The 144,179-nt window shown below is 42.5% G+C and overlaps 1 protein-coding gene and 1 pseudogene across 3 annotated transcripts; one reads left to right on the forward strand and one right to left on the reverse strand.

Annotated features, from left to right (window-relative positions):
* Positions 1-446: 446 nt before the first annotated feature.
* On the reverse strand, positions 447-99,031 carry LAPTM4B (lysosomal protein transmembrane 4 beta). 3 transcript variants are annotated; one of them, XM_041769455.1, is made up of 7 exons: positions 98,735-99,031; positions 66,706-66,817; positions 47,340-47,413; positions 46,696-46,818; positions 41,606-41,704; positions 30,455-30,550; positions 447-1,068 (listed from the first exon to the last, which is right to left on the reverse strand). In XM_041769455.1, the coding sequence occupies exons 1-7, from the start codon at positions 98,831-98,833 to the stop codon at positions 991-993; spliced, it is 681 nt and encodes a 226-aa protein (XP_041625389.1). In that variant the 5' UTR covers positions 98,834-99,031; the 3' UTR covers positions 447-990. The 3 variants fall into 3 exon arrangements, with proteins under 3 accessions (XP_041625389.1, XP_041625387.1, XP_041625386.1); XM_041769452.1 differs by lacking the exon at positions 447-1,068 and adding an exon at positions 28,126-28,325 and having other exon boundaries at positions 98,735-98,979; XM_041769453.1 differs by lacking the exon at positions 30,455-30,550 and having other exon boundaries at positions 98,735-98,980.
* On the forward strand, positions 49,878-51,214 carry LOC121499011 (annotated as a pseudogene).
* Positions 99,032-144,179: the final 45,148 nt, after the last annotated feature.

Raw genomic sequence — 144,179 nt, forward strand, 5'->3', positions numbered from 1 at the left:
AAGAAAAGCACTCCTCCTCCTTTCTCTGAAAGCTGTCTTACATTTCAAAAGATGACTAGGCATACTTGGAATTTCAAATAGTAGGATGTATTTTGCAGAGAGAAGAGAAAGATTTTTTCATACTATTAGGCAAATGCTTTGTGAAAAGGGTGGGGAGGGGCATGGGAAAGCAGGAGAAAGGGAGCACCAGATAGATACCATGTGGTACTAAATGATGTGGTACTAAATGGTACTAAATGAATGTGGTACTAAATGAATCAGTTCTACACCTGTAACACAAATGAGACATGTGCCTCTGTGACCCCAGACCCAGGGTGTACAAGAGCAGCTGTAGGCGAGTGGCTGCTGTCACTGCCTAGGATTGTTGAAGGGTCTTGATTTAGCCAATGGACAATATCGTTGAACAGCAAATATAAACCATCACCGAATGTAAGTCATGAAGAATCTTAAGGAAATTCTTGTTTTATTTTATATAGATACGAACTCCTATTTAGCTAATTAGAGCAATGATTACACAATTGACATTCCTATTCTAGAAGGGTTTGTTCACACACTAGAATGGCTTAAGAAAAGCATTATCTAATTTTGATTTTATTTTACACTCTCAAAAGAGATAGAGGGAACATGAAGAAAAAAATGTGGTTCATTCCCTAATTCTGAGGTCCAGCAGGGACAAAAACAGGCTTCTCTGACTCCAGGCCCATCCGAATTGCAGGGAGGTTTCCATGACTAGGGAAAACCAGGGCAGACGAGGGAAGCACACTGCGCCCAGCCTATGTAAAGAATGCTACAGTGATTCTATCACCATGCTCTAGCTGAAGCATATGCTTAACACTAAAGAGGATTTCAACTTAACATCTAAATTTTAAAACTGGAGCATTTCAGCAACAAATAAGCTCAGAGAGCTCATCCCAGAAGTGAAATGAAAGAACTATTGCTCTGACGTCTGAAAATCAAGCTGCAGGTCCCAGTTTCACTCCCCTCTCAGGCTCAGGCAGACACATAAGGGGGTGGTGGCTCCTTGGCAGCACCATTCACGGTGGCATCGTCATATGGGGGTAATAGCACCTGAGAAGAAACAGAGAAGACGAGAGTGAGTTTTAAAAGTGCACATACATTCCCCTGAACTTAGCTTCTGTGGAACTTTCATGCAGATAAATGTTTGCCATCACCTGTACCAAATTTCAACCCACCAGCAAGTGGCTATATTTCAATGAGACTTTTTCTTTTCTTTCTTGATGAGACTTTTTTTTCTTTTTTTTTAATTTATTTTTTTATTGGTGTTCAATTTGCCAACAACATATAGAATAACACCCAGTGCTCATCCCACCAAGTGCCCCCCTCAGTGCCTGTCACCCAGTCACCCCCACCCCCCACCCACCTCCCACCTCCCCTTCCACCACCCCTAGTTCGTTTCCCAGAGTTAGGAGTCTCTCATATTCTGGATGAGACTTTTTCTTAAAGAAAAAAATGTGAAGAGACTTTTGGTCCTTTCTAGTTTTTTTTTTTTAAGATTTTATTTATTTGACAGAGAGAGAGGGAGAGAGAGCACAAGCAGGAGGAGAGTGAGAAGCAGACTCCTCACTGAGCAGGGAGCCTGATGCAGGATCCGATCCCAGGACCCTGAGAACATGACCTGGGCTGAAGGCAGACACTTAACCAACTGAGCCACCCAGACACCCTGCCCTTTCTAGGTTTTCCAAACCCTGTTCACATGTGCCTGGATGTCAAGGTGCCTGGAAGGCTCCAGGGCTATGTCTCTAGGACTAGGAAGGAGGCAACTGTGTCTCTTGACAGGAAAAAAGGCTTCTGCGTGATGTCTAGTGTGCATACAAATAGGGCAGGCATCTGTCTGATTACAGGAACCACACATAGTGACATCAGCCACATTTTGTCAGTGTGGCCTTAAATAACTTACTTGACCTCAATTTCTACATCTATAATATGGGGATGCCAGAGAATGAGAGGTCTATAAAATATGTAACACTACTTGATGCACACCTAAGATGGTTGATATCTGTACATGGCTGAAGAGGAATAAACAAGCACAACTGACAGCCTCCCTGTTCACATCTCAGGTACAAAAACAAGTGCTTGGAATGGTTCATGAACTGTCAACAGAAGAAAACTTCTGATTGATTTCAGAGTAAAAAACAAACCAGGGAGTATGAACTCAATGTAATTAGCCTTTCTTCAGTCAACTAACACTGATCACGCATCTACTAGGTGACAAGCATCGTGAGTACAAGTTCATTAAGATAAAGGAGGGTCCCTGCCCTTAGAAATTCAGAGATGAGATGAACTAAAACCTTACCTACCTCAAGTGCTTTGTGGAAAGAGAAAGAACATTCACAAACAGAACAGAACAAAACAAATATATGGACATTGCTTAAATGGAAAGCGGTAGATGTTTATCAATTTCTCGCATTTTCATTTATTTATCCCTTTAGCTTCCAGAGGAACATTAACATTTTTTTTAAAGTTTTCTATTTTAAGTTTTTGTCATACCGTATTCACCCAACAATATCATGCATACACACACGCACATGCTCCTACCTCTCTAATTCAACACACTTGACTGTATATTCTCTTCCAGTCATGGAGCTCCTGCTGGGCTGAAATCCGGTCTTATGCAACCCTGGAGTTGGGCCCAGTGCCTATTCAACAGTAGGAACTCAGATGTTTCTGGAATGAATGAGTGAGGCATCGCCTGGGCTGGTCCTGAGAGTGTACAGTGTACAGTCCTGGTCCTGTACAGTGTATTAGGTTAGATGAGGAAGTGCAGCCTGGCATTCTAGGCAGAGGACATTGACACTGGCTAGGGTCCGATTAGGAGACAGAAACCACCCAGTCATTTGAACAGAGAAGGTTTAATAAAGAATAATTAACAGAGGACTGGTGGTGAACCAGGTAAAATTGGGCATGATCAGTGGATGGGTGTGAACAAGATATCAAAGAAGAACACAAGGGGAAAAGTACTTTAGGCCCTTCAGGAAGAGGGATCGGGCCCAGACAGAAGAAGGGGTGCTGCAGGTACAAGGGTAAGAGCACAGGTAAGAGGAGAGAAGCCTGAAGGTGCAGCATCTTCTGAGACCTGAGGGGAAGAGAGGCAAGGGCCAGAGCATGAACACAGCCCTGTCTTCCACCCAAAGGCACTTCACCCAGGCTCTGGCAGCAGCCTCTCCACAAGGGATCCTAAAGGGTCTCAGCTTGACTGGGAAGAAAAGTGTATTTTCTACAACAAACCCAGAGCTCCTCTCTCTGCATCTGCACACTGGTGTGTGTGTGCACACAGATGTGGTAACTTATAACCAGCAGCAACAGCTGTGATCGACACTAGAAATATTAAATTTTGCATGACTGAGCTTCAGCATTATGTTCCTCAGCCTCATTAAACAATTAAATGATTCATATCTATCACTATCCTTGGAGAAATTATCCTAAAACACAGTGGAGCTACTTAAAAGGGAATGAAATCAGCCACTGCATCCAATTTTTTCTCTTTCCTGAGCAAAATACGATACTCCCAAATGTACACAGATTAAACACATTTTTTTTAGGAAGAAAAAAAACAGTACTATAACTTTAACTTTTGTTTTTCAAAATAGACTTACTTTCATATTGTTAGGTTGTCACTGATTATTGTGATTTATCTTCAAACTTGATTTATTTTTTTTAATATTTTATTTATTTAGGGGCGGGGAAAGATGGCAGGAGAGTAGGGTCCTCAATTAACCTGGCCCCACCACCTTACCTAGATAACTTTCAAACCATCCTGAACACCTACAAATTCGACCTGAGATTTAAAGTAAGAATAGCCGGAATGCGACAGAGAGAAGGGTTTTCGCTTCTAGCAAGGTAGGAAGGTGGGGGAAATATATATATAATAAAGAATCAGGAGGCGGGGCAAGAGGGCGGAAGAGTGGGGTCCCCAAGTCACCCGTCCCCAACGTACCTAACTTTCAAACCATCCTGAAAACCTACTAATTCCGCCTGAGATTTAAGGAGAGAACAGCTGGAACGCTACAGAGAGAAGAGTTCGCGCTTCTATCAAGGTAGGAACACGGCGGAAAAAATAAAGAAATAAAAAAGCATCCAAGGGGGAGGGGCCCCGGGAGGAGCAGGCTAAGGCCCTGCGGTGAGTGCCCCCAGGACTGGAGAGCCCCGGGAGAAGCAGCTTTACCAATCTTCCTGGATGGAAAGGCGCCTGCAGGGAGCTTGGGCAGGATCCCGGGGTGGGGGGGGGGTGCCCTCAGGCTCCCAGGGGCCTGTGCCCGGGGAAAGCGCCACACCGCCGGCACCGGAGAGGGCTGGAGCGTGCGCCCGGCGGGCCCTGGGAGGAGCCCAAGCATTGGCTCGGGCAGCGGCTCCGGGCGGAGGGGGCTGCGCGGCCCGGGAGCGCGATTCCAGCGGTGCAGGCCCTGGAGCCCAGGGCACCAGGGGACACAGCCCAAGATCGGCGCTTCCTGGGGACTGGCGGAGGCCGGGAGGACACAGGTCAGCAAGGACCCTCCTGCCACTGGGCGGCCCGGAGCTGTGCAGATCGGCGCCCCCTGCCCCTGAAGCATCCAGGCCCCTGCGGACTGGGATCTGCAGTAGTTAGTGCGGGAGAGCTGGCCGCCGCCACTGTTGTTGTTCCTCCTGGTGTCACCTTGTGCCTGGGACTGAGCAGGGCCGCCAGGGAGCAGGGGCCTCACAGGATAAACAGCTCCCACTGAGCTGTACACCTGGCAAGGGGCTGGGCAGCTCCCCCAGGTGCACACACCTGAGAATCAGCACAGCAGGCCCCACCCCAGAAGACCAGCTGGAAGGACAGGAGAAGAACAAGTTCTTGACCAAGCAGCGCTAGAAAGTTCCAGGGGAGGTCGAGGAATTTACAGTACATAGAATCAGAGGATACCCCCTCTTGTTTTTTGTTTTCTGTTTGTTCCCCCCTTTTTTCTTTTTTCTCTCTTTTTCTCCTTTTTCCAGTACAACTTGTTTTTAGCCACTCTGCACTGAGCAAAATGACTAGAAGGAAAAACTCACCACAAAAGAAAGAATCAGAAACAACACTTTCTCCCACAGTGTTACAAAATTTGGATTAAAATTCAATGCCAGAAAGCCAAATCACAAGCACAATTATAAAGCTGCTGGTGGCTCTAGAAAAAAGCATAAAGGAATCAAGAAACTTCATGACTGCAGAATTTAAATCTAATCAGGCTGAAATTAAAAACCAATTAAATGAGATGCAATGCAAACCGGAGGTCCAAATGACGAGGATTAACGAGGTAGAAGAACGAGTGAGTGACATAGAAGACAAGTTGATGGCAAGGAAGGAAGTGGAGAAAAAAAGAGACAAACAATTAAAAGATCATGAGGATAGGTTAAGGGAAATAAATGACAGCCTCAGAAGGAAAAATCTACGTTTAATTGGGGTTCCCGAGGGCGTCAAAAGGGATAGAGGACCAGAAAGTGTATTTGAACAAATCATAGCTGAGAACTTCCCTAACGTGGGAAGGGAAACAGGCATTCAGATCTAGGAGATAGATCTACTCCCCCTAAAATCAATAAAAATCGTTCAACACCTCAACATTTAATAGTGAAACTTGGAAGTTCCTAAGATAAAGAGAAGATCCTTAAAGCAGCAAGAAACAAGGGATCCCTAACCTTTATGGGGAGAAGTATTAGGGTAACAGCAGACCTCTTCACAAGATCTGGCAGGCTAGAAAGGGCTGGCAGGATATATTCAGGATCCTAAATGAGAGGAACCTGCAACCAATATACTTTATCCAGCTTGGTTCTCATTCAGAATAGAAGGAGAGATAAAGAGCTTCCAAGATAGGCAGAGACTGAAAGAATATGTGACCACCAAACCAGCTCTGCAAGAAATATTAAGGGGGACTCTGTAAAAGAAAGAGGAAGTCCAAGGAAACAATCCACAAAAACAGGGACTGAATAGGTATTATGATGACCCTAAATTCATATCTTTCAATAGTAACTCTGAACGTGAATGGGCTTAATGAACCCATCAAAAGGCGCAGGGTTTCAGACTGAATAAAAAAGCAAACCCTTCTATTTGCTGTCTACAAGAGACTCATTTTAGACAGAAGGACACCTACAGCCTGAAAATAAAAGGTTGGAGAACCATTTACCACTCAAAAGGTCCTTAAAAGAAAGCAGGGGTAGCCATCCTTATATCAGATAAATTAAAGTTTATCCTGAAGACTGTAGTGAGAGATGAAGAGGGACACTATATCATACTTAAAGGATCTATCCAACAAGAGGACTTAACAATCATCAATATTTATGCCCTGAATGTGGAGATGCCAAGTATATTAATCAATTAACAAACAAAGTTAAGACATACTTAGATAATAATACACTTCTACTTGGTGACTTGAACACAGCGCTTTCTACAATCGACAGATCTCCTAAGCACAACATCTCCAAAAAAACAAAAGCTTTAAATGATACACTGGACCAGATGGATTTCACAGATATTTACAGAACTTTACATGCAAATGCAACTGAATACACATTCTTCTCAAGTGCACATGGAACTTTCTCCAGAATAGACCACATACTGGGTCACAAATCAGGCCTTAAACGAAACCAAAAGATTGGTTCGTCTGCTGCATATTTTCAGACCATAATGCTTTGAAACTAGAACTAAATCACAAGAAGTTTGGAAGGATTTCAAACACATGAGTGAAAAGGACCATCCTGCTAAAAGATGAAAGGGTCAACCAGGAAATTAGGGAAGAATTAAAAAGATTCATGGAAACTAATGAGAATGAAGATACAACTGTTCAAAATCTTTGGGATACAGTAAAAGCAGTTGAGGGGGAAATACATCGCAATATAAGCATCCATCCAAGAACTGGAAAGAACTGAAATACAAAAGATAACCTTGCACCTAAAGGAGCTGGAGAAAAAACAGCAAATAGATCCTACACCCAGCAGAAGAAGAGAGTTAATAAAGATTCGAGCAGAACTCAATGAAATAGAGACCAGAACTGTGGAACAGATCAACAAAACCAGGAGTTGGTTCTTTGAAAGAATTAGTAAGATAGATAAACCATTAGCCAGCCTTATTAAAAAGAAGAGAGAAAGAGTCAAATTAATAAAACTATGAATGAAAAAGGAGAGATCACCACCAATACCAAAGAAATAGAAATGATTTTAAAAATTTACTATGAGCAGCTATATGCCAATAAGTTAGGCAATCTAGAAGAAATGGACGCATTCCTAGAAAACCACAAACTACCAAAACGGGAACAGGAAGAAATAGAAAACCTGAACAGGCAGATAACCAGGGAGGAAATTGAAGCAGTCATCAGAAACTTCCCAAGACACAAAAGTCCAGGGCCAGATGGCTTCCCTGGGGAATTCTATCAAACGTTTAAAGAAGAAACCATACCTATTCTACTAAAGCTGTTTGGAAAGATAGAAAGAGATGGAATACTCCCAAACTCTATGAGTTCTATGAGGCAAGCATCACCTTAATTCCAAAACCAAAGACCCCACCAAAAAGGAGAATTACAGACCAATATCCCTGATGAACATGGATGCAAAAATTCTCAACAAGATACTAGCCAATAGGATCCAACAGTGCATTAAGAAGATTATTCACCATGACCAAGAGGATGTATCCCCCGGATGCAAGGCTGGTTCAACACTTGTAAAACAATCAATGTGATTCATCATATCAGCAAGAGAAAAAACAAGAACCATATGATCCTCTCAATAGATGCAGAGAAAGCATTTGACAAAATACAGCATCCATTCCTTTGGTCAAAACTCTTCAGAGTGTAGGGATAGAGGGAACATTCCTCAGCATCTTAAAAGCCATCTATGAAAAGCCCACAGCAAATATCATTCTCAGTAGGGAAACACTGGGAGCCTTTCCCCTAAGATCAGGAATAAGACTGGGATGTCCACTGTCACCACTGCTATTCAACATAATACTGGAAGTCCTCGCCTCAGCAATCAGGCAACAAAAAGAAATAAGAGGCATTCAAATTGGCAAAGAAGTCAAACTCTTCCCTCTTCACAGATGACATGATACCGTACTTAGAAAACCCAAAAGACTCCACCCCAAGATTGCTAGAACTCATACAGCAATTAGGCAGTGTGGCAGGATACAAAATCAATGGCCAGAAATCAATGGCATTTCTATACACTAACAATGAGACTGAAGAAAGAGAAATTAAGGAGTTAATCCCATTTACAATTGCACCCAAAAGCATAAGATACCTAGGAATAAACATAACCAAAGAGGTAAAGGATATATACCCTAAAAACTACAGAACACTTCTGAAAGAAATTGAGGAAGACACAAAGAGATGGAAAAATATTCCATGCTCATGGATTGGCAGAATTAATATTGTGAAAATGCCAATGCTACCCAGGGCAATTTACACGTTTAATGCAATCCCTATCAAAATACCATGGACTTTCTTCAGATAGTTGGAACAAGTCATCTTAAGATTTGTGTGGAATCAGAAAAGACTCCAAACAGCCAGGGGAATATTAAAAAAGAAAACCATAGCTGGGGGCATCACAATGCCAGATTTCAGGTTGTACTACAAAGCTGTGGTCATCAAGACAGTGTGGTACTGGCACAAAAACAGACACATAGATCAATGGAACAGAATAGAGAATCCGGAAGTGGATCCTCAACTTTACGGTCAACTAATATTCGACAAAGCAGGAAAGACTATCACTGGAAAAAGACAGTCTTATCAATAAATGGTGCTTGGAAAATTGGACATCCACATGCAGAAGAATGAAACTGGACCACTCTCTTTCACCAGACAGAAAGATAAACTCAAAATGGATGAAAGATCTAAATGTGAGACAAGATTCCATCAAAATCCTAGAGGAGAACACAGGCAACACCCTTTTTGAACTTGGCCACAGTAACTTCTTTGCAAGATACATCCATGAAGGCAAGAGAAACAAAAGCAAAAATGAATTATTGGGACTTCATCCAGATAAGAAGCTTCTGCACAGGAAAAGCAACAGTCAACAAAACTAAAAGACAACCTACAGAATGGGAGAAGATATTTGCAAATGACCTATCAGATAAAGGGCTAGTATCCAAGATCTATCAAGAGTTTATTTAAACTCAACAGAAAAGAAACAAACAATCCAATCATGAAATGGGCAAAAGGCTTGAACAGACATTTCACAGAGGAAGACATAGACATGGCCAACAAGCACATGAGAAAATGCTCTGCATCACTGGGCATCAGGGAAATACAAATCAAAACCACAATGAGATACCACCTCACACCAGTGAGAATGGGGCAAATTAACAAGGCAGGAAACCACAAATGTTGGAGAGGATGTGGAGAAAAGGGATCCCTCTTGCACTGTTGGTGGGAATGTGAACTGGTGCAGCCACTCTGGAAACCTGCACCCGTTTTTTCTAGCAGCATGTCCACAATAGGCAAAGTGTGGTAGGAGCCTCGGTGTCCATCGAAAGATGAGTGGATAAAGAAGATGTGGTCTATGTATACAATGGGATGTTACTCAGCCATTAGAAATGACAAATACCCACCATTTGCTTTGACGTGGAGGGACTGGAGGGTATTATGCTGCGTGAAGTAAGTCAATCGGAGAAGGACAAACATTTTATGGTCTCATTCATTTGGGGAATATAAAAAATTAGTGGAAGGGAATAAAGGGAAAGGAGAGAAAATGAGGGAAAATATCAGTGAGGGTGACAAAATATGAGAGACACGTAAATCTGGGAAATGAACAAGGGGTAGTTGAAGGGGAGGTGGGTGGGGGGTTGGGGTGACTGGGTGACAGGCACTGAGGGGGGCACTTGGTGGCATAAGCACTGGGTGTTATGCTATATGTTGGCAAATTGAGCTCCAATTAAAAAAGAAAGAAAGAAAGAATCAAGTAGGGGAGGAGCCCCACGAGGAGCCGGGCTAGAGCCAGTCTGGAGAGCCTCGGGGACGGGAAAGCCCAGCCCCGGAGAAGCAGGAAGTTTAAAACATCTGCACCAGATTCTCCCAGGACGGACGGGAGGGCGCTCAGCCGGGCACTCGAGCCGAATCGCCACAGGGGCAGTGAAGCGCCCAGTTTCCCCGGAGTCACCAACAGAGGAAGTGCAGCTTGGGGTCAGGCGCGCTGCACACCGCCGGCTAATCTCCGTGAAGAGCTGATCGCGCACCCGGAGGGCCTCGGGGAGCAGCCGTCAGTGGGGTGGGGGCTCCGGCAGAGGGGTCGCTGCCTTGCTGCCTTCGGGAGCTGCGACCTGGGAGCGCGATTCCAGCCACACAGCCCACGATCCTGCGCTCCCCCGGACAGGCGGAGGCGGGGAGGGCACAGGACAGGGAGGACGCTCCTGCCGCGTGGCCCCCCGAGCTGTGCACATCAGTGCCCCCCGCCCCCAGAGCATCCAGGCCAGTGTGGACTGGGAGCTGCAGTAGTTACTGGGGGAGCTGACTCCAGGGCTGGGGAGCTGGCCGCTGCCAGTGGTGCTATTCCTCCTGGTGTCACCCTGTGCCTGGGATGGAGCAGGGCCTCCAGGGGACAGGGGCCTCACGGGGTACACAGCTCCGACTGAGCCCAGCACCTGGCGGGGGGCGGGACATCTCTGCCAGGTTCACACACCTGAGAATCAGAAGACCATCTGGAAGGACCAGGAAGAGCAAGTTCTTGACCGAGCAGCACTGGAAAGCTCCAGGGGAAGTCGAGGGATTTACAGTATGCAGAACCAAAGGGTACCCCCACTTTTTCCCCCTTTCTCCAGTACAGCCAATATTTTTTCTCGTTTCCCACCTTAGCTACAATACTTTACCACCTCTTCATCTTTAAGTTTCTTCCTTTTTGACTTTCCTATTTCTACAATTACATGTCTTAGATATATTTTCCACTTCTAGATTCCTTTCAACATACTCAATTCAATTTTGGGAGATACACGAGATATGTTTTTGTGTGTGTGTGTGTGTGTGTGTGTGTGTATGTGTTGTTTTCTCTGCCTCATTTTGTACTACAATGGCGGAAGTTAATACTTTCTAGAACATGACCAGCATGCACCCAGGTATACACCAAGTGGTATACCGTGCTGGTTCATTCTGTGAGATTATATTCTCTCTTCATTCCCATTCTGCCCCCTCTTTTATCTCGTTTATGTTTTGGTAGTCAGGGTCGGGGCTTTCTACAAGTATTGCTGGTTTATAAATGTGGGACTGAGCATCTTCTAACATATAGAACTTAATACATTCAGAACCAAGAGGATCACCCTCTAGGACCCCTCAGGTAGACTACATTCTCTTTCCACTACAACTTCTTCACCACCACCAACTCCTAGTCCCCCCTTTTTTTCTTCTCTTTTTCTTTCTTTCTTTCTTCTTCTTTGGGATTTTTGGCCTTTTATTTTTTACTACTTTGTTTTAAAAATTGTTTTCACTTTAATGACCCTTTTGTGTTGTTTTGTTCTGATCTTTGTTTTCATTTTCTAGTCTCTGACCTCATCTAAGCTGAAACTTACTTAGGTCATGGTTCATATTCTTGACTCAGCCCGCCTACACAGCCACTCTGCACTGAGCAAAATGGCTAGAAGGAAGAATTTACCACAAAAGAAAGAATCTCTCTGCTACAGAGCTACAGAATATGGATTACAATTCAAAGTCAGAAAGCCAATTCACAAGCACAATTATAAAGCTACTGGTGGCTCTGGAAAAAAGCATAAAGGATTCTAGAGACTTCATGACTGCAGAATTTAGATTTAATCAGGCTGAAATTAAAAATCAATTAAATGAGATGCAATCCAAACTGGTTGTCCTAATGACCAGGGTTAATGAGGTGGAAGAAAGGGTGAGTGACATAGAAGACAAGTTGATGGCAAGGAAGGAAGCTAAAGAAAAAGAGAAAAACAACTAAAAGACCATGAGGAAAAGTTAAGGGAAATAAATGATAGCCTCAGAAGGAAAAATCTGCATATAATTGCGGTTCCAGAAAACGTCAAGAGGGCCAGAGGGCCAGAAAGCATATTTAAACAAATCATAGGTGAAAACTTCCCCTAATTTGGGGAGAGAAATAGGCATTCAGATCCAGGAGATACAGAGGTTTCCCCTCCAAATGAAAACTGTTCAACATCTTGACATTTAATAGTGAAACTTACGAATTCCAAAGATAAAGAGAAAATCCTTAAAGCAGTGAGAGACAAGAGATTCTTAGCTTATATGGGGAGAAATATCAGATTAATAGCAGACCTCTTCACAGAGACCTGGCAGGGCAGAAAGGGCTGACAGGATATATTCAGGGTCCTAAATGAGAAGAAAATGCAGCCAAGAATACTTTATCCAGGAAGGCTGTCACTCAAAATAGAAGGAGAGATAAAGAGCTTCCAAGATAGGCAGAAACTGAAACAATATGTGACCACCAAACCAGCTCTGCAAGAAATATTAAGGGGGACCCTGTAAAAGAAAGATGGAGCCCAAAGAAATAATCCACAAAAACAGGGACTGAGTAGTTGGAAATCTGAGAAAACAACTGTAGAGGCAATTAAGATAGGACATGCCAATGAGGGTGCCATATAACAAAACTGGTTGAAATCCAATTATTTTGACATTTTTAGAAGTTGGCATTTAGTTAAACTCTTTCACTCTTAAAAATTTAGTCATTCATAATGAATGACTAAAAAATAATCTCTTAGGACTAAGAATATAGGTCATATTCTATTTCAAACTAAAGTCTCTACCTGGTAAATGGCAGCTACTCAATGAGTAGATAAACAGATTACAAGTCTCAGCAGAGACTACTTTACTTCAAGTAATATTCAATATGCTGAAATTCCTACCTAAGTACAATCCCTTGGAGTTTGTCTTAATATGAGCTCAACCACAGTGACTGTGTGATAATGTAACTTTCTGACATGCAGGTGGAAAAACCCCTCTTACCAGTGGCCCCAGAAGGCAGCTCTTTATTAGGAAGGTTAGAATCTGTAGTGTTTCTTTAACTGGGAGTTATCTTGCTAGGTTACAGTGTGCTTGTGGGAAGTAGTTCCTCAATCATTTTAATTCAACTCAACCAATACTCAGAGTGTTACCAGAGTAGACTTCATTCTTCCTAGCGACTTCAATATATAAAACAGTTGGAGGGAGAAATAAATTTGCAAAATATAACACAGCAGTGACTCCAGCTGGCCATAAATCCACAAGTCATTAAAATTTGGGAAATAAATTCATCCCATCAAAGACTAAGAAATGATAAAATGCTCAAGAGAAAATAACTATCAGTAAAAATAGGAGATGTTTGGGTACTATGGTTAGAGTTGGACTTACACTATCATACCAGAGCTTAGGCACTAAAGGCTCATTTGGAACTCTACAGTTGCTAAGATTACATCCCCCAAAGTATTATATGTAAGTAACATAAATATCTTCAGACACACAAAATTGCATGCCAAATTTTATGTTTGTGCAATTATTTTCCTGGAAAGAGCATTCAGAGCTTCTATCAGATTCTCAAAGAACCATTCCTGGAGATTTGGAAGTCCAAATATAGGGGTTGGAAAAAGGCCCAAGGTAAATTGCACCAAGTTTGCTTGCTGGACAACACCCCCCCCCCCCGCCCGCCCATCCTAGCAAAATGAGGTATATTAAGGTGAAACCAGTGACCAGGATGACAGCTGTGTGGACCTAGTCCACCCAGTGGTAGGGAAAGGAGAAGCCCTAGGTAAAAAAGAGAACTGACTGCTGATGTCACAGAGCCAAACACTTGGAAAATACTATTACTAGGTGGTTGACAGACTTAATAGCCACGTAGGAAGGATGGGTAAAACAGGTTAAAAAAAGGCAAAATAAATAAATAAATAAATAAAACCCCCAAATTTGGCAGATGAAAAAACAAGGCAAATGTTTGCTGGGAAAAAACAAACACTATATGAGAGAATGTATACCACTGAGCTCTGCACCGAACAATATTCCCATATATGTATATGTCTCTTGTCAAAGGCAAACACTCACTGATGGCGGCCCCGGAAAATCTGATATGATGATGCGAGGAGGACAAGGGAAGCGGGGACACAAGTAGGAGAATGAGAACTAAATCCTAGTCAACCACAAGAAATCAAAAGAGATCTTGGGTAGATCATCAAACAGCGATGTCAACATTACTTTTAAAATACAGAGGCAAACACTAGAAGAAATAGGAAAAGGAGTCAGCAGGGCCAACTGCAGGGGTGACAGGTAGGAGACAGGCAGGGCAATGCAGAAACCAATCTTTCACTGCCATGAGCTTTAGCTATGCACACATAATACCATGTTAACAACACAGATATTTAAAAATAAAAGAGTAATCATGGCAGTGTTGAAGGAAAGAGGAAATCCGTCATCAAGGGGCTGAGCTTCAACCTGAGGGTGGGGGCAGGCTAAGTGCCCCATCTTTCCCTTAGCTTGTTGGCTGGCAGGTGAGTTGTGGCTTTCATAGGAGCTTCTGTGGAGGCCTGGAAGGAAGCTAAGCCCACCTGCCAGGTCTGCTACTCTCAAAGTGAGAAAGAGTGGTAGGACCTGCACTGTGTGCAGTACAGACACTGCACAAAGCAGCCAGGGACACTGTGCTGGGTAAAGCTATGAGCTCGGGTTGTCTGTTCCCATGGAGGACCGGCCCCACTTCTGCTAGAGACTCCTGCAGTCCTGTGAGTCCCCGCTACCACGTCCAAACACAACGCAGAGCACCCCCTATACCAGTGCCAACAAGCGAACGACAGTGCCCTCAGGTACCTCCAAGGAAACACACATGTGCAAAAGGAAAACAACCTATTCCCTCATTTAATACCACATTCTTCATGCTGCTCAGCCCACACCAGCAGCAGCCCAATATCTGACCCTACCTTTTCATGATCTATCCAGGTAGATCATTATCATCTACACAGCATCCTTGTTACCAATCTGACTCCTCCTCGTGATTTTTCTCTCCTGGAATGCTTTTTTTTCTTATGTTGCTCCATATAAACCCAAATAACCCAAGGCTCAAGTTAAATTCACTGCTAATATGGAGATCTGAAATATTCCAGCCTCAGTAACACTTTTCTCCACTTTATCATGCCCTGTTATAGTACAATAAACTCTTGAAATAAAAACACCATAATAATATATTTTCAGATTCCTTTTTTTTAAAAAAGATTTTATCTTTTATTTGAGAGAGAGAGCACACAAGCTGGGGGTGGGTAGCAAGGTAGAGGCAGAGAGAGAGAAGCAGGCTCCCCACTGAGTAGGGAGCCTGACAAGGATGTGGAGCTCAATCCCGGGATCCCGAAATCATGACCTGAGCTGAAGGTAGACACTTACCCGACTGAACCACTCAAGCGCCCCTCAGAGTCCTTATAGATATATGAAGTCATAAGAATAACAATGGAAATGGCAGCAATAATATAACCCTTTGAACTCAAGACAATATCATTTTCTGACGCACTTATGCAATTTATTAATTATAGATTATCTTGTACTCTGAACTGTCTCATATACATTTACCTTTCTCCTCTCCAAAAAGTTTCAAAAAGGCAAGAGTCTCACACTTCCATATTCCTTTCTCAGAAATGGTTCTTAGACAAAGGGGTGTTCAAATGTGAGTTCTATCCCTTAGTACAATGTGTGGCCATGATCAAATTCTAGAGGCAATATGGTGGTGGACAAACACAGCATCTGAAATCAGACCAGGGTTCAAATTCTAGCCCTGTGATTGATGATCCCTGGGGTCCTCTGTTACTAAATGTACCTGAACTGTACCTTCTATACCTATAAAATGAAGACAGGCTCCCTTGCACGCGGTGTTGTAAGGATCTAAGGGAGTTAACATACCTAACGTGGAGTACAAGCTTAGCATCTGTGTGCTCAATGAATGGCAGCAATCCCCCAACTATAGAAAGGTAATTAAAACAGTTTTATTTTAGGGGCACCAGGTGGCTCAGTCGGTTCAAGTGTCTGCCTTTGGCTCAGGGCATGGTCCCAGGGTGCTGGGATCAAGCCCCACAATGGGCTTCCTGCTCAGCAGGGGAGTCTGCTTCTCCCTCTTCTTCTGCCCCTCCCCCTGCTCCTGCTCTCTCTCTCTCCCTCTCTCCCTCTCTTGCCCCCCCTCTCAAATGAATAAAATCTTAAAAAAAAAAAAACAGTATCATTTTATCCAACTAGTTCAGCTCCATGCTTTCCTCAAGAAAGTAACACCAGTAAGCCCTCTATTTACACATTCATTTACTTGGGTTAGAAAAGAAGTTCTCCTTTCCTTTCTCGGCTCTGGCGGTGGCAGAATGTGGTAGAGGCTAAAATTGAAGCTGCTCTGGGCCTCCTTGTTGAAGCAAACAGATGATAGGATAAAGGCCTACACGGAAAGCTCACTGAACTAACAACCTATTTGATATAGACCGTGTCTCAAGAATCCTGAAGATATTCCTGTTCTTCAATATGGAAGGAGAGCCCAAAGGTTGTGGTGAGCAAATCCTTTGGAAACAGCCAGCTCATGACTCCTTTTATCTCAAAAGCTAGGAGTAGACAGTACATTCATCTCCCCCTACAACAGGATTTGCCATCCCTACCTCGTATCTCCTTTACTGGATCTAAACAAAAGTAACTGCATGAGAAAGGCCACTCTCTATGAAAAATGGATGCCATTTTTACTGTGAGAAGTGTGGACATATGGTTCTAATCTACAACCCAAAGTAAGATTTGGTTGTAACAGCATATCCGTGCACTCACTCCCTACCCACATATATCCAGGCTCCTGTTGGAGGCCAGCTAGGCTGAGAAGCAGAGATGGAGAGAACAGGGTGAAATCTGGAGCAGGGTGCCCTATGTCGGCTTAGCAGCGTCCATGGGGGTGGGGTCGTGGGTGGAGGGAAGCACATGCAAACTCTATGTCAGGAAAGACCAAGGCACACATGCAGCAGTGTAGGTAGTTTGCTGTCTAGCTAAGTGCATGAGGCAGAGATGCTCAATCCCAGCTGGTCTTGTAAGCAATGACAGGAACACGGTACCTTCTTCCATAGAAACCAGTGGTCCTCACCATTTTGGGGGAGTGGGAGGGGTGCTGGGAGCTTTGGTAATGTCCAAATGGAAGAGACCTCCATGGGCAGACAGATTATTTTTATGAAATCAACTGCCTTATTTCTTCCCACAAAACATGAAAAACTAAAGAAAATACCATTGTAAATGGAGACTTCTTTTCCTTGTTTTGGCTCTTTTGGGGAGGCATAGGATGGGAAGCAAGGGGCTTGGTATTCATTAGGGCACAACAGCTCATGAGAGCACCAACTTCTGAGAAATCAGTAACAGCCCCTCAAAGTTGCCTCACAAATAAGATAAGAGTTGGCAGGACGAGGTTATAATTCTGCTCCCTTTTCTCATTTCATGAAAATATTAGAACACAAGCAGCTGAGACTGATGTTACTGTAGGGATAATCCTGAATCTATTCCTATTTACTGAAAGGGAAAAAAAAATCAAACTGCTGGCAAACTTAGATTTTTAAATATTACCCCACAAGTCACAAATGGCTATTATAGAGCAAAGAGGAGTGACGGCACAGCTGAGAAATGCTGCAGTAATAAATGGCAGAACTCCGTGAAGACTTTTAAATAAGGGGCTGACAAATCAGTTTGTTTTTTGAAGTTTACTGTATTATATCTTTTATTTATTTTTTAAAAATTTTATTTATTTATTTATTTATTTATTTATTTATTTATTTATTCTTAATCAATTTACTTTTTATTGGTGTCCAATTTGTCAACATACAGAATAACACCCAGTGCTCATCCCGTCAAGTGCCCTTTCAGTGCCCGCCACCCAGTCACCCCCACCCCCCCGCCCACCTCCCCTAGTTTGTTTTCCAGAGTTAGGAATCTTTCATGTTCTGTCTCCCTTTCTGATATTTCCCACTTATTTTTTCTCCTTTCCCCTTTATTCCCTTTCACTATTTTTTATATTCCCCAAATGAATGAGACCATATAATGTTTGTCCTTCTCCGATGGACTTACTTCACTCAGCATAATACCCTCCAGTTCCATCCACGTCAAAGCAAATGGTGGGTATTTGTCGTTTCTAATGGCTGAGTAATATTCCATTGTATACATAGACCACATCTTCTTTACCCATTCATCTTTCGATGGACACCGAGGTTCCTTCCACAGTTTGGCTCTTGTGGACATTGCTGCTAGAAACATCGGGGTGCAGGTGTCCCTGCATTTTACTGCTGACAGATCAGTTTTATGATTTAGATCAATCTGGCAGCAGCAAAGAGAAAAGAACTGAAGAGAAAGGAGAGCTGAAGAGACTTATGTAAAAGACTAACTGTAATAAGTTTAAAAATGACTTCCAGGTTCCTGGCCAAGGTGACAGGTGTACACTGCTACCGTTCACTACAATCAAAGAAAAGCAGCATATATGGAAGAAATGGAGTAAGCCCTGTGGTGTGCTCTCTTAGGGGTTGGCTGGGCGGCTGGGGGTACAGGCATGGAGCTGAGCCTGTTCACACAACTTAGGCAATTTCCTCCACATGAAAGAGAAAAAAAAGAGAACAAGAGAGATGATATATTAGATACTGCTCATTTCATCCACGAGCATTGGTCCTGCTGTATGCCAGATACTGAGGGTACCACGCTAATTGAACTAGCAGACAGCTTATCTGCTAGTGGAGAGGGCTGATAAATAGAATTTATTTTCCATTGGGAAGTGCAGAGTTTCCCAACTGGTGTCCAGTCACAAGACCCTGCCATACAAACACTGGTTTTTCCTGTTTGCTACTATTTTGAGAAGCCTGGGGCCGTTGGGGTAGAGGCTGAAAGCAGGGGCTGCGGACAGACCATCTGGGTCCACCAATCCCAGCTTTGAGACCTCAGGCTGGCCACTTACCTTCTTATTTCTCTTTTTTTAAAAAAAGATTTTATTTATTTATTCATGAGAGATACAGAGAGAGGCAGAGACACAGGCAGAGGGAGAAGCTCCTCCTTGCAGGGAGCCTGATGTGGGACTCAATCCCAGGACCCTGGGATTAAGACCTGAGCCGAAGGCAGATGCTCAACCGCTGAGCCACCGAGGCATCCCCACTCATCTTCTAAATCCTTACTTTTCTTCATCTGTAGACAGGGCCATAATCGTCTCTCTCTCACAAGGTTAGTGAAATAAGTCCATGTAATGTGCTTCTTAGATTGTACGTAGCATGTACTAAAGCTCAACAAATTACTTTATTATTATTTTAAAAGATTTAATTTATTTATTCATGAGAGACACGAGAGAGAGAGAGAGAGAGAGAGAGAGAGAGAGAGAGAGAGAGAGAGAGAAGCAGAGACACAGGCAGAGGGAGAGGCAGGCTCCATGCAGGGACCCCAATGTGGAACTCGGTCAGGGACTCCAGGATCACGCCCTGGGCCGAAGGCAGGCGTTAAACAGCTGAACCACCCAGGCGTCCCAACAAATCACTTTATCCAATGCATTTATGGAAGGATGAGAGGGCTTGTGGTATTGGACATACTGCCAAGTATTAAAATGACCCAGAAATAAGGCAAATGGAAATTGGGCTATAATGTTTTTATTCCATATATTAATGGATAGACACACAGATGGATACAGAAAGAAAGGAACAGAGTGAGAGGGAGAGAGGAAGGTGTGTACAACTTTTTTTTCTGATAGTAAACCAAAACGAGCCTTATGGAATAAATCTTTGTATAAGAGACAGTAGATAACACTGCAGATAACAGCTTCTGCTACTATTTTTCAAAGTTTTAGTGACTGTTTTGCAAGCAAATTATTCTTTTATAGATTTTCTACTACAGTGTGTTAAATATAAGCTTGACTTAAATGTATAAGCAAAATCAGAAATATGGGAGAATTAAAACTTTCTCAGGAAAAAGATACCTTTTAAAAGAGCCAAAGGATTAGGTGATGCTCTTAGCCAACCCACTTGCAGGAGGAAAAAGCTCAATTGGAGGTCTATCAAGGCCAAAAGCTGGGATTATTAAATTCCTTGGGATGGTTCAAATAGTTGCCCTACAAATGCCTAAAAACCTGGCTTAAATTTCGACTAAGGCAGAGACCTGTGAACTCTGTGGGCCAACTGTGGCCTGCCATCTGTTTCTCGAATGGCCTGGTACCTAAAAATGATTCTTAACATTTTTTAATCGTTTAAAAGAAAAATGCTTTGTGGCATATGAAAATTATATAAAATTCAAATTCCGGCATACATAAATAAGGTTTTAGGGGAACACAGCCATACTTACTCACTTATGTATTATCTATAGCTGGTTTCACACTATAGCAGCAGGACTAAATAGTTATGACAGAGACCATATGGCTCATAAAACCTAAAACACTTACTCCCTGGCTTTTTATAGAAAAAGTTCACCTTTGCCCATACTAAGGAAAAGCATTATGCTGAATTCTGCCTTTGGAAGACAGGCTAATGTCAGATGTGAAATCACACAGCCTCAGGACAATCTCAGTATTTAGATGCACTAAAGTCACTCTTCCATTTGTCCATTTAAATTAATCACAGGCGGGCTCCCGGTGCATGGAGCCTGCTTCTCCCTCTGCCTGTGTCTCTGCCTCTCTCTCTCTCTCTGTGACTATCATAAATAAATAAAAATTAAAAAAAAAAATAAATTAATCACAGGAAGTCAAAATTCTCTCTTCTCACCATTTGTTACACCTCTAACAATTTATAATGTATCTTGTTTTAAACAGGCAGCAGTTAAATTAAATGCTTGTCTTAAATCGGTCATACCACATTTGCCTATTTAGATGAACTGCCTTTATTCTCAACAAACAGGAAAGGGGAGATAGCTGACTTATGAATAACCATTTCAGCATTTGGGATAGGGTCCTCACGAGGAGAAAGCCTGGGCTATATTTAAGGAAATCTAGAAGAACTATTTCCAAACTTTTTCAATAGCCTCACCTATAATATAAATAAGTAAACATACACATACACATAATCACATTTTAAAAAATTCTAAGGTATACATCTTTGTACATTTTAACATCTGACTTTAGGTTTTGTCTTGTAATCGACAGCATCTTACAATAAGGAGTACCTAAAGGACAATTCACAACTGATGGCATCTTGTATCCAATGAATCCAACATACCAGGAGATGGGGAGAACAGAAATAGATTTTGGGAGGTTCTAGTGAGAAATCCCCCCAGCCCTGTCTGCCAACAGAATCATTTCCAAAGCCAAGTAAGATAGATGATTTTATCCTCAATTCACTGCAAAGCTACTATAAATTATACTTAAATATTATAAGGGGAAGTCATTAGAAAATGCTCAAATTCTTTTATAGATTATACTCATAATATAGAACTTATACTTCAAATATTTCAAATTGGGTCAAAAGTTCTCACTAGAGAGATATTTGGTCTAGAAATATCAAAATAATACAGCAGCTCAAATTGAATGTTAACATGGTTCTGCACACTTAATTATCTAACATTTTAAATAACTCTATGGAAATAAATGTATCTTTAAAAGCCTATGCTTTTATCTAAAATAAAAATATCTAATATAACCACAGAGGAAATTGAAGGGATGGCTGGCATGCTATCACCACGGTAGCCCTAGGAAAGGCAGGCCAGCCTGACTGTGCTATGCCATCTACCGTGCCATTTCCTTCGCGATTCTACACTATTCCTTCAGAAGCTGCCAAGGCAGCTGCAGAAACTGCTCAGTACCTCACATCTCAGCTTCCCATTTTTCTGGTTTCCCCCTTCCCCTATACACTTTCCTCTCTCCCTCGCATCAATGGAAAGGGAGAGATAGCTCCTGCTTTGATTCTCAGCATCCAACAAATCACTTTTTAATTTTTTATTACAATCTAAGTTGTGCCTACAAGCTTCGTTTCTTTCTAGCTGTAACTGCAATACAAAGTTCCATATTTGGCTTTTTAAAACATCAAAAGCCCTTCTTCTGTTGTTAAACTGATCATAATAATTTTTTAAAAGATTTTTAAAAATTTATTTATTCATGATAGACATATATAGAGAGGCAGACACGGGCAGAGGGAGAAGCAGGCTCCATGCAGGGAGTCCGACGTGGGACTCGATCCCGGGACTCCAGGATCGCGCCCTGGGCCAAAGGCAGGCACCAAACCGCTGCGCCACCCAGGGATCCCCTGATCATAATAATTTTTATGACAATAAAGACATTTTGTCAAGTAGATATACCCTTCTTTAACCAAACCAGTCCCCAGTTGCTAGACAATGAGCTTGGACACTTTTGCTGTTAAAAATGATATTGCACAAACATTTTTTTTATTGCTTCCTTAAGATATATACTCAGAAACTTTTAAAAATAAGATAAAAAGTAAAATCCAATGTCTCATTTGTTCCTAGAGTAAAAATCAATATGGACCTCTATTGTGGACACATATGATAAGTAAGTCAACTTCTGTGTGTGTTTTAAAGTAAACCATAATGAAAATAGAGACTAATTATATATCAATTCACTGCAAAACTACTATATATTGTTCTTGCTTGCTATTATTATAGGAGGGCACAGTTACTATTAAACAATTGATCAATATCAATTATTTAAGGTCACAGGGAAAATGAATTTATTTGAAATGTTCCTCCATAACTTTTAGCTTGCTTTCTTTCTTTCTTTCTTTCTTTCTTTCTTTCTTTCTTTCTTTCTGATTTTATTTATTTGAGAGAGAGAGAGAAAAAAAAAAACACTAGCGGGGGAGGGGCAGAGTGAGAAGCAGGCTCCCAGCTGAGCAGAGATCCTGATGCAAGCTCCATCCCAGGACACTGGGATCATGACCTGGATCTGAAGGCAGAAGCTTAACTGACTGAGCCACCTAGGCGCCTCTGGAACTTTTAGGTTTCAAATATCTCTGTGTTGATTACACCATTCCAGATGTTCACTGAATGAAATAACTGAAAAATTATATGAGTCAGAGATCATTTCTAGCAGACTGGGATATTTTTAAAAATGCTGTATTTTACTGATAGAAGGAAAGAAATATGAGTGGAGTTAACATCAGATACTGTCAGCTTGAACTGTGGAATCTATGCAAAAGCAGGTTAAAAGCTTTCAGGAGGAAATCTTGGAGACATCCAGCCCAATCTGACACATGAACCCTTTCCATTAGGACTGGTGGATGATGTATCTGCAGCCGTGTGCATGCAGGAGGAATCAGGAAGATGTGTGGGGCTGAGTTACAGGAAGTGAGACCGTTAAGCACAACTCTATAAAGAAAGCAGCTGCCTTGCTGTTACAAAGCTTCCTTTTCACTTTGCTTTTCTTCCAACTATTCTAAGTCATCTTCCCATCCCTTCCACTGTGCTAAAAAGCAAAAATAAGCAAGCAAAATAAAAAGTCCCATTGCTTCTAAAGTTTGTGACTTTCCTTGAGAAGAATCATCTAAATGAGCTGTGTCGCTGCTTTACTCATCCCAGTGCCACCCAGGCATCAGTGGTGAGAACACGTGTTCCTGGCTGCAGTCTCAACAGATGACAGTCTAGGAGGAAGCTGGTATGTAAGAATAGACAGGAGCCAGGTTGCCCAGGTCACAGTGCTGCTCCCTCCACTCGTGAGCCCTGGCATCTTGGGAAGTGACCCACAGGGTGCCTCAATTTCCTCTCCAGTACACAGGGATTAGGAGCACCTACTTCAGGGGCTCTGGTGAGATGGATTAAGCTCATCTACATGAAGCAACCAGGACAGGGCCTGGCAGGCAGCAATTCCTATGTGTTTGGGGAAAATGTGCGCTACTAAGCTACAGAGCAGGGAGGGATAACAGATGCAAAAAGTAGAGCATCATTGAATTCTTCGGCCGTCAGGTGGATGGCGTTTGTGGAAACAGTCAGGGAGATGTCTCACCAAAGCTGGACCAGATAATTTTCAAGGTCTTGTCCTACCCTCAGGTAGGTTTTATGTTTTAAGTATAGTCACACACAACAGCTATCCTGGAGAATCATCTCACTCCACACCCCCTCAACGATCAACTTTCATTTCTCCCTTCCTCCAGCTCTCTCCAATCCATCCCCTCTTCCTCATTCCCTCAACCATTGTTCTGGATTAGACCATTATCATCTCCATCGTCACAGGAACCTTGGCTCTGGAGATAGTCTCCTAACCGTTCCTTCTGCTTATTTGAGATCATGTCACATCTTTATCAACCTCTCACATCTGTCTTGGCCTGTTAAAATTTAAAAAGGGGGGAAAAAGCTTAGGGAGATCACAGAAACTATGAAGTTACAAGGCAAAAGGACAGCTAGAGTTAAGATCCTCCTTTTGTATTCTAGTCTGTGGTAAGCCAGAAGCTTCAGAGCCTAGACTACAGGCTATAGTTTCGAACTCTCTAGAGGTCCTCTTTTTAGAAAACCTTTTTCTTCCTGACCCCTCACTGTTTCTGGACCCTCTGGTGGCTACAGGCAGATGAGTAATGAAAGGTATGTGTTTATTGTGAAGTATGTTTAATGAATCCAAAATGGCCAGGACTTGAAGAGAGCTTGAGAGCCAGCCTAGTAACTAGTCTTTTGGGGCAAATCCTCCTCAAACTGTTTCAGGAAGTGATTACTTTTCTCAAGAATCTGCAGGATAAGGACTGTCTGCTTATCTTGGCATTGGTCCAGCTTCTCAAGTATGAAGGATCTTCTTCTGAAGTCTAAAAATCTCTCTTGGGGCAGTTAGTTCATTCCCTCCCCTTTATCTCTCTCTCTCTCTAGTGGGGGAGGGACAAGAATAAAGGGACTCATGTTACCTAGTCAGGAACTTGTTTCTAACCATACCCAACCTATACCTAGGAAGGAAAGAACAACCTGATTTTTTAAAAGCACCAGGAGGGGGGAAGAACAGTAGGATTTTTTATGCACAAATTCTGAAAATCGTTGGGACCACTACTAGATCCCACCCCATTCCCAACACCCCTCAGACAAGCAGGAATTTGTTCTGTGGCTTTTCTGAAAGTCCAAAGTTGGCGTTTGTCAATTTAAGGTCCCCCAGAATGAAATGGCTGCCGGGGAGAGAATCTTGTTTCCATCAAGTCATGGACTTTTTTCTTAACTGTGCTCATTAAGCAGTCAGACTCAAAGCAAGGCCCCACACTGCAAAATACTTTTTGAAGTCAACACAGTAAGACTGTATATAATGTTAACCTGGCTTAGTACCCACAACATGATGGCACAACAGGCTCTAGAAAGTTTAAATTTTTCCTATTTATTCCTAAATAGTTAGGAAACTTCCTCCATTCTTTTATCAGAATTTCAGGCACCATTTTGGCTAACTACTAATTTCATTGGTTTTATTTTATTTTATTTTTTAAGATTTTATATATTTATTCAGAATTTCAGAATTTCAGGCACCATTTTGGCTAACTACTAATTTCATTGGTTTTATTTTATTTTTTAAGATTTTATATATTTATTCATGAGATACACACACACACACACAGAGAGAGAGAGAGAGAGAGAGAAAGAAAGGCAAAGACACAGGCAGAGGGAGAAGCAGGCTCCACAGGGAGCCTGACGTGGGACTTGTGGGACTCGTTCCTGGGTCTCCAGGATCAGGCCCTGGGCCAAAGGTGGTGCTAAACCTGAGCCACCTGGGCTGCCCAATTTCATTACTTTTAAAGTGCTCCAATTCCAAAGGAGTCAGGTTCCCTACTCTAGGATTTAACTAAATACTGGGTATTATTATGATTCAAATCATCACTCGTATTAGCAAGACAAGGCTGCACAGATTAAAACATTTTTTAATCTCGCTTTGCATAAATTTTAATGTGAAGAAATCTGTTTCTATAATCTACATGTTTAGTATTTAACACATTTTTTCCTCTTAAGGCCAAATTTTGATGGAGTAGGGGAGAGAATGTGGTATTACATAATATGTATCCAAAGTGTGATTTCTACAACATCCTAAAAGGAAGAATGCATCTCCTTAGGGTACCCTGCGGTGGGATGTGTGGACCTGAAGGGGCACTATGCAGTTTTTTACAATTTCAAGGAAAACACAGCAATAATTGGCGGACATTACACTCACTTCTACTCTTAAGCTGTCTGGACCTGACTACTTCATGCAATGGACAGTTAGGCATTTCTTTGGATTTAACAGGCACCATGGAAAAAAGTACCAAAGATCCTCGGGCATTGTGTGTTATGAACCAACAGTTTGTGAACCCTCTGTCTTAAGCATTTCTTTAAAGGTTTTGCTGTGCTTTGACAGGGAAACTGGAGGTTAGATTAACCCAGGGAATGATTTCCAATATCTGATAAATCCTCTATCCTCCAACTCAGTAGTATTTGAGAAAGTACAAAGCCGGCTAGTAACAGGTGTACTATTTTAGAGAAGGAAAAAAAAAGAACATTTATTTTTTACCAACAAGAGCCCCCGGAGGATGCTTCCACAGAGGTCACCCTGAGACTATTCAGCCTGGGAGAAAAGCTATCTGGCTTATTTATATTTGATAGGAAGTGAAAGGCAACATGTTATTATGTCAGCGTGGATTCCCAATAAAGTCATGGACAAAAGAGAAGCACACATTATTACACGCTACAAGAATATTAATATAGCGATGGAGACCAGGGAAAATGACAGAACTAGATCATTCCAACCCCCACTCAGGGTCTCAGTGTGAAGCTTTGATATATTTAGATATTTAAAGGCTTCAAAACAGCCTTCAAACATGCGGAGCCCTGCTAAGAAGAAAGATGTTCTCCAACCCTGGAAATCCAGATTATGGTCTCCATCTAAAGAAAGCAGTGCTCCTTGAAGAAATGGCTAATTCCAGATCTGGGATTAGAAAATGGACAAGATGAGCCTGGAGCATCCTGTCAACCAGACAGCAAGGAAGCCATGGTTCTGGCAGAAGACCAGGGGGCCAACCTGAAAAGGTTCCCATTGGCCAAAGATGGCACAGCTTGGGCATCAGTAAGGATGTTAACTATAATGGGCTAGCTTTTTAGATAAAGCTTTTATTTTTTCCCTTTGAAAGTCTCAAAAGGTTATGGAATAATAGATTAAAATTTTCTTTAGGCTTACTGATAAAATTGGGGATGATCAAGATATTTTACTTTTCAATTGGTCACCCCAGCTGTTCTCGTAATTGGCCTCTTTTCATGAGTTCATTTGTTACTTAAAAACAAACAACCAAAAACACCTTCAATGGTCACCACTAGAGAATGACAGACCAACTCATCATTTTGACAACTGATAAATAGCAAAACCAAATCTATTTATCCAGATCACAAGTACCACTGAGTAAGCAAATCACATACAAGGCTAAATTTCTCTTTATGGAAATACTGCAGCTAATAAGTGAATAAGGCGTCACAGCAGATCATCATATTGCAACCCCGAATGAACCACTGCATCCAGGTGTTAGATATTAACTGTTGTTGATATTCCAAAAAGGCAAAATCAGCCAGACATTATTTGCCTCCTCCTGATGGAAGAACAAATGATCAATTATAAAGTAATATTGCAAAAAAGGGGGAGGGGTGGATACGAATATGGGAAATCTCTAGATCTACTGGGAATACAGAGGACTACATTACAGGCATGCAGTCAGACAGATCTATTCTGCTGGACAAAGTAGTTTCTTTAACAAAAAATTAGAATCTTAAAATACAGATTGATCCATGGTTCCTGTTTCAAATAAACCACTAGAAAAATATTTATGACAACTGGAGATCTGAGCACTTACTGGATATCTCATGATATTAAGGAATTATTATGTTAGGTATAATAAGGACTCTTTAAAAAATACACACAATACCATTATCTTTTTTAAAAAAATCTTTAAAAATACTGCCAGAAAAGCTGAGACTCAGGTAATAATCTTACTCTACATTTTGGAGTAAATGATCAACACAACCCAATGCAATATGTTGGGAGAGAATAAATCTCCCTTTCCCAGGAATACCCTTATTTTAAACACACACACACACACACACACACACACACACACACACACACACACACATAGAAAAAGAAAGGTTCACTAGGAACTTTGAAAAAGTAGAAACATTATCAGTAACTCCATTTCCTGTCTTAAAAATGGCAAGTTGGTATAGCACGATGGAGAAGATAATGACCAATAACCCTTACCAATTTGCCAACACCTTTTTTCTTTTTTTAAAAAAAAAGATTTATTTATTTATTAGAGACACACACACAGAGAGACAGAGACACGGGCAGGGGAAGAAGCAGGCTCCATGCAGGGAGCCTGACATGGGACTCGATCCTGGGTCCTGAGCCAAAGGCAGATGTTCAACCGCTGAGCCACCCAGGCGCCCTTTGCCAGCACCTTTGTCAACACATCAGGAAACCATCACAACTGGCACCAGTCCACAGTTCTGAATCCTAGTTACTCCAAACTACTGCCAAACTGGAAGCTTTTTTGAAGAAAGAGGTCTATTATTAGAAGAGCTGGGGATGTTCAGTTGAAAAGTACAACTATTCTGACTTTATGTTAATCTAAATAAAACCGACCTGCTATCCCATGTCTAATTTTGAATCTTTCAAAGGGGGAATAAAACCTTCCTCTAAGAGGCATGCTGGATGCACTTCAGGGACTTACCCCAATTTCTACAAATTTCAGAGTATCCTTGGATTTGAAGGTATATCTATACAAAATGTACCTTTTCTGCACTTCCACCTTGCTTCTATTAAAAATACACAGAACCCTTCATAAAGCACTGAAAAAACAACCATCGACAGTGTATTAACACAAATGCGTGCAACATGGGCATTATTTCTCTGAGATACTTCTCAAGGTTCTGTAAGTCCCACACATCGTGATATTTAGGATCACATGCTGTGGCATCTTACTTGTTTAGCAATTTTATTAGTTCCTCAAACTCAAAAATCTCAAGATTGTTTAGATTTTTCATTAGATCAGAAGGACAATAAATGTATTCTGAGATTTCTTATTTAAGAAAAGGCAGAAAGAAACTTAGAGGTTACAAAATACCCAGAAACTCAAAGAGAAGGAGAAAATTCTTTAAGCCATTAATTTTATCAAAATTACGATCATTATGCACAGCTATTTCTTTAAAGAGACTTACTGACCTGAGAGAAATTCGTTAAAGGATTGAAGAGAACATGTGTTTACTGTAATCAGGGCATAGGATCCTGCAGACCACCCCCACCACCACCAAAGGGCTTCCTCAGCATCTGGTATGCTGGGTTTTGTGCATCTAATCGTGGCAGAGCCTCTTCTTAAACCACTGCTCACACATATGTGTCAACTCAACAAATGTTTGGTAAGCACTAAGGAGAACTATTTGTGTACAAATGCCTTCTCTCAGAAATTCCACATAGTTCTCAGTATATCAGCTGGTACCTATATATTTAATATAAGGTATGAAATTGATTTGTTCCCATTTTATACACAGGGAAGTCAAGCCAGGAACAGATTAAATTATTTTAAATTATTTCAGTAAGGTCACAGAGTAAGTCACAACAATTTAAAAAACAAAACAAAATATAAGACTCTTATTTTAGTTTGGGTTTAACATGTCCTTTGTATTTACCATTCCGTGTGTCCTGTCTATTCTATCCCCTCCAGTCCTATCCATTATGACTCATCCCACATTATTTGTGTCATCCATCACCAACCTTTGTATTAACCATTCCTTGACCACTTACTTGTTCTGAGCATTGTGTCACACACTGTGCTGAATATAAAGACGATGGAGACATGGAGAAGTTAATGCCTAGAGGACTTACATTTTTCCTATGAGCCAGGCAGTTTGAGAAAATTTACCTAAAGGACAAATGCTTTTGAGAGCTCTTCCAGTAATGACATGCTTTCCATAATCATATTAAATAGGCATAAAAATTTTAAGGATGAACAACTAGGAGCAGAACAAGACTTAAAAACAGCCATCTCTGCCATTCTTATTTCTCTAGCTATATAATATCATTTCTAGGTTTCAATTCACATATCAAGTGAGATAGTAGTTATACTAAGCAGAATTGATCCCTAGAATTTTATACCATGGTTTCATAATACGAGTTTAAGATATATGAATATGGGGAAGGTACATATATATTATCCATCTGTAATTTTTTAAAATAAATTTGTCCTTTATTTTATTTTATTTTTTAGATTTTTATATATTTATTCATGAGACATACAGAGAGACAGGCAGAGGGAGAAGCAGGTTCCATGCAGGGAGCCCGACGTGGGACTTCCGACGTGGGACTTATCCCAGGTCTCCAGGATCAGGCCCTGGACTGAAGGCGGCGCTAAACCGCTGAGCCACTCAGGCTGCCCACTATCTGTAGTATTTTTAAAAACAAGCCAGAGCTTATTTAAATACATTTAAATAAATGAGTTATATAGCATTTAATATCCTATGAAGAAAATAAATTTCATCCAACTACAAATCTTTTGATGACTAAGCAGCTCATAAGGCTATTTAAACAATGGTAAAAATATAGAAAACACCAGAAACATCTAGAAGCTGTCTTACAGTAGATGTGTGGAGATCTCCACTTTAAATGACTTCACACCTACCGTAGTGTCATTGCTGGTAACATAAACCAGGACATCAGAGGAGTTCCTGCCATTGATGTATCGGTAGCAATTCCAAACACAGCTAATCAAGTAACCCTGTAAGTGAGTAGTGATTATTAGATCTTTAACTTCCAAATATCAGACAATTTTAAGTACCCCCCACCAAGAAAACCATATTACAAAACTATTATTTACTAACTTGTAAGTGCACATAGTAACTCTACTAAGTTAAAAGGTCTTTTAAATTACAAATGTTGTGTATAGTAACTTTCTGGCAAAGGGTGCTGCTGTCGTTTATTCTATAACACCACCCTAGGAGGAGGTGGTAGAAGGGTCAGGGGAGAGCAGAACTTCTGAGACAAGATAGTTGGAAGGAGCAATCACACACAAACATTTATTGCTGCCAATGTCACACATCAATCAATTTATTAGCCCACTGCACATCATATTTTAACTCTGACTTTGGGAATTTTATTCTGTATGATTATATATGATTAAACAGGTCATATTATATTCAAGGTAATTTAAAAAAACGTTCACAGCAAATAAATTGGTTTCATGGTAAATAAAATTCACTAAGACATCTCTATCTTCCTTTTTTTAATTTTTATTTTTATTTATCTATGATAGTCACACACAGAGAGAGAGAGGCAGAGACATGGACAGAAGGAGAAGCAGGCTCCATGCACCGGGAGCCTGACGTGGGACTCGATCCCAGGTCTCCAGGATCGAGCCCTGGGCCAAAGGCAGGCGCCAAACCGCTGCGCCACCCAGGGATCCCGACATCTCTATCTTCGTAATGAAATATCTAAATAAGATAATTAAAATTAATGTCCAGAATAAAGATATGCCAAGAATAAAGCCTGAGTTCGTGGGAGATGTGTAGCTTTTTTTTTTAAAGATTTTATTTATTTATTCATGATAGACACACAGAGAGAGAGAGGCAGAGACATAGGCAAAGGGAGAAGCAGGCTCCATGCAGGGAGCCCGACGTGGGACTCGATCCTCGGTCCCCAGGATCATGCCCTGGGCCGAAAGCCAGCGCTTAAACCCCTGAGCCACCGGGCTGCCCTGAGATGTGTAACTCTTGAGCCGCCTGCACTACCACTCCAGTTACCTGGGACTGAATTAGAATTAGAGGACTTCAAAATCCCTTTCCAGACAAACATTATATGGTCTCATTCATTTGGGGAATATAAAAATTAGTGAAAGGGAATAAAGGGAAAGGAGAGAAAATGAGTGAAAATATCAGTGAGAGTGACAAAACATGAGACACACCTAACTCTGGGAAATGAACAAGGGGTAGTGGAAGGGGAAGTGGGTGGGGGTTTGGGGTGACTGGGTGATGGACAATGAGGGGGGCACTTGCGGGATGAGCACAGGGTGTTATGCTATATGTTGGCATATTGAACTCCAATAAAAAAAATTTAAAAAATCCCTTTCCAGCTTTACAATTTTTTTTTTACATTTTTAAATGTAAATTCAATTTGCCAACATATAGTATAACACCCAGTACTCATCCCATCCCTCCTCAGTGGCGGTCACCCAGTTACTCCATCCCCCACCCACCAACCCTTCTGCAACCCTTTGCTTGTTTCACAGAGTTAGGAGTCTCTCATGGTTTGTCACCCTAATTTTAACCACTCAGTTTCCCTCCTTTCCCTTATAATACCTTTCACTATTTCTTGTATTCCCCGTATGAGTGAAACCATATGATGGTCCTCCGAATGACTTACTTCACTCAGAGTGAAATTCCATCCACGTCGAAGCAAATGGTGGGTATTCGTCCTTTCCAATGGCTGAGTAATATTCCATTGTATATATAGACCACATTTTCTTTATCCATTCATCTGTTGATGTTCCTTCCACAGTTTGGCTGTTGTGGACATTGCTGCTATGAACATTGGGGTGCAGGTGTCTCAGTCTTTCACTACATCTGTATCTTTGGGGTAAATCCCCAGCAGTGCAATTGTTGGGTTGTAGGGTAGCTCTATTTTTAACTCTTTGAGGAATCTCCACACAGTTTTCCAGAGTGGCAGCACCAGTTTGCATTCCCACCAACAAGACCATTGCAAGACCGTTCCCCTTTCTCCACATCCTCACCAGTATTTGTTGTTTCCTCTCTTGTTAATTTTCATAATTCTCACTGGTGTGAGGTGGTATCTCATTGTGGTTTTGATTTGTATTTCCCTGATGGCAAGTGGATGTGGAGCAGTTTCTCACGTGCTTGTTGGCCATGTCTATGTCTTCTTTGGAGAAAATTCCATGCATGACTTCTGCCCATTTCATGATTAGATTGTTTCTTGGGTGTTGAGTTTAATAAGTTCTTTACAGATCTTGGATACCAGCTCTTGATTTTAAACGTCATTTGCAAATATCTTCTCCCATTCTGTAAGTTTTCAGTTTCGTTGATGTTTCTTTAGATGTGCAGAAGCTTTTTAGCTTAAGTCCCAGTGGTTCATTTTTGTTTTTGTTTCCCTTGCCTTCATAAATGTATCTTGCAAGAAGTTGCTGTGGCCAAGTTCAAAAAGAGTGTTGCCTGTGTTCTCCTCTAGGATTTTGATAGAATCTTGTCTCACATTTAGATCTTTCAACTATTTTGAGTTTATCTCTGTGTATGGTGTAAGAAAATGGTCCAGTTTCATTCTCCTGCACATGGCTGTCCAATTTTCCCAGCACCATTTATTGACAAGACTGTCCTTCTGCCGAAAGTGGATAGTCTTTCCTGCTTTGTCGAGTATTAGTTGACCATAAGTTGAGGGCCCATTTCTGGGTTCTTTATTCTGTTCCATTGATCTATGTGTCTGTTCTTGTGCCAGTGCCACACTGTCTTGATGATCACAGCTTTGTAATACAGCTTGAAATCCGGCCTTGTGATGCCCCCGGCATTGGTTTTCTTTTTCAACATTCCTCTGGCTAGTCAGGCTCTTTTCTGATTCCATACAAATCTTAAGATGATTTGTTCCAACTCTGTCAAGAAAGTCTATGGTATTTTGATAGGGATTGCACTGAATGCGTAAAAATAGACATTTTCATAGTATTTATTCTTCCAATTCATGGTCATGGAATGTTTTTTCATCTCATTACATCTTCCAAAAAATTCTTTCAGAAGTGCTCTGGCGTTTTTAGGGGATAGATCCTTTATCTCTTTGGTTAGGTTTATTCCTAGGTACCTTATGCTTCTGATTGCAACTGTAAATGGGATTGACTCCTTAATTTCTCTTTCTTCAGTCTCATTATTAGTGTATAGAAATGCCACTGATTTCTGGGCATTGATTTTGTATCCTGCCACACTGCCAAATTGCTGTATGAGTTCTAGCAATTGTGGGGTGGAGTCTTTTGGGTTTTCTGTATACAGTATCATGTCATCTGCAAAGAGGGAGACTTTGACTTCTTCTCTGCCAATTTGAATGCCTCTTATTTCTTTTTGTTGTCTGATTGTTGAGGCTGGGACTTCTAGTACTATGTTGAATAGCAGTGGTCAGAGTGGACATCCCTGTTGTGTTCCTGATCTTAGGGGAAAGGCTCCCAGTGTTTCCCCATTGAGAATGATATTCACTGTGGGCTTTTCATAGATGCCTTTTAAGATATTGAGGAATGTTCCCTCTATCCTTACACTTTGAAAAGTTTTAATCAGTAACGGATGCTGTATTTTGTCAAATGCTTTCTCTGCATCTATTGGGAGGATCATATGGTTCTTGTTTTTTCTCTTATTGATGTGATCTATCACGTTGATTGTTTTACAAGTGTTGAACAACATTGTATCCTGGGGATAAATTCTGCTTGGGTCATGGTGAATAATCTTCTTAATGTATTGTTGGATCCTATTGGCTAGTATCTTGTTGAGAATTTTTAAAGCTGTTCATCTGGGATATTGGTCTGTAATTCTCCTCTGTGGTGAGGTCTTTGTCTGGTTTTGGAATTAATGTGATGCTGGCCTCATAAAACGAGTTTGAAAATGTTCCGTCCCTTTTTATCCTTTGGAACAGCTTTAATAGAATAGGGTGTTTTTGTTGTTGTTGTTGTTGTTTTAGTAGAATAGGTATTATTTCTTCTTTAAATGTTTGATAGAATTCCCTTGGGAAGCCACCTGGCCCTGGACTTTTGAGTGTTGGGAGGTTTTGGATGATTGCTTCAATTTCCTGGCTGGTTATTGGCCTGTTCAGGTTTTCTATTCCTTCCTGTTCCAGTTTTGGTAACCTGTGGGCTTCCAGAAATGCAGCCATTTCTTCTAGATTGCCTAATTTACTGGTGTATAGCTGCTCATAAGTTTTTAAAATCATTGTATTTCCTTGGTATTGGTTGTGATCCTCTTTTGTTCGTGATTAATTTGAGTCTTTTCTTCTTTCTTTTAAATAAGGCTGGTAGGGGTTTATCTATCTTATTAATTCTTTCAAAGAACTAGCTCCTGGTTTTGTTGATCTGTTCTACGGTTCTGTTGGTCTCTATTTCATTGAGTTTTGCTCTAATCCTTATTAACTCTCTTCTGCTTGTTGTTGGTTTTACTTGCTGTTCTTTCTCCACGTCCTTTAGGTGCAAGGTTAGCTTGTGTATTTTTTTTCCAATTTTTTGAGGGAGGCTTGTATCGCAATGTATTTCCCTCTTAGGACTGTTTTTGCTCTATTCCAAAGATTTTGAAATGGTTGTATCTTCATTTTCATTGATTTCCATGAATCTTTTTAATTCTTCTTTAATTTTCCAGTAGACCCATTCATCTTTTAGTAGGATGCTCTTTAATCTCCACATGTTTGAGTTTCTTTCAAATTTCTTGTGATTGAGTTCTGGTTTCAAAGCAATGTGATCCGAAAATATGCTGGGGACAATCCCAATCGGTTGAGACCTGATTTGTGACCCAGTATGTGGTCTATTCTGGAGAAGTTCCATGTGTACTTGAGAAGAATGTGTATTCAGTTGCATTTGGATGGAATGTTCTGTATATATCTGTGAAATTTATTTGGTCCAGTGTATCATTCAAGGTCTTTGTTTCTTTGGTGATGTTCTGCTTAGAATACCTGTCATTTACTAAGAGTGCCTTGTTGAAGTCTACTATTAGTGTATTATTATTATTTAAGTACCTCTTTACTTTGGTTATCAATTGATTGATATACTAGGAGGCTCCCACATTAGGGGCATAAATATTCATGATTGTTAGGTCTTCTATTAGATAGACTATTTAAGTATGATATAGTGTCCCTCTTCATCTCTTACTACAGTCTTTGGTATAAACTTTAATTTATGTGATATGAAGATTGCTACCCCAGCTTTCTTCTGAGGACCATTTGAATGGTAAATGCTTCTCTAAACTTTCATTTTCAGGATGGCGATGACCTTAGATCTAAAATGAGTCTCTTGTTGACAGCAAATAGATGGGTCTTGCTTTTTTACCCAGGCCAATACTCTGCATCTTTTGATGGGATCAAAATGAGATATTAATGAGCCCACTCACGTTCAAAGTAACTAGCGAAAGATATGAATTTAGTGTCATTGTATTACCTATATAGTCCCTGTTTTTGTAGATTGTTTCTTTGGGATCCCTGTTTCTTTTTCAGGGTCCCCCTTAATATTTCTTGGAGAGCTCGTTTAGTGGTCACATATTCTTTCAGTTTCTACCTATCTTGGAAGCTCTTTATCTCTCCTTCTATTCTGAATGACAGCCTTGTGGATAAAGTATTCTTGGCTGCACTTTCTTCTCATTTAGGACCCTGAATATATCCTGCCAGCCCTTTCTGGCCTGCCAGGTCTCTGTGGAGAGGTCTGCTGTTAATCTGATATTTCTCCCCTTACAAGTTAAGAATCTGTTGTCTTGCCCTGCTTTAAGGAATTTCTTTTATTTTTGAAATTTTCAAATTTCATTATTGAATTTTGAGGTTTTGAACAGTTTTTATTGATTTTTGTAGGCGTCCTCCCTATCTCTTGGATCTGAATGCCTGTTTCCCAGATTTGGGACGGTCTCAGCCATGATTTGTTCAAATATACTTTGTGGACCTATCTCCCTTTCAGCCTCTTCTGGAATCCCAATTATATTCTTCCTTCTCAAGCTACCATTTATTTCCCTAAGCCTTTCCTGTGGGCTCTTGTTTTTTATCTTTTTTTCTCAGTTTCTTTTCTTTCCATCAACTTGTCATCTATGTCACTCAGTGTCTCTTCCACTCATTAACCCTAGGAGTTAGAGCATCCAGTTTGGATTGTATCTCAGTTCAAGTATTTTTAATTTCGGCCTGATTAGATCTCATTTTGCACTAATGAAGTCTCTAGAGTACTTTATGCTTTTTTCCAGAACCACGAGTAACTTTATAATTTTACTTCTGAATTTCTGACATCGTATTTAAGTCCACATTCAATAACTCTGTGGCAGAGAGTACTGCTCCCGGTTCTTTCTTCTGTGGTGAATTCTTCCTTCTAGTCATTTTGTCTAGTGCAGAGTGGCTGTACGAGTGGGCTGAGTCAAAACTATGAACCATGACCTACGTAAAACAGTCCCTAGATTATTCCGAAGAGGGCAGAGACCAGAAAATAAAAGAAAAAGAACAACAGAACAAAATAAAACAAACGGGTCACTAAAGTGAAAAACAAAATTTAAAATAACGTAGTAAAAATTTTTTAAAAAATAAAAAAGAAGAAAAAAAAGGGGAGATGGTGGTGGTGAGCAAGTGGTCATGGAGAGAGTATGTAATCTCCCTGAGGGGATCTAAAGGGTGATCCTCTTGGTTCTGAGTGCATTTTTTTCTGTATATTAGAAGATGTTCAATCCCAAATTTATATAAACCAGCAATACTTATACAGAGAACCAGTATCAACCACAAAAACATAAGATCAAAAAGGGGGGCACAATGGGAGGCAAGAGAGAATATAGTCTCTCAGAATGAACCCACACAGTATTCCACTTGGTTCTGGGTGTACTTTGTCTGTGTGTTAGAAGACAGTAATTTCCACCATTGTAAAGCAAAACAAGACAGAAAAGACAAAAAAACAAAACAAACAAACAAAAAACCCCATATCTCATATTTCTCCCAAAATTAAATTGAGTATGTTGAAGGGAATCCTGAAGTGAAATATATATGTAAAATATGTAATTGTAGAAATATGAAAGTCAAAAAGGAAAAAGTTTAAAAATGAAGAGTTGGAAAAAAATTGTACTTAAGGCAGGAAAGGAGAAAAAATATTGGAAATTTTTAACCTGATATAAAAACAAGTCATAGTGAAAAAAGAAGAAAGAAAAAAAAAAACCTCTCTAGGTCTATATACTATTTTCCTTCAGTCCTGGACCTTTCCAGCGCTGCTTGTTCAGTAAACTTGCTCTTCCCTTGTTCTTCCAGCTGGTCTTCTTTGGAAGATTTGGGGTGATCTGTTGCCCTGATTCTCAGGTGCCTGTGCCTGGGCAGAGATCCCCGCACCCTGCCAGGTGCCGGGCTCAGTGTGAAATATTTATCCTGTGAGGCCTTTGTTCCCTTGAGGCCACGCCTCTCCCAGGTGCAAGGTTAAAAGAAGAGGAAAAAAAAATGGTGGCAGCCAGATTTCCAGCTGGGGGAATCAAGAGCTCCTCATGAGTAACTAACTGCAGTCTCCTGGTCCACACTGGCCTAGATGCTCCCGGGGACTGGTGGGGGTGCACTGATCTACACAGCTTGCCTGGCGCCTAGCGGTAGGAGAGTCCTCGATTTCCTGTGCCCTCCCCACTTCCACCTATCCCAGGGGGAACAGAGGACAGCTGGCTTTGTCTCCTTTGGTGCCCTTGGATCCAGGGCCCTGTGCCACTGGACCCAAACTCCCAGGAGTCACCTCCCCTTAAGGGGATGGAGGATAGCTGCCTCTGTCCATTGCCGGACTCTAGGGTAAAGGGAACTCTGGAGCTGGTCCATGTAACCAGGTGGGTTTTCCCAAGTGCACTGGAGGGTTGCGGTGCTTCAGTCCTTTACCAAGATTGGACTGAGGTTTGCAGTGAGCTTTCTCCCAGGTATCCCTCCTCTTATAGTGACTCTGGGAATCTTGTTGCTTCACTGCCCCTCCTGCAATTTTGCCCTATTTCCCTGCTAAGCACTTTTCAGGCAGGAAAAACTCAGGCATGGATTTTTTAAAGTTCCTGCTTGTCCAGGGCTGGGCTTTCATGACTTCACTCACCCAGCTTGTCGTGGTTCCCCTCCCCAACTTGACTTATTTTTTATTTTTTTTTTGCCTTCCTACCTTGATAGAAGTGAAAACTTTTCTCTCTGTACCATTCCAGCTGTTGTCTCTTTACATCTTGGGTTGAATTCGTTGGTGTTTAGGATGTTTTGAAACTTATCTAGGTAAGTTTGTGGGACCAGATGAGTTGAGGACCCCTAACTTCTACCATCTTGCCTCAACCACTTTACAATTTTTAATAAAAGAAAAAATGTAAAGATGTGGAGAAATTGAAACTCTCATACCCTGCAAGTGGGAATGTAAAATGATTCAGCTGCTTTGGAAAATAGTTTGGTGGTTCCCAAAAAGGTTAAAGAGTAGCCATATGACCCAGCAATTCCACTCCTAGGTATATGCCCAAGAGAAATGAAAACATGTCCACACAAAATCTTGTACACAAATATTCACAGCAGCATTTTTCTTAATAGCCAGAAAGTGGAAGCAACCCAAATGCTCATCAACTGATGACTAAATAGACAAAATGTGGTATATTCATGCAATGGAATATCATTCCACCATAAAAAGGAAAGAAATCCTGATACATGCCACAACATGGATGAACCTTGAAAATATCATGCTAAGTCAAAGAAAGTCAGTCACAGAGACCACATATTGTATTTATATGAAATGTCCAGAACAGGCAAATCTATAGAGATAAAAAGTAGATTAGTAGTTGCCAGAGGACAGGGATCTGAGGGTGATGGTGAATGGCAAGTGATAAAAATGTCCTAGAGTTATCCTTTTTAACCACAGAGCTATGTTCACACAACTCTGTGAATATACTAAAAACCACCGAATTGTACCCTTTAAACGAGTGAGTTTTATGATATGTGAATTATATCACAACAAAGTTGTTTAATAACAAAGACATTTCAGGACAGAAGGAGTGCTTGTCAACATTTCTTGGAAGACTGAGGTAAAATACCCTGTCATATACTCAGAATGCTGTCTAGCTGCATTCGTACTTGATGGTGATTATTTCTTATATTATTTAAATGTTCTGTGATGATGGGAAGATGAAAATGTATAATGCTACTTTATGAAATGTTTCTGGATGACAATAATCTGGAATGAGGTATCAGCAATGAGAAAGACAGGAAGGATGTATTTCTTGAACAATGTACACAGTGTTCATTTTACTCAAACCTTCACTTTACTCAATATTGCCAACATTTCTTTAGTGAAAAAACAAAGCCTGAGACTTTTTGAGAATTCCAATATAAATGAAAAAGAATGTTTGGACATACTCATTATGTGTCACATAAGAAGACTGACTGCTCATATGTTACCTTAGCAGTGAACAGTAGCTACTTGTTGAGGCCAGAGGAAACTTCTGCAAGGACAAGTCTACAATATGAAGGTCAAAGAGAAGGTAAGAACCCATGGCAGGGGGCGGTGCTTCCCAAGCCCAGGCAGTATTCTTGAGAGCCCCTGGCAGCACCACGTGCATTCACTTACTAAACACTGCAACAAGGAGAAAAAAAAACTCTGCCTACTGTCTCTAAAAACCCAGAAACTTGGTTCAATGACCGTATTTCTTTCTTAACATTTCTGTAATATATATTTTTTAAGATTTTATTTATTTATTCAGAGAGACACAGAGAGAGAGGCAGAGACATAGGCAGAGGGAGAAGCAGGCTCCATGCAGGGAGCCCAATGTAGGACTCAATACTGGGTCTCCAGGATCATGCCCTGAGCCAAAGGCAGATACTCAACCACTGAGCCACTCAGGTGTCCCTAAATACAGCTTCTTCTTCTATGTTTTTTTTTTAAGATTTTTATTTATTTATTCGTGAGAGACACACAGAGAGAGAGAGAGAGAGACAGACAGACAGACACAGGCAGAGAGAGAAGCAGGCTCCATGCAGGAAGCCCGATGTGGGACTCAATCCCAGGACTCTGGGATCATGCTCTAAGCCAAAGGCAGACGCTCAACCACTGAGCCACTCAGGTGTCCCTAAATACAGCTTCTTCAAACTTACTAAGACTTGACTGTTTAAGAATTGGTTAGCTGGGCAGCCCAGATGGCTCAGCGGTTTGGTGCTGCCTTCAGTCCAGGGTGTGATCCTGGAGACCTGGGATCGAGTCCCACATCAGGCTCCCTACATGGAGCCTGCTTCTACCTCTGCCTGTGTCTCTGCCTCTCTCTCTCTCTCTGTGTCTCTATGAATAAATAAATAAAATCTTAAAAAAAAAGAACTGGTTAATTTTATGTCAAAGTAAGACATAATAAATATGTTAAGAATTAAGTTCATAGTCTAGTAACAATTTAGAAATTTTCTACTTCTTAGTAGCATATAAGCACAAATTATAGTGATGTTTTTATCATGAAGTTTGCAATGATGAAAAAGAAGAGGCAGTACTCAATTGTTGAGGGAGTCAGAAACAGGGCTCATGGGGTGTAAGTCACCGAATCAGGGGAGGTCAACTTGACATCCTACCAAAAGCCCTCAAAAAAAAAAAAAAAAGCCTTCCAGATATGCATACCCTGGAATTTTAAGAAATATGTCTTGAAGAAATACATACATAAGCATATGAAAGATGCAGTAAAAAATTCATGTAGCACTATTAAGTGAAAAAGCAGGAACCATCTTGAAGTCTAATGATAAGTAATTTATTAAAAATTGATAAGTTCATAAACTAGATTGTTAGAGAACATTGTTCAGAATATATTACATTTTCAAAACAAATTACAGAAGAATGTGCACACAGACACTGTGATGCATGTTACAGTATATAAGACCTACTACCTAATGTATAACATTAATGTATCCCCCTCCAAATGGATTTTGGGATAACCCTTGGTTTACCTGTGGAAGTGTGGTTACTGTTTCTCTCTCATATAGATAAGAGAAGAAACAATTGTTAGAAAATCAAAACACAGTTCAGAAATCTAACGCAAGATAAAGAACTGACACAAGTTTGCTTACTTCCTTAGAATTATGAGTACATTTAATAATATTTAACCATAAGTAAAATACTCATGCTTACCTTAAAAGTCAAGATAATGCCGATAAACAGAAGAATAATTAGGACCAAACAGGTAGGATTCACCGACATGATATCATCTCTGTAGGGAAAATTAGGAGGCTGCAAATAAAAAGTGCCTCATTAGCAAGGCTTATTATTCTTTTTTTTTAATTTTTATTTATTTATGATAGTCACACAGAGAGAGAGAGAGAGGCAGAGACACAGGCAGAGGGAGAAGCAGGCTCCATGCACCGGGAGCCCGACGTGGGATTCGATCCCGCGTCTCCAGGATCCCGCCCTGGGCCAAAGGCAGATACTCAACCACTGAGCCACTCAGGTGTCCCTAAATACAGCTTCTTCTTCTATGTTTTTTTTTTAAGATTTTATTTATTTATTCAGAGAGACACAGAGAGAGAGGCAGAGGCACAGGCAGAGGGAGAAGCAGGCTCCATGCAGGGAGCCCGATGTGGGACTTGATCCAGGGTCTCCAGGATCATGCCCTGAGCCAAAGGCAGATACTCAAACCACTGAGCCACTCAGGTGTCCCTAAATACAGCTTCTTCTTCTATGTTTTTTTTTTAAGATTTTATTTATTTATTCAGAGAGACACAGAGAGAGAGGCAGAGGCACAGGCAGAGGGAGAAGCAGGCTCCATGCAGGGAGCCCGATGTGGGACTTGATCCAGGGTCTCCAGGATCATGCCCTGAGCCAAAGGCAGATACTCAACCACTGAGCCACTCAGGTGTCCCTAAATACAGCTTCTTCTTCTATGTTTTTTTTTTAAGATTTTATTTATTTATTCATGCCTTGGACTCAGACTGATTTTTAAGTAGAACATACTGAAGACATTCACCTGTATTACTTGGTTTGTAATTAAAAAAAAAAGAAGGTGGTGATTTTTTTTACTGACATTATGCTTACTGTCAGCGTCACCAGTATTATTATTTTGCCACTGGTGGCTCTAGAGCAAATAAGTACAAAACGCTTAAACAAAGTCAAGGTGGTATTCTGAGGATTCTAAATGTTTGCCTGCATGTTGCATGCTTTCCGCTTCTTATAAGTCTCTCACTAAACAGGATGAAGCAAACAACACACTCTTCAAGTAGTCACAAGGCTGCCATATGGCTTGTCTGAGCATCTCCTAACCACCCTTTCCCCACCCCTCACTTGATAGCCTATGTCGAGGTCATGTTTCCTCCACCCTTCCAGGTTGATTTTAGAAACCTGGCACTGGGTCAACCTTACAGAATTAAAACACAAGTCCTTAAAGACAGAGGTAATTCTTTTTTTGTTTTTTTTTTTAAGATTTTATTTATTTATTCATAGAAACACACACACACACACACACACAGAGAGAGAGAGAGAGAGAGAGAGAGAGAGAGAGGCAGAGGCACAGGCAGAGGGAGAAGCAGGCTCCATGCAGGGAGCCCGATGTGGGACTTGATCCAGGGTCTCCAGGATCAAACCCCAGGCTGCAGGCGGCGCTAAACCGCTGCGCCACCGGGGCTGCCCAAGACAGAGGTAATTCTATAAACTGCTCGTCACACAGAAACCCTCTCATGCAGAAACAGTCAAGCTATACAAGAAGAGAAAATATATATACAGTCAGCTCATGGGAAATACACACAGCCCTTTCTTCACACTATAGGCTACCAAAACATGGACCTGTTTTCTAAAACAAAGAGAAGCTATTACTAACAGTTTAAGAATGACAACCATTGTATACATTGTATACCATTGTATACATCTTCTTTATCCATTCATCTTTCGATGGACACTGAGGCTCCTTCCACAGTTTGGCTATTGTGGACATTGCTGATAGAAACATCGGGGTGCAGGTGTCCCAGCGTTTCATTGCATCTGAATCTTTGGGGTAAATCCCCAACAGTGCAATTGCTGGGTCATAGGGCAGGTCTATTTTTAACTCTTTGAGGAACCTCCACACAGTTTTCCAGAGTGGCTGCACCACTTCACATTCCTACCAACTGTGTAAGAGGGTTCCCCTTTCTTCGCATCCTCTCCAACACTTGTGGTTTCCAGCCTTGTTAATTTTCCCCATTCTCACTGGAGTGAGGTGGTATCTCATTGTGGTTTTGATTTGTATTTCCCTGATGGCAAATGATGCAGAGCATTTTCTCATGTGCTTGTTGGCCATGTCTATGTCTTCCTCTGTGAGATTTCTCTTCATGTCCTTTGCCCATTTCATGATTGGATTGTTTGTTTCTTTGGTGTTGAGTTTAATAAGTTCTTTACAGATCTGGGAAACTAGCCCTTTATCTGATAGGTCATTTGCAAATATCTTCTCCCATTCTGTAGGTTGTCTTTTAGTTTTGTTGACTGTATCCTTTGCTGTGCAGAAGCTTCTTATCTTGATCAAGTCCCAATAGTTCATTTTTGCTTTTGTTTCTTTTGCCTTCATGGATGTATCTTGCAAGAAGTTACTGTGGCCAATGTTGCCTGTGTTCTCCTCTAGGATTTTGATGGATCTTGTCTCACATCTAGATCTTTCATCCATTTTGAGTTTATCTTTGTGTACGGTGAAAGAGAGTGGTCTAGTTTCATTCTTCTGCATGTGGATGTCCAATTTTCCCAGCACCATTTATTGCAGAGACTGTCTTTCTTCCAGTGGATAGTCTTTCCTCCTTTATCGAATATTAGCTGACCATACAGTTCAGGGTCCACTTCTGGGTTCTCTATTCTGTTCCATTGATCTATGTGTCTGTTTTTGTGCCAGTACCACACTGTCTTGATGACCACAGCTTTGTAGTACAACCTGAAATCTGGCATTGTGATGCCCCCAGCTATGGTTTTCTTTTTTAAAATTCCCCTGGCTATTCGAGGTCTTTTCTGATACCACACAAATCTTAAAATAATTTGTTCTAACTCTCTGAAGAAAGTCCATGGTATTTTGATAGGGATTGAATTAAACATGTAAATTGCCCTGGGTAACATTGACATTTTCACAATATGAATGCTGCCAATCCATGAGCATGGAATATTTTTCCATCTCTTTGTTTCTTCCTCAATTTCTTTCAGAAGTGTTCTATAGTTTTTAGGGTATAGATCCTTTACCTCCTTGGTTAGGTTTATTCCCAGGTATCTTATGCTTTTGGGTGCAATTGTAAATGGGATTGACTCCTTAATTTCTCTTTCTTCAGTCTCATTGTTAGTGTATAGAAATGCCATTGATTTCTGGGCAGTGATTTTGTATCCTGCCACGCTACCAAATTGCTGTATGAGTTCTAGCAATCTTGGGGTGGAGGCTTTTGGGTTTTCTATGTAGAGTATCATGTCATCGGCGAAGAGGGAGAGTGTGACTTCTTCGTGCCAATTTGAATGCCTTTAATGTCTTTTTGTTGTCTGATTGCTGAGGCTAGGACTTCCAGTACTATGTTGAATAGCAGTGGTGAGAGTGGACAACCCGGTCTTGTTCCTGATCTTAGGGGAAAGGCTCCCAGTGCTTCCCCATTGAGAATGAAATCTGCTGTGGGCTTTTCATAGATGGCTTTTAAGATTTATCTGATAGGTCATTTGCAAATATCTTCTCCCATTCTGTAGGTTGTCTTTTAGTTTTGTTGACTGTATCCTTTGCCGTGCAAAAGCTTCTTATCTTGATGAAGTCCCAATAGTTCATTTTTGCTTTTGTTTCTTTTGCCTTCGTGGATGTATCTTGCAAGAAGTTACTGTGGCCAAGTTCAAAAAGGGTGTTGCCTGTGTTCTCCTCTAGGATTTTGATGGAATCTTGTCTCACATTTAGATCTTTCATCCGTCCACAATAGCCAAACTGTGGAAGGAGCCTTGGTGTCCATCGAAAGATGAATGGATAAAGAAGATGTGGTTTATGTATACAATGGAATATTACTCAGCCATTAGAAACGACAAATACCCACCATTTGCTTCAACGTGGATGGAACTGGAGGGTATTATGCTGAGTGAAGTAAGTCAATCGGAGAAGGACAAACATTATATGTTCTCATTCATTTGGGGAATATAAATAATAGTGAAAGGGAATATAAGGGAAGGGAGAAGAAATGTGTGGGAAATATCAGAAAGGGAGACAGAACATAAATACTCCTAACTCTGGGAAACGAACTAGGGGTGGTGGAAGGGGAGGAGGGAGGGAGGTGGGGGTGAATGGGTGACGGGCACTGACGGGGGCACTTGACGGGATGAGCACTGGGTGTTATTCTGTATGTTGGTAAATTGAACACCAATAAAAAATAAATTTATTATTAAAAATAAAAAAAAAAGAATGACAACCATAACAGTGACTAGTGAACTTACTCTCATGCTACGTCTGCTGAGTACTAGATATGTGATTTAGGCATGAGTGCCATAGAATCACAAACTTCTGTTGCTATATTTCCTTCCCTCCTTCCATGCTTCCATCTCTCCCTTTTCTACTGAACATCTTGGTCCCCATTGTCACCTGGGTTTGAATCCAGAAAAACTCTGCTCCCACCCCCAAGCCCACAAACAATGCAAATCTCCAAAGAGTGAACATTCTCTCCCTTTCAAACATTCTAAGATTCTGGAGAAATTAAATTTTAAGGCACATTCACAGTTTTAAAAACAAAGGTGAAAAATGTAAAGAAACAGAAGTATTACATGCTCTACAAACTTGTGAATATCCAGTTAGCCACATTTGCTCAGATGGTCACAAAGAACATTCAAAAGAAAACTAGCCCCAAAAAGATGCAAGAGGAAGAAAGGGGTTCTATGGTGAAATAACTTTGAGAACCATAGTATAGTACAGTTCCATTTTTTCCATACAAATGGCAGAGGCAAAAAACTACCCTCTGCTAATAATTGAGCAAACTATGCTTTACAAAAATGCGAATTAGTAACTAGCTTATAATTTATGTAGGTGTGTCTAACACAGTCATCACAGCTCCTGACTTATCTACCTCAGAAGGTTATGTTGTCCCAAAGCATTCTAAGAAACCCAAAAATCTTATCTTTAAACTGATATTCAAAAATCTCTAATCAGTAACTCAGATCCAAGTGGAAAAACCCACAAATTCATGTGTGTTTGTGTATGTTGAGTCTAGATCCCTGACTTGTAGATTATTACCCTCATCAAGGGAACAGTAATCAGAATGGCCACATACCAGCTGCCGAATATATTCCTGAATGGAGTTTGGATAGACAAGCACAGTGACAGCAACCAAGGTGTTGAGGGCGAAGTCAAAGATCTGGTAACAGAAGAATGGGATGATCCACGCTGCGCGTTGCTAAAGAGGAGAGAAAAGATGATGTTAATGTGTTCAATATCATAAAATGTTATTTTTTTGCAATTCAGACAAATCCTTTCTTAATCTGGAGGAAATTGGAGGACAAGAAATTCAATAAGCCAGGTCATAGATGACAACTGGTAAGCCACACAGAGGGTCACTAAACAAGCCTCAGTGAACATTTCTGAGACTATAGCAATGGTTTTCCACATAATAAGATATTTATTTTTTATTATTTTATTTATTTGACAGAGAGAAGGAGAAAGAACACAAGCAGGGGGAGTGGCAGGGAGAGGAAGGGGAGAAGCAGGCCGCCCCTGAGCAGGGAGCCAGATGGGGGGCTCGATCATGACCTAAGCCGAAGGCAGATGCTTAACCAACTGAGCCACCCAGGCACTCCTTAATAAGAGATTAAAGCTCCCAAAGGTTCTTAGAGGAAACTGAAAATCATCACTTCTTCTTTCTTATAAAGTATAAAAGACCAAGGAAAAGGCTCAGCCTCTTCTTTCAAAGCCACTTACCTTGTATGCTCCATAAGTGGCCATGGCACATATTAGGATCATGAGAAGAGAAATTGCAATCGCAATGCACATGTCTGCCAAAAGGTTAGGAAAGAAAAAAGAAAATCAGTAGTAGATTCACTGTTTTAACAATTTTCGTCTCTCTTCAAGGGCATTTTGTTTAGAAACCAATTATAAGCAAGAACTTTGGATTAAGTAAAACACCGGGAGCACTTTTGGAATTTGAGAAAATGATACTTAATGGATATAAAATGTCCAAAAGAAGTTCTCCCTAAGTCATATAAATATCTATAGATAACACACGGACTCGCATATAAGTTTATTTTGAAAATGGGAAAGAGAGGGACGCCTGGGTGGCTTAGCGGTTAATCATCTGCCTTCAGCCCAGGGCCTAATGCTGGAGTCCCAGGATCAACTCCCACATCGGGCTCCCTGCATGGAGCCTGCTTCTCTCTCTGCCTCTCTTTCCCTGTGTCTCTCATGAATAAATAAATAAAATATTTTAAAAAAAGAAAATGGGAGAGAGATACTGGGATGTTAAAAAAAGTTTGGTCTTCTGAATCCACTGAATTAGGTATATAATAAATTAGATATTTTTAAAATGTGAGTGCCTAACTTGTATTTTACAAATTCATGTGTGTTTTGTTTGTGCTCCTATTAAAACCCTCCTCTGGCTTCCCATTTCACTTAAAATAAAACCTCAATTTCTTATCATAGCCTTTACATTGGCAATTCTTCTAGAGCATGTGTACCTCCCCAATCTCATCTTGTACTTTTCTGGCTTCCTACAACCCAGTCATACCACTTGGTTTGCTAAGTACAAGGAGAATTTCCCATCATAGGGCCTTGCATTTGCAGTTCCCACTGACTGGAGACAATGTCACTCACATTTTCACAGAAGTAAGCATTTTTATTTGTTTTTTTAAAGATTCTATTTATTTGAAGGGAAGAGAGAATGCGCATGAGCGGAAAGGTGAGGTGCGTGGCTGAGCAGGGAGCTAGATGGGGGGCTTGATCCTAGGACCTTGAAATCATGACTGGAGCCAAGGCCAATGCCCAAGCTCAAAAGAGTGAGCCACCCAGGCGCCCCTAACTCCTTTTCGATCATTCAGGCCTCAGCCCAAACATCCACATCTCCAATAGCTCTTCTCTTAGTATTCTAGGTAATGCAGCCCTTCCAATTCCTCCCACGTCAATGCCGCATTTTTCTTTATAGCACATATCACTACTATCTTACTTATATCTGTTGTGCATTAGCTATCTCCCTCTGCTAGAGGAAGCTTTCTGAGGAAAAGAACTCTATCGTGTTTACTACAACAACCCAACATATACAAGATGCCCACTACAGCAGCCACTAGCCACACGTGGGCACTGAGCACTTGCAATGTGCTCAATCTGAATTGAGATGTGCTGTACCATTAAAATCTACTACTCCAGAATTCAGTACCAAAAATATGTAAAACAGCTCATTAGTAATTTTTATACTGATTGCATGCTAACATATATTGGATATACTAAGCTAAGAAAGATAAATTATTAAAGTTAATTTTACCCCTGACTACCTTTTTAAATGTGGCTTCCGGGAAATTTTAGATTGCATATGTGCTTGCACTCTATTCCTATTGAACGGTGCTGATCAATAGGATTATTCCTATTGAACGGTGCTGATCTAAAGCAATGCCTATTATCACTGTTGGGACTAAATAAACGATTATTCAAGATTATATTATTCAATATACTGATTGCATGCTAACATATATTGGATATACTAAACTAAGAAAGATAAATTATTAAAGTTAATTTTACCCCTGACTACCTTTTTAAATGTGGCTTCTAGGAAATTTTAGATTGCATATGTGCTTGCACTCTATTCCTATTGAACGGTGCTGATCTAAAGCAATGCCTATTATCACTGTTGGGACTAAATAAACGATTATTCTCACTACTATATCTTTAGAGATTTAGTTTAGTACATATGATTGGGGTTCTAGTGGGAGGTTCTCACTAGCTAAGAGAGCACAAAATTCCACAGAGTTAAGTATCTCTACAGTGCTGACACCGTCTGGGGCACTTCACAGACACTTCATTTAGTGCTCCTAACTCTGAGACAGATGTTGTTCCCACTGAGCAGACTGCAAAACTAGGCTTGGAGGTTATGTAACTTGCTGAGACAGTATTTGCATCAAAAGGCTAACCCATGACTGCTCTGGGGATTTCAGATCTCTGGCTCTTTCTGCTAAGACTCTGCTGCTCCAACTTCAGCTTTGACTAGTGACCAGCCTGTCACTTCCAAAGTGACAGGCTGGTTCCACTTCTAGAACCATCCTCTGTATCCTCAGCTTTAGAGAATGAGGACATTTTAAGTAGGAGGTTTACATAAAATGCAGATATATCAACAAAGACCATTTGCCATCTTAAGAAAAAAAAATGAAGGTTGCTAAGATTAATCTACAGATTCAGAGCAATTAATTCATAATAATGCTATGACTTTTATTAAAGGAGTGAAAATTTGATTCTCGGGATGCACTTCCAGCAACGGTGGTTCGAGTGGCCGAAGCAAGATGGATCAAAGTCAGAGTGGTGGTCATGGCCCTGGAGGTGGCAAGAAGGATGACAAGGGCAAGAAAAAGAAATATGAAGCTCATGTACCAACTAGAGTGGGGAAAAAGAAGAAAACAAAAGGACCAGATGCTGTGAGCAAGCTCCCACTGGTGACACCTCACACTCAATGCCAGTTAAAATTATTGAAGTTAGAATTAAAGACTATCTTCTCATGGAGGAAGAATTCATTAGAAATCAGGAACAAATGAAGGCTTTAGAGGAAAAGCAAGAGGAGGCAAAATCTAAGGTGGATGATCTGAGGGGGACCCCAATGTCAGTAGGAACCTTGGAAGAGATCATTGATGACAATCATGCCATCGTGTCTACATCTGTGGGCTCAGAACACTACGTCAGCATTCTCTCCTTTGTAGACAAAGATCTGCTGGAACCAGGCTGTGCCGTCCTGCTCAACCACAAGGTGCATGCTGTATAGGGGTGCTCATGGATGACACGGATCCCTTGGTCACAGTAATGAAGGTAGACAAGGCCCCCCAGGAAACCTATGCTGATATTGGGGGATTGGACAACCAAATCCAGGAAATTAAGGAATCCATGGAGCTTCCTCTCACTCAATCTGAATATTATAAAGAGATGGGTATAAAGCCCCCAAAGGGGGTCATTCTCTAGGTCCACCTGACACAGGTAAAACTTTATTAGCCAAAGCAGTAGCAAACCAAACCTCAGCCACTTTCTTGAGAGTGGTTGGCTCTGAACTTATTCAGAAGTACCTAGGCAACAGGCCCAAACTTGTTCGGGAATTGTTTCGAGTTGCGAAAGAACATGTACTATCCATCGTGTTTATTGATGAAATTGATCCCATTGGAACAAAATGATACAACTCAAATTCTGGTGGGGAGAGGGAAATTCAACAAACGATGTTGGAACTGTTGAACCAGTTGGATGGATTTGATTCAAGGGGTGATGTGAAGGTCATTATGGCCACAAACCGGATAGAAACCTTGGATCCAGCACTTATCAGACCAGGCCACACTGACAGGAAGATTGAGCTCCCCCTGCCCGACGAAAAGACTAAGAAGCATATCTTTCAGATCCACATAAGCAGGATGACGCTGGACGATGATGTGACCCTGGACGACTTGATCATGGCTAAGGATGACCTCTCTGGCGCCAACATCAAGGCCATCTGTACAGAGGCTGGTCTGATGGCCTTGAGAGAGTGTCGGATGAAAGTAACAAATGAGGACTTCAAGAAATCTAAAGAAAATGTTCTTTATAAAAAACAAGAGGGCACCCCCAAGGGACTGTATCTCTAGCAGACCAGAGCTACCTTCAAAGAGATGGTTGGGCATGTCCTGACCCCTCCGAGGGATGAGGTGGGGGAAGCCCCCGGAGGAAACCATGTTCCAGTTGATCTTTCTTAGCAAAACCTCCCATGTACCTTTTTGCATGTGATGTATAGGACACCCCTTGGGCTGCCTTCATCTGTGGGACACATGCAGTGCTCTGTCCCCAATAAAGCATGCTCCCTCTCCAAAAAAAAAAAAAAGAAAAGAAAAAAACCCTAAATTTTCTCAAAAAAGTAAAAAAAAAATCACTTGGGGGTGATAAAAAATATCATGATTTCTTTCAGGATAAATACATATGTTGCTATTTATAGTTTTTAAAAATTTTATATTTATTCATGAGACACACAGAGAGAGAGAGGCAGAGACACAGGCAGAGGGAGAAGCAGGGAGCCCGATGTGGGACTCAATCCCAGGACCCGGGACCATGACCTGAGCTGAAGGCAAATGCTCAACCCTCAGCCATCGAGGTGTCCCTGTTGTTTATATTAATGCTAAATTAACTTACCTTTTACCTTTTGTGAGGAAAAGAGGTACCTACAAGAGAAGTTCACTTATGCCTCATAGTATTCTTGCAGGATCAGTGGGAGGAATAAACTTGAATGCATTTTCCATGCAAAACAAAGGCCAAGAGACTTAGCTCTTTAGAACAAAAGGAAAGTCTCTCTACTCAGAGGCACATATATAAGTACACATGGATGCATTCTCATGCCATCATTTGCATACGAAGCAATGAGGGTTATCAGGTTCTTTGTTCCTACAGAAAGCAATGACCACAGTGGAATGCCCATTGTCTGCTTTGATTTTCCCCATTTATATGAGTGCTTTCTTTCCTCAATTAACTGGGTACTGTGTTACTTCATTTAATCCTTATGAAAACCTTAGAATGAATCCTTAACCTAAGAGTGAAGTACTATGACTAACCCCATTTTAGATAAGAAAAAGATAACTAAGACAAGGCAGGTAGCTCGTCCAAGACTGTCCACCTGGTAAATGATAGATGGGATATTCTTCCCAAGAAGTCTAACCCAGAGTCAATACTCTTAGCCAGTATGCTACCCCACTGGGAAGGAGGAATATCACATGCAGTAATGCAGGTCAAAGTGCTGAGAAAACCACACAACCTCCCTAAAGGTACTGGAGATCAGTAGGTACTTGCTATGTGCAAAACCTATTAGAATTGATAGTAATCTCAGGCAAAAGTTTATTATTTTCTTGTCAACTCAGACAGTTTCCAAATTCTGTACAAGCATATTTATGATGAGAAAAAAATTAATTTAATGGAACCAGGCCATTTATAGGATATTATTTACTTCACAAGTCTTAAAAGAGACAGATAGGTAGACAGACAAACTCAAAGCTGTATTTTAAATTTTTAAATATTAATATAACCTATGAAAATTAATATTACCTGCATATCCTATTCTGAAGTAAAACGAAACTCCAGGACTAAATCTCACATAATCATAGACAATGTTTATTTTTTATTTTTTATTTTTTTTATAAACAATGTTTAAATGTACATCTTTCTCAAAGAGAAATTTAAAAGGCACAAATAAAAGTCATGAAATATCCTATTACCATTCACAATGATATACTATTTACCATAAAAAAGTTGATTTGAGATGAGAAAATTTTTAAAATTCTGTTTGTACAAATCTTACACCAACCATACTGACCAGACTGAATAAATGACAAGCATATGAACTTGATTCTACTTAGGTAGAATCAAAGTGTAAATCAAATGAAAACACAGAGCAGGTAAGATAAAGCATGCTTACATAACTTCTCTCCTAGCAAACCAGAGCACGTGCTGACTCCTCTGAAATAATGTGTAGTACACCACAGTGAACATAAGCTACTCTGAGGGATTAAAATTCATTCTTTTTGTTTATTTTCTTTATTTTTTCAGTAGGTGTGTAGAGCCTAATGTGGGGCTTGAACTCAAGACCATGAGAAATCAAGACCTGAGCGGAGAACAAGAGTTGGACGCTTAACTGATGGAGTCTCCCAGGAGCCCCTAAAATTCATTCCTTTTAAATATGTCACAGGTAAATGAGGATTCTTTTTTTTTTTTTTAAAGATTTTTATTTATTTATCTGACAGAGGGAGACAGCACAAGCAGTGGGGGGCATTGGGAGAGGGAGAAGGAGAAGCAGACTTCCTGGTGAGCAAGGAGCCAGATGCAGAGCTTGATCCCAGGACCCCAGGATCATGACCCGAGCTGAAGGCAGATGCTTAACCGAAGGAGCCACATAGGCACCCTTAAAATTCAACTTCTTAAAACGAGTGGTGGGTACACAGATACTTGTGCCATTATTTGGTATTCTGTAAATACTGTTTTATGCCTATTCAATATAGAGATAATCCATAAAAAATGAAAAACTCGAAATTATTATTAATGGAGAGGAGGGGTAAGACGGTGGAAGAGTAGGGTCCCCAATCACCTGTCCCCACCAAATTACCTAGATAACCTTCAAATCATCCTGAAAATCTACGAATTCGGCCTGAGATTTAAGGAGAGAACAGCTGGAACGCTACAGTGAGAAGAGTTCGCGCTTCTATCAAGGTAGGAAGACGGGGAAAACGAAATAAAGAAACAAAAGGCCCCCAAGGGGGAGGGGCCCGCGAGGAGCCGGGCTGAGGCCCGGGCGAGTGTCCCCAGGACAGGAGAGCCCCGTCCCGGAGAAGCAGGAGCTGCACCAACCTTCCTGGGCAGAAAGGGGCCCGCAGGGAGTTAGAGCAGGACCCAGGAGGGCGGGGATGCCCTCGGGCTCCCGGGGACACTAACAGGCACCTGCGCCCCGGGAGAGTGCGCCGAGCTCCCTAAGGGCTGCAGCGCGCACGGCGGGACCCGGAGCAGCTCGGAGGGGCTCCGGGGCGGCTCCGCAGAGGGGGCTGCAGGGCGGGAGCGCGAATGCAACAGCGCATGCCCCGGAGCACATGGGCGACGGGACACAGCCCAGAATCTGGCCTCCCCCAGGACAGGCAGAGGCCGGGAGGGCCCAGGACAGCGAGGACGCTCCTACCCCGAGCTGAGCAGATCAGCGGCCCCGCCCCCGGAGCATCCAGGCCTCTGAAGGCTGAGAGCTCCGGAGTTACTGCGGGAGGTGACTCCAGGGCTCCAGAGCTGGCCTCCACCCCTGGGGTTGTTCCTCCTGGGGCCTCACAGGGTAAACAACCCCCACTGAGCCCTGCACCAGGCAGTGCAGAGCAGCTCCCCCAAGTGCTAACACCTGAAAATCAGCACAACAGGCCCCTCCCCCAGAAGACCAGCTAGACGGACAAGTTCCAGGGGAAGTCAAGGGACTTAAAGTATACAGAATCAGAAGATACTCCCCCGCGGATTTATTTTTTTTTGATTTCTGATTGCTTCCCCCACCCTTTTTTCCCCTTTCTTTCTTTTTCTTCTCTTTTTTCTTTTTCCTTTTTCTCTTTTCTTTCCTTCTCTCTCTCCTCTCTTTTTCCCCTTTTCCCCAATACAACTTGTTTTTGGCCACTCTGCACTGAGCAAAATGACTAGAAGGAAAACCTCACCTCAAAAGAAAGAATCAGAAACAGTCCTCTCTCCCACAGAGTTACAAAATATGGATTACAATTCAATGTCAGAAAGCCAATTCAGAAGCACTATTATACAGCTACTGGTGGCTCTAGAAAGAACCATAAAGGACTCAAGAGACTTCATGACTGCAGAATTTAGATCCAATCAGGCAGAAATTAAAAATCAATTGAATGAGATGCAATCCAAGCTAGAAGTCCTAACGACGAGGGTTAACGAGGTGGAAGAACGAGTGAGTGACATAGAAGACAAGTTGATGGCAAAGAGGGAAACTGAGGAAAAAAGAGACAATTAAAAGACCATGAGGACAGATTAAGGGAAATAAACGACAGCCTGACGAAGAAAAACCTACGTTTAATTGGGGTTCCCAAGGGCGCTGAAAGGGACAGAGGGCCAGAATATGTATTTGAACAAATCCTAGCTGAAAACTTTCCTAATCTGGGAAGGGAAACAGGCATTCAGATCCAGGAAATAGAGAGATCCCCGCCTAAAATCAATAAAAACCGTTCAACACCTCGACATTTAATTGTGAAGCTTGCAAATTCCAAAGATAAAGAGAAGATCCTTAAAGCAGCAAGAGACAAGAAATCCCTGACGTTTATATGGAGGAATATTAGGGTAACAGCAGACCTCTCCACAGAGACCTGGTAGGCCAGAAAGGGCTGGCAGGATATATTCAGGGTCCTAAATGAAAAGAACATGCAACCAAGAATACTTTATCCAGCAACGTTCTCATTCAAAATGGAGGAGAGATAAGAGCTTCCAAGACAGGCAGGAACTGAAAGAATATGTGACCTCCAAACCAGCTCTGCAAGAAATTTTAAGGGGGACTCTTAAAATTCCTCTTTAAGAAGAAGTTCAGTGGAACAATCCAGAAAAAACAAGGACTGAATAGATATCATGATGACACTAAACTCATATCTGTCAACAGTAACTCTGAACGTGAACGGGCTTAATGACCCCATCAAAAGGCACAGGGTTTCAGACAGGATAAAAAAGCAAGACCCATCTATTTGCTGTCTACAAGAGACTCATTTTAGACAGAAGGACACCTACAGCCTGAAAATAAAAGGTTGGAGAACCATTTACTATTCAAATGGTCATCAAAAGAAAGCAGCGGTAGCCATCCTTATATCAGACAAACTAAAATTTACCCCGAAGACTGTAGTGAGAGATAAAGAGGGACAGTATATCATATTTAAAGGATCTATCGAACAAGAGGACTTAACAATCCTCAATATATATGCCCCGAATGTGGGAGCTTCCAAATATTTAAGCCAATTAATAACCAAAGTGAAGAAATACTTAGATAATAATACACTTATACTTGGTGACTTCAATCTAACTCTTTCTACCCTCAATAGGTCTTCTAAGCACAACATCTCCAAAGAAACGAGAGCTTAAATGATACACTGGACCAGATGGATTTCACAGATGTCTACAGAACTTTACATCCAAACTCAACTGAATACAAATTCTTCTCAAGTGCACATGGAACTTTCTCCAGAATAGACCACATACTGGGTCACAAATCGGGTCTGAACCGATACCAAAAGATTGGGATCGTCCCCTGCATATTCTCAGACCATAATGCCTTGAAATTAGAACTAAATCACAACGAGAAGTTTGGAAGGACCTCAAGCACGTGGAGGTTAAGGACCATCCTGCTAAAAGATGAAAGGGTCAACCAGGAAATTAAGGAAGAATTAAAAAGATTCATGGAAACTAATGAGAATGAAGATACAACCGTTCAAAATCCTTGGGATGCAGCAAAAGCAGTCCTGAGGGGGAAATACATCGCAATACAAGCATCCATTCAAAAACTGGAAAGAACTCAAATACAAAAGCTAACCTTACACATAAAGGGGCTAGAGAAAAAACAGCAGATAGATCCTACACCCAACAGAAGAAGAGAGTTAATTAAAATTTGAGCAGAACTCAACGAAATCGAGACCAAAAGAACTGTGGAACAGATCAACAGAAGCAGGAGTTGGTTCTTTGAAAGAATTAATAAGATAGATAAACCATTAGCCAACCTTATTAAAAAGAAGAGAGAGAAGACTCAAATTAATAAAATCATGAATGACAAAGGAGAGATCACTACCAACACCAAGGAAATATGAACGATTTTAAAAACATATTATGAACAGCTGTACGCCAATAAATTAGGCAATCTAGAAGAAATGGACACATTCCTGGAAAGCCACAAACTACCAAAACTGGAACAGGAGGAAATAGAAAATCTGAACAGGCCAATAACCAGGGAGGAAATTGAAGCCGTCATCAAAAACCTCCCAAGACACAAGAGTCCAGGACCAGATGGCTTCCCAGGGGAATTCTATCAAACGTTTAAAGAAGAAATCATACCTATTCTACTAAAGCTGTTTGGAAAGATAGAAAGAGATGGAGTACTTCCAAATTGATTTTATGAGGCCAGCATCACCTTAATTCCAAAACCAGACAAAGACCCCACCAAAAAGGAGAATTACAGACCAATATCTCTGATGAACATGGATGCAAAAATTCTCAACAAGATACTAGCCAATAGGATCCAACAACACATCAAGAAAATTATTCACCATGACCAAATAGGATTTATCCCCGGGACACAAGGCTGGTTCAACACTCGTAAAACAATCAATGTGATTCATCATATCAGCAAGAGAAAAACCAAGAACCATATGATACTCTCATTAGATGCAGAGAAAGCATTTGACAAAATACAGCATCCATTCCTGATCAAAACTCTTCAGAGTGTAGGGATAGAGGGAACTTTCCTCGACATCTTAAAAGCCATCTACAAAAAGCCCTCAGCAAATATCATTCTCAATGGGGAAGCACTGGGAGCCTTTCCCCTAAGATCAGGATAAGACAGGGATGCCCACTCTCACCGCTGCTATTCAACATAGTACTGGAAGTCCTCGCCTCAGCAATCAGACAACAAAAAGACATTAAAGGCATTCAAATTGGCACAGAAGAAGTCAAACTCTCCCTCTTCGCCGATGACATGATACTCTACGTAGAAAACCCAAAAGCCTCCACCCCAAGGTTGCTAGAACTCACGCAGCAATTTGGCAGCGTGGCAGGATACAAAATCACTGCCCAGAAATCAATGGCATTTCTATACACTAACAATGAGACTGAAGAAAGAGAAATTAAGGAGTCAATCCCATTTACAATTGCACCCAAAAGCATAAGATACGTAGGAATAAACCTAACCAAAGAGGTAAAGGGTCTATACCCTAAAAACTATAGAACACTTCTGAAAGAAATTGAGGAAGACACAAAGAGATGGAAAAATATTCCATGCTCATGGATTGGCAGAATTAATATTGTAAAAATATCAATGTTACCCAGGGCATTTTACACGTTTAATGCAATCCCTATCAAAATACCATGGACTTTCTTCAGAGAGTTAGAACAAATTATTTTAAGATTTGTGTGGAATCAGAAAAGACCCCAAATAGCCAGGGGAATTTTAAAAAAGAAAACCATAGCTGGGGGCATCACAATGCCAGATTTCAGGTTGTACTACAAAGCTGTGGTCATCAAGACAGTGTGGTACTGGCACAAAAACAGACAGATAGATCAATGAAACAGAATAGAGAACCCAGAAGTGGACCCTGAACTGTATGGGCAACTAATATTCGATAAAGGAGGAAAGACTATCCACTGGAAGAAAGACAGTCTCTTCAATAAATGGTGTTGGGAAAATTGGACATCCACATGCAGAAGAATGAAACTGGACCAGTCTCTTTCACCGTACACAAAGATAAACTCAAAATGGATGAAAGATCTAAATGTGACACAAGATTCCATCAAAATCCTAGAGGAGAACACAGGCAACACCCTTTTTGAACTTGGCCACAGTAATTTCTTGCAAGATACATCCACAAAGGCAAAAGAAACAAAAGCAAAAATGAACTATTGGGACTTCATCAAGATAAGCAGCTTCTGCACAGCAAAGGATACAGTCAATAAAACTAAAAGACAAGCTACAGAATGGGAGAAGATATTTGCAAATGACATATCAAATAAAGGGCTAGTTTCCAAAATCTATAAAGAACTTATTAAACTCAACAGCAAAGAAACAAACAATCCAATCATGAAATGGGCAAAAGACATGAACAGAAATCTCATAGAGGAAGACATGGACATGGCCAACACGCACATGAGAAAATGCTCTGCATCACTTGCCATCAGGGAAATACAAATCAAAACCACAATGAGATACCACCTCACACCAGTGAGAATGGGGAAAATTAACAAGGCAGGAAACCACAAATGTTGGAGAGGATGCGGAGAAAAGGGAACCCTCCTACACTGCTGGTGGGAATGTGAACTAGTGCAGCCACTCTGGAAAACTGTGTGGAGGTTCCTCAAAGAGTTAAAAAAAGACCTGCCCTACGACCCAGCAGTTGCACTGTTGGGGATTTACCCCAAAGATTCAGATGCAATGAAACGCCGGGACACCTGCACCCTGATGTTTCTAGCAGCAATGTCCACAATAGCCAAACTGTGGAAGGAGCCTCGGTGTCCATCGAAAGATGAATGGATAAAGAAGATGTGGTCTGTGTATACAATGGAATATTACTCAGCCATTAGAAACGACAAATACCCACCATTTGCTTCAACGTGGATGGAACTGGAGGGTATTATGCTGAGTGAAGTAAGTCAATTGGAGAAGGACAAACATTATATGTTCTCATTCATTTGGGGAATATAAATAGTTTTGAAAGGGAATATAAGGGAAGGGAGAAGAAATGTGTGGGAAGTATTAGAAAGGGAGACAGAACATAAAGACTCCTAACTCTGGGAAACGAACTAGGGGTGATGGAATGGGAGGAGGGCGGGGGGTGGGGGTGAATGGGTGACGGGCACTGAGGGGGGCACTTGACGGGATGAGCACTGGGTGTTATTCTGTATGTTGGTAAGTTGAACACCAATAAAAAATTAATTTATTAAAAAAATAAATTATTATTAATGAAAAAAGCAAGATGGATGTTCATTGTACATGAAACTTTTCTGAAAGTTTGAATTTTTTTTCAAAATAAATATTTGGAGGAAAAACAAGATCCTTACACTAAATCCACACGAAATGGTAAATCACATCCTGATTTCAAACACATTAAAATGCAAGCAACAGCAACAACAACAAAATTCATCATTAGAACAGCTGCAGGTGAGAAAACAACACAAAAGGAAGAGCACTGGGTGTTTGAGCTATTTTAGTTCCCACTCAATCTCCAGCCAACTCAGAAGCTCAAACAAATCAAAGCAATCTGGGGGCTGGGGGGAAGTGGGGCACGGTGTGCCAGGGAGGCTCAGTGGTTTAGCAGTCAATTGACTCTTGGTTTTAGCTCAGGTCGTGATCCCAGGATCATCAGATCGTGCTCATCACAGAATTTGCTTGATATTCTTTCCATATCCCTCTGTCCCCTCCCCTGCTTGCTCACTCTCTCTCTTTAAAATAAATACATCTTAAAAAAAAAAGTAATCTGCAGGCTTGATGTATCAAATTTTATTTTATTTTTAAAAGATTTTATTTATTTGAGAGAGAGAGAGCATGTGTCGGAGTGGGTGGGCACAGAGGGATAGAGAGAAGTAGGTTCCCCACTGAGCAGGGAGCCAGTGTGGGGCTCAATCCCAGGATCCTGAAATCATGACCTGAGCTGAAGGCAGACACTTAACCAACTGAGCCACTGAGGTGCCCTGGCTTAATGTATCTAATTTTTTTAAAAATTAGACATTTAGCACAGTTCTTTATTCTTGCAGACAAAGTGGGGAAACATGCAGGAGGCAAAATAGCTGGTTAGGTGGAACATCCAATTAAACAAGTGAGTAATTCTACCAGAGGTCTTCCATTTGCCTTTCACCATCCAGTTCTCTGGCCCAGGAGGCAGACCCTTATGGCTCTAACAGCCTCTCTCACCCTCTGGCTTAAGTGGAGTCCAGCCAGTATGGAGCCCAGACATGAGATCAAAGGGAAGCTGAGGTTGCCTTTGGTTGGCTGTGGCCCTAGACCAGAAATCACTGATCCTGATGCAGAAGTTAACCCTGTATGAGTCCCTCATTCCCAGCTCCAGGAACTAGAGCCTCCACCCCTCCTTCAGGTCTAGAGATAGTAATTGCTGGCCTTGATTATCCAGGTCACTTAATTATCCCTAGTGGTCGTCTTACATCTACATCTGTGTAAAAAAATATTGAGAATTTTCATTGAATTATCTTTTTTTAAAAAATAAGCGAGAGGCACCTGGGTGGTTCGGTAGTTGAGCATCTGCCTTTGGCTCAGGGTGTGATCCCAGGGTCCTTGGTTTGAGTCCTGCCATCAGGGTCCCCGCAGGGAGCCTGCTTCCCCCTCTGCCTGTGTCTCTACCTCTCTGTCTCTCATGAATAAATAAAATCTTAAAAAAAAATAAAAATAGAATATTAAGCAAGATGTAGTCAATGTGTAAGATATGCAACCTTTTGAGCCACACAACTTAAAGATAAATACACAGATGGGAGGACAAGAGGGTGAATGGATGAAAAGAAAGGAACCAGGATGGTTCCTATGGCTTCACTTCCTCTGCTGCTGCATATGTGTGTCTATTTCCTTAAGACTGTTGGGATTTTTTTTTTTATGATAGGCACACAGTGAGAGAGAGAGAGGCAGAGACACAGGCAGAGGGAGAAGCAGGCTCCATGCACCGGGAGCCCGACATGGGACTCGATCCCGGGTCCCCAGGATCGCGCCCTGGGCCAAAGGCAGGCGCCAAACCGCTGCGCCACCCAGGGATCCCCGACTGTTGGGATTTTTATGCACAGTAGACAAACTGTGCAGACTGACTGCCTAGTGTATGTGGAGGATGTATCTGGAGCAAGTAGAGCTCTACTCTGTAGTGCCAAGAGCCATATGGAAAGCCTGATCATTCTTTTTTCCTATTTCTTAGATTTTTAAAATTAATTACTTTATGTATTTAAGAAAGAGAGCACATGGGGTGGGGGTAGGGACAGAGGGAGAGGGAGAGCCCAATGTGAAGCCCAACTCAATCTCACGATCCTGAGATCATGGCCTGAGCTAAAACCTAGAGTCAGACACTCAACCAACTGAGCCATCCAGGCACCTCATTCTTAGATTTTTATTTTTTATCAAAACTTTCAAACATATAGAAAAGTACAGTGAATCACCATCACCCTTTTGCTTATATGGTTTCATTTTGGATCACTTCATTTCTGTCTATTCTACCACCGGTGGGAATCTGGATTGTTTCCAATTTGGAGCTGTTATAAATGAAGCTACTAAGACCATTTTTACACCTGGCTTATGATGGACACAAGCACTCATTTCTGCAAGGTCCATATCTAGGAGTGGAACTGCAGAGTCACAGGGTAGATGTATATTTAGCTTTAGTTTTCCCAAAAATGGTTGTACGATTTATACTCCCAGCAGCAATCTGGGAATTCCAGCCATTCCACATCTTTATCAGCAGAGGTGGTATTATCAGTTTGGTTAGTGTTGGCCACTTTGGAAAGGGGCAGTGCTTCACTACTGTGCTTATAATCTGTATTTCCTTTACAACTAATAATGTGGAAAATATTTTCCTGTTTATTGGTTCTATGGATATCTTCTTTTGTGAAGTATGTGTTTTTCTCTCATTGATTTCACCCAGAACTATTTATTGAAAAGATCATCTGTTCTCCAATAAATGTAGTGGTGTCTTTATCCTAAATTAGGGGGGGGGCATATATGCTAACCATCAATTCTTGATTATTTTTTATGTACATTTCCTTCCTTATGCCAAGCATGTCTACTTGGTAAATAAAATTAAGTTTGACTGAAAAGACATATCTCCTGCAAAATTAACCAGAAATTAATTTGACTGATGGGCTCTTTGGCACCATGCACAGCACTGATACTTGCTGCCACAATTCTTGGCGAATCCATTAAAATTTTACAAATAAAATGCCATGCAGTCTACTTCTACTCAAAGTAAGTTATGAGTGTATAATACCAAATGCCACACATATATGCTTTTTAATCATTATCCTTTGGCCTCTAAGTCAACAGATTGAACTATTTTTTTCTTTAACTTTTTATCCTGAAATCATTTTGGACATATAGGCAAGTTACAAGAACAGTAGAGAGTTCAAGTATACCCTTCATCCTGCTTCCCCTAGTAGTAACCGTTTATCATCAAAACCAGGAAATTAACATTTATATGATACTATTAATTAGACTACAAAACTTAGGTAAATTTCACTTGTCTCCCCCTTAATGTCCTTTTATTATTCCAAAATCCAATCCAGGATCTCATACGACCGACATTAGTTGTGTCTCTGTAGTTTCCTTGAATTGATGACACTTCCTTATTCTTTCCTAGTATGGTCAATTTGGGAGGTGGGGAGGAGGGTGTAACATAAAAATGTGTACTTATTTATAAATTATAAATATGTATTGTCACTAATATTTTTGCACCATATAAAATATATATTAAAATACAAATGTTAAAGGGCTAGATTTTTTTTAAGAGAAATCTACATATTTTCTTTCTTTATCCCACTGGATTCTCCCATATGGCTCTTCCTGATGTAAATAACACATCTTCTTCTCCCAGATCATTTTAGTAAAATACCATATGGAAAAGTGAAACACATTCCTGCTCTGTCCTTCTGGATAAAATCTGCAGATGGCCACAACTATTCCAAAAAGATAACAATTTAAAACTGCTACTTAAAGCAATTGATTATGCCCATTTCAAGGATTATTTAATTCTATCCATATGTGAATAAAACAACGAAAGGCTTGTCAAACGCGATAAACTTTGACCTACAAATTTGTTTTAAAAAGGAGATCAGGGGCTCCTGGGTGGCTCAGTGGTTGAGCGTCTGCCTTCGGCTCAGGTCATGATCCCGGGGTCCTGGGATGGAACCCCACATCAGGATCCCTGCTCAGTGGGGAGCCTGCTTCCTCCTCTTCCTCTACCCCTCCGCTCTGCTCATCCTCTCTCTCTCTTTTGCTCTCTCTCAAGTAAATAAATAAAATCTTTAAAAAAAAAGGAGATAAAAGCACGTGAAAAGGAAATGTAAGCGGAAAGAAGTTAAAAAAAGATTTACTCAAGTGACTATCTACTCTTTTGTACCTTTTTATAACATGTGATTCAAAAGACTGATAGTCCTAACCATAATTACAAACTCTTCATTCATTTCCTTCAAACATATGAGATATGAGAGAAACTCAAATGCACTGGAATTAATATCCAGGACATTAGAGAACAATTACTATTTTAAACTCTTAAGTCCCAGCAAGTCTTCGAAGTCAGCTAAATTAAGCCTATACTGCCAGAGGCTCATTACCAGCTTAATCTCTGGGAATTAGAGCAAGGCATATAGTGTTACTGTTCGATTCAGAGAGAACCATAGCTGTATCATTTAAAACTTCTTTTTCTAACCTCAGTTACCTTAGAAATGGAATCCTGCTACTGGAAACAGTGAAAGATAATTTGTTTTTAAATGCCAATCCAAAAAATTAATAAATAAATAAAATAAATACCAATCAAACATTATACATATAGACTACATGGTCTTTTAGCTAAAGGGAGGGAAGGCAGAGATATTAATTTAATATTAACAGAACTCATTACCCTTTCTGGAAAATCTGTAAAAGTAACAGGGTCATTCAAAATAGACAGAAGGAGCAATGTTACAGCAGAAGCTTCATCTCAGTCTGACAAGGTCCCACACTCCAGAATACAATGTCCTGATTGCTTAGTACATATTACAAAGTTACCGTAGTGGAAGGCGACAGATAGAAAGCATCTCCTGGGGGCACTTGGATGGCTCAGTAGGTTGGGCATCCAACTCTTGGTTTCGGTTCTAGGTCATGATCTTAAGAGCATGAGACTGAGCCCTGTGTTGAACTCCACGCTCAGCAGGGCATCTGCCTGTCCCTTTCACTCTGCTTTTTTTTCTCTCTCTGTCTCTCTCTAAAATAGATAAATAAATCTTTAATAAAAAAGAAAAGAAAGCATCTCCTGGTTTTCTGTTTACTTCAGTACCAGTTCCTCTCAGGCTCCTGTTCTGACCTCTACTGTTGGTGCTCCTACAGGGCACAATCTGGGACCCCTTTCCTTTTCCTTTCACTATGTCCTTAATATAAATACCATTTTAGGCTGATGTGCTCAAATTTACATCAGCCCAGACATTGGGTTCTGGGTTACAGAGCCACCCCCCATTTTAATCTCTCTACTCTAAGACAGCTCATATTCCAACTGGACCATACCTAAATAAGAATGGTTAGTAAAAGCAAAATATATTGAGCACTTACCATGGCTCAGACTGCATTCTAAGCATTTTTCATGCACTAATTGATTTAATCACCATGACTATCCCATGAGGCAGATACTATGATCAACCCTATCTTGCAGATTGGGAATAGAAGGCACACTAAGTTAAGTAGCCCCATGTTAACACATTTAATACATGGCACAGGGGATCCCTGGGTGGCTCAGCGGTTTGGGGCCTGCCTCAGCCCAGGGCATGATCCTGGAGTCCTTGGATCGAGTCCCACATCAGGCTCCCTGCATGGAGCCTGCTTCTCCCTCTGCCTGTGTCTCTGCCTCTCTCTCTCTCTCTCTCTGTCTTTCTGTCTCTCATGAATAAACCAATAAAAATCTTTAAAAAAATACATGGCACAGTCAGGATTCAGACTAAGGTCTTTTGCTTCAGAGCTTAGACTCCTAACGAACGCAGTGAATCACTTAAAGCAAAGTCGAGCTCCCTCCGTCAGGTGTACTCTCATCTCCTGACCCCAGACTGTCTCACTTCACTGAAGCTCAGGTCTTTTATTCAAGCTGGAAAGCAGGGGTCATCTTGGATTCCTCCCTTTCCTTTCTTACCCACACTAACAAGGTCTATCAATCCTACCTCCAAAACCCACCCTCTTCCCTAACCTCAGTACAGTCTTGGATCACAGGGAAACACCTCCAAACTAGTGTCCTGGCTTCTGTGCTCACACACCAGTCTCTTAAATGCATCCTTTTCTTAGCGATGAAAGGAATCTGCAGAAGACACATCAGTGCATAACCACTTAATTCTGAAAACCACTGAATAGTGATTTTTCTCACCCTGAGAATAGAACCCTCATGATCTTTCGAATAGCCTCATGATCTTTCGAATGTTCCTGGTCTATGCCTAAAACCCATCTCGAGTCACTCTTTCCCCACCTTACTCATCTTGCCCCAACATTTTTTTTTAATGCATTTATAGGTCTCCAATTAAATTTGCATGATCTTTTGTTTGGGATTATGCACAATACTGCCCCTTTAAGTGTGGACACAGCATAACTATAATTATAAAATGTTCAGGTATCCATGATCTTAAGAGCTGGGTGCCTAGCCTCCTTCTGGCCTATCCCACAACCATATCCCTGTGTATGTTTTTACTTATTAGAAAAAAGCCCAAGTCCACCAAATAATGAGCACAGTTTCTGGAACAGAGAATGATCATCTCCTAAAAGAAAGGTGAATACAGAGACATAATAGAAGACACAATGAGATAGATATGTGTGATCCTTTTGACCTTGCTTCCTGCCATTTACTTCCCATCCTCTCAAAAAGGCCAAAAGGCCCAGGGTAAAAAGACTATGACAAAGCAATAATTTAAAAGATGGGAAAGTTAATGCAAAGTGCAATAAAAAAAACAAAAGAGATCTTATTTAGACTCTTGCACTTAGAACAGGGGCAGAGCACAAGCAGCACATAAGTATTTGTTGATCTGATTTGTAACCATGGAAAGAAAGTGATGTATCAGTTCAAATGGGCCCATGAACCAATATTTGAAATTTAGCAGGAAGAACTGACAGCAGGATTCCCTGCCCTTGAAAAATACCAGAAGATCTACAACTGCTATCTGATGTACTTACTGGCATCATCCATGAACTCAAAGTCGCCACCTAGCTCAGAACTTGAAAAGTGGTACTGGTCTGGGTCAGCCAGGGCGCTCAACAGAATTAGCAGCACCACAGCGTTGATGATCTGCAATAAGAAGGAAAAAAATTTACCTCCAGGATATGTTCTTTATAACAGGACTTAAACTGATCATATGGAATTTAACTTCAACAGAGACTCCTCCCATTCAACACTAAGCCACTGTCCTGAGGGGCAGGAGAATATTCCCAAGGCAGAAGCACCACATGCTCATTCAGACCAAGGGCTCTTGGCTTGGTTGTGGCAGACAGCTAGATGTCACCTCCTGCTGCCTCAGGGCAGAAACTCTGAAGTAGCAAGCAGACCACTCAACATAAATAGCACCCCCGCCCAAAGCTGGAAAAACCCACAAACTCACAGTTAGCCGAGTGTACTCTGATAAGCAATCACAAGGCCTTCCAGGTGATCAAATATTTTCACAGATTCATACAATTTGAGCTTTGCAATCATCTAGGTAACAGAAAATGAATGCAAAACCACAGTATAGTGGCAGAGCCAGGATCATTCCTCTTGTAGCACAGGTGAGGTGAGGCCCCTATCCACCCCAGGCCCGCCTCTGCCTTCTGGAGACTGCAGAATAAACATCCCTTGGGTACTTTAAATTTAGCTCGTCTAAATGGAAATCACCTTCCTTCACCATCTCCTGTCTCTGTTCCTCTTTTTATGTTCTCTATCTTAAAAAACTAGCATCATGGTTAATCATTAAAAGTGGAGGGCAGCCCAGGTGGCTCAGCCATTTAGTGCCCCCTTCAGCCCAAGGCATGATCCTGGGGACCCAGGATTGAGTCTCACGTCAGGCTCCCTGCATGGAGCCTGCTTCTCCCTCTGCCTGTGTCTCTGCCTCTCTCTCTCTCTCTCATGAATAAATAAATAAAATCTTTTTTAAAAAAAGTGGAAAACACTCAAGCACTACACTAAGTGCTTTATATGGACCTATGCTCTTAAGCCATCCAATAATCTAGTGAAATTGGCACTAAATTATCCCGATGTTATAGACGAAGAAACTGAGGCTTGGGAGTTAAGAACATTACAGAAGATAGGGCAGCTAACAATCTGCAGAAATGGAGTTTTAGGAATCTTGATTCCTAAAACCTAATCTTTTAGCTTGCTGTTTATACTTAAAACCTGATTATCTTTGGGATATCTACCTTAACTCTACATCCAACTAATTGGGAAATTCTGGCCATTCTACAATTTCTACTTCCTTTATTCTTCCTAACTGCCCTTGCTACATGCTATATATCCATGTACCAACTGCGGTGGGGCTGGAGGGGCAGGTGTGGTAAAAGCTTAGGTGAGGCTCAGGATGAGACTGGGTTATTTCTCCTTTTTGCATGTGTTTTATTCCTGTCATAATGGGGTAGAGAAATGAATGACCATGAAGATTATGTAGAGGAAATTCTTTTACTTACAAGAGTAACTAAAGGCCTAAACTATAAAATTCTATAAAAACTATATAAATTTCTATAAAAACTACTATAAAATTCATATTTGGTATACCTACTTACAGAACAGGTTCAAAGGGAATGTCAGGTTGTTTGTTCTACAAAACATCTACTCCAGAATTCATTTTTCTTTTTTTAAGTATTTTATTTATTTACTTATTCATTTATTTGAGAGAGCAAGCATGGGGGGAGGACGGGGGAAAGGGATAAGCAGATTCTGTGCTGAGGGTGGAGCCAATGTGGGGCTCAATCCTAGGACCCTGAGATCATGACCTGAACCAAAATCAAGAGTCGGAGGCTCAACCCACTGGGCCATCCCAGGCACCCCAGAATTCATTTTTCAATGGCAATCTCAAGTGGTCGTTTAAGGATTATTGTAGGATTCAGAATAATTATTTTTCTTCCTCTTTTTTCCCAAATTGTCTCATATGATCTGATTGCTTTTGAAATAAAATGACGAGAATGAACAGCAATTTCAGAGTAAACATATGTATCCTGTGCGTGTAAAATACACGTACATACATGTATGTATACAAATGTATGTACATATATATAAAGCTAACATAAATAACCATTACAAATATGTGGTTAAAAAATTTCTTAAGGTACAAAAGAGTATATAGTGAAAAGTCAGTTTCCATCCTATTGCTATCCACCAATTACCCTCCCCACAGTGGTTATTAGAACTACCGGTTGCTTGTTTCTCTTCAAAGATCCTAGAAACTTCATAGTACGTTTTAAAGACAGTGTGGTTAGCCAAACTCTATTTGAAGAAAGCTTATCAGAACATATCTAAAGCTTAAAGAAAGGTATGAGTTAGTCCTACAGCTGGCTTGTGATGTTTAGCAAAGATGTGCTTTGATACACTGTCCAGTTTTCTTGGCACTTCATTCCCTCTATACTCCTGTCTTTGCAAAAGGCAGTCCTAAGATTACCAACTGAAATGAGATCAGAGACGAAATCACCTAAGATTGTATTTTTGAAAAAGTAAGCCACCATACAAAGACAGCATATTCACTATTACCATAATGGGTCACAGTTTTGAGGCTGAAAAGGGAAGACATACACCTAGGATTTACAGGCAAAGCTTTAAGGAGCAGTGGAGGTTGGGTGGAGTGAGGAGGCAGGGCAGTGTATCCGGTTAAGGACATGAAGGACACATTTAGGGATTCTGTAGGGCTAGTGTTACAGAGTTTGGGTTTTATTTTAAGGGTACAAGAGGGGATCCCTGGGTGGCTCAGCAGTTTGGTGCCTGCCTTCGGCCTGGAGCGTGATCCTGGGGCCCTGGGATGGAGCCCCATGTCGAGCTCCCTGCATGGAGCCTGCTTCTCCCTCTGCCTGTGTCTCTGCCCCTCTCTCTGTGTGTGTCTCTCATGAATAAATAAATAAAAGCTTTAAAAAAAAAAAAGAAAGGGAAGAACGTGATCTGATTGGGGTTCAAAGGAGTAAATCAAGTAAAACATCTAGCAGAGTGACTGGCATATAACGGCCACTCCAATGAGTTCACTTACCTCTTTACACCTCAACAAGAACCACATAACAGCTCTTGGCTGGCATGGAACATAACCTGGCTGCCACTCAGCTAGCAATAGACTGCTGTTGTCCTGTCTTTTTAGTTCCAACACATCTGTCAACTCATTTTTTTTTCTGATTTCAGATTTTATTACAAATTTATAGTATTAGGGGCACCTGGGTGGCTCAGTCAGTTAAGCATCTGCCTTCAGCTCAGATCATAATCTCAGGAGTCCTAGGGTGGAGCCCCAAGTCGGGCTCTGTGCTCAGCAGGGAGCCTGCTTCTCCCTTTCCCTCTGCTCCTCCCCCTGCTGGCGCTCTCTCTCAAATAAATAAATAAAATCTTAAAAAAACAAAAACAAATTTATGGTAATTAAAAGTGTAGTACGGGCATAAACACATGGGCCAATGGAACAGAACTGAAAGCCCAGAAAAAGCCCATGCATATATGGTCAACTTATGTTTGCCAAGGGAGCTAAGAATACTCAGTGGAGAAAGCATCTGTCAGTTCTTAATCAGCTTATTATTATCCACACGCCTGGTTTACTTATCACAATACATTTGCTAACTGCAACAACAGATAGGAACTGCACTAAGTGCTTAGGAAGAATTCTCCTGGGCTCAGAATATGAAGTTAAATAAGTCATGTGCCCAAATAACACAAAGCATACAGCAGTAAGCATGCCAAGAGTTCAGAGGAAGACTAATGGAAGTTCAGAGAAAGGGATTAGAAGCCTGAGCCTGAGACTGAGGGCACAGGGAGGCATTGTAGAGATGGGAGCACTTGGGACAGGGCACAGAGAGATGGGAAGGTTTTGGAAGCTTAGCAGTGTGGAAAAGAACACATTCAGTCTGAGTAGGGCCACTGGGATGGGGGCCTGTACTGAATAGAGAGTAAGCAGCTCAATGCGGCTGAACACAGCAGGCAAGGTTAAGTGTAAGAGAATGAGAACAGAAATGCAGGCTGGGGTGGGGGCCTGGGAGGCTTAGCGGTTGAGTACGGAAGTCTTGATTTCGGCTCAAGTCATGAGCTTGGGGTCCTGGGATCCAGGCCCTTGTCAGGCTCCATGCTCAGTATGGGGAGACTGTTTGTCTCTTTCTCCCTTTCTCACTCCCCCACTCATGCTAACTCTCTCTCTCTGAAATAAATCAATAATTCTTTAGAGAAAAAAAGAAAAGGAAAGAAATGCAGACTAAGACGGGATGGTGGATGGTCCTTAGGAGCAGGACAGGAGCCTGGGGCTTCAAGCTAATAGTTAATGAAGATGCCATAAAGGTTTCTGAGCTGGGGTGAGACACAATCAGAGTCCTGTCACTAGGAGGACCAAACCAGAAGAGATGGGGGGCTCAGCAGGAGGCAGGCCCCTTGAGCTGGAGAGCACTGCACCGGTCTCCTGAGGAGTAACAAGAGGTTCCTTCCACTTTCCTGTATTCTCAAGACAGCATGGTGGGACCGTGGTCTCACAGGTTACTTTCAGAGGTGAAGGGACCTCACCTCAGGCCTAGTGTTAGAAGAGCCACAGTTGGAACCCCAAGGCCTTTCCATGTGGTGAGGCAGCATCATCAGAGCCATATTCACTGACGAGAGGCAAAGATAACGGGAACAAACAAGCCTTGGTGTTTCAAGGCTGGGTGACAGGATCCCACCTTGTTACTACCAGAAATATGGGACATGACAGAGGCTAGATGAGGCTGATTTTAGACATGTTGTGCTGGAAAGTACTTCGCGGAGGCCCAAAGAATCATGCTTTCCGCCTGTTTTTAGTCGACCTTTGGTGTTCGGGCCAGCCCTGGTTTTGCTCTGGCCGCCTGTACCCGTCATATCACTCCCGGCAGCAGAGTTCTGGTCACTGGTTCAGTGTGCTTCTCGCTCCACCATGGGCCCTGGTTCCTGCACCTGGCTGTCCCCTAGCTGCTCTGCTCACTGTCATCTTCTCCTCCACGGCACCAGCCCTGTGGCTCTTCTCTCCAGACTCACAAGCCACAGACCACAGTCTTGGAGCCAACTGCCCTTCCAGCTGCCCTAGTTCTTTGCAAGATAGTCCAGAAAGTGGGGGACAAAGATAAAACAAAGATGTGATGGTAAGGTCGTTACGTATCACAGAGGACTAGTCACCACTGTGTTCTTTTCATCAGAGTGAAATGGGCATAAGAAAACTGTGTGTTGACACGTATGCACTGTGTCATAAAACCTCTACTGCTGGATGGGGATTTGGCATGCCATGGGTGATATATATAGTGACTACAGTAGGTTGACAGAGGATCCATGAGGGCTGAGGTCTGTGCAAAGGAGCCAGGAGAGGACTATCCACGGTGGCTACTACACACACAGGTGGAAAAGGTCAAATTAAGTCAAAGCCCAAAGAACACTGGGTAGGAAGGACTTCCTGAAAGAGAGAGGATCACCCAATCATCATCAAAAATCGCCCAATCATCAGTTCTGATTAAGAACGAAATGTCACTGCAAATGAGAATGAAGAAGACACAAAGACTTGCCAGGAGCAGATTATGTAATGACCACAGCTGATCTAAATGTAAAAGAAAGAGTGGGCATATTTGTGATCTTGTTCAGCTAATGCTCATTTATGCTTTGACTTCCTTTGTCTGTCTGGATAGGTTGTGTACAAACTGTTCCTGTTCTATTTACAAAGTGTTCCCGTGGTGTCACATATTTTTTTCCTTGGTCTTGACAATGATTACTTCCGTATGTAAATAAATTCAACTTCTGTCCAATTACTTTAGTGATGAGACCATTGTATGTTCTCCAGGGATCCAGAATGCTCTTTATTATTTTTTTCAAAGGTTTTATTTATTTATTCATGAGAGACACAGAGAGAGAGGCAGAGACGTAGGCAGAGGGAGAAGCATGCTCCATGCAGGGAACCCAACGCGTGACTCCATCCCAGGACTCGAGGATCACGCCCTGGGCCAAAGGCAGACGCTCAACCGCTGAGTCACCCAGGTGTCCCAGCCAGAATGCTCTTTACCTTTGAAATCATATATCACATCCTAAGTGAACAGTGATACCTACAGCTTCAGTCTAAACAACTGAAAATGTTAAATGTAATTATCAGCTCATTTTTTAAAAGCTTCAACATGAGAACCTTAATAATATTCAAATTCACTGAGATAATCGTTACACAACAGTCAGAAATTTGTACTGAAAATGCTGTCCAAAAATGACTGCAGACTTATCTATAATGAAGACTTGAAACAAAAGTAGAATGGCTTAATAATATTACTACCAAATAAAAGAATCTTAAGCATTAAAAATCATATTTCAAAGTGTTAACAATAAAAAATGTTCAGTGTGTTAAATGAAAACTACAGCATAAAAATGTTACTCCAGTTCTATGTATATGTGTGATATGTTCATATGTATAAATCACAGACTAAAAACACTAAAACATACAATTTTATATATAAACCAGGTATAGTAGGTTTGCAGATGTACCTTTTTTTTAAAAGAAAGGTTTCATTTACTTGAGAGTGAATGAGAGTGAGAGAGAGAGCAGGAGCGAGGGGAGGGGCAGAGGAAGAGAGAGAAGCAGATTCCCCACAGAGCATAGAGCCTGATGGGGGGGCTCTATCTCAGGGCCCAGGGATCATGACCTGAGCCAAAGGCAGACAACCACTGAGCCACCCAGGCGCTCCAAATGACTTATACCTTTCATTATCATTGTCTCTCTTTTTTGTATTCTCCAGAGTGCTAACATGAGCATAAACTGCTTTTAGAGTTAGGAACAATTATTTAAAACTTCAAAAATATTTTTAATATAAAAAGTTATAAAATATTTTTATGAAACTTGATTCTCTAAAAACAATCAATAGAAAGAAAATGATCAATAACAAGTAAATCTGGCCAGGCGTTCAAGAGAAATCTTGGAAATAGATATTTCAGAGGAGAAATATCAGAGTAAAATAAAATAATAATAATTAAGAGATTTGCCACTTCCAATAATGGTGAAATAAGCAATACAAATCAATTTCTCTCTGAGGACAATTAGGAAATCTGGACAAAGAACCCATGTCTGTGAGAAAGCATGAGAGCTAATGAAGCAGTGAAGAATCACTGTTCCAAGATGCAGAAGGCAGAAATACCCCAGGGGTATCTGTTGATTCTGTTAGAGATGGATGAGAGCTAAGAGCCTGAGCAGTACCCGTGACAGCCTCACTGGACCAGGCAGTCAAGGGCCTCCTGGGTGGAAATAGAGGGTAGATTCCCCAGGGCTTTGCCCTAAGAACCCACAGGGGCCTCACCACTGAAGGAAGGTGAACCAGAAGTAGACAAGCCTTCAAAGGGACACAGCCCAGCTTTGCGTCATCTGAGTATTGAACTGGATTTAGCCACTCTCCAGGTGCCAGACCCCTATAAAAGCTACTAAAATCCCGGTGGAGAAAGATTATATCATCCAATGCCTTGAATTTTTTTTTTTTAATTTTTCAAGTGCAATGTCCAGAATACAAGAAACAGGAAAAGACAAGACTCTCAGAACAAGAATCAGGAGAAAGGACAGACAAGAAAAACATAGGTACTCTCGATATTGAAGTAAGTGAGCATGCTCTCTAAAGTGGCTATGTTTATGAAAAGCAAGGAGATAGATAAAAGGCACAAGGAGAATTTTGGCAGGGAACTAGCATCAAAAAAAAAAAAAAAGGACAGATTTGAAAAGAATAAAGAGGTTTTAGAATGAAAAACTGCAGTAGCCAAATCATGAATACAGTGGATGAGTTTAACCCATTAGACAACTCTCAGGAAAATTAATAAATTATACTTTTGGACAAAACTGAGGGAATCTGTCACCAGCAGCTCAGCAGTGAAAGTAGTCTTTGGGCAAAAGAAAAATGATGCCAGATAAAAGGCTGAAGATGTACAAAGAAGAATAACAGAAATGATAATTATGTTGGCAATTTGTGAATATTGATAACACAGTAACAGTCATAATAACTTGTGAGTGCAAATAGAAATAGATTCAAAGTATACAACAGCCTATAAACCAAGAGCAGATAACTGGAATTGAACTGATCTTAAATCCTTGCATTGCCCAGGAAGAGGATTAAAGTACCAGTAAATATGAGATTTTTTCAAGGATGTATATTATCATCTTTAGGGTAACCTTTCAGAGAAAAGTCAGACTTGAGTGGTAGATATATAACTATTTGGTTGTATTTTGTGTATTTTCTGTATGTGTAGAATACTCACAGTAAAAAGGTTAAAAATAAATCAATAGGGGATCCCTGGGTGGCACAGCGGTTTGGCGCCTGCCTTTAGCCCAGGGCGCGATCCTGGAGACCAGGAATCGAATCCCACGTTGGGCTCCCGGTGCGTGGAGCCTGCTTCTCCCTCTGCCTGTGTCTCTGCCTCTCTCTCTCTCTGTATGACTATCATAAATAAATAATTAAAAAAATTAAAAAAACAAAATAAATAAATAAATAAGGCTTATAATCAGATATGCTGATTTCAGATAATTGGTTATTTTTTTTAACTTTTTAAAAAAGTTTGGGGCTCAAACTCATGACTCCAAGATCAAGAGTCTTATGTTCCACGAACTGAGCCAGCCAGGTTACCCTAGTTGGCTAATTTTGATACTCAAATATTTGAAAATAAATAAATAAATAAAGCTAATAATGGCAGGGGCACCTGGGTAGCTTACTTGGTTAAGCTGAGGTGGGTCAGTCAGACTTGATTTTGGCTCAGGTCATGATCTCAGAGTTGTGAGATTGAGCCCCACATGAGGCTCCACTCTGGGTGTGCAGTCTGCTTAAGATTCTCCCTATGCCCCTTCCCCACTTTAAAAAAATAATAATAATTTTTAAAAGCTAATAATGGCAGATGTGCCTTTCACTTCGGTCCAACTTCAACAGGCAAATCAAAATGAAATGAAAGTATGAACTTTTTACTTGAAATACCTTTAAATCTGAGGCACCTGGGCAGCTTAGTTCATTAAATGTTGCGTTTGGTTTCAGGTCATGACCCCGCGGTCCTGGGATTGAGCCCTGCATCAGGCCACCTGCTCAGTGGGGAGCCTGCTTCTCCCTCTCTTTCTGCCCTTTCCAGCCCCCCACTTGTGCTCTCTGACTCTATCTCTCTGCCAAATAAATAAAATCTTTTTTTTAAATTTTTATTTATTTATGATAGTCACAGAGAGAGAGAGAGGCAGAGACATAGGCAGAGGGAGAAGCAGGCTCCATGCACCGGGAGCCCGACGTGGGATTCGATCCCGGGTCCCCAGGATCGCACCCTGGGCCAAAGGCAGGCGCCAAACCGCTGCGCCACCCAGGGATCCCCAAATAAATAAAATCTTAAAAAAATATATTTGAATCTAATTTTAGAACTCTGATCCAAATGCACTTTCTTATTCAAATAAGCTCATCTATATGGTCCTGTTCTGATATTAAAATAAGTTTCTGGGCAGCCCAGGTGGCTCAGCGATTTGGCGCTGCCTTCAGCCCAGGGTGTGATCCTGGAGACCTGGGATGGAGTCCCACATCAGGCTTCCTGCATGGAGCCTGTTTCTCCCTCTGCCTGTGTCTGCCTCTCAGTGTCTCTCATGAATAAATAAATAAAATCTTTAAAAATAAATAAATAAAGTAAGTAAGTAAGTAAGTAAGTAAGTTTCTGACACTTGCTCTTTATTACTGTGGTAAATATATTCTGGGGTGAAAATTGGATTTATTGTAAAATCCTATTTGTCTAAGAAATTGAGTAAATCCGTTCATGTACTATGTAAAACTGGGCTACACAAGGAGTAACACATGGCTGTTGCCCCCAAAGATCAGTAGTTCCGTGGGGTAAATACATCAACAACCAGAAATACAGAATGCTCGAACATTCATTAAGTAATTCATTCAACTGTTCAGAAATTATCTCTTAGGCAACAAATATAGGCCATATACTGTGGTAGACATCACATACATATTATGGCCAACACCACAAGGTAGCTTATTGTCTAGTGGAGAAGACAGCCAAATCCACTGGATGTTTCATTCAGAGTGAAAAGGAATTCTGCTATACTAATGTGGCTCAGGGAGAAGCTGAAAGACTTCACAAGGAGATAACATTATTAACACCAGAAAGTAACAGGCTTCTGGAAATCTTGAGAAACAAAAGATTACAGCACAAATAATTTTAGGGTATCAGAGTAAATGACTGAGAATTAAGAGACAGTTCCAAGAAACAAAAACATAAAAATGAGCCACTCTTGGCAGTCCTTCGAACTGAATTATAATTATAGCTAATGTTTTAAGTTGCTCAAGGTATAAACCAAAGGACTGTGTTCAGGTCATACACAGTAAGGGGGAAAAAAGTTAAGCAGTAAAATGGAAGTTGTACCTTTTATTAGAGCTACGTTTCAATAGGCAATTTTTTTAATCTAATAATATTTTCCCCCAAATTCAATGAAATCCTCTTGCTTTGCCTTGTAGCCCATGGGGCCATCATTTTCACATGGCTTCCTCAAGATACCACTACCACTACCCATACTATTTTATATCACTGACGCAGTCCTGCCTTCCCTAGAAGTGTGACCATTATCACTCCATTCTACAAATGAGCCACTCAGACTGAGAGGAAACCCCGCACAAGGTCATAGTTCTCAACTGAGACTCAATCACTGTTACAGATGCCATGCATGCCTTTGCTAGTAGTCCAGTTCCCTCTCAAGAAGCCACCACACCCAGTTCACAGATCCAGGCAGCGGAATCTGCCAACCAATCCCCTGGTGCATGCTCAGAATTCTTTCCAAGGGAGTGTCTCAGATATCCACTCAGTATGCTACAAGAGCAAGCAAAATGAGGCTTATCTGCCATCCCAGCAGAAGCATGCCCATTTCTCCGAATGGACTTGGCTGGGTTCTAATCTTCACTCTCAGGCTGAGGCATCATTATAAGCTCTCAAAATACAGAGCCCATGTAAACAATGAGAAAGCTGTCTGGGCAGTAGACAGAAGGCAAAGGATGGTCCCCCTGAGGAGGCCAGATCGAGGAATGCTGTCCAAAGAGCCTCTGGGAGACTTGGGTGCAGGTTGTATGGGTGGGAAGAACAAGCATGCTCCCTTCTATGTCTTAAAGAACATTCTGGATCTCTCTGCTTATGAAGAGATGGGTCTAGACTGGAGCCTAGTTTAGAATAGGCTATGGAGACTTAAACTCCACACATAAAAAAAAGTATCACAGGGGTGCCTGACTGGCTCAGTCAGTGGAGCATGTGACTCTTGATCTCGGGGTTAAGTTCAAGCTCCACACTGGGTGTAGAGATTACTTAAAAAATAAAACAATCTTTAAAAAAAAAGAAAAAAGGCAAAGTATCACATACTAAAGGGTCAGAAGACTAGCATTTGGAAAAGACAAGAGCAAATATAAAGTGCAAAATGGCTAAATTAATTTTTTTATACAGCAAACATGGTTTCTTTATGTTCTGATATGCTTTATTCATGAGGTCTATTAGTCCCTATCTGTAACCATCCTAGTCCAACAACCTGGATTACCATAAAATATGCTTTGAAAGACTGTTTGAGGGCAGCCCCCGTGGCGCAGTGGTTTAGCGCTGCCTGCAGCCCAGGGCGTGATCCTGGAGGCCCTGGATCAAGTCCCACGTCAGGCTCTCTGTATGATGCCTGCTTCTCCCTCTGCCTCTCTCTCTCTCTGTCTCTATGAATAAATAAATAACATCTTTAAAAAAAAAGGACTGGGGATCCCTGGGTGGCGCAGCGGTTTGGCGCCTGCCTTTGGCCCGGGGCGCGATCCTGGAGACCCGGGATCGAATCCCACATCAGGCTCCCGGTGCATGGAGCCTGCTTCTCCCTCTGCCTGTGTCTCTGCCTCTCTCTCTCTCTCTCTCTGTGACTATCATAAAAAAAAAAAAAAAAAAAAAAAAATTTAAAAAAAAGGACTGATTATATTATTTACTCCACTTAGTTTTAATATATACAAGAATACTTTATTCTTGTAGCTATTCATCAGATAGAAATAAAACTCATAAAACAGAATGTGTCTACTAATGAAAGTGAAGAGTCTGTTACAGACTTAACCACCAGAATATAAATTTTGTATCCCATTCAAGAACAGTGTTGTTAAAAAAAAAAAAAAAAAAAAAAGAACAGTGTTGTTATACTATAGAGTTAAAATCTTCTAACAAAATAATAATATATTCAAAACATTCCCAAACAAAAACAAATATCAGAAATGAAAGACAAGGGCACATGGGTGGCACAGCTGGTTGAGCATCACACTCTTGGTTTCAGCTCAGGTCATGATTTCAGCTTGTGAGATACAGCCCTGTGTCAGGCTCTGGGCTCAGTGAGGAATCTCCTTAGGACTTTCTCTCTTCCTCTGTCCCCCTTACTCCTGAAATAAATAAATAAATCTTTTTTAAAAAGAAATTAAAAACAAAAAACATATACTCCTACAGTTGAAACACAGCTTGGAATTCTAGAACAACCAGCTGCTAAAGTATACTCTGATAGCTAATTTCTTAAACAGTCTTAATTGTCAAATTAAAATCAAATGTAGGAAAAAAACAAAATAAAATAAAATGTAGGATGCCTGGGTAGCTCAGTTGAGTGTCTGTCTTCAGTTCAGGTCATGATCCCAGGGTCCTGGGATCAAGTACTGCACTGGGCTCCCTGTGAGGCACCTGCTTCTCCCTCTGCCTACGTCTCTGCCTCTCTCTGTGTGTCTCTCATTAATAAATAAATAAAATCTCAAAAAAAAAGATTATCTGAGAAACTCCCATTTAATTTCTAAACTGCTGGCAAGAGAAAAAAACAGGCAAAGAAAAATGCTCAAGTAAAAATAAAAGAATCAAAGAAAGCTCTACTGTGATTTACTAAATTAATTTTAAAAATATTTTCAGAAAAGCCCCATGGTATTTCTTTATTATTAAGTTTGTTCCTTATAGCCATACTCTGTTACCCGTTCTGTTCAATATCTTTTGAAAGAATAAAAACTAATAGTCAAAGTTTTAACTACATAGTCAAGAATATAAGAAAATGAATTTAATACCACAAGCGTAGGAGTTCACCAAACCACTGGTACCAAAAGTGTGGTCTGCAGATGAGTTTCAGCATCGTCCACAGATTACTACTAATGTAGAACCACAAGACCCATTCCAGACCCAACAAATCGAAAACAAAGGTCAATACAACTGACGATTGGCCAGTCTGCAGCAGCACAGAAGCCAAAGAGAGCTTCAACATGTTAAGAGGCAAGGACTGTCAATCTAGGATTGACAATCTTTTAAGGATGAGAGCCAAATAAAGACATTTTCAAATAAAAGCTGTCAGCATTTGCCACCAACAAAGCCTCACTAAAGGACATTTCACAACATATATTTTAGAAGAGTGAATCTAGACAATAGGTCTGAGGTGTGAAAGAAAAATGACGGGTCATATACTTTTCACAGTTTGGGTACCAAATATCCATTTTTATTTTTATTTATTTTATTATTTTTTAAAGATTTTATTTATTTATTCATGAGAAACACACACAGAGAGAGAAGCAGAGACACAGCAGATGGAGAAGCAGGCTCCATGCAGGGAGCCTGATGCAGGACTCGATCCCGGGACCCTGGGATCAGGCCCTGAGCCAAAGGCAGACGATCAACCGCTGAGCCACCCAGGCGTCCCCCAAATATTTTATTTTAAAATGAAAACTACAATAATGATTGCAGAAAAAAAAGAATAATGGACAAGGAGAGACATAAATATAATGGGTAATCCTAAACAAACAGTGTTATAGGTCATTGTCTCGGGAGCTTTTAAAAAAGACACTGGCTGGCTCAAAGAAGCGTGTGACTCTTGATCTCAGGGTTGTGAGTTTGAGGCCCATGATGGGCATAGAGATTACTTAAAAATAAAATCTTTATGGGTGCCCCGGGGGGCTCAGTAAGTTAAGTGTCTGCCTTCAGCTCAGGTCATGATCCCGGGATCCTGGGATCCAGTCCCCTTGTGGGGCTTCCTGCTCAGCAGGAGCCTGCTTCTCCCTCTCTGCCCACTGGTCTCTCTTTCTCTGTCAAATAAATAAATAAAATCTTAAAAAAAAAAAAGACCCTAAAACACACACACATACACACACAGGAGTTAAAGGACTTACTTAAAAAAAAAAAAGCCACAATATTATTAACTCCAGACTTTGATAAGTATACCTGTTAAGACTTCTTGAGTTAACAACTAAAATCAGGGCAGCTCCGGGGGCTCAGCAGTTTAGCACCGCCTTCAACCCAGGGCTTGATCCTGGAGACCTGGGATCGATTCCTGCATCAGGCTCTCTTCATGGAGCCTGCTTTTCCCTCTGCCTGTGTCTCTGCCTCTCTCTCTGTGTCTCTCATGAATAAATAAATAAAATCTTAAAAAAAAAAAACTAGAATCATAGAAACACAGTACAACTTCCAAAACAGCAGACAGGGAGAACAGGTAAGCAATACCACAGTCCACATGAAAGATGGCAGCAAAGGAGAGGGAAACAGAAACCATGACCAGAATAAATCCGGGTATGTTAACACTGTTAATGGAAGTGGACTACTTTCTCCAGTTGAAGACAAAGAGAATCAGGCTCTCCAAAGCAGAATAAGTCTCTGAGTGTGACCTAATGGAACAAAGTCTACGGACCCACCCTGGGCTGTTACACAAGGAGAAATAAATTTTTATCTTGTGTGAGTACTGCATTTTACATCTTTCTGTTACAAGACTTTATCTACACCATAACAAATACGGAGGTTAATATTAATATACAGAAGAGAATAGATACCAGAGAACCCAATGCTACCTTAAAAAGGAAGAAGGGACGCCTGGGTGGCTCAGCGGTTTGGCGCATGCCTTCGGCCCAGGGTGTGATTCTGGGGTCCTAGGATCGAGCCCTACATCGTGCTCCCTGCATGGAGCCTGCTTCTCCCTCTGCCTATGTCTCGGCCTCTCTCTCTCTCTCTCTCTCTCTCTCTCTCCCTCTCTGTGTCCTTCATGAATAAATAAATAAAATCTTTAAAAAAAAAAAAAAGGAAGAAGAAAAAAAGACTCCGGGACCTGCAGCAGTAGGGTCAAGGCTGGGGTAATCAAAACTGAGACCTCAACAGAGGACTATCAAGAAGCAAACGCTTCTCTTTAAGCGTAGTTGAAAGACATGCTGACCCAACCTGGAAACTTGATATTTTAGCCCTGAATGTTATCTCTTCTGTGAAATTGACTTACCAGGTTGTCTTCATAAAAAGTTACTAAATGCTCAAATCATTCAATAGTCATAATTTAGTGCCATATAATTTTAGCAGCTCGAGGCTAATAAAAGAAAGAAATAGCTCAACCTTATTTTTACTCACAATTTGAAATTATATTAAGCCTCTTCTGGTGCTCACATTTTTCCCTGAGAAATAATTTTCCCTTGGAAGCCTCAACTGCAAAGAGGCAACTCTAAATCTTTAAAAGTTTGTTAACAGCAACTGAAGAAGTTGCTGAACTGAAAATCTTTGCTTAATTTTTACTTTTCTTCAAGTAAAATGGGTTAACCAGTTTATAGCTCTTCAAGAACTCTTCATAAGGCTCCAAAAGCTCTACTAAGAGCCAAGGGAGCTGGCAGAGAAGTAGAAAGTAGTAAATTATGCTGTTAGGGCTCACATATTTCTACCAGCATCCTTTTATGAACAATAATGTATCTGCCCTAAAGGGTTGGGGTGGGAAAGGAAAAATGTGGCCTCTTCTTTTACGGCAAAGACTCAAAGTAAGTTAACAAAATAAGTTTTTTTTTAATTTATAAAAGGTTTTATTTATTTATTCATGAGAGACACAGAGAGAGAGAGAGGCAGAGACAGAGGCAGAGGGGGGAAGTAGGCTCCATGCAGGGAGCCAGATGTGGGACTCGATCCCAGGACCCTCGGATCATGACCTAAGCCAAAGGCAGATGTTCAGCCACTGAGCCACCCAGGCATCCCTGTACATATTCCATTGTATGTCTTTTTCAGTTTGTCTTGCTTGGAGTTCATTGAATTTCTTGGATGTGTAGATTCATATCTTTCATCACATTTGGGAAGTTTTGGGCTATTCTTTCTTCAAATATTTTCTACTTCCTTTCTCTCTCTGTTCTTTGGGATGCTCATAATGTCTTGTAATGACTTGATAATGTCTTGTAAGTTCCTTAGACTCTGTTTATTTATCTTCATCTTTTTTCTTTTCTTTTCTTTTATACTTACAAATTTATTTTTTTTTTATTGGTGTTCAATTTGCCAACATATAGAATAACACCCAGTGCTCATCCCGTCAAGTGCCCACCTCAGTGCCCGTCACCCAGTCACCCCCACCCCCCGCCCACCTCCCCTTCCACCACCCCTAGTTCGTTTCCCAGAGTTAGGAGTCTTTCATGTTCTGTCTCCCTTTCTGATATTTCCCACTCTTTTTTTCTCCTTTCCCCTTTATTTCTTTTCACTATATTTCATATTCCTCAAATGAATGAGACCATATAATGTTTGTCCTTCTCCAATTGACTTCTTTCGCTCAGCATAATACCCTCCAGTTCCATCCATGTCAAAGCAAATGGTGGGTATTTGTCGTTTCTAATGGCTGAGTGATATTCCATTGTATACATAGACCACATCTTCTTTATCCATTCATGTTTCGATGGACACCGAGGCTCCTTCCACAGTTTGGCTATTGTGGACATTGCTGCTAGAAACATCGGAGTGCAGGTGTCCTGGCATTTCATTGCATTTATATCTTTGGGGTAAATCCCCAGCAGTGCAATTGCTGGGTCATAGGGCAGATCTATTTTTAACTCTTTGAGGAACCTCCCCACAGTTTTCCAGAGTGGCTGCGCCAGTTCACATTCCCACCAACGGTGCAGGAGGGTTCCCCTTTCTCCACATCCTCCCCAACAAAATAAGTATATTATACCTTTAGTTAAACCTAATACACATCACAGTGCAAAACTCGTGTTAACCATTTTAATACTGGACACTTTGTTAGTTAAGTTAGATATATATATATATTTTTTAAGTTAGATATATTTAAAGTGGGCCCCAGAGAAGTTGGTATTAATAACAGGTTTGATGGCAATCTTTATTTCATGGCCAGCCTATCTTTAAAACATCCTGATGAACATCTATCATAACATTCAACAAAAGCTGAAAAACATATTAAATATCACTGGTTACAGAGAACAAACTGATGGCTACCATAGGGGAGGTGGGTGGGAGGGTGGGGAAAATAAATAAAGGGAATTATCTTGATAAGTACTGAGAAATGTATAGAATTTTTAAATCATATTGCACACCTGAAACTAATATAACACTGTATATTAATTATATTTCAATTAAAAATAAAAAAATACATATCACTGAAATTTTCACCAGTCAATATCTGACAGAGCTACACTTGATCCTTTGTATTAGATGGTGGCACAGGGTATCTGTGCTTTATAAAAGGGGTTCACTGGAGATCCCTCAAAAATTCAGTATCCCTCACTACCTAAATGAATTAGATTCCTGAATTCAGATGAAGAAAGCCTAGATGTTATGAGAGACTTGTATCATTCACTACCAATAAAAATTCCCATCCATATTATCCACAGCCTTAGCCAATGAGAGACTGTTGCTGGAAAGAACCGGTATCTACTATATCTCATATCTAGAAAACTGTAACACATCCTTTCTAGTTTTTTGGCCATCTAAAACAACCTGCAATTTTAATATTCCTTAAAAACTGAATACTAAAGGCATCAAGAGAAAAACATGTTACATTCAAGTGAACTCCCACAAGACTATAAGCAGATTTTTCAGCAGAAACTTTGCGCTAAAAGACAGTGGCACAATATATTCAAAGTGCTGAAAAGAAAAACCTCCCACTAAGAATACCCTATCCAGCAAAGTTATCATTCAGAAGTGAAAGAGAGATAAAGAGTTTTCCAGATGAGTGAAAACTAAAGGAGTTCATCACCACTACACCAGCCTAAAGGGAAAGGGAAAGGTATACTTAGTAACAAGAAAACATGAAATAATAAATCTCACTGGGAAGGTAAATAAATAGTAAAGGCAGTGGATTAATCATTTATAAAGTTAGTATGAAGGTTAAAAGACAAAAGTAGGGGCCTCTATGTGGCTCAGTTGGTTAAGCGGCCAACTTTTGGTTTTGGTTCAGGTCATGATCTCATGGTTTGTCAGATAAAGCCCCTCATCAGGCTCCAAACAAAGTGGGTATCTGCTTGAAGTTTCTCTCCCTCTGCCCTTTCCCCAACTCACATGTGTACTCGTGCTCTCTCTCTCTCTCTCATAACTAAATAAATCTTTAAAAAATAAAAGACAAGAGTAGTAAAAATACCTTTGATTACAAAAATTAATTGAGGAATACATGTGGAAAATGTGACATCAAAAAAAAGCATGGCAGGGATGCCTGGGTGGCTCAGAGGTTGAGCGTCTGCCTTTGGCCCAAGGTGTGATCCTGGAGTCCTGAGATCAAGTCCCACATCGGGCTCCGTGCATGGAGCCTGCTTCTCCCTCTGCCTATATCTCTGCCTCTATGTCTGTGTCTCTCATAAATAAACAAATAAAATCTTAAAAAAAAAAAAAAAAGCATGGCAAAGATAGTAAAAACACTGACCTTTACAATGGTATCAAACAAGTTGTTACCAACCTAAAATCAACTGTTATATACAAGCTATTATATATATGCCTCCTGGAAAACCACAAAACAAAAACCTATAATGAATACACAAAAGACAGAAGTATATCACTAAAGAAATTAAGAGAAGAAAAAAAAAAGAGAAACTACAAAAACAGTGAACAATTAAGAAAATGGCAATAGATACATACCTATCAATTATTTTAAGTGCAAGTGGACCAAATTCTCCAATCAAAAGACAGAGTGGCTGAATAAATTAAAAAATGAGCCCCATCTATATGCTGCCTCCAAGAAATTCACCTTAAACAGACACACAAAGACTGAAAGTGAAAGGATTGAAAGATTTTTCTTTTTTTTTTTTTTTTGAAAGATTTTTCCATACCAATGAAAACCAAAAGAAAGCTGGAGCAGCTATACCTACATCAGATAAAATAGACTTTAAAAGAAAGATTGTAAAAAAAAAAAAAAAAAGAAAGAAAGATTGTAATAAGAGACAAAAAAGGTCAATACATAATAATAAAGGGGTAAATCCAACAATATTTATAAATATTTATGCACATAACATAGGAGTACCTAATATATAAAGCAAATATTAGTAGAGTTGAAGAGAAAAATAGACACCAGTATAATAAGAGTAGGGGTTTTTAAATATTCCACTTACATCAATGGATAGAGCATTGAGACAGAAAATCAACAGGAAACATTAGCCCTAAATAACATGTTAGACAGAGGGACTAACAGATATACACAGAATATTCCTCTCAAATGCACATAGAATATTTTTCCAGGATAGATGATATGTTAGGCCACAAAGTCTTAAAAAATATGGAAAATTTACAAATATGTGGAAATTAAACAACACACTACTGATCAAGCAATGAGTCAAGGAGAAATTTTAAAAAGTTTTAATCTTCAAATGAATAAAAATGGAACTACAACATACCAAAATTTGTGAAATGCAGCAAAGCACTTCTAAGAGGAAAGTTCACAATGATAAATGCCTACAAACAAGAAAAAAGAAAAGCCTCAAATAAACAATCTAACTTTATGCCTCAAGGAACTAGAAAAAGAATGAAGCCCAAAGTTAGTAAGGCTTTTCTTGAAGCAGAAATAAATGCAATAGAGACTAAAAAGACAATAAAAAGGACCAATGAAACTAAGAGCTGGTTCCTTGAAAAGATCAACAAAATTGATAAAACTTTAGCTAGACGCACTAGGGGATAAAAAAGACTCAGATAAATTAATTTTTTTTATTTTTATTTATGATAGTCACATAGAGAGAGACAAAGAGGCAGAGACACAGGCAAAGGGAGAAGCAGGCTCCATGCACCGGGAGCCAGACGTGGGATTCGATCCCGGGTCTCCAGGATCGCGCCCTGGGCCAAAGGCAGGCGCCAAACCGCTGCGCCACCCAGGGATCCCCAGACTCAGATAAATTAAATCAGAAATGAAAGAGGAGGGGATCCCTGGGTGGCTCAGCGGTTTAGCGCCTTGGCCCTAAAGTCCTGGAGTCCTGGGATCGAGTCCCGTGTCGAGCTCCCGGCATGGCATGGAGCCTGCTTCTCCCTCCTCCTGTGTCTCTGCGTCTCTCTCTCTATATATATGTGTGTGTGTGAGTGTGTGTGTGTGTGTGTGTGTGTGTGTGTATCATAAATAAATAAATCTTAAAAAAAAAAAAAAAGAAATGAAAGAGGATAGCAACCCCGGTGGCGCAGCGGTTTAGCGCCGCCTGCAGCCCAAGGTGTGATCCTGGAGACCTGGGATCAAGTCCCACGTCTGGAGACCTGGGATCAAGTCCCACGTCAGGCTCCCTGCATGGAGCCTGCTTCTCCCTCTGCCTGTGTCTCTGCCTTTCTCTCCCTGTGTGTGTCTCAATAAATAAAATCTTCAAAAAAAAAAAAAAAGAAATGAAATGAAAGAGGAAATGTTACAACTAATGCCACAGAAATACAAAGGACCATAAAAGACTGCTCTGAACAATTATATGCCAACAAAATGGACAACCTACAAAAGTGGATAAATTTCTAGAAGCCAGGGCACCTGGGTAGCTCAGTGGTTGAGTGTCTGCCTTTGGCTCAGGTCATGATCCTGAAGTCCTGGGATCGAGTCCTGCATCAGGTTCCCTGCAGGAAGGAGCTTCTCCCTCTACCTATGTCTCTGCCTCTCTCTCTGTGTCTCTCATGAATAAATAAAATTAAAAAAGAATTTCTAGAAGCCTACAAACTATTATGACTAAATCATGATGAAGCAAAATCAGAACAGGCAGATTAGTAGTAAGGAGATCGAATCCATAATCAAAACCCCAACAAAGGAAAAGGCCAAGACCATATGGTTTCACTTATAAATTCTACCCAACATTCAAAGAATTAATACCAATCTTTCTTAAACTCTTCCAAAAAATAGAAGATGCAGGAAATCCTCCAAACTCCTTTTATGAGACTAGCACTTCCCTGATACCGAACTAGACAAGGATGCTACAAGAAAAGCAAATTACAGACCACTATTCCTGATGAACATAGATGCAAAAATCCTCAAGAAAATATTAGCAAACCAAATTCAACAATACATTAAAAGAATCATATACCATAATTAAGTGGGATTTTTTTTCCCCAGGGATGCAAGGTTAGTTCAACATCCACAAATCAATGTACTATATCATATTAACAAAATGAAAGCTAAAAGTTACATGATTTCAATATATGCAGAGAAAGTAACTGACAAAATTCAACAGCAATTATGATAAAAACTCTCAACAGAGTAGTTACAGAGGAAACATACCTCAACATAAAAAGGGCCACATGTGACAAGCCCACAGCTAACATACTCAACAGTGAAAAGCTAAGAGCATTTCCTCTAAGATTAGGAACAAAACAAGGATATCCCACTCTTACCACTTTTATTTAACATAGCATTGGAAGTCCTAGACAAGAAGAAAAAATAAAAGGCATCCAACTTGGAAAGAAAAAAGTAAAACTGTCACTAACTGCAGATGATATATTATATATAGAAAACCCTAATATAAAAAAGACCCATTAGAATAGATGAATTCATTAAAGTTGGAGGATATAAAATCAATATTCAAAAATATGTTGCATTTTTATTTGCTGATAATGAGCTACCAGAAATAGAAATAAAAAATAATCCCATTTACAACTGCATCAAAAAGAATGAAATACCTAGGAATAAATTTAACCAAGGAGGTGTACTGAAAACTACTAAGACATTAATGAAAGAAATTGAAGACATAAATAAATGGAAAGATACTCTGTGCTCATAGATTAGAAGAATCAATATTGCTAAGATGTCCATACTATCCAAAGCAAGCTAGATTCAGTGTAATCCCTATCAAAATTCCAATGGGATTTTTCAAAGAAATAGAACAAATAATCCTAAAATTTGTATGGAATCACAAAAAAACTTGAATAATCAAAGCAAACTTGACAAAGACCAAAGCTGAAGGCATCACACTCCCTGATTTCAAACTGTATTATAAAGCTCAGTAATCAAAGCAGTATGGTACTGCCATAAAAACAGACACACAGATCATGCAGCATAAGAGAAACCCACGTCTATATATAGTTGATTAACTTGCAACAAAGGAGCCAAGAATATACAGTAAGAAAAGAACAGCTTCTTTAATGAATGGTGTTCAGAAAACTGAAGAACCAAATGTGAAAGAATGAAACTCAATCACTATCTCATATCACACACAAAAATTAACTCAAAATGGGGACTTCTGGGTGGCTCACTTGGTTTAGCGTCCAATATTTGATTTCAGCACAGGTCATGATCTCGGCATCAGGTCCAGTAGGAAGCCTGCTTGGGATTCTTTCTCTGCTTCTCCATTTGTCCCTGCCCATCTCTTCTCAAGTATTTGCATGCATATTCTCTCTCTCAAATAAACAAACCTTTTTAAAAAATCAACTCAAAATGGATAAAATACTTGAATGTAAAACTTGAAACCATAGAACTCCTAGAAGAAAATACAGGTGGTTAACTCCTTGACATAGGCCTTAGTGATGATTTTTTAATCTGACACCAAAAGCAAAAACAAAAATAAGTGGGCTACATCATACTAAAATGCTTTTGCACAGCAAAGAAAACCATCAACAAAATGAAAAGACAACCTATTAACTGGGAGAAAATATTTGTAAATCATGTATCTATCTGATAAGCGACTACTTTCCAGCATATATAAAGAACCCTTACAAGCCAATAGCAAAAAACAATCTAATTTAAAAAGGAGCAGAGGTATTTTGATAGGGATTGCATTAAACGTATAAATTGCCCTGGGTAACATTGACATTTTTACAATATTAATTCTGCCAATCCATGAGCATGGAATATTTTTCCATCTCTTTGTGTCTTCCTCAATTTCTTTCAGAAGTGTTCTATAGTTTTTAGGGTATAGATCTTTTACCTCTTTGGTTAGGTTTATTCCTAGGTATCTTATGCTTTTGGGTGCAACTGTAAATGGGATTGACTCCTTAATTTCTCTTTCTTCAGTCTCATTGTTAGTGTATAGAAATGCCATTGATTTCTGGGCATTGATTTTGTATCCTGCCACGCTACCAAATTGCTGTATGAGTTCTAGCAATCTTGGGGTGGAGGCTTTTGGGTTTTCTATGTAGAGTATCATGTCATCGGCGAAGAGGGAGAGTTTGACTTCTTCTTTGCCAATTTGAATGCCTTTAATGTCTTTTTGTTGTCTGATTGCTGAGGCGAGGACTTCCAGAACTATGTTGAACAGCAGTGGTGAGAGTGGACATCCCTGTCTTGTTCCTGATCTTAGGGGAAAGGCTCCCAGTGCTTCCCCATTGAGAATGATATTTGCTGTGGGCTTTTCGTAGATGGCTTTTAAGATGTCGAGGAAAGTTCCCTCTATCCCAACACTCTGAAGGGTTTTGATCAGGAATGGATGCTGTATTTTGTCAAATGCTTTCTCTGCATCTAATGAGAGTATCATATGGTTCTTGGTTTTTCTCTTGCTGATATGATGAATCACATTGATGGTTTTACGAGTGTTGAACCAGCCTTGTGTCCCGGGGATAAATCCTACTTGGTCATGGTGAATAATTTTCTTAATGTGTTGTTGGATCCTATTGGCTAGTATCTTGTTGAGAATTTTTGCATCCATGTTCATCAGGGATATTGGTCTGTAATTCTCCTTCAACAAAACTAAAAGACAACCTACAGAATGGGAGAAGATATTTGCAAATGACATATCAGATAAAGGGCTAGTTTCCAAAATCTATAAAGAACTTATTAAACTCAACAGCAAAGAAACAAACAATCCAATCATGAAATGGGCAAAAGACATGAAGAGAAATCTCACAGAGGAAGACATGGACATGGCCAACAAGCACATGAGAAAATGCTCTGCATCACTTGCCATCAGGGAAATACAAATCAAAACCACAATGAGATACCACCTCACACCAGTGAGAATGGGGAAAATTAACAAGGCAGGAAACAACAAATGTTGGAGAGGATGCGGAGAAAAGGGAACCCTCTTACACTGTTGGTGGGAATGTGAACTGGTGCAGCCACTCTGGAAAATTGTGTGGAGGTTCCTCAAAGAGTTAAAAATAGACCTGCCCTGCGACCCAGCAATTGCACTGTTGGGGATTTACCCCAAAGATTCAGATGCAGTGAAACGTCGGGACACCTGCACCCCGATGTTTCTATCAGCAATGTCCACAATAGGCAAACTGTGGAAGGAGCCTCGGTGTCCATCGAAAGATGAATGGATAAAGAAGCTGTGGTTTATGTATACAATGGAATATTACTCAGCAATTAGAAACGACAAATACCCACCATTTGCTTCAACGTGGATGGAACTCGAGGGTATTATGCTGAGTGAAATAAGTCAATCGGAGAAGGACAAACAGTGTATGTTCTCATTCATTTGGGGAATATGAATAATAGTGAAAGGGAATATAAAGGAAGGGAAAAGAAATGTTGGGAAATATCAGGAAGGGAGACAGAACATAAAGACTCCTAACTCGGGGAAACGAACTAGGGGTGGTGGAAGGGGAGGAGGGCGGGTGTTGGAGGGGAATGGGTGACGGGCACTGAGGTGGACACTTAATGGGATGAGCACTGGGTGTTTTTCTGTATGTTGGTAAATTGAACACCAATAAAAATTAATTTAAAAAAAAATAATAAAAAAATAAAAAGGAGCAGAGGATCTGAATGGACATTTTTCCAGAGGACATACAGATGGCCAGCCAACAGGTACATGAACAGATGGTTCAACATCACTTATCATCAGGGAAATGCAAATCAAAACTACAATGAGATATCACATCACACCTGGGAAAATGGCTAGAATAGAAAAGAAGAGAAATAACAAGTGTTGATGAGCATGTGGGGAAAAGGGAACCCTTGTACACTGGTGGTAGGAATGTAAATTGGTGCAGCACTATGGAAAACTGTATGGAGTTTCCTCAAAAATTTAAAAATAGAACTACCATGTGATTCAGCAATTCCACTTCTAGGTATTTATCTTAAGAAAACAAAAACACTAACTTGAAAAGATAACTTGCACCCCCATGTTCATCGCAGCATTATTTACAATAGCCAAGATATGGAATCATTCTAAGTGTCCATCAGCAGATAAATGGATAAAGAAATTGTGACATATATATTTTTTTAAGATTTTATTTACTTATTCATAGACACAGAGAGAGGCAGAGACACAGGCAGAGGGAGAGGGAGAAGCAGGCTCCATGCAGGGAGCCCGATGTGGGACTCAATCCCAGGTCTCCAGGATCACACCCCAGGCTGCAGGTGGCACCAAACCGCTGCACCACCAGGGCTGCCCTGTGACATATATTTACATGATGGAATATTACTTAACCATAAGAAAAGAATGAAATATTGACGTATTCGACAACATGGATGGACTTTAAGGACACCATCCTAAGTGAAGTAAGTCAGATCAAGAAGGACAATACCATACGATCTCTCCTTTACATAGAATCTAAAAAACAAACAAAAACAAGCTCAGAGAACAAATGGTGGTTGCCAGAGGCAGATGGTGGAAGGTTAGAGAAATGGGTAAAGGAGACAAAATGTTAAAAGGAAAAAAAATATGTATAGTGCATTACTGACCAGCAAAAAAACAAAACAAAGAGTCTACACTGGGGGGGAAAACTGCTTTCATCCTATCACCCTTGCTCATAATTTTTCGACGCCTCCCCACTGCCTACAGGAGAAAATCTAAAGTCTATAACCTAGTACTTCAGTCTTTTACAATTTAATATAGTAGGAAAAACACTAGGTAATAAAGATTATATAAGTACTATGTATTAGCTCATATTTTGCCCTGGACTTACAGATAAGTAACTGAATCTGACAGCTAAAAAGAATCAATCTTCAATGAGCATATCACCACCTACATACAGTACCTGACCTCAGGGTTCCTTTATGGTCTAAATAAGAATAAATGTGAAAGCCCACTAAAAATTATCAATCATTCTACAAATACAAACTGTTGGTTTTAGTATCCAGTATTACCACCGAGACAAAAAACAAAACAAAAAAACAAAACAAAACAAAACAACAACAACAAAAAACTATTTATCGCACCAGAATTTCTCAGGATACAAAGAGAACCCATCAGGCTTGGGTACACAACCAAACTGGAACTTTCAAAGTGAACCAGTTGGTTATTTAAAAGATCAGGTTGTAAAAAATAAATAAATAAATAAAAAATAAAATAAAGGATCAGGTCGTAAAGCTAAGAAACCAGCTATTCTCACCTCTTTTATCCTTTATAATCTGATACATGGCCCACTACCTTATGAATAGGGTACAGATACAAAGAGGCGTTCCATATGTATTTGCTCAATGACTAAGTCCCTAAAATACACTTGGGTGATGATGAAAAGGATGACATACATAAAAAGGTGTACTCCTCCTAGGTGTCAAGGTCAGATGCTTCCAACTATCAGTACCACCTTTTAAAACATTCTAAGAAAATTACGTGGTAAAACAATGAAAGAAGTTACAAAGGAAAAAATTTTCCTTGAGTATGTCCAGAGAAATTCAGGTCCTGATGGTAACACATATTCCCTAAGAAATAGGGGCTTTAGGGACGCCTGAATGGCTCAGGGCATAATCCTATGGTCCTGGGATCACGTCCCGTATCCGGCTCCCTAAGAGGAGCCTGCTTCTCTCTCTGCCTGTGTCTCTGCCTCCCTCTTTGGGTCTCTCATGAACCAATAAATAAAATCTTAAAAAAAAAAAGAAAGAAAGAAAGAAAGAACAGAAAAAGAAACAGGGGCTTTAGCCTAAGGATTAGCAAGCATTGTTATTGTCTTCTTTCTCCCAGAAAGAGCCTCAGATTCTCAGGGAAATTACTCATCCCTGCGCTCTCAAACTGGTGTTTTGAGCAAACCCCCAGCTTACATTCCTTTTTAATCAATAGGTCAAGGTCAGGACAATATCCCAGACCCAAATTTATCTGAATATTTTAGTCACATATTCCTGGTCTGTTTGGTTCAGGGGTGGACAGATAGCTTAAATTTATCAAATCAGAATGAATTTTGGGATTTAGAGCTTAAGCAATGGCTTGCAAAAGAGGGTAAACAGAGAAGGAAGGGGTGGGAGGGGGAAAGATGTGGCAGAAACTATGGTGCTGCTGAAGCCAACTGAAGTTGGCCTGAAACACGCAGGACATGAAGTACACAGCTTCCCTAGGCTAGAGCCAAAGTCTTTAGAAGCAGGCTAACAAGTTCATATTTGTGTCTGAGAAAAAAACTTCCAGGAGTTGCATCTGTAAGAGACTTTAAAAAAAGGGGAATTGTTAATGGCAAGGCTAGCTAGAAGCAAAAAGACTACTATAATAGCCAAGAGAGTGCTAACAGGAGCCTATTAAGGAAAATGATAGCAAGAAGAAAGGACAGAATAAGGAGGTAACCAGGGGGCAGAACAAAAATCAATAAGACATGGACATGGAATTAAGGAAGAGAAACAGGTACATGGCGAGGAGTCTAGATAGATGGGGAGAGAGAGACTATACTACAGGTGAACTTGGGAAGGAAGTTAATGGATTCAGGTTTAGAATAGGAAGTTTTAATGAAGAAAGAGTAAAACCCCAGAAGACTCCATAGCAAACAGCCTGCTTCAAGTACTTCTTTTTTATTATGATCCCTCTGGAAACCAGGCCAAGTCAGTGTTCATCCTCTGTGAAGATGGATAATTACCTTGTCTCTCTGAAAACATTTATAGTTATTAAAGGTTATGTAATAATTTGACTTCTTTTTAGGGTAAGCGATGAAGCTGATTTTTAAAATAAAAGCAAACCTCTACCTCACACTATAACACAGAAATTAATTACAGGTGGATCACAAATGTAAATATAAAAACTAAAGCCACAAAGCTTTGGAAGAAAATATAAGAGACTATCTTCACAATCTGGGGGTAGGCAAAGGTTTCTTAGATTATGCAAAGTACTAAACATAAAAGAAAACATTGACAAATTGAGCTTAATATTAAAAATTTCTGTTCATCGGGGAGCCTGGGTAGCTCAGTCAGTTAAGCATCTGCCTTTGGCTCAGGTGGTGATCCTAGGGTCCACCCTGGGATTGAGCCTCATGCTTCTCCCTCTCCCTCTGCTCACCCCATACTCTCTCTCACTCTGTCTCAAAACAACAAAAAACTTCTGTTCATCAAAATATGCCATAAGAAAGTGGGTAGATGGCCATACGCTGGGAAAAAACATTCACAAAATGGATCTTTAACAAAAGGCCAGAATCCAAAATATATAAACAGATCTTATAAATCATTAAGAAAAAAAAGATAAAACCCAATTTTAAAATGGGCAATGACTAGCACATCACAAAGGAAGACAGAGCCATGAGCAAGATAAACTTCCACGTCATTAGTTATTTGGGAAATTTAAAGCTACCACAAGCTATATATAATACATACCACCAAAATTCCTAAAATTAAAATGACTGACCATACCAAATGTTGACAAAGATGTGGTACAACTGGAACCTCATATATCACTGGTTGGAGTATAAAATGGCAGAACCACTTTGGAAAATTGTTTCTTATAAAGTTAAATGGACTTTTAACCAATAACCAACAATTACACTGCCAGGTATTTACTCTAGAGAAATAAAAACATATATCCACAAAAAGTCTTGTGCAAGAATGTTCAGAGCAGCTTTATCCATAATAGCCCCAAACCGGAAACAACCAAATATCCATAATCTGGTGAAAGATTAATAAATTGTGATTTATTCATACAATAAAATAATACTCAGCAATATAAAGCATCAAGCTTTTGATATACCCCAATTAACATGAATGAATTTAAAGGACGTTAATGCTAAGTGAAAGAAATCAGATACAAAAGAATACGTACAGTACAATTCCATTTATAAGAATAGGTAAAACTCTCCTTTAGGGTGACAGTGAAGGGGTGGCAGGAATAAACTGGGAAGAGACACAAGGGAACTTTCTGGGGTTTTGGAAACGTTTTCTAGGCACATGGGTTACATACGGTGTATGCATTTGTCAACTCAATGAACTGTACACTTCTGTGGATTTCCCCATATATAAATTATGCCTCATTAAAAGGAAAAAATAAACAACAAATGATCTCTAATATAAATACCTGAAATCAATATGCTTTATTACTGGACCATAGGAAACCTCTGTTATTCTAAGGCAAAAACAAAACATATCCATAACTTTTAAAAGATAAAAATAAATGGAATGGGGCCGAGTAAAACATCACCCTGACCACAAACCAACCATAGGACTGTATGTAAATCATCTACGCTCTCTTGGCCTCTATTTTCTCAACTCTAAAACAGGAGTAAGAAAATCTACCTTACCAGGAATGTGTAAAAATTTAGTATATGCAAAGCATCTAGTTTAATACTTGGCATACAGGGCCTTAGTAAATGGCAGTGGTAGGAAACAGCAATCAGAAAATGCATCAAAGGGGATCCCTGGGTGGCTCAGGGGTTCAGTGCCTGCCTTCGGCCCAGGGCATGATCCTGGAGTCCCAGAATCAAGTCCCGCCTTGGGCTCCCTGCGTGGAGCCTGCTTCTCCCTCTGCCTTTGCCCCTGTCTTTCTCTCTCTCAGTGTTTTTATGAATAAATAAATAAAATCTTTTAAAAAATTAATAAATAATTGCCTATTATACCAAATAGGTAAAGTGGATCTTTTTAATGCATTTTTTAAAAGATTTTATTTATTTATTCATGAGAGACACAGAGAAAGAGAGAGGCAGAGACACAGGCAGAGGGAGAAGCAGGCGCCACGCAGGGAGCCCGATGCGGGACTCGATCCCAGAACCCCGGGATCGCACTCTGAGCTGAAGGCAGATGCTAACTGCTGAGCCACTTAGGCATCCCCAATTATTTATTAATTTAAGGAAGAGGGTTTCCAGTGAACTTTTGTTTGAATACCTACCCACAGTTGTATCCTTTTTTCATGCAAACTCTCCCCCTGTCTGATAACTGAGCCTACTCCATCCAGATAGCTAGTGGAGTGAGAGAGGTGCCTTGCTCTTCAGCCGCCCTGCTCCCTCATCTTAAAAATGTTCATATAAAATAAAGTTTTGGATAACCAAATTGCATTTAATGGTATGAGGTAAACTCACAAGTCTAAATTGTTTTATGAAATGCAAAAGACTTCCTATGAAGGTATCAGTACTAAAGCCAGATTTCCCATTTATTAGGCTTACCTAACATAGCATTCTTACATCTCTAGAAAGCTTTCTAATTATCTTTCAAAAGGCCATGCTGTTTCCAACGTTAAAACATGCACAGCAATAACTACTTTCCACAAAGAGCATGTTCAAGCAGTAGACAAAGCATGCAGAATACTCTCCTTTTATCACACCAATACTGTCTGATGGGATTACAGCCAAGTACAGGGCTCAAGTAGATTTAGATTTATCTTATCTGTAGATGGTGTAGTACATTTGCCTAATGCAGCGCCCTAGATTTTACAAATTACATTTACTGGTGTACTTGCAAGTCTGCAGATTTGAACATTTCCAAGGAGGACACAAGACATTTAGATAAAATAGTCTGTCTTGACCATCAATAAAAGCCCTATTTTGAGGCCACCTACTATCCTTTTGCTGTAATTTAGAATTTCCGTAAAGCATTTCTTGGCTTATAGCAGTCGGTGTTGAGCCAAGATGCTGATGTTCTATCTGCATTTAGACTGCACAAAAAGAATCCCACAAACCAAAGATCTGTTTGAAAGCTTTTAAGCCAAAAATGTCTATTGTGTGGCCTGTGATAGGCACTGACTAAAGGAAACTTGAAACTATAAATAGCGCAGAGAACACCATATGCTCTCGGGGAAGATGTCTTGCTTAAAATGGCACAATGACACAAATCGACAATGTCCACATAATATCGAAAAGGTGAATATGAACCAACAAAAAAATTCTGATAGCTAAGATGAATTTATTCTCACTAAAAAGTTCAATATACCACCTTGATGCAGCGGTGTGCACCGCACAGTGGCTCGGGTCTAACTCTCCATCATGATGGCACAAAACCCAAATGCAGAGGAATCTGACCCTGCTGGTGTGGTCCAGGGGTGCCAACAATCAACCTGGGGCACGCACAGGGCCAGAAAGGCCAGAAAGACTCCCATGAGGTTTCCTCACTGCCCCCAATAATCACTGCTCCCCCATACAAACAAGTTCTTAAAAAGCTCCAACCTAAAAAAAAGAGAAAAGATCGCATTTGCTGGCGGTGTCCGCTAAGAAAGGTACAGGGATCCCCTGTCAATGGCAGGGAAAGTAAGTAGGTGTAACTGGCTCCCGGGGCGACCCACGCGCAGGCCAGCCCCTCTCTGGAGCCAGGGCTTTCGGCCCGCGCAGCGCAGGGGCTCCTTCGGCGCGCCACGAACCCCCGACCGCTCCCCGGGCGCGGGAGCGCGCAGCCGGCTGTACCGCAAGCCCGAGACCAGACGCGGGCAGGGGGAAGGGGCTGCGAGCTGTCCCCCCACGACCCTGCCGAGGCCCGTCCAGACACAAAGCCCGACGGGCGGGGAAAAGAAGAAAAGGCCTGGAAGACACGCGGCGCGCAGCTCCGAGCGCGGCTCTCCTGCCAGCAGGTGCACTCGTGCGGGAGAGCCGCGGCCTTGCGCGCCGCCCCAGCCCCCAGCGTCGCCCCGACGCCGCGCCCGAAGGGACCCCGCCGCAGGCGGGCCGGGCCGGGCTGGCGACCAGGCTCGCGCAGAAATCAAGTTTCAAATAAGACAGCTGTGGACGGGTCAGCACCGGCGTCGCCCTACATCCAGGCCGCACTTGGGAGAGCGGCGCAGGGCCGGGGTGCCGGGGTGCCGGGGTCCCGGGCTGGGAGGCTCGCGGCGCCCTGGCCTCCGCCCCCGCGGGTGCGCCCCCGCGCGTCGCCGCGCTCACCAGGTACCAGACGCCCAGCAGGATGGTGCCGGTGCGGACATGGCAGCACAGGCAGCAGCTGTTGGAGTAGAACCGCGTCCAGGGCGCGACCGTCTTCATCGCTCCGTGGCGTGAGCGCGCGCCCAAGTTTGCGGGAGCGTCAGGCGCGTCGCTCCGGGCTGGCCGCGCGGCTGCTGCCGGCTCCCCCGCCGCTCCCCGCCGTTGCCGGGCCCGCTCGCCCGCTCGCTGGTGGCCTGTGCTCCGCGCCTCAGCCCAGACCTCCGAGCGGCGGCTGCGGCCGGACCCCGCGCTCCGAAGGCGGCGGGAGGAGGAGCGGGAGCGGGGAGAAGGGGGAGGGGCAGGCCACGTGACCCGCGCCGGGGCCAGTGATGTCACCGCGGGCTCCAGCGGGCTCGGGGCGCCGCCAATCGTCCTGCGTCCCCGCGGCGGGCCCGGGAGCAGAGCCTCGGGGCAGTTCCGGGCCTCCTCTCTTTCGTGTGGTCATTTGTGTTACTCTGTCACTTTTATGATCTGCTTGGTTGTGGTTTCTCGCCCTCCACTTCTGGGTTGCAGATAATCTGTAGATGCAAACGTTATCTTGCGAACTGGAAGGGGGAAAACTGCAGGGTGTGATTCCGGTCAGCAGAGAACTTTGAACCGCTGCTGGAGCCCAGAGCAATTGTCTCCACTTCCCGGCTCAATTACTGTGGTAACAACATTTTTCCCAGAAAATAGGATATGTGTCAAGGACATACTCACTGTGCTTCGGTAGCATTTTTAATCATGGCTGCAGCTTGAAAGAGACAATCATCAAGCCAATTACTGCCACAAGGTCTCCGAAGGACACATCATACAGCGTTAAGAGGTACTGAAAGATAGGACTCCAGTTTGGGCTTATTTCCTCCCATTTGTTGTTTTGTCTCAAAGCACCCTTGTCCTGGGTTAGCCTGTAAGCGCCATTTAAGCCAAGCATCTCATATGAGTGAGATTATTAGTGCGTGGCAAAGTTTCATTTCAGACTTGGAGCAAGAGAAAATTTGGTGGAGTTTAAGTTTCTTTAAAAAAAAATTTTTTTATTTGTTTATTTGAGAGAGAGAGAGAGGCAGAGACACAGGCACAGGGAGAAGCAGGCTCCCTGAGGGGATCCTGATGCAGAACTTCATCCCAGGACCCTGGGATCACTACCTGAGCCAAAGGCAGACGCTCAGTCACTGAGCCACCCAGGTGCCCCAGAGTTTAAATTTCTTAAGTTCAGGTTATATAGAAGGGAAGGAAAATGTTAGATGAGGTTGTTTAAGTGCAGGACTAGTTAGTTTTACAAGGCTGTAAAGCTGTCACATTCTTAGTATGTAGCTTAAACCTGGATCCAAAGGGACTGTAGAGTCATCCCCAGAGATGTCAGATGTCTTTAATTGGAAATAATAACACCATTGTAGGAGATAATCACAAAGAAGGAAGAGATCAGTTTTTGTTTTGTTTTCTTGCTACAAATTTCTGTTTCCTCTCACACATGAGATAACTTTCGCTCTGGGGTCTTCCATTTAATGTTTAGTTATACTTTTAGTTTAGTTACTTTTAAACTGCTATGGGACAAGCTGGAGTGCTCTGAGCGGGAATGGAAATAGAGAATCAGGATGGGGAATGCTACTTTCCAAATTCAAACTGCCAACATGTTCCTCTAGTCACCTCCAGCTTTGCTCTTCCCACCAGGATTTCAAATTCATTAGGCAAATGATTCATTGATTAAAGGAAATTTTATATTTCATAAAGCTTGTTCAAGATCTGAATTTACAGACCCTTGCCAAATTGTTCTAGATAGGAAGAGAGATGGAGAGGAGAGAAAACCTGGCTGGAGAAAGGAGATAAGGAGAGAAACAACATATCTGCAAGCAAAGTTATGAAATAAAACTTAAAGTCAGTGTCTCTGAAGTTGTATTTATTCAGATGTGAGAAGACCTGGAGGGATTGGCAAAAACAAACAAAATCCAAAAAAACAAAAACCCCAGAAGCTTCCCAAGGAAGTTAATCACAGCTGGGTTGTTCATTCTCAAACAGTGGCATATTTACCTGGAATACTGACTGCAGTGGTAGTTCTTTAGACAGATCACCTTGTTCTTATCCCTAGGCGCCTCAGCTTCACATATGCTCTTTCTCTGCTTTGAGCAAAGAAATGGCCTCTACCCTGGTCAGGTTGCCCTGCATGTCACCCACCTCTCCTCTCCCATTCATCTCTGTCTCCATGGTGCCTTTGTTACTGAGATGGGGAAACTGTAGGGACTCCCATTTACTCATGCTCCACATTTCACCTTGCATCTGAGTAAACCAAAGAAGCTATGTTCCCACCGTGAGGGGGAAGCAAGAAAAGTTCATCATTCTCTGCCTTTCATCCTAGGCCCCCAGATACCTGATAACATCTAAAAAGAACCAGATCCCAAACTAGTTGCAGGACATTTACTTCAAACAAACCTCCTCTAACACTGGCATCCATACCATCCTCCTTCGGCGATTTATGGACTAATATCTATGGTTTACTTGACACACCTTTGATCCAACCCAACCCTGGATTCCTAAAGGAACACATACCCTGGACCCCTTTCCAATATAAACTCCTAACCCCAAGTGACAGGGAGACTCACCTCTCCTTTTCCGAGTCCTCCAGACACTGCCATACTTTAGCACCTATGCTATTCGGTAAACTGCTCTCACTCCCTTCTGGCTCACAGTTGATTTCCATCCTTGGCAAAGCCAAGGACTGTCTTAGCTGGTTGTGCCATTAACATTACCAAATGTTAAAGCCTTCTTACGTTTAGGACTTCAGGTCTTGCAACCTCTTCATCAGCCAGGTCCCTTCCCTTGCCTTGTTGTACTTCCCATTTTTCTCTCCCTAAATCTTCCCCTGGCCCCTTATTCCAAGGGCAGGTATTTTCCAGTGAATTGAAGGAAATTTTTCTTCCCATTAGATAAAGCCACTCTCCTTTTTTCAAATATACGAGTTATATTGCAAATCCATCTGTTAGTGATCCAAGATAACCAAGGTCAGTTTGAGTGGCGACTATGTGTAGGAAATAACATAAAGGCTGCAAAGATGAGAACATTCTGCTCCTGCTCCCAAAGTTGACTGTGTCATCCAGTAGGCAAGTCACCATGACACTAGTCGGAATGTGTGCTGAATATCCCTACAGGTAAAAACAAAATGAAATGGGAAAGCAGAGAGGGATCAATTACATAACAACCGTGGGGAGGTTAGCATTTCAGCTGGGCCTTGAAAGGGTGAGTGGAACATAGACCAGGAAGATAGACATAGGGGAAGGAAGAAATATTTGATGCAGGACTTGCATAGGGCCAGACACTCTTTGGAGGTAGGGAAGGTCTCACCAGAGCTACCTCTATGACCTGGGTAAGGGTCTGTCCCATAAGAAACCTCAGGACCCCACTCAAAGACTGAGAAATTCAAAGAGCTACTACCATCTACTATCCTGGAAAGGAAAAAGGGAAACAATGGCTGCCCTGGATGCATGGGAAAACGATTCCACATGCCTATGGCAGAGGGTGCTGTTGAATGTCTTCTTCAATGATTTAAGAACATCTCAGTCCCTGGTGGCACAAAAGAAAAGCTATAGGTCTCTCATGCACTCTCCAAATAAACCGGGGATCTGTTCATTCATGCAGTCATGAATCTGGTGAATGAAAACTTTCCTGGTACCTCCTTGGAGCTGAGTATGGCTGTCAGTTCAGAGAACATGAGATAGTTTCTATCTATAGGGATCTCACAACTTAAAGATAAACAGAAAGTAACAATAGCAAGATAAATGCTACCGTATGTTTAGCCCCACATCTTGGTTCAGGGAAGATCAGGGAAGTGACATCTAGACTCATACCTGTGGGGTAAGTTGGAGTTGGCTAGGGAGAGAATCAGAGGACCACCTCAGACAGGATGGTGAGCAGGACATGCATGGGCCTAGCATCTGGCAAGCTCACAAGTTTAGGAACAGCAAGTAGTATGATAGCTGAGAGGTAACATTTGAAGGGAAGGGGAGCAGAGTAGAGAAGATGGACTAAAGAAGTTTTAGGGGCATCTGTATAAGTGAGGGAGGTAACAGAAGATGAAAGCCTTAAAGCCTTTCATGCCATGTTGCACTGAGAGGTTTGGAGCAAATTTCCTAAGGAAAATGCGGAGTTTCTGAACAAAATATTAAACCCATATGCATCAATGATCAATTAATGTCACAAGCTTCGGCACATAAAATGAGTCAGGACTGGCTATATTATTTGTGGGGTCCAGTGCAACAATGAGAATAGGGGTTGCTCTCGTTTAAAAGTATTAAGCAGGGGATCCCTGGATGGCTCAGCGGTTTGGCGCCTGCCTTTGGCCCAGGGCGCGATCCTGGAGTCCCGAGATCGAGTCCCGCATCAGGCTCCCGGCACGGAGCCTGCTTCTCCCTCCTCCTGTGTCTCTGCCTCTCTCTCTGTCTCTGTGTGTGTGTCTATCATGAATAAATAAATAAATCTTTAAAAAATAAAAATAAAAGTATTAAGCATTCCAAGATGGCAACATTAAACCATGTGTGGGCTGTTCCTAGCAGGAGACCCTGTGCTAGTACCCGAGTCATATACCTGTGAAGCTGGCCCTAGAGATAGGTCCCATGTCCGTCTTCAAATTAAAAACAAAACCAACAAAAGGGAAAGCCGTCAGATAACAACTGTTTCATGGAAGCTGTGGTCAATGCCAATTTTATAGGGATGTGTGGAAGAAAATTAGTATGTCAGATGATTCATCGAAGAATCTGGATCTTGTCCCAGTGGAGGATCAGGATTATGAAGGTCAGAACATGGAGCTGGCTCTAGGCCGGAATTGCAGCCAAGGTGGAAGTCAAAAATTACGATTGATGCGCTCTCAGAGATGCATGTAATTAATCATATATTTATTAAAGCACACATTTGGGGTTTGGTCACATTCTGGATGGGGGTTGTGAGAAGGAATGTATAAGACACAATCCCTGCCTTCTTGGGTAAGAAACCCTAAAATAGCAAGAAAGACAAAGAGGGGCAGAGGGATTCATTGGTGGGAGATAGTGTGGCTAACAATAAAGCACAAGTAGTGTGATCCATGTGATATGAATATGATAGGTAGTTGTTTATCGATGTGCAAAGGTCTGGAATGCAATCAAATGCATGTCAGAGTCCAGGCAGGAAAATGGAACACTCTACATATTCCACACATAAGGAAGGTAACACAGGGAACTGGTTGCTGCAATAAAATAGTTTCTAAGCGCCATCTCCTTCCAGTTTTGTAGTCATAGCTCAAAGCTCTCAAATCCCCCTTGCAGGCAATCTGCTAAGCCCCCACTCCAACTACTTCCCTTATCAGGCCCTAACATACCTAGGTTACAATACACACATACGCAAGGTGAGAGGCCTCAGATCCCTAACACGCAGGGGTGGCCCTTTCTTCCTTGGGTCTACAATTTTTCAGAATACCCACTCCCGAGGGAGGCCTCACAGCCTAGGTAACCTCAGCCTGCTTGCCATCCATCCATAAGCCATCTCTTCTAGTTCCAACCTGCTGTCCCCCTGTGCCCAGGTGCAAAGCCCTGTGAGGCCCTGCCTGGTTGTCCTCTTCCATTTGGAGCTGTAAGTAAGTATTCTGCCTTCTTATCTCCTTAAGTGTCATTGTATTGTGTCCCACCATCAAAAGAAAACTTCAAATTTACAGACAAAGTGTCAGCCCAGGTATTAGCAAAAGAAGGAAGCTGCTACCTCCTGCCTGGTTAGAGCTGAGACCAGAGAATGATGACCAAAATAAATTGTCTCACCGCTGTCAGACATGTGGCCATTGTTGGGAATATCTCCCAAAGCAGAGAGAAAGTAGAATGCTTTGGCCTCTCCCCCATATTCAACCTCCAATCTTTTACCAGTATTTCCCATTGGCTGAACTCCCAGAAACCAGTTGACAAGGGGCCTAGGAGATGTACTTTCCTGTCATACAAAACAAGTAGGGGTTACACCCATGTTCATAGCAGCATTATTCACAACAGCCAAGAGGTGGGATCAAGCCAGGTGTCCACCATGGAATGAATAAACACAATGTGATGTACACACACAATGGAATATTATCCAGCGTTACAAAGGCAGGAAATCCTGTCACATGCTACAACATTGGTGAGCCTTAAAGACATTATGCTATGTGAAATAAGCTAGTCACAGAAAGACAAACACTGTCTGATTCCATTTATATAAGGAATACATAACATAGAATCTAACATAGATTCACAGAAAGTGGAATGGTGTTGGCCAGGGGTGGGGAAGCAAAGGAAGAAATGGGAAGTCACTGTTTAATGAGTATAGAGTTTCAGATTTGCAAGATGAAAAAGTTCTGGAGATCTGTTTCACAGCAATGTGAGTATATTTTGTGCTATTGAACAGTACACTTAAAAGTGTTTAAGATGGTAGGTCTCATGTTATGTGTTTTCTTTTTTTACCAGAAATTAAATTCTCATACATGCTGTAATGTGCATGAACCTGGAAAACATGCTGTGTGAAATAAACCAGTCACAAAAGACAAATACTATAGCATTCCATTTATATGAGGTACCTAAAGTAGACCCATTCATAAGGACAGAGAGTAGCCTGGAAGTTACCAGTAGCTGGAGGATGTGAAGATGGAGAGTTAGTTTAATGCACACAGTATTTCTGTGTGGGATGATAAAAATATTCTGTAAATGAGCAGTGAAGATGGTCACACAACAGAGTAAATGTACATAATGCCACTGAATTGTAAAACTCAAAAATAATTAAAAGGCTAATTTTCATGTTTTGTGTATTTTACAACACACACACACAAAAAAAAAAAGAAACAAGGGAAGGGAGGGAAATGGATTGAGAACAAGCAGGCAAGTTATCTGGCAATGCGACATCTAACCCTGAAATGTTATCAAGTACAATTTATTTTCTTTGATGATCTAGAAAGGCAGAATCTTGCAGTAACTTAGGTCCTGAAGCAGGAAGACCAATTAATATCCCATTTCTCAGTTTGTAGAATTTCATAATAAATGGGCATGAGTTCAAGACATAATTTGCCAGTGATAGTGTCTTTGGGAGAATATTTAATCTTTCTGAATTTTATAAAACAGGACTGCTGGTCCTACTTTTATGATTGTCAGGAGGTTATAACAGAGCAAAGCATGTTAGATGCTTTGTGCATACAAAGTGTAGTAAATGGTAGATTGAGACAAAATTAACATTATGTAGCACCTGTTAGTGTTTTAAATTTATTAGGTAAGGCTCACAACAAACCTGGGAGCTAGGGATTAAGCTGCCCATTTTGCGGATGATAAACTGAGGCTCAAAGACTTTAAGTGTCTTGCTGTGAGGCAGTGTCAGAGCTAGGGTTTGGATCCAGGATGGTCTTACAGAGCTTGAGTGCATTCTGTTCTCCATGCTGCCACTTAGATCCTATCCTCAGGGATTTTGAACCTGAGATAACAAAGCACATGTATAAAGCCCTAAATAAAATTGTCAGTCAGTACAGATAGCTCCTATATAATATGTTCCTGAAAAATATATATTAAACAAGAGGCTCCCAAATTTGATCCAATAGTTTCTGTTCCTAGACAGTTAAAAAACTTTCCATTTATACCCCAACTTTTAAACACAAGCTTTGAAGATATTGCTCTGTTTACAAGTTTCTTAATTTGTTTCCGTCACAAATGAGGAGTCAATTAGCTTAGATTGTGCAGGAGACCTCTGATTGAGGTATTCACAGCTTCTGGAACACCCAAGGAGTCCTCTCAAGTGTTCTCTGTTCCTGAGACCTATGTTTCTTATGACTCATATCAGCACTTTAATTTTCCATCTTCCATCTATGGCTATAAATTAATAAGAGCTAAAATGCAATAAAATATTTAATGCCTGTACGAATAGTTCCTTAAGAGTGAAGCACTGCCGAAATTGGCAGCATCAGCAGGTGAGATCACAGGATGGCTATTTTTCAGCCCAGAGATGAAAGTCCAAATCCAGCAGAAGAAACATTCCCTAAGAGAGTGTGGTAGACTGTGTTACTAGCTATTCACCAAATAATCATATTCTCTCTCCTTGGTGCTCTGGCCACCAGGAATATTACACGTCCCTGCCCAACTGAACTTGAGTCTCCATTTAACTCGATTTGTCCAATAATATGATTAGAAGCCATGTGAATGGAAGTTTTAAGACTCAGATGTGGGTTACTAGGCTTTTTCCTCCTCTACCTGGAAATAGGCAGGTAAGGTAAGGTGACAGGTAGGACTAGGACTGTGTCATCCGCAGAGTGAAGACAACATGCGTCAGAGCCACAGCCAACCCATTTTACAGGGACTGTAGACAAGAAATGATTTGTGGTGTTGTTTGTTAGCACGGGGTGACCTCACCTCTCCTATTGATATAGGAGATCAGTGTGCCATGCTGGAAATTGTGGGTTGTCGTACATGCCAAGAGTTAGTAGGGAGGGGATTAAGTGCCCCCAAAGTGGCACCTACAGCAGAGGCACCAGAGAATTTGGCTGAAAAAATTTTGTAGGAGATTGAGGCAAACAGAAAAGCTTCATAGAGGAGTTGGAAACTAATGTGAGCTATGAAGAAAAAGGCCTAGATAAGGTGCTACTTCTTGACCCTGTCCTATTTTAATGTCTGGCTGTGTGTTTTCAAATATCAGAATAATTAAATGGTCAAGAAAAGGAAAAAAAAGGATATGAGATGTCAAGTTTTTATTCTTTTTTTTTAAATTTTTTTATTTATGATAGTCACAGAGAGAGAGAGAGAGAGGCAGAGACACAGGCGGAGGGAGAAGCAGGCTCCATGCACCGGGAGCCCGACGTGGGATTCGATCCCGGGTCTCCAGGATCGCGCCCCGGGCCAAAGACAAGCGCCAAACCGCTGCGTCACCCAGGGATCCCCCTCCTCCCCTTCCATCACACCTAGATCGTTTAACAGAGTTAGGAGTCTTTATGTTCTGTCTCCCTTCCTGATATTTCCCACACATTTCTTCTCCCTTCCCTTATATTCCCTTTCACTATTATTTATATTCCCCAAATGAATGAGAACATACAATGTTTGTCCTTCTCCGATTGACTTATTTCACTCAGCATAATACCCTCCAGTTCCACCACGTTGAAGCAAATTGTGGGTATTTGTCGTTTCTAATGGCTAAGTAATATTTTGTATACATAAACCACATCTTCTTTATCCACTCATCTTTTGATGAACACCGAGGCTCCTACCACAGTTTGGCTATTGTGGCCATTGCTGATAGAAACATCGGGGTGCAGGTGTCCCAGCGTTTCATTGCATCTGAATCTTTGGGGTAAATCCCCAACAGTGCAATTGCTGGGTAGTAGGGCAGGTCTATTTTTAACTCTTTGAGGAACCTCCACACAGTTTTCCAGAGTGGCTGCACCACTTCACATTCCTACCAACTGTGTAAGAGGGTTCCCCTTTCTCTGCATCCTCTCCAACACTTGTGGTTTCCAGCCTTGTTAATTTTCCCGATTCTCACTGGTGTGAGGTGGTATCTCATTGTGGTTTTGATTTGTATTTCCCTGATGGCAAATGATGCAGAGCATTTTCTCATGTGCATGTTGGCCATGTCTATGTCTTCCTCTGTGGGATTTCTGTTCATGTCTTTTGCCCATTTCATGATTGGATTGTTTGCTTCTTTGCTGTTGAGTTTAATAAGTTCTTTATAGATCTTGGAAACTAGCCCTTTATATGATACATCATTTGCAGATATCTTCTCCTATTCTGTAGGTTGTCTTTTAGTTTTGTTGACTGTATCCTTTGATGTGCAAAAGCTTCTTATCTTGATGAAGTCCCAATAGTTCATTTTTGCTTTTGTTTCTTTTGCCTTTGTGGATGTATCTTGCAAAAAGTTACTGTGGCCGAGTTCAAAGAGGGTGTTGCCTGTGTTCTCTTCTATGATTTTGATGGACTCTTGTCTCACATTTAGATCTATCATCCATTTTGAGTTTATCTTTGTGTATGGTGAAAGAGAGTGGTCCAGTTTCATTTTTCTGCATGTGGATGTCCAATTTTCCCAACACCATCTATTGAAGGGACTGTCTTTCTTCCAGTGGATAGTCTTTCCTCCTTTATCGAATATTAGTTGACCATAAAGTTCAGGGTCCACTTCTGGGTTCTCTATTCTGTTCCATTGATCTATGTGTCTGTTTTTGTGCCAGTACCACGCTGTCTTGATGACCACAGCTTTGTAGTACAACCTGAAATCTGGCATTGTGATGCCCCCAGCTATGGTTTTCTTTTTTAAAATTCCCCTGGCTATTCGGGGTCTTTTCTGATTCCACACAAATCTTAAAATAATTTGTTCTAACTCTCTGAAGAAAGTCCATGGTATTTTGATAGGGATTGCATTAAACGTGTAAATTGCCCTGGGTAACATTGACATTTTCACAATATTAATTCTTCCAATCCATGAGCATGGAATATTTTTCCATCTCTTTGTGTCTTCCTCAATTTCTTTGAGAAGCATTCTATAGTTTTTAGGGTATAGATCCTATACCTCTTTGGTTAGGTTTATTCCTAGGTATCTTATGCTTTTGGGTGCAATTGTAAATGGGATTGACTCCTTAATTTCTCTTTCTTCAGTCTCATTGTTAGTGTATAGAAATGCCAGTGATTTCTGGGCATTGATTTTGTATCCTGCCACGCTACCAAATTGCTGTATGAGTTCTAGCAATCTTGGGGTGGAGGCTTTTGGGTTTTCTAGGTAGAGTATCATGTCATCGGCGAAGAGGGAGAGTTTGACTTCTTTGCCGATTTGAATGCCTTTAATGTCTTTTTGTTGTCTGATTACTGAGGCGAGGACTTCCAGAACTATGTTGAACAGCAGTGGTGAGAGTGGACATCTCTGTCTTGTTCCTGATCTTAGGGGAAAGGCTCCCAGTGCTTCCCCATTGAGAATGATATTTGCTGTGGGCTTTTCGTAAATGGCTTTTAAGATGTCGAGGAAAGTTCCCTCTATCCCAACACTCTGAAGGGTTTTGATCAGGAATGGATGCTGTATTTTGTCAAATGCTTTCTCTGCATCTAATGAGAGTATCATATGGTTCTTGGTTTTTCTCTTGCTGATATGATGAATCACATTGATGGTTTTACGAGTGTTGAACCAGGCTTGTGTCCCAGGGATAAATCCTACTTGGTCATGGTGAATAATTTTCTTAATGTGTTGTTGGATCCTATTGGCTAGTATCTTGTTGAGAATTTTTGCATCCATGTTCATCAGGGATATTGGTCTGTAATTCTCCTTTTTCATGGGGTCTTTGTCTGGTTTCGGAATTAAGGTGATGCTGGCCTCATAGAACGAATTTGGAAGTACTCCAACTCTTTCTATCTTTCCAAACAGCTTTAGTAGAATAGGTATGATTTCTTCTTTAAACGTTTGATAGAATTCCCCTGGGAAGCCATCTGGCCCTGGACTCTTGTGTCTTGGGAGGTTTTTGATGACTGCTTCAATTTCCTCCCTGGTTATTGGCCTGTTCAGGTTTTCTATTTCTTCCTGCTCCAGTTTTGGTAGTTTGTGGCTTTCCAGGAATGCGTCCATTTCTTCTAGATTTCCTAATTTATTGGCGTACAGCTGTTCATAATATGTTTTTAAAATCGTTTGTATTTCCTTGGTGTTGGTAGTGATCTCTCCTTTCTCATTCATGATTTTATTAATTGAGTCTTCTCTCTCTTCTTTTTAATAAGGTTGGCTAATGGTTTATCTATCTTATTAATTCTTTCAAAGAACCAACTCCTGGTTCTGTTGATCTGTTCCACAGTTCTTTTGGTCTCGATATCATTGAGTTCAGCTCGAATTTTAATTAAGTGTCTTCTTCTGCTGGGGGTGGGGTCTATTTGTTGCTTTTTCTCTAGTTCCTTTATGTGTAAGGTGAGCTTTTGAATTTGAGATCTTTCCAGTTTTTGAATGGATGCTTGTATTGCGATGTATTTCCCCCTCAGGACTGCTTTTGCTGCATCCCAAAGATTTTGAACGGTTGTATCTTCATTCTCATTAGTTTCCATGAATCTTTTTAATTCTTCCTTAATATCCTGGTTGACCTTTTCATCTTTTAGCAGGATGGTCCTTAACCTCCACGTGTTTGTGGTCCTTCCAAACTTCTTGTTGTGATTAAGTTCTAATTTCAAGGCATTATGGTCTGAGAATATACAGGGGACTATCCTGATCTTTTGGTATCGGTTCAGACGCGATTTGTGACCCAGTATGTGGACTATTCTGGAGAAAGTTCCATGTGCACTTGAGAAGAATGTGTATTCAGTTGAGTTTGGATGTAAAGTTCTGTAGATATCTGTGAACTCCATCTGGTCCAGTGTATCATTTAAAGCTCTCGTTTCTTTGGATATGTTGTGCTTAGAAGACCTATCTAGTATAGAAAGAGCTAGATTGAAGTCACCAAGTATAAGTGTATTATTATCAAAGTATTTCTTCAGTTTGGTTATTAATTGGTTTAAATATTTGGCAGCTCCCACATTCGGGGCATATATATTGAGGATTGTTAAGTCCTCTTGTTGGATAGATCCTTTGAGTATGAGATAGTGTCCCTCTTCATCTCTCACTATAGTCTTCGGGGTAAATTTTAATTTATCTGATATAAGGATGGCAACCCCTGCTTTGTTTTGAGGACCATTTGAATGGTAAATGGTTCTCCAACCTTTTATTTTCAGGTTGTAGGTGTCCTTCTGTCTAAAATGAGTCTCTTGTAGACAGCAAATAGATGGGTCCTGCTTTTTTATCCAGTGAAACCCTGCGCCTTTTGATGGGGTCATTAAGCCCGTTCACGTTCAGAGTTACTATTGATAGATATGAGTTTAGTGCCATCATATCTATTCAGTCCTTTTTTTTGTGGATTGTTCCACTGAACTTCTTCTTAAAGGGGAGTTTTAAGAGTCCCCCTTAAAATTTCTTGCAGAGCTGGTTTGGAGGTCACATATTCTTTCAGTTCCTGCCTGTCTTGGAAGCTCTTTATCTCTCCTTCCATTTTGAATGAAAGCCTTGCTGGATAAAGTATTCTTGGTTGCATGTTCTTTTCATTTAGGACCCTGAATATATCCTGCCAACCCTTTCTGGCCTGCCAGGTCTCTGTGGAGAGGTCTGCTGTTACCCTAATATTCCTCCCCATGAAAGTCAGGGACTTTTTTTCTCTTGCTGCTTTAAGGATCTTCTCCTTATCTTTGGAATTTGCAAGCTTCACTATTAAATGTCGAGGTGTTGAACGGTTTTTGTTGATTTTAGGGGGGGATCTCTCTATTTCCTGGATCTGAATGCCTGTTTCCCTTCCCAGATTAGGAAATTTTTCAGCTAGGATTTGTTCAAATACATATTCTGGCCCTCTGTCCCTTTCAGCGCCCTCGGGAACCCCAATTAAACGTAGGTTTTTCTTCCTCAGGCTGTCATTTATTTCGCTTAATCTATCCTCATGATCTTTTAATTGCTTGTCTCTTTTTTCCTCAGTTTCCCTCTTTGCCATCAACTTGTATTCTATGTCACTCACTCGTTCTTCCACCTCGTTAACCCTCGTCGTTAGGACTTCTAGCTTGGATTGCATCTCATTTAATTGATTTTTAATTTCTGCCTGATTGGATCTAAATTCTGCAGTCATGAAGTCTCTTGAGTCCTTTATGGTTCTTTCTAGAGCCACCAGTAGCTGTATAATAGTGCTTCTGAATTGGCTTTCTGACATTGAATTGTAATCCATATTTTGTAACTCTGTGGGAGAGAGGGCTGTTTCTGATTCTTTTTTTTTGAGGTGAGGTTTTCCTTCTAGTCATTTTGCTCAGTGCAGAGTGGCCAAAAACAAGTTGTATTGGGAAAAGGAGAAAAAGAGAGAGAAGGAAAGAAAAGAGAAAAAGAAAAAGAGAAAGAAGAAAAAAAGGGGGGGAAAGAGAAGAAAAAGAAAGAAAAAGAAAGAAAGGAGAAAAAAGGAAAAAAAGGGGGGTAGGGTGGGGGAAGCAATCAGAAATCAAGAAGAAAGAAAAAAAAGCACAAAACAAAACAAAACAAAACAAAACCACGGGGGAGTATCTTCCGATTCTGTACACTTTAAGTCCCTTGACTTCCCTTGGAACTGGTCTGTCTCCTTGGTCTTCTGGGGGAGGGGCCTGCTGTGCTGATTCTCAGGTGTTAGCACTTGGGGGAGCTGCTCTGCCCCTGCCTGTTGCAGGGCTCAATGGGGTTGGTTCACCCCTTGAGGCCCCGGGAGGAAGCCACAGTGGTGAGGCGGCAGCTCTGGGACCCTGGAGTCAGCTCCCGCAGTAAGTCCGGGGCTCTCCGTCTGCAGGGCCTGGGGGCTCCCGGGTGGGGCCGCTGATCTGCTCAGTTCCAGGCAGGAGCGTCCTCGCTGTCCTGGGCCCTCCCGGCCTCTGCCTGTCCCTGGGGGAGGCCAGATCCTGTGCTGTGTCCCGGCGCCCTGTGCTCCGGGGCCTGCGCTGTTGGATTCGCGCTCCCGCCCCGCAACCCCCTCCACGGAGCCGCAGCCCGAGCCCCTCCGAGCTGTTCCTGGAGCTGCACCGCCCCCTCCGCGGAGCCGCCGCCCGAGCCCCTCCGAGCTGCTCTAGGTCCCACCGTGCGCGCTGCAGCCCTTAGGGAGCTTGGCGCATCTCCCCGGGGCACGGTTCCTCTGTTACTGCCCCAGGGAGCCCGAGGGCATCCCCGCCTTTCTGGGGATCCTGCTCCAATTCCCCGGGAGGCCTTTCCGCGGGTAAGGTTGGTGCAGCTCCTGCTCCTCCGGGCCGGGGCTCTCCTGTCCTGGGGACACTCGCCCCGGCCTCAGCCCGGGTCCTCGCCGGCCCCTCCCCCTTGGAGGCCTTTTGTTTCTTTATTTCTTTTTCCCGTCTTCCTACCTTGATAGAAGTGCGAACTCTTCTCACTGGAGCGTTCCAGCTGGTCTCTCTTTAAATCTCAGGCCGAATTCGTAGATTTTCAGGATGATTGGATGGTTTTCTAGGCAATTTGTTGAGGACAGGTGACTTGGAGACCCTACTCTTCCGCAATCTTGCCCCTCCCCCCAATTTCGTGTATTTTCAATTCGATTTGATTCTATTCGAGAATTTTTTAATCGATTCGACTATTTTCGATTGGATTCGAGTATTTTCGATTCAATTCGAGTATTTTCAAATGATTCGATTCGATTCGAGTATTCAATTCGAGTATTTTCGATTCGATTCGAGAATTTGGATTATATTCGAGTATTTTTGATTCGATTTGAGGATTTTTGAATCCATTCAAGTATTTTCCATTCGATTCGAGTCTTTTCGTTTTGATTCGAGTATTTTCAATTCGTTTTGAGTATTTTCTATTGGATTTGAGTATTTTCGATTCGATTCGACTATTTTGGAATGGATTCGGGTATTTTCGATTCGATTTGTGGATTTTCGATTCCATTCGAGTATTTTCGATTCGATTCGAGTATTTTCGATTCAAATCAAGTTTTTTCTATTCGATTCGAGGATTTTCTTTTTTTTTTAATCTTTTTTTTTAAATTTTTTTTTTAAATTTTTTATTTACTTATGATAGTCACAGAGAGAGAGAGAGAGGCAGAGACACAGGCAGAGGGAGAAGCAGGCTCCATGCACCGGGAGCCCGATGTGGGATTCGATCCCGGGTCTCCAGGATCGCGCCCCGGGCCAAAGGCAGGCGCCAAACCGCTGCGCCACCCAGGGATCCCTGATTCGAGGATTTTCGATTCAAGTATTTTCAATTCCATTCGATTCGATTCGAATATTTTCGTTTCGATTCGAGTATTTTCGATTCGCTTCGAGTATTTTGGAATGGATTCGAGTGTTTTCGATTCGATTTCAGGATTCTCGATTCCATTCGAGTATTTTTGATTGGATTCGAGTATTTTCATTGGATTTGAGTATTTTCAATTCGAATCAAATTTTTTCAATTCGATTCGAGTATTTTCGATTGGATTTGAGTATTTTTGATTCAATTCGTGTATTCTCAATTCGATTTGATTTCATTCAAGTATTTTCGATTCGATTCGAGTACTTTGGAATGGATTCGAGTATTTTTTATTCGTTTTGAGGATTTTCTATTCCATTCGAGTATTTTTTATTCGATTCGTGTATTTTCGATTGGATTTGAGTATTTTCTATTCGAATCAAGCTTTTTCAATTCGATTCGAGTATTTTCAATTCGATTTGAGGATTTGCAATTCAATTCTATTCGATTCGAGCATTTTTGATTCGATTCGAGTATTTTAAATTCAATTCGATTTGATTCGAGTATTTTTGTTTCGATTCGAGTATTTTTGTTTCGATTCGAGTATTTTGGAATGGATTCGAGTATTTTTTATTCAATTTGAGGATTTTCGATTCCATTCGAGTATTTTTTTATTCGATTCATGTATTTTCGATTGGATTTGAGTATTTTTGATTCGAATCAAGTTTTTTCGAAACGATTTGAGTATTTTCGATTCAATTTGAGGATTTGCAATTCAATTCGATTCGATTCAAGTATTTTTGATTCGATTCAAGTATTTTCAAGTCAATTCGATTCAATTCGAGTATTTTCGATTCGATTCGAGTGTTTTCTATTCGATTCAAGGATTTTCTATTCGATTCGAGTATTTTCAATTCAATTCGATTTGATTTGAGTATTTTCATTACGATTCGAGTATTTTCCATTCGATTCGAGTATTTTGGAATGGATTCGAGTATTTTTTATTCGATTTGACGATTTTCGATTCCATTTGAGTATTTTTTATTCGATTCGTGTATTTTCGATTGGATTTGAGTATTTTCGATTCGAATCAAGTTTTTTCGATTCGATTCGAGTATTTTTTATTCCTTTTGAGTAGTTTCGATTTGATTCAATTATTTTCAATTCGATTCTATTGAATTCGGGTATTTTCTATTCGATTCTAGTATTTTCGATTCAATTTCATTATTTTGAATTCTATTCGATTCCATTCGAGAATTTTCTATTCGATTCGACTATTTTCGATTCGATTCGTGTATTTTCGATTCAATTCGAGTGTTCTCAATTCGATTCAATTCAATTCGAGTATTTTCCATTCGATTCGATTATTTTCGATTCGATTTGAGTATTTTCAATTCAATTCGATTCGATTCGAGTATTTTCCATTCGATTCGAGTATTTTTGATTCGATTCCATTTTTCTGGAATGGATTCTTTCATTTTCATTCAATTTGAGGATTTTCGATTCCTTTCGAGTATTTTCAATTCGATTCGCGCATTTTCGATTGGATTTGTGTTTTTTCGATTTGAATCAAGTTTTTCCATTCGATTCGACTACTTTCGATTCGATTCAATTGAATTTGAGTATTTTCTATTCGATTTGAGTATTTTCGATTCATTTCGAGTATTTTTAATTCGATTCGATTCTATTCGAGAATTTTTTAATCGATTCGACTATTTTTCATTGGATTCGAGTATTTTCGATTCAATTCGAGTATTTTCAAACGATTCGATTCGATTCGAGTATTTTCGATTCGATTCAAGAATTTTGGAATATATTTGAGTATTTTCGATTCGATTTGAAGATATTCGAAACCATTCGAGTATTTTCGATTCGATTTGAGGATTTTCGATTCGATTCGAGTATTTTGGAATGGATTCGAGTATTTTCGATTCGATTTGAGGATTTTCTATTCCATTCGAGTATTTTCGATTCAAATCAAGTTTTTTTATTTGATTCGAGTATTTTCGATTTTTTTCGAGTATTTTCGATTTGATTCAAGTATTTCCAATTCGATTCTATTTATTCGGGTACTTTCTGTTCGATTGTAGTATTTTCGATTCGATTCGTGTAATTTCAATTCAATTCGATTCCATTTGAGTATTTTCGATTTGATTCGAGTATTTTCGGTTGGTTTTGAGTATTGTCGATTCGATTCGATTATTTTTTATTCGATTCTCGTATTATCGATTCGATTCGATTATTTTCTATTCAATTCGCGTATTGTTCATTCAATTCGAATATTTTCATCAATTCGATTTGAGTATTTTCTATTAGAATCGAGTTTTTTCGATTCGATTCGAGTATTTTGGATTTGATTCGAGTATTTTGGATTCTATTCGAGTATTTTCAATTCGATTCGACTATTTTCAATTCGATTCAAGTATTTTCCATTTGCTTCGAGTATTTCCAATTCAATTCAATTCAATTCATTTCGAGTATTTTCTATTCGATTCGAGTAGTTTCGATTCTATACGAGTATTTTCAACAATTTGATTCGATTCGACTATTTTCGATTGGATTTGAGTATTTTCAATTCGAATCAAGTTTTTTCGATCGATTCAAGTATTTTCTATTGGATTTGACTATTTTCTATTCGAATCAATTTTTTTCGATTCGATTCGAGTATTTTCGATTCAATTCGAGTATCTTCGATTCAATTCGAGTGTTTTCAATTCGATTTGATTTGATTCAAGTATTTTCTATTCGATTCGAGTATTTTCGATTCGATTCGAGTATTTTGGAAGGGATTCGAGTATTTTTTATTCGATTTGAGTATATTCTATTCCATTCGATTATTTTCGATTCGATTCGAATATTTTCAATTCAATTCGATTCGATTCGAGTATTTTCGATTCGAGTATTTTTGTTTCGATTTGAGTATTTTCGATTTGATTCTGGTATTTTCAATTCAATTTGATTCGATTCGAGTATTTTCGATTCGTTTCGAGTATTTTCTATTGGATTTGAGTATTTTCGATTCGATTCGACTATTTTGGAACGGATTCGGGTATTTTCAGTTCGATTTGAGGATTTTCGATTCCATTCGAGTATTTTCGATTCAATTCGAGTATTTTCTATTCGATTCAAGTATTTTCGATTTGCTTCGAGTATTTCCAATTCAATTCAATTTGATTCGAGTGTTTTTGATTCGATTCGAGTAGTTTTGATTCTATCCGAGTATTTTCAACAATTCGATTCGATTCGAGTATTTTCTATTGGATTTGAGTATTTTCAATTCGAATCAAGTTTTTTCTATTCGATTCGAGTATTTTCGATTGGATTTGAATATTTTCGATACGAATCAATTTTTTCGATTCGATTCGAGTATTTTCGATTCGATTTGATTTGATTCAAGTATTTTTGATTCGATTCAATTATTTTCGATTCGATTCGAGTATTTTGCAATGTATTCGAGTATTTTCGGTTGGATTTGAGGATTTTTTATTCCATTCGAGTATTTTCAATTCGATTCGAGTATTGTCGATACGATTCGAGTATTTTGATTCGGTTCGAGTATTTTGGAATATATTCAAATATTTTTTATTCAATTCGAGGATTTTCGATTCCATTCGAGTATTTTTCATTCGATTAGAGTATTTTCAATTCAATTCGATTCGATTCGAGTTTTCCTGATTCGATTCGTGTATTTTTTTATTCAATTCGAGTGTTCTCAATTCGATTCAATTCAATTCGAGTATTTTCTTATCGATTCGAGTATTGATAATTCAATTTGAGTATTTTCTATTCGATTCGATTCCTTTCGAGAATTTTTTATTCGATTCGAGTATTTTCAATTCGATTCAAGTATTTTCAATTCGATTTGAGTATTTTCAATTCAATTCGATTCGATTCAAGTATTTTCGATTCAATTCGAGTATTTTCGATTCGTTTCGAGTATTTTCTTTTGGATTTGAGTATTGTCGATTTGATTAGACGATTTTGGAATGAATTCGGGTATTTTCGATTCGATTTGAGGATTTTGATTCCATTCGAGTATTTTCGATTCAATTCCAGTATTTTCTATTCGATTCAAGTATTTTCGATTTGCTTCAAGTATTTCCATTTCAATTCAATTCGATTCGAGTATTTTCGATTGGATATAAATATTTTCAATTCGAAACAAGTTTTTTCGATTCGATTCAAGTATTTTCTATTGCATTTGAATATTTTCGATTCGAATCAATTTTTTTCGATTCGATTAGAGTATTTTCGATTCGACTCGAGTATTTTCTATTCAATTTGAATATTTTCAATTCGATTTGATTTGATTCAAGTATTTTCTTTTCGATTCGAGTACTTTCAATTCGATTCGAGTATTTTGGAAGCGATTCGAGTATTTTCGATTCGATTTGATTTTCAATTCGATTCGAGAATTTTGGAATGGATTCAAATATTTTCGATTCAATTTGAGGATTTTCGATTCCATTCGAGTATTTTCGATTTGCTTCAAGTATTTTAAATTGTGTTTGAGTATTTTCGATTCAAATCAAGGTTTTTCTATTCGATTCTAGTATTATCAATTCGTTTCAAGTATTTTCAATTCGATTCGAGTATTTTCTATTCGGTTCGAGTATTTTCAATTCAATTCGATTTGAGTATTTTCCAATCGATTCGAGTATTTTCGATTCAATTCGAGTATTTTGGAATGGATTCAAGTATTTCCGATTTGACTTGAGGATTAGCGATTCCATTCGACTATTTTCGATTCGTTTCGATTATTTGCAATTGGATTTGATTATTATCAATCTGAATCAAGTTTTCTCGATTCAATTCGTGTATTTTCAATTCGTTTCGAGTATTTTCAATTCGATTCTTTTGAATTCGGGTATTTTCTATTTGATTCGAGTTTTCGATTGAATTGAAGTATTTTCATTCGATTCAATTCTATTCAGGAATTTTCGATTCGATTCGATTCGATTATTTTCTATTCGATTCGCGTATTTTCAATTCGATTCGATTCAAGTTTTTTCGATTCCGTTCTTGTATTTTCGATTCAATGTGAGTCTTCTCAAATTGATTCAATTCAATTTTGGTATTTTCGATTCGATTCGAATATTTTCGAATCAATTCGATTATTTTGGAAGGGAATCGAGTATTTTCGATTTGATTTGAGGATTTTCGATTCCATTCGAGTATTTTTGATTCGATTCGAGTATTCCCAATTCAATTCGATTCTATTCGAGAATTTTCGATTCGATTAGACTATTTTCGATTCGATTCGAGAATTTCGATTCGATCGAGTATTTTGGAATATATTCGAGTATTTTCTATTGGATTTGAGAATTTTTGATTCCATTCGAGTATTTTAGATTTGCTTCGAGTATTTTCAATTCAATTCGATTCGATTCGAGTATTTTCGATTCAATTCAAGTATTTTCGATTCGATTCGAGTATTTTCGATTCGATTCGAGTATTTTAGATTGGATTTGAGGATTTTCGATTCAAATCAAATTTTTTCAAATCGATCCGCGTATTTTCCATTCGTTTCAAGTATTTTCGATTTGGTTGAAGTATTATCAATTTGATTCTATTGAATTCCGTTATTTTCTATTCGATTCGAGTATTTTCGATACTATTCGATTGGAGTACTTTCTATTTGAATCGAGTTTTTTCGATTCGTTTCGAGTATTTTCGATTCGATTCGAGTGTTTTCAATTCGATTCAATACGAGTTCTTTCGATTCCATTCGTGTATTTTCGATTCAATGTGAGTCTTCTCAATTCGATTCAATTCAATTTGAGTATTTTCAATTCGATTCGAATATTTTGAATCGATTTGAATATTTGGAAGGGATTCGAGTATTTTTGAATCGAGTTGAGGATTTTCTATTCCATTCGAGTATTTTTTATTCGATTAGAGTATTTCCAATTCAATCGATTCGATTCGAGTATTTTCGAATCGATTCAAGTTTTTTCAATTTGATTCGAGTATTTTCAATTTGCTTCAAATATTTTCAATTTGATTCGAGTATTTTCAATTTGACTTGAGTATTTTCGATTCAACTCAATTCGATTCAAGTGTTTTCGATTCGATTTGAGGATTTTCAATTACATTCGAGTATTTCCGATTCGTTTCGAGTATTTTCGAATCGATTCAAGTATTTTCAATTGACGAAGGCCGTCGTACATCGCTGTATTCAACTCAGGACACGTGAGTAGAGGACAGTCGCTTCCACAACCCGGCCTTTCTCACCACCTCTCTCAGCACCTCACGTAAGGATGTCAACAGCTATATCTACAGGCAGGCAGGATGCGAGGGGGTCCGGCCCTCAGTTCAGCTCGCAAAAGGAAGCAGGCATCGAAGCCAGCTTTCTACTAGCTGCGTTCTGATGGCCCTGAGAACGTAGCAGCTTTGTGAGTCATGTCGTTCCGTGAATACCGCTCCACTGCACCTGGAGACACAACCATTGAAGCCTGCAGCTTGCGTCCCATGAGTATCTGACAAACATGCCTTGGGAGGATGTTGGTAACTCCATCTCAGGCAGTGCAGGACCGCTGGTCAGCTCATCTGGCAGAAGGAAGTTCATCAGAGAGACAGCATTCAACGTGGTACTCAGCTTTGGAAGTTAGTGTGGAGCTCCGATGTGAGGGAGGAATTCCTCAGAAGTCTCTGGATTCAGCTAAGAGACACTTGCCTCTCACCAAACTTGCGTCTCGTATCGAATGAAGTGCTTTGGAAGCGAGGCGCACAAGGGGTCAGCATGTGGGAGGTACAAGCAACAAGCTCTATCCACTGGAGGCCTTGGAGGCAAATGTCCGCTAGGCGCGACAGTGACAAGGCAGACGCTTGGTTCTCACTCCGCAACTGCCACGCATAGAAGGAAATGCTGCGGAAGCGGACCGTACAGGCAGTCAGGGTGTGGGACATACAGGCCGTAAGCTCACCTCTCAGACGTGCGTATCCCTGGCAGGCAGATGTCTGCTTCCCACGGAAACATGGGAGTTACAATCGGGCGACAATCTAATTGAAGAAGGCCGTTAGATACCGCTGCACTCAACTCAGATACACGTGAGGACAGGCCTGTGGCTTCCACATGCTTTTCACACCAACCTCTTCCGGCACCTAACATAAGGCTGTTAGTAACTACGTCTACAGGCAGTCAGGATTCAGGAGGTTCCTCCCCTCAGCTCAGGCTCTCACAAGGAAGCAGACTTGGAAGCCAGCGTTCCAGTAGCTGCGTTCCGAGGGCCGCGAGAAGGTAGCAGCCCTCCATGTTAGGAGGCTCCAGGAACGCCGCTCTACTGCACCTGGAGACACACTCCAGGCCTTCCTTATTCCACGTGCGTCTCACAAGCTTCAAGCAACAAATGTCTCTGGTGAAGATGTTCGAATCTCATTCTGCAGGCAGCGTGGAACCGTGAGTGACTGACTGTGAGCTCAAATCTCATAAGGAAGTTGCCTTTGGACAAGGCGTTCAGCCAGCTTCCCACGTTTGGAACCTACTAATTTCCAAACAAAGTTCTGACAGGAATTACTCGGACAACGCTGGATTGAGCTTGGAGACACTAGTCTTCTGGGCCGGCACCTTCCGCTTACCTCTCACAACACTTTGGTCACGCATCGAGCCTACGCCTGTTAGCTGCGAAGTGTACCTGCACACAGGATGTGGGAGGTACAGGCCGTAAGCTCAACTCTCAGGAGTGTGTAGGCCTGGGAGGCCGATGTCTGCTACCCACTCATACATGGGAGTTGGAACCTAGCTACACTGTACTTGACGAAGGCCGTCGAACATGGCTGTATTCAACTCAGGACACGTGAGTAGAGGACAGTCGCTTCCACAACCTGGCCTTTCTCACCACCTCTCCCAGCACCTCACGTAAGGATGTCAACAGCTATATCTACAGGCAGGCAGGATGCGAGGGGTTCCTGCCCTCAGTTCAGCTCGCAAAAGGAAGCAGGCATCGAAGCCAGCTTTCTACTAGCTGCGTTCTTATGGCCGTGAGAACGAAGCTGCTTTGTGAGTCATGTCGTTCCGTGAGTACCGCTCCACTGCACCTGGAGACACAACCATTGAAGCCTGTGGCTTACGCCTTGCGTCCCATGAGCTTCTGACAAACAAGCCTTGGGAGGATGTTGGTAACTCCATCTGCAAGCAGTGCAGGACCGCTGGTCAGCTCATCTCGCAGAAGGAAGTTCCTCAGAGAGACAGCATTCAACGTGGTACTCAGCTTTGGAAGTTAGCGTGGATCTCCGATGTGAGGGAGGAATTCCTCAGAAGTCGCTGGATTCAGCTAAGAGACACTTGCCTCTCACCAGACTTGCGTCTCGTATCGAATGAAGTGCTTTGGAAGCGAGGCGCAGAAGGGGTCAGCATGTGGGAGGTACAAGCAACAAGCTCTATCCACTGGAGGCCTTGGAGGCAAATGTCCGCTAGGCGCGACAGTGACAAGGCAGACGCTTGGTTCTCACTCCGCAACTGCCACGCATAAAAGGAAATGCTGCGGAAGCGGACCGTACAGGCAGTCAGGGTGTGGGACATACAGGCCATAAACTCACCTCTCAGACATGCGTATCCCTGGCAGGCAGATGTCTGCTTCCCAGAGAAACATGGGAGTTACAACCTGGGGACACTCTCATTGAAGAAGGCCGTTAGATACCGCTGCTCTCAATTCAGATACACGTGAGGACAGGCCTGTCGCTTCAACATGCTTTTCACACCAAACTTTTCCGGCTCCTAACATAAGGATGTTAGGACCTACGTCTTCAGGCAGTCAGGATGCAGGAGGGTCCTCCCGTCAGCTCAGCTCTCACAAGGAAGCGGACTGGGAAGCCAGCGTTCGATTAGCTGCGTTCCTAGGGCCGCGAGAAGGTAGCAGCCCTCTATGTTAGGAAGCTCCAGGAACGCCGCTCTACTGCACCTGGAGACACACTCCAGGCCTGCCTTATTCCACGTGCGTCTCACAAGCCTCAAGTCACAAATGTCTTTGGTGAAGATGTTCGAAACTCATTCTGCAGGCAGTGTGGAACTGTGAGGGACTGACTGTGAGCTCAAATCTCACAAGGAAGTTGCCTTTGGACAAGGCGTTCAGCCAGCTTCTCACGATTGGAACTTACTAAGTTCCAAACAAAGTTCTGACAGGAATTACTCGGACAACGCTGGATTGAGCTTGGAGACACTAGTCTTCTGGGCCGGCACCTTCGGCTTACCTCTCACTACACTTTTGTCACGCATCGAGCCTAGGCCTGTTAGCAGCGAAGTGTACCTGCACACAGGATGTGGGAGGTACAGGCCGTAAGCTCAACTCTCAGGAGTGTGTAGACCTGGGAGGCCGATGTCTGCTACCCACTCATACATGGGAGTTGGAACCTAGCTAACTGTAATTGACGAAGGCCGTCGAACATGGCTGTATTCAACTCAGGACACGTGAGTAGAGGACAGTCGCTTCCACAACCTGGCCTTTCTCACCACCTCTCCCAGCACCTCACGTAAGGATGTCAACAGCTATATCTACAGGCAGGCAGGATGCGAGGGGGTCCGGCCCTCAGTTCAGCTCGCAAAAGGAAGCAGGCATCGAAGCCAGCTTTCTACTAGCTGCGTTCTGATGGCCGTGAGAACGTAGCAGCTTTGTGAGTCATGTCGTTCCGTGAATACCGCTCCACTGCACCTGGAGACACAACCATTGAAGCCTGCAGCTTGCGTCCCATGAGCTTCTGACAAACATGTCTTGGGAGGATGTTCATAACTCCATCTGCAGACAGTGCAGGACCGCGGGTCAGCTCATCTGGCAGAAGGAAGTTCCTCAGAGAGACAGCATTCAACGTGGTACTCAGCTTTGGAAGTTAGTGTGGAGCTTCGATGTGAGGGAGGAATTCCTCAGAAGTTGCTGGATTCAGCTAAGAGACACTTGCCTCTCACCAAACTTGCGTCTCGTATCGAATGAAGTGCTTTGGAAGCGAGGCGCACAAGGGGTCAGCATGTGGGAGGTACAAGCAACAAGCTCTCACCACCGGAGGCCTTGGAGGCAAATGTCCGCTAGGCGCGACAGTGACAAGGCAGACGCTTGGTTCTCACTCCGGAACTGCCACGCAGAGAAGGAAATGCTGCGGAAGCGGGCCGTACAGGCAGTCAGGGTGTGGGACATACAGGCCATAAGCTCACCTCTCAGACGTGTGTATCCCTGGCAGACAGATGTCTGCTTCCCACGGAAACATGGGAGTTACAACCTGGCGACACTCTCATTGAAGAAGGCCGTTAGATACCGCTGCACTCAACTCAGATACACGTGAGGACAGGCCTGTCGCTTCCACATGCTTTTCACACCAACCTCTTCCGGCACCTAACATAAGGCTGTTAGTACGTACGTCTCCAGGCAGTCAGGATGCAGGAGGTTCCTCCCCTCAGCTCAGCTCTCACAAGGAAGCAGACTTGGAAGCCAGCGTTCCAGTAGCTGCGTTTCGAGGGCCCTGAGAAGGTAGCAGCCCTCCATGTTAGGAGGCTCCAGGAACGCCGCTCTACTGCACCTGGAGACACACTCCAGGCCTTCCTTATTCCACGTGCGTCTCACAAGCCTCAAGCCACAAATGTCTCTGGTGAAGATGTTCGAATCTCATTCTGCAGGCAGCGTGGAACCGTGAGTGACTGACTGTGAGCTCAAATCTCATAAGGAAGTTGCCTTTGGACAAGGCGTTCAGCCAGCTTCCCACGTTTGGAACCTACTAATTTCCAAACAAAGTTCTGACAGGAATTACTCGGACAACGCTGGATTGAGCTTGGAGACACTAGTCTTCTGGGCCGGCACCTTCCGCTTACCTCTCACAACACTTTTGTCACGCATCGAGCCTAGGCCTGTTAGCAGCGAACTGTACCTGCACACAGGATGTGGGAGGTACAGGCCGTAAGCTCAACTCTCAGGAGTGTGTAGGCCTGGGAGGCCGATGTCTGCTACCCACTCATACATGGGAGTTGGAACCTAGCTACACTGTAATTGACGAAGGCCGTCGAACATGGCTGTATTCAACTCAGGACACGTGAGTAGAGGACAGTCGCTTCCACAACCTGGCCTTTCTCACCACCTCTCCCAGCACCTCACGTAAGGATGTCAACAGCTATATCTACAGGCAGGCAGGATGCGAGGGGGTCCTGCCCTCAGTTCAGCTCGCAAAAGGAAGCAGGCATCGAAGCCAGCTTTCTACTAGCTGCGTTCTTATGGCCGTGAGAACGAAGCTGCTTTGTGAGTCATGTCGTTCCGTGAATACCGCTCCACTGCACCTGGAGACACAACCATTGAAGCCTGTGGCTTACGCCTTGCGTCCCATGAGCTTCTGACAAACATGCCTTGGGAGGATGTTGATAACTCCATCTGCAGGCAGTGCAGGACCGCTGGTCAGCTCATCTCGCAGAAGGAAGTTCCTCAGAGAGACAGCATTCAACGTGGTACTCAGCTTTGGAAGTTAGTGTGGAGCTCCGATGTGAGGGAGGAATTCCTCAGAAGTCGCTGGATTCAGCTAAGAGACACTTGCCTCTCACCAAACTTGCGTCTCGTATCGAATGAAGTGCTTTGGAAGCGAGGCGCACAAGGGGTCAGCATGTGGGAGGTACAAGCAACAAGCTCTATCCACCGGAGGCCTTGGAGGCAAATGTCCGCTAGGCGCGACAGTGACAAGGCAGACGCTTGGTTCTCACTCCGCAACTGCCACGCATAGAAGGAAATGCTGCGGAAGCGGACCGTACAGGCAGTCAGGGTGTGGGACATACAGGCCATAAGCTCACCTCTCAGACGTGCGTATCCCTGGCAGGCAGATGTCTGCTTCCCACGGAAACATGGGAGTTACAACCTGGCGACACTCTCATTGAAGAAGGCCGTTAGATACCGCTGCACTCAATTCAGATACACGTGAGGACAGGCCTGTCGCTTCAACATGCTTTTCACACCAACCTTTTCCGGCTCCTAACATAAGGATGTTAGGACCTACGTCTTCAGGCAGTCAGGATGCAGGAGGTTCCTCCCGTCAGCTCAGCTCTCACAAGGAAGCAGACTTGGAAGCCAGCGTTCGATTAGCTGCGTTCCTAGGGCCGCGAGAAGGTAGCAGCCCTCTATGTTAGGAAGCTCCAGGAACGCCGCTCTACTGCACCTGGAGACACACTCCAGGCCTGCCTTATTCCACGTGCGTCTCACAAGCCTCAAGCCACAAATGTCTCTGGTGAAGATGTTCGAAACTCATTCTGCAGGCAGTGTGGAACCGTGAGGGACTGACTGTGAGCTCAAATCTCACAAGGAAGTTGCCTTTGGACAAGGCGTTCAGCCAGCTTCCCACGTTTGGAACCTACTAATTTCCAAACAAAGTTCTGACAGGAATTACTCGGACAACGCTGGATTGAGCTTGGAGACACTAGTCTTCTGGGCCGGCACCTTCCGCTTACCTCTCACAACACTTTTGTCACGCATCGAGCCTAGGCCTGTTAGCAGCGAACTGTACCTGCACACAGGATGTGGGAGGTACAGGCCGTAAGCTCAACTCTCAGGAGTGTGTAGGCCTGGGAGGCCGATGTCTGCTACCCACTCATACATGGGAGTTGGAACCTAGCTACACTGTAATTGACGAAGGCCGTCGAACATGGCTGTATTCAACTCAGGACACGTGAGTAGAGGACAGTCGCTTCCACAACCTGGCCTTTCTCACCACCTCTCCCAGCACCTCACGTAAGGATGTCAACAGCTATATCTACAGGCAGGCAGGATGCGAGGGGGTCCGGCCCTCAGTTCAGCTCGCAAAAGGAAGCAGGCATCGAAGCCAGCTTTCTACTAGCTGCGTTCTGATGGCCGTGAGAACGTAGCTGCTTTGTGAGTCATGTCGTTCCGTGAATACCGCTCCACTGCACCTGGAGACACAACCATTGAAGCCTGCTACGCTTGCGTCCCATGAGCTTCTGACAAACATGTCTTGGGAGGATGTTCATAACTCCATCTGCAGACAGTGCAGGACCGCGGGTCAGCTCATCTCGCAGAAGGAAGTTCCTCAGAGAGACAGCATTCAACGTGGTACTCAGATTTGGAAGTTAGTGGGGAGCTCCGATGTGAGGGAGGAATTCCTCAGAAGTCGCTGGATTCAGCTAAGAGACACTTGCCTCTCACCAAACTTGCGTCTCGTATCGAATGAAGTGCTTTGGAAGCGAGGCGCACAAGGGGTCAGCATGTGGGAGGTACAAGCAACAAGCTCTCTCCACCGGAGGCCTTGGAGGCAAATGTCCGCTAGGCGCGACAGTGACAAGGCAGACGCTTGGTTCTCACTCCGCAACTGCCACGCATAGAAGGAAATGCTGCGGAAGCGGACCGTACAGGCAGTCAGGGTGTGGGACATACAGGCCATAAGCTCACCTCTCAGACGTGTGTATCCCTGGCAGACAGATGTCTGCTTCCCACGGAAACATGGGAGTTACAACCTGGCGACACTCTAATTGAAGAAGGCCGTTAGATACCGCTGCACTCAACTCAGATACACGTGAGGACAGGCCTGTCGCTTCCACATGCTTTTCACACCAACCTCTTCCGGCACCTAACATAAGGCTGTTAGTACGTACGTCTCCAGGCAGTCAGGATGCAGGAGGTTCCTCCCCTCAGCTCAGCTCTCACAAGGAAGCAGACTTGGAAGCCAGCGTTCCAGTAGCTGCGTTTCGAGGGCCCTGAGAAGGTAGCAGCCCTCCATGTTAGGAGGCTCCAGGAACGCCGCTCTACTGCACCTGGAGACACACTCCAGGCCTTCCTTATTCCACGTGCGTCTCACAAGCCTCAAGCCACAAATGTCTCTGGTGAAGATGTTCGAATCTCATTCTGCAGGCAGCGTGGAACCGTGAGTGACTGACTGTGAGCTCAAATCTCATAAGGAAGTTGCCTTTGGACAAGGCGTTCAGCCAGCTTCCCACGTTTGGAACCTACTAATTTCCAAACAAAGTTCTGACAGGAATTACTCGGACAACGCTGGATTGAGCTTGGAGACACTAGTCTTCTGGGCCGGCACCTTCCGCTTACCTCTCACAACACTTTTGTCACGCATCGAGCCTAGGCCTGTTAGCAGCGAACTGTACCTGCACACAGGATGTGGGCGGTACAGGCCGTAAGCTCAACTCTCAGGAGTGTGTAGGCCTTGGAGGCCGATGTCTGCTACCCACTCATACATGGGAGTTGGAACCTAGCTACACTGTAATTGACGAAGGCCGTCGAACATGGCTGTATTCAACTCAGGACACGTGAGTAGAGGACAGTCGCTTCCACAACCTGGCCTTTCTCACCACCTCTCCCAGCACCTCACGTAAGGATGTCAACAGCTATATCTACAGGCAGGCAGGATGCGAGGGGGTCCGGCCCTCAGTTCAGCTCGCAAAAGGAAGCAGGCATCGAAGCCAGCTTTCTACTAGCTGCGTTCTGATGGCCGTGAGAACGTAGCAGCTTTGTGAGTCATGTCGTTCCGTGAATACCGCTCCACTGCACCTGGAGACACAACCATTGAAGCCTGCAGCTTGCGTCCCATGAGCTTCTGACAAACATGTCTTGGGAGGATGTTCATAACTCCATCTACAGACAGTGCAGGACCGCGGGAAGCTCATCTGGCAGAAGGAAGTTCCTCAGAGAGACAGCATTCAACGTGGTACTCAGATTTGGAAGTTAGTGTGGAGCTCCGATGTGAGGGAGGAATTCCTCAGAAGTCGCTGGATTCAGCTAAGAGACACTTGCCTCTCACCAAACTTGCGTCTCGTATCGAATGAAGTGCTTTGGAAGCGAGGCGCACAAGGGGTCAGCATGTGGGAGGTACAAGCAACAAGCTCTATCCACCGGAGGCCTTGGAGGCAAATGTCCGCTAGGCGCGACAGTGACAAGGCAGACGCTTGGTTCTCACTCCGCAACTGCCACGCATAGATGGAAATGCTGCGGAAGCGGACCGAACAGGCAGTCAGGCTGTGGGACATACAGGCCATAAGCTCACCTCTCAGACGTGCGTATCCCTGGCAGGCAGATGTCTGCTTCCCACGGAAACATGGGAGTTACAACCTGGCGACACTCTAATTGAAGAAGGCCGTTAGATACCGCTGCTCTCAATTCAGATACACGTGAGGACAGGCCTGTCGCTTCAACATGCTTTTCACACCAAACTTTTCCGGCTCCTAACATAAGGATGTTAGGACCTACGTCTTCAGGCAGTCAGGATGCAGGAGGTTCCTCCCGTCAGCTCAGCTCTCACAAGGAAGCAGACTTGGAAGCCAGCGTTCGATTAGCTGCGTTCCTAGGGCCGCGAGAAGGTAGCAGCCCTCTATGTTAGGAAGCTCCAGGAACGCCGCTCTACTGCACCTGGAGACACACTCCAGGCCTGCCTTATTCCACGTGCGTCTCACAAGCCTCAAGCCACAAATGTCTCTGGTGAAGATGTTCGAAACTCATTCTGCAGGCAGTGTGGAACCGTGAGGGACTGACTGTGAGCTCAAATCTCACAAGGAAGTTGCCTTTGGACAAGGCGTTCAGCCAGCTTCCCACGTTTGGAACCTACTAATTTCCAAACAAAGTTCTGACAGGAATTACTCGGACAACGCTGGATTGAGCTTGGAGACACTAGTCTTCTGGGCCGGCACCTTCCGCTTACCTCTCACAACACTTTTGTCACGCATCGAGCCTAGGCCTGTTAGCAGCGAACTGTACCTGCACACAGGATGTGGGAGGTACAGGCCGTAAGCTCAACTCTCAGGAGTGTGTAGACCTGGGAGGCCGATGTCTGCTACCCACTCATACATGGGAGTTGGAACCTAGATACACTGTAATTGACGAAGGCCGTCGTATCTGGCGGTAATCAACTCAGGACACGTGAGTAGAGGACAGTCGCTTCCACAACCTGGCCTTTCTCACCACCTCTCCCAGCACCTCACGTAAGGATGTCAACAGCTATATCTACAGGCAGGCAGGATGCGAGGGGGTCCGGCCCTCAGTTCAGCTCGCAAAAGGAAGCAGGCATCGAAGCCAGCTTTCTACTAGCTGCGTTGTGATGGCCGTGAGAACGTAGCAGCTTTGTGAGTCATGTCGTTCCGTGAATACCGCTCCACTGCACCTGGAGACACAACCATTGAAGCCTGTGGCTTACGCCTTGCGTCCCATGAGCTTCTGACAAACATGCCTTGGGAGGATGTTGATAACTCCATCTGCAGGCAGTGCAGGACCGCTGGTCAGCTCATCTCGCAGAAGGAAGTTCCTCAGAGAGACAGCATTCAACGTGGTACTCAGATTTGGAAGTTAGTGGGGAGCTCCGATGTAAGGGAGGAATTCCTCAGAAGTCGCTGGATTCAGCTAAGAGACACTTGCCTCTCACCAAACTTGCGTCTCGTATCGAATGAAGTGCTTTGGTAGCGAGGCGCACAAGGGGTCAGCATGTGGGAGGTACAAGCAACAAGCTCTATCCACCGGAGGCCTTGGAGGCAAATGTCCGCTAGGCGCGACAGTGACAAGGCAGACGCTTGGTTCTCACTCCGCAACTGCCACGCATAGAAGGAAATGCTGCGGAGGCGGACCGAACAGGCAGTCAGGCTGTGGGATATACAGGCCATAAGCTCACCTCTCAGACGTGTGTATCCCTGGCAGACAGATGTCTGCTTCCCACGGAAACATGGGAGTTACAACCTGGCGACACTCTAATTGAAGAAGGCCGTTAGATACCGCTGCACTCAACTCAGATACACGTGAGGACAGGCCTGTCGCTTCCACATGCTTTTCACACCAACCTCTTCCGGCACCTAACATAAGGCTGTTAGTACCTACGTCTCAGGCAGTCAGGATGCAGGAGGTTCCTCCCCTCAGCTCAGCTCTCACAAGGAAGCAGACTTGGAAGCCAGCGTTCGATTAGCTGCGTTCCTAGGGCCGCGAGAAGGTAGCAGCCCTCTATGTTAGGAAGCTCCAGGAACGCCGCTCTACTGCACCTGGAGACACACTCCAGGCCTGCCTTATTCCACGTGCGTCTCACAAGCCTCAAGCCACAAATGTCTCTGGTGAAGATGTTCGAAACTCATTCTGCAGGCAGTGTGGAACCGTGAGGGACTGACTGTGAGCTCAAATCTCACAAGGAAGTTGCCTTTGGACAAGGCGTTCAGCCAGCTTCCCACGTTTGGAACCTACTAATTTCCAAACAAAGTTCTGACAGGAATTACTCGGACAACGCTGGATTGAGCTTGGAGACACTAGTCTTCTGGGCCGGCACCTTCCGCTTACCTCTCACAACACTTTTGTCACGCATCGAGCCTAGGCCTGTTAGCAGCGAACTGTACCTGCACACAGGATGTGGGAGGTACAGGCCGTAAGCTCAACTCTCAGGAGTGTGTAGACCTGGGAGGCCGATGTCTGCTACCCACTCATACATGGGAGTTGGAACCTAGATACACTGTAATTGACGAAGGCCGTCGTATCTGGCGGTAATCAACTCAGGACACGTGAGTAGAGGACAGTCGCTTCCACAACCTGGCCTTTCTCACCACCTCTCCCAGCACCTCACGTAAGGATGTCAACAGCTATATCTACAGGCAGGCAGGATGCGAGTGGGTCCTGCCTTCAGTTCAGCTCGCAAAAGGAAGCAGGCATCGAAGCCAGCTTTCTACTAGCTGCGTTCTTATGGCCGTGAGAACGAAGCTGCTTTGTGAGTCATGTCGTTCCGTGAATACCGCTCCACTGCACCTGGAGACACAACCATTGAAGCCTGTGGCTTACGCCTTGCGTCCCATGAGCTTCTGACAAACATGCCTTGGGAGGATGTTGATAACTCCATCTGCAGGCAGTGCAGGACCGCTGGTCAGCTCATCTCGCAGAAGGAAGTTCCTCAGAGAGACAGCATTCAACGTGGTACTCAGATTTGGAAGTTAGTGGGGAGCTCCGATGTAAGGGAGGAATTCCTCAGAAGTCGCTGGATTCAGCTAAGAGACACTTGCCTCTCACCAAACTTGCGTCTCGTATCGAATGAAGTGCTTTGGAAGCGAGGCGCACAAGGGGTCAGCATGTGGGAGGTACAAGCAACAAGCTCTCTCCACCGGAGGCCTTGGAGGCAAATGTCCGCTAGGCGCGACAGTGACAAGGCAGACGCTTGGTTCTCACTCCGCAACTGCCACGCATAGAAGGAAATGCTGCGGAGGCGGACCGTACAGGCAGTCAGGGTGTGGGACATACAGGCCATAAGCTCACCTCTCAGACGTGTGTATCCCTGGCAGACAGATGTCTGCTTCCCACGGAAACATGGGAGTTACAACCTGGCGACACTCTCATTGAAGAAGGCCGTTAGATACCGCTGCACTCAACTCAGATACACGTGAGGACAGGCCTGTCGCTTCCACATGCTTTTCACACCAACCTCTTCCGGCACCTAACATAAGGCTGTTAGTACGTACGTCTCCAGGCAGTCAGGATGCAGGAGGTTCCTCCCCTCAGCTCAGCTCTCACAAGGAAGCAGACTTGGAAGCCAGCGTTCCAGTAGCTGCGTTCTGAGGGCCGCGAGAAGGTAGCAGCCCTCCATGTTAGGAAGCTCCAGGAACGCCGCTCTACTGCACCTGGAGACACACTCCAGGCCTGCCTTATTCCACGTGCGTCTCACAAGCCTCAAGCCACAAATGTCTCTGGTGAAGATGTTCGAATCTCATTCTGCAGGCAGTGTGGAACCGTGAGGGACTGACTGTGAGCTCAAATCTCACAAGGAAGTTGCCTTTGGACAAGGCGTTCAGCCAGCTTCCCACGTTTGGAACCTACTAATTTCCAAAGTTCTGACAGGAATTACTCGGACAACGCTGGATTGAGCTTGGAGACACTAGTCTTCTGGGCCGGCACCTTCCGCTTACCTCTCACAACACTTTTGTCACGCATCGAGCCTAGGCCTGTTAGCAGCGAACTGTACCTGCACACAGGATGTGGGCGGTACAGGCCGTAAGCTCAACTCTCAGGAGTGTGTAGACCTGGGAGGCCGATGTCTGCTACCCACTCATACATGGGAGTTGGAACCTAGCTACACTGTAATTGACGAAGGCCGTCGAACATGGCTGTATTCAACTCAGGACACGTGAGTAGAGGACAGTCGCTTCCACAACCCGGCCTTTCTCACCGCCTCTCCCAGCACCTCACGTAAGGATGTCAACAGCTATATCTACAGGCAGGCAGGATGCGAGGGGGTCCGGCCCTCAGTTCAGCTCGCAAAAGGAAGCAGGCATCGAAGCCAGCTTTCTACTAGCTGCGTTGTGATGGCCGTGAGAACGTAGCAGCTTTGTGAGTCATGTCGTTCCGTGAATACCGCTCCACTGCACCTGGAGACACAACCATTGAAGCCTGCAGCTTTCGTCCCATGAGCTTCTGACAAACATGTCTTGGGAGGATGTTCATAACTCCATCTGCAGACAGTGCAGGACCGCGGATCAGCTCATCTGGCAGAAGGAAGTTCCTCAGAGAGACAGCATTCAACGTGGTACTCAGCTTTGGAAGTTAGTGTGGAGCTTCGATGTGAGGGAGGAATTCCTCAGAAGTTGCTGGATTCAGCTAAGAGACACTTGCCTCTCACCAAACTTGCGTCTCGTATCGAATGAAGTGCTTTGGTAGCGAGGCGCACAAGGGGTCAGCATGTGGGAGGTACAAGCAACAAGCTCTATCCACCGGAGGCCTTGGAGGCAAATGTCCGCTAGGCGCGACAGTGACAAGGCAGACGCTTGGTTCTCACTCCGCAACTGCCACGCATAGAAGGAAATGCTGCGGAGGCGGACCGAACAGGCAGTCAGGCTGTGGGACATACAGGCCATAAGCTCACCTCTCAGACGTGTGTATCCCTGGCAGACAGATGTCTGCTTCCCACGGAAACATGGGAGTTACAACCTGGCGACACTCTAATTGAAGAAGGCCGTTAGATACCGCTGCACTCAACTCAGATACACGTGAGGACAGGCCTGTCGCTTCCACATGCTTTTCACACCAACCTCTTCCGGCACCTAACATAAGGCTGTTAGTACGTACGTCTCCAGGCAGTCAGGATGCAGGAGGTTCCTCCCCTCAGCTCAGCTCTCACAAGGAAGCAGACTTGGAAGCCAGCGTTCGATTAGCTGCGTTCTAGGGCCGCGAGAAGGTAGCAGCCCTCTATGTTAGGAAGCTCCAGGAACGCCGCTCTACTGCACCTGGAGACACACTCCAGGCCTGCCTTATTCCACGTGCGTCTCACAAGCCTCAAGCCACAAATGTCTCTGGTGAAGATGTTCGAAACTCATTCTGCAGGCAGTGTGGAACCGTGAGGGACTGACTGTGAGCTCAAATCTCACAAGGAAGTTGCCTTTGGACAAGGCGTTCAGCCAGCTTCCCACGTTTGGAACCTACTAATTTCCAAACAAAGTTCTGACAGGAATTACTCGGACAACGCTGGATTGAGCTTGGAGACACTAGTCTTCTGGGCCGGCACCTTCCGCTTACCTCTCACAACACTTTTGTCACGCATCGAGCCTAGGCCTGTTAGCAGCGAACTGTACCTGCACACAGGATGTGGGAGGTACAGGCCGTAAGCTCAACTCTCAGGAGTGTGTAGACCTGGGAGGCCGATGTCTGCTACCCACTCATACATGGGAGTTGGAACCTAGATACACTGTAATTGACGAAGGCCGTCGTATCTGGCGGTAATCAACTCAGGACACGTGAGTAGAGGACAGTCGCTTCCACAACCTGGCCTTTCTCACCACCTCTCCCAGCACCTCACGTAAGGATGTCAACAGCTATATCTACAGGCAGGCAGGATGCGAGTGGGTCCTGCCTTCAGTTCAGCTCGCAAAAGGAAGCAGGCATCGAAGCCAGCTTTCTACTAGCTGCGTTCTTATGGCCGTGAGAACGAAGCTGCTTTGTGAGTCATGTCGTTCCGTGAATACCGCTCCACTGCACCTGGAGACACAACCATTGAAGCCTGTGGCTTACGCCTTGCGTCCCATGAGCTTCTGACAAACATGCCTTGGGAGGATGTTGATAACTCCATCTGCAGGCAGTGCAGGACCGCTGGTCAGCTCATCTCGCAGAAGGAAGTTCCTCAGAGAGACAGCATTCAACGTGGTACTCAGATTTGGAAGTTAGTGGGGAGCTCCGATGTAAGGGAGGAATTCCTCAGAAGTCGCTGGATTCAGCTAAGAGACACTTGCCTCTCACCAAACTTGCGTCTCGTATCGAATGAAGTGCTTTGGAAGCGAGGCGCACAAGGGGTCAGCATGTGGGAGGTACAAGCAACAAGCTCTCTCCACCGGAGGCCTTGGAGGCAAATGTCCGCTAGGCGCGACAGTGACAAGGCAGACGCTTGGTTCTCACTCCGCAACTGCCACGCATAGAAGGAAATGCTGCGGAGGCGGACCGTACAGGCAGTCAGGGTGTGGGACATACAGGCCATAAGCTCACCTCTCAGACGTGTGTATCCCTGGCAGACAGATGTCTGCTTCCCACGGAAACATGGGAGTTACAACCTGGCGACACTCTCATTGAAGAAGGCCGTTAGATACCGCTGCACTCAACTCAGATACACGTGAGGACAGGCCTGTCGCTTCCACATGCTTTTCACACCAACCTCTTCCGGCACCTAACATAAGGCTGTTAGGACCTACGTCTTCAGGCAGTCAGGATGCAGGAGGTTCCTCCCCTCAGCTCAGCTCTCACAAGGAAGCAGACTTGGAAGCCAGCGTTCGATTAGCTGCGTTCCTAGGGCCGCGAGAAGGTAGCAGCCCTCTATGTTAGGAAGCTCCAGGAACGCCGCTCTACTGCACCTGGAGACACACTCCAGGCCTGCCTTATTCCACTTGCGTCTCAAAAGCCTCAAGCCACAAATGTCTCTGGTGAAGATGTTCGAAACTCATTCTGCAGGCAGTGTGGAACCGTGAGGGACTGACTGTGAGCTCAAATCTCACAAGGAAGTTGCCTTTGGACAAGGCGTTCAGCCAGCTTCCCACGTTTGGAACCTACTAATTTCCAAACAAAGTTCTGACAGGAATTACTCGGACAACGCTGGATTGAGCTTGGAGACACTAGTCTTCTGGGCCGGCACCTTCCGCTTACCTCTCACAACACTTTTGTCACGCATCGAGCCTAGGCCTGTTAGCAGCGAACTGTACCTGCACACAGGATGTGGGAGGTACAGGCCGTAAGCTCAACTCTCAGGAGTGTGTAGGCCTGGGAGGCCGATGTCTGCTACCCACTCATACATGGGAGTTGGAACCTAGATACACTGTAATTGACGAAGGCCGTCGAACATGGCTGTATTCAACTCAGGACACGTGAGTAGAGGACAGTCGCTTCCACAACCTGGCCTTTCTCACCACCTCTCCCAGCACCTCACGTAAGGATGTCAACAGCTATATCTACAGGCAGGCAGGATGCGAGTGGGTCCTGCCTTCAGTTCAGCTCGCAAAAGTAAGCGGGCATCGAAGCCAGCTTTCTACTAGCTGCGTTCTGATGGCCGTGAGAACGTAGCTGCTTTGTGAGTCATGTCGTTCCGTGAATACCGCTCCACTGCACCTGGAGACACAACCATTGAAGCCTGGCTACGCTTGCGTCCCATGAGCTTCTGACAAACATGCCTTGGGAGGATGTTCATAACTCCATCTGCAGGCAGTGCAGGACCGCTGGTCAGCTCATCTCGCAGAAGGAAGTTCCTCAGAGAGACAGCATTCAACGTGGTACTCAGATTTGGAAGTTAGTGGGGAGCTCCGATGTGAGGGAGGAATTCCTCAGAAGTCGCTGGATTCAGCTAAGAGACACTTGCCTCTCACCAAACTTGCGTCTCGTATCGAATGAAGTGCTTTGGAAGCGAGGCGCACAAGGGGTCAGCATGTGGGAGGTACAAGCAACAAGCTCTCTCCACCGGAGGCCTTGGAGGCAAATGTCCGCTAGGCGCGACAGTGACAAGGCAGACGCTTGGTTCTCACTCCGCAACTGCCACGCATAGAAGGAAATGCTGCGGAGGCGGACCGTACAGGCAGTCAGGGCTGTGGGACATACAGGCCATAAGCTCACCTCTCAGACGTGTGTATCCCTGGCAGACAGATGTCTGCTTCCCACGGAAACATGGGAGTTACAACCTGGCGACAATCTAATTGAAGAAGGCCGTTAGATACCGCTGCACTCAACTCAGATACACGTGAGGACAGGCCTGTCGCTTCCACATGCTTTTCACACCAACCTCTTCCGGCACCTAACATAAGGCTGTTAGTACGTACGTCTCCAGGCAGTCAGGATGCAGGAGGTTCCTCCCCTCAGCTCAGCTCTCACAAGGAAGCAGACTTGGAAGCCAGCGTTCGATTAGCTGCGTTCCTAGGGCCGCGAGAAGGTAGCAGCCCTCTATGTTAGGAAGCTCCAGGAACGCCGCTCTACTGCACCTGGAGACACACTCCAGGCCTGCCTTATTCCACTTGCGTCTCAAAAGCCTCAAGCCACAAATGTCTCTGGTGAAGATGTTCGAAACTCATTCTGCAGGCAGTGTGGAACCGTGAGGGACTGACTGTGAGCTCAAATCTCACAAGGAAGTTGCCTTTGGACAAGGCGTTCAGCCAGCTTCCCACGTTTGGAACCTACTAATTTCCAAACAAAGTTCTGACAGGAATTACTCGGACAACGCTGGATTGAGCTTGGAGACACTAGTCTTCTGGGCCGGCACCTTCCGCTTACCTCTCACAACACTTTTGTCACGCATCGAGCCTAGGCCTGTTAGCAGCGAACTGTACCTGCACACAGGATGTGGGAGGTACAGGCCGTAAGCTCAACTCTCAGGAGTGTGTAGACCTGGGAGGCCGATGTCTGCTACCCACTCATACATGGGAGTTGGAACCTAGATACACTGTAATTGACGAAGGCCGTCGTATCTGGCGGTAATCAACTCAGGACACGTGAGTAGAGGACAGTCGCTTCCACAACCTGGCCTTTCTCACCACCTCTCCCAGCACCTCACGTATGGATGTCAACAGCTATATCTACAGGCAGGCAGGATGCGAGTGGGTCCTGCCTTCAGTTCAGCTCGCAAAAGGAAGCAGGCATCGAAGCCAGCTTTCTACTAGCTGCGTTCTTATGGCCGTGAGAACGAAGCTGCTTTGTGAGTCATGTCGTTCCGTGAATACCGCTCCACTGCACCTGGAGACACAACCATTGAAGCCTGTGGCTTACGCCTTGCGTCCCATGAGCTTCTGACAAACATGCCTTGGGAGGATGTTGATAACTCCATCTGCAGGCAGTGCAGGACCGCTGGTCAGCTCATCTCGCAGAAGGAAGTTCCTCAGAGAGACAGCATTCAACGTGGTACTCAGATTTGGAAGTTAGTGGGGAGCTCCGATGTAAGGGAGGAATTCCTCAGAAGTCGCTGGATTCAGCTAAGAGACACTTGCCTCTCACCAAACTTGCGTCTCGTATCGAATGAAGTGCTTTGGAAGCGAGGCGCACAAGGGGTCAGCATGTGGGAGGTACAAGCAACAAGCTCTCTCCACCGGAGGCCTTGGAGGCAAATGTCCGCTAGGCGCGACAGTGACAAGGCAGACGCTTGGTTCTCACTCCGCAACTGCCACGCATAGAAGGAAATGCTGCGGAGGCGGACCGTACAGGCAGTCAGGGTGTGGGACATACAGGCCATAAGCTCACCTCTCAGACGTGTGTATCCCTGGCAGACAGATGTCTGCTTCCCACGGAAACATGGGAGTTACAACCTGGCGACACTCTCATTGAAGAAGGCCGTTAGATACCGCTGCACTCAACTCAGATACACGTGAGGACAGGCCTGTCGCTTCCACATGCTTTTCACACCAACCTCTTCCGGCACCTAACATAAGGCTGTTAGTACGTACGTCTCCAGGCAGTCAGGATGCAGGAGGTTCCTCCCCTCAGCTCAGCTCTCACAAGGAAGCAGACTTGGAAGCCAGCGTTCCAGTAGCTGCGTTCTGAGGGCCGCGAGAAGGTAGCAGCCCTCCATGTTAGGAAGCTCCAGGAACGCCGCTCTACTGCACCTGGAGACACACTCCAGGCCTGCCTTATTCCACGTGCGTCTCACAAGCCTCAAGCCACAAATGTCTCTGGTGAAGATGTTCGAAACTCATTCTGCAGGCAGTGTGGAACCGTGAGGGACTGACTGTGAGCTCAAATCTCACAAGGAAGTTGCCTTTGGACAAGGCGTTCAGCCAGCTTCCCACGTTTGGAACCTACTAATTTCCAAACAAAGTTCTGACAGGAATTACTCGGACAACGCTGGATTGAGCTTGGAGACACTAGTCTTCTGGGCCGGCACCTTCCGCTTACCTCTCACAACACTTTTGTCACGCATCGAGCCTAGGCCTGTTAGCAGCGAACTGTACCTGCACACAGGATGTGGGCGGTACAGGCCGTAAGCTCAACTCTCAGGAGTGTGTAGACCTGGGAGGCCGATGTCTGCTACCCACTCATACATGGGAGTTGGAACCTAGATACACTGTAATTGACGAAGGCCGTCGTATCTGGCGGTGATCAACTCATGACACGTGATTAGAGGACAGTCGCTTCCACAACCTGGCCTTTCTCACCACCTCTCCCAGCACCTCACGTAAGGATGTCAACAGCTATATCTACAGGCAGGCAGGATGCGAGTGGGTCCTGCCTTCAGTTCAGCTCGCAAAAGGAAGCAGGCATCGAAGCCAGCTTTCTACTAGCTGCGTTCTTATGGCCGTGAGAACGAAGCTGCTTTGTGAGTCATGTCGTTCCGTGAATACCGCTCCACTGCACCTGGAGACACAACCATTGAAGCCTGTGGCTTACGCCTTGCGTCCCATGAGCTTCTGACAAACATGCCTTGGGAGGATGTTGATAACTCCATCTGCAGGCAGTGCAGGACCGCTGGTCAGCTCATCTCGCAGAAGGAAGTTCCTCAGAGAGACAGCATTCAACGTGGTACTCAGATTTGGAAGTTAGTGGGGAGCTCCGATGTAAGGGAGGAATTCCTCAGAAGTCGCTGGATTCAGCTAAGAGACACTTGCCTCTCACCAAACTTGCGTCTCGTATCGAATGAAGTGCTTTGGAAGCGAGGCGCACAAGGGGTCAGCATGTGGGAGGTACAAGCAACAAGCTCTCTCCACCGGAGGCCTTGGAGGCAAATGTCCGCTAGGCGCGACAGTGACAAGGCAGACGCTTGGTTCTCACTCCGCAACTGCCACGCATAGAAGGAAATGCTGCGGAGGCGGACCGTACAGGCAGTCAGGGTGTGGGACATACAGGCCATAAGCTCACCTCTCAGACGTGTGTATCCCTGGCAGACAGATGTCTGCTTCCCACGGAAACATGGGAGTTACAACCTGGCGACAATCTAATTGAAGAAGGCCGTTAGATACCGCTGCACTCAACTCAGATACACGTGAGGACAGGCCTGTCGCTTCCACATGCTTTTCACACCAACCTCTTCCGGCACCTAACATAAGGCTGTTAGTACGTACGTCTCCAGGCAGTCAGGATGCAGGAGGTTCCTCCCCTCAGCTCAGCTCTCACAAGGAAGCAGACTTGGAAGCCAGCGTTCGATTAGCTGCGTTCCTAGGGCCGCGAGAAGGTAGCAGCCCTCCATGTTACGAAGCTCCAGGAACGCCTCTCTACTGCACCTGGAGACACACTCCAGGCCTGCCTTATTCCACGTGCGTCTCACAAGCCTCAAGCCACAAATGTCTCTGGTGAAGATGTTCGAATCTCATTCTGCAGGCAGTGTGGAACCGTGAGGGACTGACTGTGAGCTCAAATCTCACAAGGAAGTTGCCTTTGGACAAGGCGTTCAGCCAGCTTCCCACGTTTGGAACCTACTAATTTCCAAACAAAGTTCTGACAGGAATTACTCGGACAACGCTGGATTGAGCTTGGAGACACTAGTCTTCTGGGCCGGCACCTTCCGCTTACCTCTCACAACACTTTTGTCACGCATCGAGCCTAGGCCTGTTAGCAGCGAACTGTACCTGCACACAGGATGTGGGCGGTACAGGCCGTAAGCTCAACTCTCAGGAGTGTGTAGGCCTGGGAGGCCGATGTCTGCTACCCACTCATACATGGGAGTTGGAACCTAGCTACACTGTAATTGACGAAGGCCGTCGAACATGGCTGTATTCAACTCAGGACACGTGAGTAGAGGACAGTCGCTTCCACCACCCGGCCTTTCTCACCACCTCTCCCAGCACCTCACGTAAGGATGTCAACAGCTATATCTACAGGCAGGCAGGATGCGAGGGGGTCCGGCCCTCAGTTCAGCTCGCAAAAGGAAGCAGGCATCGAAGCCAGCTTTCTACTAGCTGCGTTGTGATGGCCGTGAGAACGTAGCAGCTTTGTGAGTCATGTCGTTCCGTGAATACCGCTCCACTGCACCTGGAGACACAACCATTGAAGCCTGCAGCTTTCGTCCCATGAGCTTCTGACAAACATGTCTTGGGAGGATGTTCATAACTCCATCTGCAGACAGTGCAGGACCGCGGGTCAGCTCATCTGGCAGAAGGAAGTTCCTCAGAGAGACAGCATTCAACGTGGTACTCAGCTTTGGAAGTTAGTGTGGAGCTTCGATGTGAGGGAGGAATTGCTCAGAAGTTGCTGGATTCAGCTAAGAGACACTTGCCTCTCACCAAACTTGCGTCTCGTATCGAATGAAGTGCTTTGGTAGCGAGGCGCACAAGGGGTCAGCATGTGGGAGGTACAAGCAACAAGCTCTATCCACCGGAGGCCTTGGAGGCAAATGTCCGCTAGGCGCGACAGTGACAAGGCAGACGCTTGGTTCTCACTCCGCAACTGCCACGCATAGAAGGAAATGCTGCGGAGGCGGACCGTACAGGCAGTCAGGGTGTGGGACATACAGGCCATAAGCTCACCTCTCAGACGTGTGTATCCCTGGCAGACAGATGTCTGCTTCCCACGGAAACATGGGAGTTACAACCTGGCGACACTCTCATTGAAGAAGGCCGTTAGATACCGCTGCACTCAACTCAGATACACGTGAGGACAGGCCTGTCGCTTCCACATGCTTTTCACACCAACCTCTTCCGGCACCTAACATAAGGCTGTTAGTACGTACGTCTCCAGGCAGTCAGGATGCAGGAGGTTCCTCCCCTCAGCTCAGCTCTCACAAGGAAGCAGACTTGGAAGCCAGCGTTCCAGTAGCTGCGTTTCGAGGGCCCTGAGAAGGTAGCAGCCCTCCATGTGAGGAGGCTCCAGGAACGCCGCTCTACTGCACCTGGAGACACACTCCAGGCCTGCCTTATTCCACGTGCGTCTCACAAGCCTCAAGCCACAAATGTCTCTCGTGAAGATGTTCGAAACTTATTCTGCAGGCCGTGTGGAACCGTGGGGGACTGACTGAGTGTGGGCTGAAATCTCACAAGTAAGTTACCTTTGGACAAGGCGTTCAGCCAGCTTCTCCCGTTTGGAAAATACTCGTATCGAATCGAATTGTTTTAAAGAACTCAAATCAAATCGAAAAAAGTCTCATCAAAATCAAAATTCCCTAATAGAATCGAATCCAATTGAAAATACTCGAATTGAATCGAAAATACTTGAATTGAATAGAAAATACCCGAATTCATTGGAAGTGAATGGCAAATACTTGAATCAAATTGAAAATACTCGAAACGAATGGAAAAAAACTCGGATCAAATAAAAAAATCTTGATTTGAATCGATAATACTCGAATGGAATATAAAATCCGCAATCGAATCGAAAATACTCGAATCCATTCCAAAATTCTCAATTCGAATCGAAAATACTCGAATGGAGTTGAAAATCCTCAAATCCAATGGAAAATACACGAATATATTCCAAAATACTCGAATAGAATTGAAAATACTCGAATTGAATCGAAAATACTCGAATTGAATCAAATTGTTTAAAATACTCGAATCAAATCGAAAATACTCGAATCCAATCGAGAACAGTCGAATCGAATTCAACATTCTCGAATAGAATCGAATCGAATTGAAAATACTCGAATCGAATTGAAAATACTCGAATCGATTAGCAAATTCCCGAATTCCATAGAATCAAATTGAAAATACTCGAATCGAATGGAAAAAACTTGATTCGAATCAAAAATACTCAAATCCAATAAAAAGTACTCGAATCGAATCGAAAATACTCAAATCGAATCGACAAACCTCAAATCATATCGAAAATACTCGAATCCATTCCAAAACACTCGAATCGAATCGAAAATACTCGAATCGAATTGAATTGAAAATACACGAACCGAATAGAAAATACTCGAATCAAATAGAAAGTACCCGAATTCAATAGAATTGAATTGGAAATACTTGAATCGAATCGAAAATGCCCGAAACGAATTGAAAATACTGGAATCAAATAAAAAAAAATGATTCGAATTGAAAATACTCAAATGGATTAGAAAATCGTCACATCGAATCGAAAATACTCGAATCCATTCCAAAATACTCTAATTGAATCGAAAATACCCAAATCCAATAGCAAATACTCAAAACGAATAGAAAATACTCGAATGGAATCGAAAATCCTCAAATCAAATAGAAAATACTCGAATACATTCCAAAATACCTTAATGAAATCCAAAATACTCGAATCGAATCGAAAATACTCTAATGGAATCGAAAATCCTCAAATTGAATAAAAAATACTCGAATATATTCCAAATACTCGAATAGAATCGAAAATACTCGAATTGAATTGAAAATACTCGAATCGAATCGAATTGTTTGAAAATACTCAAATCAAATAGAAAATACTCGAATCCAATAGAAAAAAGTCGAATCGAATCCAAAATTCTCGAATGGAAT

The sequence above is a fragment of the Vulpes lagopus genome, chromosome 9 (genome assembly GCF_018345385.1).
Source record: "Vulpes lagopus strain Blue_001 chromosome 9, ASM1834538v1, whole genome shotgun sequence".
Classification (NCBI taxonomy): Eukaryota; Metazoa; Chordata; class Mammalia; order Carnivora; family Canidae; genus Vulpes; species Vulpes lagopus.

Excerpts from the sequence above, each read along its gene's own strand:
- LAPTM4B (XM_041769455.1), bottom strand. The coding sequence starts at position 98,833 with ATGAAGACGGTCGCGCCCTGGACGCGGTTCTACTCCAACAGCTGCTGC. Across the intron at positions 46,819-47,339 it reads CCACTTATGGAGCATACAAG|CAACGCGCAGCGTGGATCAT; the intron begins GTAAGTGGCTTT and ends TCTCCTCTTTAG. Across the intron at positions 1,069-30,454 it reads TTACCAGCAATGACACTACG|GTGCTATTACCCCCATATGA; the intron begins GTAGGTGTGAAG and ends GTTTCTTCTCAG.